Below are 121,239 nucleotides of genomic sequence, written 5' to 3' on the forward strand. Positions count from 1 at the left end.
GACCAGACAAAATCTGCCCCACAGCTAATACAAAACACCATGAATTTTACCTATTCCTCTCTCTTCTGCTCTGTGGTCCGATGCACCAGGGGTATTTCTTGTCAGGTAGTCCAACAAGCCCGGTTCCTCGCACTGGGAAAGAAGCTGCCCGGGCGCTTCCCAAGAAAGAGGAATCGTAGATAGGTTGGTGTGTGCAGCGCCAGGGGTATGCACTTGTTGCAATATACAATTTATAAGTCTGCAATCTTTAGCTCTAAGAGCTCATACCTGAAATGTCCAGTGTAACCCCTAATGTGTCAGCCAAGGTAGCAGTAACTGCCATACTTCGTAAGTACATCTGTTCTGGTAAGGGGGCAGTATCTTAGGGGTTTTGATGTTTTTTGTACTCTTCCTCAGCACTGTTTAGGAGCAGTTCCACTGGCCCGCATGATGCTAAATAAGCTGAGTGTGGCTTTTGATACTTCAACTCTGCAAATAGCTGGTACTTTTCTAAATGGATGGTTTCTTTTCTGGCATGATTCTTGTTTCTCACTGCCATCTCTTGCAAGAAAGAAAAGGTGAATAAGGAGACACAAACAGGAATTTGCCCTTAGTAAATAAAATCCCAATCTCTCTGCTCCAGCCACAGCGTGCTTTTTGCACATTCCCATTGAGTGTAGAGGTACCGGGAAGCAGAGACTGTATCTCCGACACAATGATCAGACGTAGAAGCTTTCTGTATGGTGACATGAAAGAATCAAAGGGGGATAAATAAATAAACTGAGAAGTGTGTATGGCAGGCTCTGTATTCTCAACTTTATGTTTGCTTCATCATCTTCTATTTCAGTCATGTCAAGAGCCTCCCAGAGCCTTTGCTCTGCAAGCATTACGTCCTCTTCCTGAGCCATATTCTCTTGCACTGCAGCAAACTTTAAGTCATAAGATTATATGCAGGCTGGGTTTACACAAGATGTAGAAACCTCATTTGGAATTTTATTATGGTAAAGATTCAAATACTGCAGCTTTTCTCTCTCTCTTTCTCTCTCTCACCCCTCCAATCCTTATTTTCCCCCCATTTCAACCCATGAAAGTCAGGTTTCAGGGTGTTAATAAAGCACGGAGCAGAATTTTGGAAGGTGTCCAACTCTTCACCCCACCCAGATGAATACCTGGAAGCACACTGTTACCATGGCTATCCTGCCCGGCCGAAATCAAGTGTGGCCTCCACTGGAACAAACGTTGAAAAGATGAAAAGATGCCCTCTGAAACAGGTAACCACAGGGCTGACACAGCAATATTTAGTTTACAGTTTTATACATTCCTGGTAAATACTTTCATTTTACTCTCTAAATCCTTTGATGGTAGGACCAGACGTGTCGCAAGCAAGTCTTAGTGATGTCTCTTTTCAATGTGCTTTATCTTGCTGTTTTCTAAACTGATCTGATTATTTTTGCAAAACTTAGGAATTGAGCAAGTTTAGGAGTTAGGATTTTGCAAGACTATCTAATATGTTAGCTGGTATCACCTATGCTGCCCAGTGTCTAGAAAAACAATATAAAGTGGTTTTCTTTGTCTGTCAGCGCGAGAACTGGCTGAGGATTTTGCAGAGCATAAAATGCTTCACATGCATTGGTTTGAGTTCAAAAAGCTTTCACCAAACCCAAGGCAGGAATCTGGTGGAACTCACCAACCATTTCTACAAATTAGTTTAGAGCCAGGGACGGTAGTGCTTTCTTGGGCCCTTTGCTCCAGTTCCACCATCCTGCAGTGGAGAACTCTGTGCTTCTAAGGTCTGAGGTTTGAGTACAGCCCCTCGGCTCCTTTGTGCCCCAAAATCCCTGGCTCCAAAACCCCTGTTCCAAGGCTTTCTTGTCCTGTACCATGGGGTTAAGAGGCTGAGATTGCAGGTCCCCCCATCAACCACTAGTTGCCTCCTGGATCCACCATCAGGCCAACAGTTTCTGGGTGTCCCACCTCACTGAAAGCCACCTCCCCTGGGTTCCTTACATCCTCCGGAAAGCTGACATAGTGGTCAGTGTCACAGCTGAGTGGCAGGAGAGGGGTGGCAAGAGGTAAGGAGGCTTTTCATGCCAAACTGTTGGCCCTGTCAAGACACCCTGTTGTGACATTGTGTGAAACGTTTGGATGGAAACCACAGCAGAGAAGAAGAATCACAAGCCAGCATACAAAACCAGCCCAAAGTGAAGGTCGGTGTTAACTCAAAAGCTTACTTTCCCATGTGGTCTGGCCCTCACCTGAGCCCCTTCACATGCCTGGGGAACCGTTGTGGCTTTTGCACCCTCAGGCAGAAATGTCCGGCGTAATGTTGGACCCTGGTCTCAGAGCCAGGCAAAATCCCTTCCTTCCCAGCCCCCCCTCACTGCAAGCTGCCCAGAGGAGGCCTGGGGCGAGAAAGGCCATTACGTTGGGGAGACCTCATTGCCCTCTACAACTACCTGAAAGGAAACTGTAGAGAGGCGGGGGCTGGCCTCTTCTCCCAAGGGAATAACGACAGGACCAGAGGAAATGGTATGAAGCTGCGGCAAGGGAGGTTTAGATTAGGTATTAGGAAGAATGACTTTACTGAGAGAGTGGTCAGGCACTGGAACAGCCTGCCCAGGGAGGTGGTGGAGTCGCCATCCCTGGAGGTATTTAAGAAACGCGTAGACGTGGCTCTTCAGGGCATGCTCTAGTGCCTGGGATTGTTGGTTTGTGGTGGGGTGTTGTGTGTGAGGTTGTGGGTGTGGGGTTTAGTTGGTGGGTGCTTTTTTTTTTTTTTTTTTTTTTCTTTTTTTGGGGGGGGTTGTTGTTTGTTTGGTTTTGTGTGTTGTGTTTTTTTGTTTGTTTGTGTGTGTTTTTTTGTTTTTTTTTTTAATGTGGTTGGACTCGATGATCTCAAAGGTCCCTTCCAACCACTAAGATTCTGTGATTCTGTGATTCTGTACCACGTTACCTTCCTCTGCCATCTGTGTCAGAGGACAAAGCCCTTCTCCTTCAGGGTGGTAGGGTTGGCTTATTCGTCCTCTGTGACAGACGGGGTTATATCTCTGGAGACAAGGTTCCTCCCGGGTCTTCCTCCGTGACGACTGGCTCCACGGAGCCCCTGCCATCAGCCGAGTCTGGCACCGAGTCTGACCGTATTGATTTAGTAGCCCATTGTCCTGTGGGAAAAGCGCTTAGTGACAAATACCAGAACACGATCAATAACGCGCAGCTTCCAGAGTCTGTGTTAGAGCTTCGACGCTGGGCCTCGGGCACCAGAAACACCTCAGTAGCATCACTGTGAACTGGGCATCAGTCTGGTGAAATGAATGGATCAAACTGGGAAATGTCAGAAGCAGGCCAAGGAGGCTCGCTCTGCATGCCCCAGGTGCCTGTCGAAACGTCATAAACCCCCTGATTGTAACTCATTAAGACTCTCTGAAAACCTAGGAGTTCAAAGGCATGATTCTGACTTCAGATACAGGATTTTTACACTTCTGAGAAGCCACTGATTTTAGTGCAATTGCTCCTGGTTTTTAGAATTGTGAGCTGAGGATCCAGCCCTTTAATTTTTAAAATGCCAGCATCGCGCTGTCACCAACCCCAAGCCTGGAAACATCAGCAGATCATGAGAGATGTGTCACATCCTCCTTCCCCTTTCTGGACCTCGCTCCCTGCTGCCCACTAATACTCCCTACCACGGCACAAGCAAGTCCACAGCAGTGTGATGTATTCTTGTAAAACAAAATAGATGAGGTCTGAAGAACATAAACAGCAACGTACTAACCCAGTTCATCGTATGATCCCAGGCTCCAAACAAAAGGGCAAGGGTGGGGCCCACAGACCAGTCCAAGTGTCGGGTGGGTCCATGTTTTACGAAAGATAAGAACATATTCTATTAAAAAAAGTCTTTTGTACGGTTGCTCTTTGCGACCCTGAAGGGGGAAAAAATTATCTTCACGCACAGACTGCAGCGGTGTGGGGCGGTGCAGGCACACACACGTACCCTTGCGCTGGTGTTGCCAGGCGTTGGGGATGTGTACATTATTCACAAGTCGGCACTGCCAAGGGAACGTCCATGGAAACTCCATCACCCCACGGCAGCACGGCAACAGATTTGCCCTATGGTATATTTTTATCTTGTTTGTTTTTTTTTTAATTTTCTTTTTTTAACCTCTTCTTTGGTTAGTATTGTAAATGACAGTTCCGGGATGCTGTCTTCTCCTGTTACGAGGATTCACAAGCACTGGACAGTTATATGGATGGGGATATCCACCATAATAATTTTAGCATCAAGAAAACATGAACATCTTCATGCTTTAAGGCATCGCTATTCAAGTGACCTACTCATGGTCCTGATCCACAGTGAGTCTGCTTTATTTGGACCTTGCCAGGGCCTCAAAAGTGGGGTGTCCAAGCCAGTCCCCAGCCCCTTGGGGAGCAGCAGCAGGACCTGCCAGCCTGGCTGAGCCAGGTCTGCACCCCACGTCCTGCTCCCCAGTGTGACTGTATGGGAAACACCAGCAGCGATGCAGTGAGGAGCTCGGTTTTAAAGCACAGGCCAAGCCGTCATTTTTAGCAACCCGAGCAAAGCTTCCTCCAGAGGCAGGTACTCCCCTAATTGCCCAGCACAGGATTTTTATCACTTTCAGAGGCAGAGAGCAGAGAATTGCCTGAATCACAAGTATAAGCAACTTGGAAGTTTTATACTCCTTTGCCGTTATGTAGTGCCCACTGTTGCTGGAACTGCAGTATTTGGGTTCACATCCAGTCTTGAAAGCAAATTTTTTTGAAGTTCGGGGAAAAGCTCAGGTTTGGTTTTAGTCCAAAAGGAGCCAAATTTAAAATATTGATCTACACCGGTAGACTCCTCAAACGCTTGTGACTGCTCAGATACAAGAGCCTCGGTTCAGCCCATCTTAGGAATCATCACAAAACATGTAATATTACTGAGATACAATGAAATTAACTTAATCAAAATAATAAATCAGTTCAATTTTGTCCCATTTCTTGAATGGGGAGATTGAAAATTTATGTGATTGACTTTCTGTAATCCACATGTAACTCCCAACAATTCAGTCAAAGATTTTACTCCTAACAGCATTTTATTCCTTTCAGGAAGGGTTAATTATGCCTAAACAAAATGTATGTTTCTTAGGAAGTAACTTTAAGTGTTTAGGAAGGCACATTTGCCTGTTTATCCTAAAGAAAATCAGTCCATCAAATTTAATGACAAGTAATATTGTCCCTAAGAGAAGCTCTGTAATTACCCATCTATCCCTTTCTATTCTTTGCCAACTATTCACTTGCAATTATCTCCATCCTGCCTGATGTTTTCCTAAATCCTGCATGAATATAAAGTAAAGCAACAGTCAGACCAGTCATGACAGTTTTTTAAATTTCTGACAGGATTTCTGCAGTCAGTGAGAGGATGGTATGGAAGGGGTTACACTCTGTGTTCGAGTTCCTCTTTGTGTCCCCAAGGAGAGGAAAGAAGCAGAATACCTCCAGAAGCTAATGAAACATGGAAACAATTTGTGTACAAGCAAAAAACCAAGGTTTGTCGTTTCTCACTGCCAATAATAATACTTTATTTCCTATTTGTACTGTATAATGTTCAGGATGAAAAACAAGTGATATTACTTGGTAATTCCCAAAGATGTCATTTTGTAGGTAGTGTGTCCCTGAGCTCACAGTAGGGATAACTCTGTGTCCACACGAACAGGAGAGAGGAACTACCTGTTTTGTTTTAGTTCAGGCACCTTTGAAGTCTCCTTGATGGAAAACTTCAGGAATTTTGGGTTCGTTGAGGAATCAGACTTTCAAATCAAGCCATCATAAACCAAATTAGAGCTCTCCATCTGCAAAGTAAATCCAGTTAAACCTCCCTCACTGATAGTATTTAAAGCCTTATTTTTGTCCAACACCAGAGAAGGTGTGGGCACGGCACAGGGTAGGGAGCGGGTGATTACAGATCAGCACTGATTATCACCGACAGTTTCCTCAAGAAAGAATTAGTGTCAAACCCAGTCCCAGCTTAACTAGGATGCAGCCTCATTGGCATTCATGGAAATTCCCCTCTGTTTTCACTAGGTCTGGATGCATCCAGGGAAGAAGCTGAAACTGCCTGCCAGAACAATGCACAAAGACGCAGCATTTGGGCCCCCCGCAAATGACCGCTCGGATAATTATAGCAGGTGTCAAAATCCCTAAGAATAGCCGAGGAACGGTACCTCCCAGCCCGGCTCTGGTGTCAGATCAACAGAGATAAAACAACAAGCGGACGAGGTCCCAGTGGGTCTCCCCAGGCACCGCAGGCAGGGAGCTGAGCTCGCCGGCAGGGCTCGCCTCCCTCCAGGAGCTTGTTTGCTGCTCCCGAAAGCCAACCTCTCTCCTGGTCTCATACGTCCCTTCACCAGGGACAGCAGATTGAGAGCCTGCTCTGTGGCCCAGGAATGCAACCTAAGGCCAGCAGCTTTCCTGTAATGTGTTTCCAGAGGTGGGTTGCAGCTGACACTTGCTTCACTGTAAGCAGCAACTGCATATTCAGTGACTGCCCTGGCCCATCTGCATTTTAAAGTTCTCACTAAAACCTCATTGGGCTTGCCGTTGATAAAATAAGATATAAAAATAGCAGTACCATGTATCTCTATACATGCTTTGCGAGGGCCTGCTTCTCTGTTGCCGCCGGTTTCAAACTCACAGAAAACTGGAAAACTGCCAGCAGACAATACCTCCTGGTTTGGCTGATCAGCACTGAGAAAAACCTGGAATCTCCCCGGTGCTATCTGCTAGGTGCCTCGCCTGCAGCAGGTTAAAGCCTCAGATCACATACTGGTAGTGCCTGCATTTTTTCAGAAACATAACGATGGGGCACCATCCAGCTATTACTAGAAATATTGTCCAAACGTGCCAGGCTTTTAAAAAATAGCTTGAGCATCATGCCATATATCATAGAATCATAGAATGGTTTGGGGTGGAAGGGACCTTAAAGATCATCGAGTTCCAACCCCCCTGCCATGGGCAGGGACACCTCCCACTACAGCAGGTTGCTCAAAGCCCCATCCAGCCTGGCCTTGAACACCTCCAGGGATGGGGCAGCCACAGCTTCCCTGGGCAACCTGTTCCAGTGCCTCACCACCCTCACAATAAAGAATTTCTTGCTAATATCTAGTCTAAATCTCCCCTCTTTCAGTTTAAAACAGTTACCCCTTGTCCTATCACTACACACCCTCATAAAGAGTCCCTTCCCATCTCTCCTGTAGCCCCCTTTAGGTACTGGAAGGCTGCTATAAGGTCTCCCCGGAGCCTTTTCTTCTACAGACTGAACAACCCCAACTCTCTCAGCCTGTCCTCATAGCAGAGGTGCTCCAGCCCTCTGAGCATCTTCGTGGCCCTCCCCTGGAGCTGTTCCAACAGGTCCATGTCCTTCCTGTAATACCGCAGTCAGGCAAAAAAAGCAGATGCAGCCTCAGCCCTGTCCTGGCTCTCCCTGCCCCTTGCATGCAGGTGCCTCTCCATCAGATGTGGGGAGGTTGCACTCGCACGTGCTGTGCTGCCAGGCCAAGGGCAGTCTCACCCCGCTCGCCTGGGTCTCAGCTCAGGCTGGATGCAGCTTCAGGGTGGGGGTTTCACAGCGAAGGCTGAGTCACTGCTTCACTATACGGCACAGTTTCTTTCTGGTATCTCTCGCAGCTTGAGTAGTCTTGCCATCGTGCACGTAATCACAGCACGGACATATTCCTTATCGTGAACTAGGAGGCCCAGTTATAAAATGGCTGTTTCCTGATTCAGGTATAACAGGGTAACAAGTTGCGAGTGGAAATACAGCTATGTTCCCAATAATTTCTTATCCCTCAGACAGTCTAGGATTTAAACCAGGTGAGAGCGACATTTCTTAGTCATATCTGTACAAAGTCAAGAAGGGGGAGCTCCATCTTTCCCTCCCTTCCACGCTCACTGTGGCCATACAGCTTTAGCACGTCTACTGAATACAGGCTTTGGAGATGGAGTGAGGGAAGCCAACTCGGTAACAAAGGATACTTCCCACAAGAGCTCCATATTAGCAACTCCCTGCTGCTTAAAGGAGGAGACAGCTATCCAGTAAAACGCCTAGAGAATCACAGGAGGCAATCTGATGTTAGAATTTCCTTGGGACCCAAGCAGCCTTATAGGTCAAATTTAACAGTCACCAGCAGCAAATACGTAGACCAAAGCAATATCAAGTGTACTCATTTCAAAAACCCCACTACAGTACGTGTCCCGCTGTCACTAAATTCTGGCGCTGTTCTGGTCGTATCTCCAGAAGCTATCTAGTGTGAGAGAAAGCTCCAAGGGCAACTCCAGACTTTGCAGACCCACACTGGGCTAGATACCATGGAAATGAATTGCTAACACTGCTGACCAGCTCCATTGTTTAAAGCAGCGCCCTCTCAGACTTCAGCAATAATTCAACAGTGAAATAAACAGCTCTGATCAGATAGCTAGGGAAATTAGATAAAGAGCACAATAGCTGTGAAGATAGGAATATTTCATGACGAGTTATATATCAGTTTATTCCTGATTTAAGTCCCTTTTGATTACTCTTTGTTTTTTGATTACTCACATCTGTATGACAAGTCAGAAAGAAAGGCAAAGATCTTTTCAGCCAGAATCTGTTTTCCCCCAGGATGACATGTGCTTGCTGCCTTCACGACTTAGCTCTCAGCCATCTCCTTGTGGCTCTTTCATGTTACTTAGAAATAACGACTGCGTTTCAGGACATAGCAATTTCCTCAAAGCTAGTTTTTATACTTTAGTGTGCTCCCGAGATACCAAACTATTCAAAAGTGCTCTTTTCCTCTACGTCTGTTCCCACACAAGCCCAAGGCAACTTCTTTGAGTCTCAGGACAGCATCTTTGAAAATTTCTTCCCCCTACTGCTTTGAACATGAGCGTGTTAAATCCAAGCTTAGCACTTCTTTCATACCGTCACATACTTATTTCTCTCTAAATAAGTCATTTAACTAAACAAACAATAAAAAGGTCAAGATGCCTGGATATATCCAGAGCTTAACGGGATCGCCGCACTGCTTTAATAGTCCACTTTCTAAAAATGTTGCCGAGGGGCCTGAGCGTGGTTGCTCTGGATGAGAGAAGCTGCGGGCAGCAGGCGTAAGCTCTCGGCGCTGGGAAAAGAAGCAATCTCCAGCCTTGCTAAAAGGGGCTACTGTGGAATTCAGGATGCACCGTACACACAGCTGGCCATAAAACTCTTCAGATCATCCAGCTCTGCCTCTCCCCTAGAGCAAACAGTTCCCTTTGCATTTCTTGTTGCTCTTATCAAAGGTAAATAGGCCGGGTATTTCATAGTACTCTAGGGGTTTTTGAGGATGTTCTTAAAAGACCTGGTCAGCCCAGGGAGGAGAGGCTGTTCTCTTTACAGGTTTGGGGGGCTACTTTCTAAGCTAACACATTGTGAAAGGTATCTCTTCTTCAGATAGTTTTGAGAGGCAGATTGATACCATGCCAAAACATGCATATCTAGGTTTTATAACCATTGTAAATAATTTCAGAATCTGATTGGTTATCATAAATTCAGTATTGCATCCTTTCAAATTAGTAAATTTAACAAAAGGGAGCAAAAAATGGCGCATTTAATTGATGATACTGAACTACTGGTTTTCCTTTGCCTTTTTATGAACGTGCCAGGCTGCTGATGGCCAGGCGTTCCCACCCAGTGTCCCGCTTTCAGTTTGTTGCTGTGTGTCTTAGGAAGCCATGCTTTAAATAGGCCGGATAATACCTACTCTTAAATACAAAGCCAAATACTTTCAAAGTTTTAGTTTAAAACTAACCATGGTAATCTAAAAAAACGTCAAATATTATTTTTCCTCTTTGTGGGTCTGAAACCTCAGCTGCAAACCTATGGGACCTCCTTTCAGTGCATCTTACCCTGAGTTCCCTGGATTTGAGGACTTACTGCCTGCAGTATCCTTACAAGAAATACTGTGTTTTAATCACCATTAACTCTTCTCAATTCTAATTTACCTTCAGTAGAGTATTTTTAGGGAAATTACTGGAGCTGGTTTTTTTCCCAACAGTTCTACAGTCTACAGGAAGGAAAGTTCAGCTGTGGTTAGGAGAGCTACACGACGCAGGGAGAAGGCTTTTCTGAGGTGAGGAGCATTGCATAGAAGTCCCAAAGAGTTCCCCAGACTTACCCAGCCTCCTTTCTCTCCAGCTCTCCAAGAGCAGATTGTCTTTCTCCTGCAGATCTAATGTAAGCTGGAGCAAGCTGTAAATAGTGAGAATCCATGCAGAACTAGCAAATAACAAGTTTGTGATGGATTCTTTTTTACAATCATAAATAGGTTGCTAATAATGTCTCTTATTTGCTCCAGTATAAATGTAAATTCACTAACTGTACTAAAATTATTTTCGAAATACACCACTGTAACTGGGGCAAAGGTTTGACTCTATTTCTTGACGTCTTATTGTGAAAAATCTAAAAAGCCCACAGTATTTCTGCTCACATATAGGAAATGTAAAGTTTAATGTATTTTAACAAACCACTACAGTACTCCTTGAGCGATAGGGTGAAAGTCACCGGCTTCATTTCATTTATGCAGGAGTAGCAGAAATCAGAATCTATTTTGTTGTGCTTATTAGCAAAGGGATAAGCAGAGGCACTCACTTCAGTAACAACTGCAAATACAGCTTCTCCAAATTGCACAGCAAAGTTCTGCAAATGAAAATAATATCTGAAGATAGTTTTAGACAGTTTGAACATTTAATAGGATAATTATTTATAGTTTTTCACAAGTTACTACAACTAGATATAAGAAAGTTTTGAATACATTTTGCAAATACTCCACTATGGCCAAATCCTGCAACTCTTACTTGGGTAAGGTGTTCCAGTCGGGCTAATCGGACTCATCTCATGAATCTGTGCATCAGAATTAGGCTCCAAATGCATTTAGCATTTGTAGCACAAAAGTCTTCACAATGCTGATTATTCTTTTAAGAAATCCGCAGCGTGTCAACAGGAATGCAGAGCGTATCTTGGGTTGCATCATTAGCTTCAGTTTCAGGAATTACTAAAATCCCCTAAGCTACAATTTGTTATGATTGTCATTCTTGGGAAATCCTTTAAAGGGCCTGTTAAAGTAATTAAGCTAGTGTCCTCGATTTAATCTTTAAGGCTGCCTAGCCAACATTGAGTCACTGTAGTCTTCTAGGTCAGACAGGAAAAGAATTGACGTCATTGCAAAACGCCACTGCGTAAGTGTCTCTGAAAAAAATGGCAGCCAAGTGTACACAGTTGGATAATCAGATGCCGTGAATAACACGCTGCTCAACAGGTGAGCTTAGGGAATTTGGCACTTCGGAGCTGAACCGAGTGTGTCCTTATGCGGATGATAAAAGATCCGTGATGCACTTTCTCTGACATAACATATTTAGCAAACTTATCAAGATGTTTCCTCTGTCCAGAAAGTCAACCAGCCTATTAGGAATGATAATTTGGCACACAATATGCTCGAGGGACAAATACGATAAGGGATGTTTCATACAAAGGGGCTTCCACTACTAGTCAGTTATGTCAATCTGCGGCTAAAAACAGAGCGGCATAAAAATAAACTTTAACTCTTCACCCTGGGCAATCAAGCTCTTTTCTAACAAAATAAGCGTGGCTTAAACAGGCACCAGGAAAGACGGCTACAGCTCTGCTGCGACGCTTACTCTTGAAAAATCACAAACAAGCATTTAAGCAGGGCGCTGCATTCTAGATATTTTCCTGCTCAACATTTAACATTTCCAAATTCCAGATGAATGGGAGGAGAACCAGACGCTTCAAACAGAGACCCCAGTTTTCTCAACACCTGAAGACCCTTCAGACCAGAACTGTTCCCGTTCGGACTCATTTTTAGAAAAGTCACAAACAGGAAGCGCATGTGCTGCTGTCCAGAGGCAAATGGAGGGGGAATAAAGCCGTGTTTAGGCATACACTAACCTTGAACCTTATCCCAGTGCCTTGTACCTGCCCCAGCACTAATCAGAAGACTTTTCTCATGACTAGCAAAAGCCTACATCCTTGCAATGATTTCAATGATTCAAAAATACATCTAGCTCTTGGCTGTCCAGAGTCCTTACCCTAATCCCCAGAATAGCCTCATTGCAGCCCAGAAATCCTTCCTACAGCAGAAATAAAAATAGCACGTATTTGTTCTTTAAATGTTAATGGTTCTGGTCTTCACTTTATCTCTAAGAGCTTTATCTGTCTAACTATAAAGCTACCTCTGTTGGAGTATTCTAAACCTAAGCCCAAACCCAACCCAAAGCCCACGTAACTCTTGGCTATCACAAAATTCTTCAATTTATTGCTGACCCCACTTCTCCCAACAAGACCAATAATACAATATCCAGTAGCAACCTCAATTCTTCGTTCTTCTTTTGCAGACATAATTCAGAGGTAGACCAAGGACTTCTAGCCACAAGAAATCTTCATCTGTCAGTACCCAGAGCAGATGTGACTCGAGCAGGACCTAGCACAAACACGCATCTTCCACACTTAGTTGTGAGAAAATTTATGAAGCCCTAGCTTGAACCCAAGATATTTCAAAACTTGCCTTAAACTATCCTCACCTGTCACACTAAACCTTCCTCCCAGCCCTGCAGGGCGTGTACAATCCAACAGTGACCTGTTTTCCCCTTTGTGTTACTCAGGGCTAAGGCTTAATCATAGTTGAGTGACCCTGTGCAGCTTCCAGCATAAAAAGCACACTTCAAACCATACAGCTCTGCTAACTCCTGCCATCATCCTTATAAACAAAACCAGGCTACAGTCTCGTCTTGGGGTTAGAGTTTGTGCCCAGGACAGAGCTCATTTTATTACTGGACATGCAAAGCTGCAGTAGTAGGATGAAGACTAAACCAAAAAGGGCAAATGACTTCTGCTGAGTTCTGGCACAAACGTGAGTTTGCTGTGCTGGACCTTACCCTACAGTTAGAGTTGGGCTTATGTTCCGGTTGGGCACAACGTGAGATGAAAAGATCGCTTTATCACTGAATTTTACAATACCTGGAGGTGCATGATGAGGGCAGGCACCGAGAGAGACGCCTGAAGTGGATAAGATGCAGACTGGTGTTGAAACAACCGGCACTGACAGGGTTGGGCTTAATGGGCTATAAAAGAGGGGCTAGAACCAGCTGGAGCAGAAGGCAGAATGCAAAGCCCAGCAAAGGCTGGAGACAGTAGCAAAGGGTTTCAAGTTTGTTAATGGGGAGTCTGTTGATCATGTCACAAGCCTGAGTTAAGCTTAGTTGAAGATGGACTCTGAATTTAGAGCAGTAGGAACGAAAAAGCTAAGGAGGTTGCAGGATCTTAAAGGGACAGTTTGAGGGCTGTGATCACCTCAAAACAGTGACTAAAGGTAAAGATGGACTAAGTTTCTGGCTTATGACTATGACAAAGTAGTTGTATACAATTATAAAGCTAGCCAGAATATGTTTACTGCTAGGGCCGGAGGCAGCAGTTTTGCCCAGTGACCCCAATACATTTTCAAAATTCCCTGTCTGAACCTGTCATCAGAAACCCTGCAGCTTTTATAGAACCCAGCAAAAAACCTAGCTGTAGCCTTGTTATCTTAGCTGTAGCGTCCTGGGTCCCACTCCTCACTTTAGTACTTTAGTTTTAATTACATCATAGAGATTTCTAGCAGTCACAGAACTAAGTATGGAGTAATTCACGCTGCTGTCTCTAACCCTGTCCATCTCTCTACAAGCTTTGCAAGATCCAGCAATCAAGCCAGCTCTTCTTTGCCCCCTACCCTGAAGGAAAACACCCTCCCCAGACAAAATGCCGGCCTTCCCTATACTACAGTGACCCACAGCACCAACAATAAACCAGTTGCCTCTGCCTGCTCTGGCCCTTATCTTCACAGTGCCAGTCTTGCTCTTTAAGCTATTCCCCAGTGCAGAAGAGGTTCTCAGAGTGGGATCAGGCCATGGACTGCAACAGTAAAACTGAACATTCCCACCTTGACTTTGCCTCTCCCTCACTTTCACTCTTCTTTACCTGTTTCTTTTCCCCTGCCCTCTGGCCTCTCCTCTCCACCAGACCTGTGGCATTCCCATCACACAACGTGGATGCAGTGTGCACGGTGGAGTGGCGGGTGAGTTAGGCCAGAGGATGTTCACTGCACACGTTTGGCAGCAGCTGGCTTGCTCCTCTCTTTGCCTCGCTCTTCGCTTTCCCCACCTCTCCCATCTTGAGGTCAAAGAACTGCAAGGCAGAGCTGTCCCAGCCCCATGGGGCCAGCAGTTTGCCCAGGGGATGCTCAGGCTGGCCAGGCCGGGTGACAGAGTCAGGATGTCACATGCTTGCAGGTCATGCTGCTGTGGCAAGGGTGGCTCCTTGTAAGATTTTTGGCATAAACAAGGATCTCAATGACTTGGGGAGGTAGAGCAAACCCTGGCAGCCCTGGCACTGCAGCGGCTGCAGGTACCCAGGGAGGCAGGCAAGGCTGGGTGCACTGAGCTGACCTTACCTCCAGGGATGAAGGGAACCAGTTAGTGGTTAAATCTGCGTGTCCCCATCAAGCTGCAATGAGGAGTTCTGGGAAGAGGGCGGAAAGTTGCTATAGATGGAAGCACAAGGTTTTTTTTGGCAGTGCAAGGGAGTGCTGGGTATGAGGGAGGCTGGAGGTGCAAGAACAGGAGCCACGAGCAGCCACACAGATACGCAGGGAGGACAGCTGGAAAGTGGGGAGGGGATCCAAGCTACAGAAAAGAAGTGAGATCCCAGTCCGGAAATTTTGCATTTCCCTGGTTCAGGGGATTAATCTGAAACACAAGTGACTGACACCGAAGTTTCTGATCCACCACAGACATCTCGTGTGACCTTGGGCAGGTTTCCCTACGCTGCATGTGCACAGCAGCGATCTTAAATGATACAGGATAACCACCTTTATTTTCTAAGGGTGGTGTGAAAGAATTAAGACTGTGAGGTGCTTAGGTGAATTGTAGGGAATGCTATAGCCATGAATGAGTCAATATTATTTACTTCAAGGTATGAGAATATTATTTAACTAGACCTAACGAAGAACATATACCTATATTAGACTTTTCAATCAAAGAATTCCCCAAAGCTTTTGCAGTGGTGAAGAAATTATTCAAAACACTTAAGGTTTCATTTCCGCTGTCTCTACTCAAATAAGGCAGCTGAAAACTAATGAGTCATAAAGTGTATGAAATACGTATCTCCAGTGATATTCTTCAGTACTACCAAGTAATTCTTTTATAAGCAGATATCTGACTAATTGTTGTTTAGGTGGGATTGTGCTCTGATAATTCAAACAGACTTTTCCCAGTTGTCCTTTAATATCCAGTGCAGGGTGAAAGTGTTGTAAAACCTGGGCAGAGTGAGTTCTGGGCCCCTCCATCCCAGTTTGCACCAGGAGACAGGAAAGCAAAGATGGGTGCGGTGATAATAAAGGCATCCCTGTTAGAAGGTGCAACATAGAACTGGTAAAGCCCAGCGCAGAGGGTGGCTGAGATTTGTGCTCAAAACCTCGGCGACTCCCGCCCTCAACCTTTAGGAAACTGAAAACCTTTAGGAGGTCTGAAAACACTGTGTGCACAAAGCAATCAAAAGGCCAATTCTAATGCAGCTACTTCTCTAAAACTAAACAGACATAAGCATTTAGTCTCATTCTTAGCTAGATGAGATTTGTATTCTTCCTACAGATCTATAAGAATGATGTTTAAGATACATGAGTATTTAACAGAAAAGATGCCCTAATTTTAAGAATAATCTCCTAGACTTGAAAAAAGAGGTGGCCAGAGACCAAACAGAAACAAGCCCTTTTTAGTGAGACTTTGAGCCTTCCAAGCAAAGCCGACAATCCACAGCCCCTGCGTCTGCCACCTTGCCAAGCACCTTATTTACATGCCAACGACTTTTGCCTTCGCCAGTCACAGCTAATCAGGCTGCCCTAACAGAAAGGGATGGCTAGTTAAACGGCTGGCCTATATTTTTCCCTATGAAAAACGTAAATACCCAATGTCATTTTAAAACACTGTAGGAGGGGAGGGGTAAGTGGGAGTTACCAAAAGACTAGAAATAGCTGTAAAACTTGGGTCAATCTGTTTCTCAACCAAAGCACCGAAAGTAGCAGTGAACGTGAGCAGGGAACAGGCTCCCAAGAGCAGTGAGTGAAATCTCTTCCACTCAAATTCTGAGCTGACATTCTCATTTTCATTTCTTTATGTCTTACAGATAGAAAATTTGTTTCCATGTGATTCCACAGCTTCTACTTTTAATCTCCATCTATTCTGATAACTGTTAAAAAAGGCACATATGCAAATGCACTACTTCCTCCTCACCCTTGCACTTGATCAAAATCATGGTCACGCTGAAGAGCTTTTTAGATCATTCTGATGGTCACTTGGCCCATCATGCCGGCAATTACTTCCCCTACTGCATAAATCCCCCTTCTTGAAAGATCACCCTGGCGTTCCTGCTTCAAGCGCCTTGCAAACTGCCTTCTTAAGGTAGCAAGAATAGACTTGTCCAAAGGACAAGCACGAACTTGCTCATTTAGCCGTCCTTCTTTTCTTCTCCTCCCCCCTTGCCCATTAGCATCACCCTTCACTGTGGCAGACAGAAATCTGAATCATGAGCCGCTTAGCCCCTGGGAAGAATTAGTATCAGGTGAGCTAAATACTGTTTACCTCTAATTAAACCCTTAACTACTACAAGAGACTGTCTGACCACACTATGGATTTGGTCTTTGGAATGGCAGCATCTCAACACTTCCTCCAGCTAGGAAATATTTTTCCTGTTGAATGAGTCTCCAGAAACTGCCATAAGCAGCTATAATTTACATACACATTTTATATGAAAACCACTCATTTTTAAGTTTTCTTTAGATTTTGGAAATAGTTTACAAATCTTCTAAATCAGCTGAACAAATGGACAAGCACATGCCTATAGGTTTTGGAGCCCCGGGCTCTCCATTTTTCAATGTAGGAGATTTCAAAAGGTTACATATTTTCAAATGATGGTTTTGGTCAGGTGTTTGTAGGATGCACTGGCAAAATTTGAAAGAACAGGCAAGCTTATAAAAGAGGCTACTTTGTTGACAAGGCAGTTCCAGGTTAAGAAACCAAAGTGGGACAAGGCGTTTCTGGTGAAAACCTGTGCCGTTTTTTGTTGCTGTCATTTGCCGTCGCGCTAGAGGAATGCAAGCGCCGGCTGGGGAAAAGCCTCTGCTTGACTGGCAGAGTACGTTACGTACAGTCAGGATACTGCGTCCTGGATTCTCATACCTTTTCCAGACCTGCCAGCTTGGCTGTCAGCCTGCGGTAACAGGAGGTGCTCAACTGATTGCTAACAACAAACAATACTTTCGGATCTTTAATGGCTGGTAGACAAAGTACAGTATGTGCTGTAAACTGCATTTCTCATTTGTCATTCGAAAGGAGAAACTGTCCAAGCAGGTCGTGTAAGGTATGCACAAAAGGCAACTAGGCAAAACCAGGTTATGCTCACAGGGCTCCAGGTTTCAACTTTACCTCAACATTATTTCAGTGTCACCTGAAGCATCTGACAGTGACAATTTCAAAAGCTAGTAGCTCTCAGTAGCCTTAATTCAACAACCCATGGCAGCCTTAGCTTCAGGGCAGACAGTAGGTAAGCCTGTCAGAGATCTAAATAAAGTAGATGAATGAATGCAACCGTCTGTCACATGTGCATTGTGTGCAACAAAGGTAAATTTAAGTTGAGCTAAGGATGTTTTAAGAGCAAGTGTGCAAAGCTGAGCTTCTGAATAGGTATTATGTCCTATCAAGGACTCATTGTTTAGCAGATCCTATATCTAACAATGCCTCATTGTGAAGGCTCCAAAGATCAGTGCATTAAATACCAGTTTTTCAGACCCCTTCACATTTTCAGTGTCTTCCAGTGCTGCAAACACTTGGATATTCTTGCTACACTCATACCTGTATGTGCATCTATGGGCTGTGTCTGTGCTATTCTGTGAAAGGGAGAGATAGGTCAGATCAACGGCTTCAGCTCTTCAACATTTTTATTCTGTCCCACTCCAAAGAAATCTCCTTTTTGGGATATTGGAAAGCTACTGCACATGTGAAAAAAGAAATCGGATTTCACGAATGAGTCTACCTGGATGGCTACTTCAGACGGAGACCAGAAGAAACAGCACTGAGTAAGGCCATGGATTAACATGCATTTACATATCCAGGCTCTGTGCCTGCAACTGGAGGGAGGATATGGCCTTCCACAGGAGGAGAGATTCCGGTTCATTATACTGTATGTAGGAAGTGGCTTTATGCAATGCTGTCACGGGCACGGGGAGACAAGTACCACTTCCTTGCTGACAATTAAAGTATGTGAAAACGCTGCAATCCAATTACCAAAAATGAGTGGAAGACTGATGACAGAATCAACATCAGAGCGGGAAGGTGGTGCAGAAGTGCCAGGTGAGACATCTCCACACCTCTGCCACGGAGAAGGTGAGACCTAGCTCTGGATTTGTAAAATCAGTGTAATGAACTGCAGCAAAACATTTAATTCTCAACAATTCCGACATGAGATATGCTCATGGTGCAGATCTCTGAGACAGGTGGTGTTGGTGGTGGGGTGTCAACAGCCCTCCCAGCTATTAAGGTTAATTAAAATAGGGACTTGCATTTTCCTTCTGGCACAGCCTCCAGCACAGGACCCCTTGGGGGCAGGTTGGAGGAGGAGGAAGGTGGAGTGAAAGGGGGGTACAGGGAGGAGGGTGGGAAGGGGGAGGAGATTTTTGAAACCACTGCTTAGGGATGACAGGGACATGTCCTCTCGGCTCTGGCAGCCCTCTAAACCTCTGCACAGGTACAGGCAATCTGGTGGGTTCCAGAGACAACTAAAATCACTGCTCCTTTTGCTGGAAAGGAAAGGTAAAAGATTACTATAAATGCCCCACCCCTGCCATTGAAAAGAAATAGCTCATAAATGCCATACAGCAAGTCTGGCAGAAAGATTTCATTGGGCTTGCCTCCCAGGCTAGTTATTTTCAGGTTTGTATCCCAGGTTTTGCAAATGTGAATCTCTGCTCCAGCTTTGTGCCAGCATCACACCAATGCAGGGCATGCAATTAGCCACCAGCACCATAACAAGAGGAAATGTTAAAATCCAGTTTTGTCACTGGGTAGCAAATCAGCTCACTGGCAATTTGAGCCAACTGAGCTCAGCTGGGTTTCTGAGCAGCGTATGCTGCGTTCAGCATATCCTCCATCATAAAGGCATCCTTTTAATCAAAATCTGTACATTTTACACATGGCTGAAGCTCCTCTATAACAGCTGAAAACTAGTGAACTAAGTACCACAAATTCCTGCATGTGACTTGCCATTTTCAAGCATCTTTAGAGACTAAGGAGAGCGGGGGTTTGTCTACATAAGGATACAGTGAAGTTCAAAAGGCACATTTGTAAAGCACTAGAAGTAGGTGTAGAATGTGGTCACATCAGCTGTGAAATCAGCCTTATTAAAGCACAATTAAGGTTAAGGATGTCTTCTTTTTTGTGTACTCTACTGCCCTTGTCACTGTGTTAAGCTAATTAATTTACAAAGCTCCTCCCTGCCAGAAAAATTTCCCATTGCAGAAATTCAATATACTAGAGCTGCTACTGCCAATTCCCCCTTTCTCCACTCCCCACAGCCTTACATTAGCGTGGAGGGAAAAAAGAAAAACATCTGAACCTGTCTGTGTTCAAACGTAGCAATCCCCAGCACTCAAATATTTCTGACCAGATTTTACTTCCAGATTATAACCAGGGAGAGATCTGACTCTTAAACTGACCCCAGGGCGATGTAACATTTAAGTTCGGCGTCAGTTTTGAACTGCCATTTAAAATGAAATGGCAGCCCTTCAGAGCTGTTCAGCTCTGCGAGTCAGCCAAGGTTTCTCCAGCCTGGGCTAGCTTAGAACGGTTCTGACTGTAATTTTAATTCTGTCGACACAGAAATGCATTATGTCTTCCCATGGCATTCAGTGGCCCTGAATTTCTGGCACTCTCCTTCCCCTCAAAATTGTAGGGTTTTTATCTGATTAGCTGTAAGTGATCTTGATAACTACTCAGATCTAGTTATTTCTTGAATTCATTGCTTGGAGATCAAACATTACCTCACAAGAACTTAATCGGGTTCCGAATGAAGCCAAGGACAAAACTCCCATTGACTTCAGTGTGTGCAGGATAAGGCCATAAATCCTTGAAAAGCTGAGCGTCCAATTTTAAAATTAAAACATAATGAACTTAATAGTCACGGATTTAAAGGCTGTTAGATTTCGCATCTTGCCTGAGATTCTACAGCTGGGTTACCAACGCTTTTTAAACTTTGATGCTCTGAGGGAGGGTCATTTTCTGGGAGCTCCCATCATTATCTATCAGGCCAGTACACAAAACACACAATGGAAGTGATACTGCCCTGACTGCAAACAATGTCTTTGGAAAGCTTCAAACAATTTCTTTGTAAACAACTGATGAGGGTAATTACGTTTTCTAATCTGCAATGGTGCTGTGACATTGTTTCAGGTAACACATGAATCACGCTAAAGGGTTTTCCCTCTGCTAAGGCTGGCTGCCTTATCTAGGCAAGCTCTACTCTAAGGATGGAGACCTAAGCCTGATGAAGTATTGTACTGGCACTGCAGGTAGTGGCTCCACCACCTGCCCCCGAGAGACTCCTCCAATCCACTGCTGCTGCTGGGCTCGCCAGGTAATTAAAACACCTGAAGAAAGAGTGGAGCTGTGCCTAATGCCTCATGAGCCCGACTCATTCTCTCTGGAGGAGCTGAGGTGTCAGATGGGACAGCCTTGCTGCGTGTCTGAATGGTGCTGAGCCCAGGTGAGAGAGCTACAGCCTTGCTTAGCGGGAGAAGGCAAACACGGCTTTGATGACTTTGCGCTTGCTAATGAACACAAATGACCTAAAACACAATGAGTACGTCTCCCACCACCTTTAAGCCAAGTTGCAATGTAATAATGTGGCTGTCAAATCTTCGCCACTACGTGGGATTGTGTTAACAAACTAGTCCAAGTTTATTACACAAATCATGAGTAAATACTCGCAGCAGCAGCAGCTCTAGCTTTCTGGTTTGTTTGGTTTTATTTTTAACAGCAGTTACAATAGGAAAACTGCAGTATTGACCTGCCCCTGCAGTATTCTTTTATTCTTCAATCTCTTGTCATAGATGTGATCTGTACACTGCTTAATTTTTGTTATCATTGCCTTGGATATCTACCAGCTATGATTGTCATGATTAAATCAGAATTAACTTAATTACAAAGGGCTTTATTCAAGATAAACAGTAAAGAAGTGATCCAGAACAGTGAGAACTGCACTGCTGAGGACGTCTAGCAAAGGCTCTTCAGACACTTTGAGCTCTCTTTTTTTTTTCCTCACATAAGTTTCTTTTTTTTCCTCTTTTTTAATCCAGATGTGTTGGTTTTGTCAAATCCAAGAAATTAGATCAGTCTGTCACCTCTGAGTCTGATCCTAGAAGCCAGCCCCATCAATGCCTTTGGCCAAGAGTTCTCTTTACTGCCTTCAGCAGCTACATTTTTTTCTCTTCACTCCAGACTTGATGCCACTGGTGGTCCACCACGAGTCAGACACTGAGGGCTTCCCTAATTTCCTTCTCGCAGTGACATGAACAAAGGACATCAAGATTTGGTGCACTTCCCATGTTCATCTCCTCCTCTAAAGTATTCCCATTCTGCAGGATGAACACACAACCGTTGATATAATTACAGTGGAGGGAACCATTTCTCTCTGCTCGCCTCTCTTATTTGACCCCGCAGCAGTTTAGTTGTGATTTGGACACTGAATCTGTCCCAGCTGAATTCAGCAGCAGAACTCCCATAGGCTTTAATAAGAATATCAGGCCTTTTCCAATTAGGATAGTAACCATATATTGCTGACACAGCAGTTGATGATCTAGACTTTTAAAAAGTTTTTTTAAAAAAATCTCAAATGTTTCCACACATTTTTGAGAGCACTGTGTAGCAAATATGCATAAGTCACACATAAGCAGACAGTAAGGGGCATTTCAGCATTTCAAGTGAACAGCTAAGAGTTTTCCACAAATTATACAAGATCTGCTTAGAAGTTTAGGACCTGAACTAAGTTTTTCAGAGACCATGGTCTGTGTATTCAGCTGTTTGATAGAAAACCTGTGGCCAACCACTCTCTATTCTCTAGGGAGAAGCCTGGAAGAACGTCCATCAGGTGAAGTGTAAATGTCCTGGTTATCCTCAAAGTCCTTCCTTTTCAATAGTCTCAGTTAGCCTTCTCCTCAGTACTATCAACAGAAAAGGAGACATGGCATTCATGACAAAATCCAGACTTCTGGTTTTCTTCTGCCACCTGAGCTTACAAAGAAAATACTTCCAGATAATGTATGTTTCTTAATTTCTCATGCACATATGTCCAGAAATTTCTCTTGTTTTCCAACAGCAGGAGAAAGCGCTATCGTGACACCCTTTTTCTCCCTTTCTAAGAGCTGAAATAGGGTCCTGTTTACGACACACATCCATGGTATGATACCAGAAAGCTATATATAAATAATTTAATTAGGGTTATGTCCTTTTTACTCACTGGTGGTTTCTTCATTTTGCCCAGGGAGACAACCGCTTGCAATTCTCTCTAGTACTTTTTGGCCTAACACAGAATAGTTTGTTCTTCTAAAGGAGTTAGGTCTAACCTCGTCTGTGAAGCACCAGATAAATCCTACCTAAGACTAACCACTCATATGCAGGTTGGTTATAAAGCACAGAGATTCTGTGGAGCAGAGCTGTTAGAGAGCCAAAGCTACAGGATTCAGGCTAGTTTCTTCTCCATGGGCTTCTGGCAAAAGTCAGAGAGGTAAAACTCAAAGACAGACACATAGAAAAGACCTTCCTCTGGAGGAAGGGATGATGGATTTGATGATGTTGCATACACTCTACTTTCTGTCTGACAGAAACTCCATAAAATTCAGAAGAAGCCCCTGCAACCCTGCAAGCTGGAGACCCACTGGGGAGGGATCAGCTCTGCAGAGCAGGACCTGGTGTGGAGGAGTTGTTGAACACGAGTCAGCAGTGCGCCCTTGAGGCAATGAGAGCTAAGTACATGCCAAGCTGCACCAGCAAGAGAGCAGCCAAAAGCTTGAGGGAAGTGGCTGTTCCCTTCCAGTTGGCGCTTGTGAGGCCACATTTGGAGTACTCTGTCATGTCCACTTTTGGGTTTCCCTGTAAAAAGCACTAACATGTCAAGACCAAGTCTAATGGAGGGTCACCAAGACTGTGGGGCATGACACTCAAGGAGGAACTGAGGAAACTAGTTTTGCCCAGCCTGGAGAAGAAAAGGCTGGGGGTGGAAGGGGACCTGATTGTGATCTTCAGCTGCTTAAAGGGGCACTGCAGATAAGATGGAGCCAGGCTTCTCTCAGAGGAAAGGGCAAGAGGCAGTGGCCACAAGCTCCATCCCGGGAAATTCTCAGCAAATATAAGAAAAAAAAAAAAAAAATCAGGTAAGAGTGGTTAAACCCAGCCAGAGAGGCTGGGGAATCTCCACCCTCAGATACTTTCAAAACTGGATTAGACAAGGCCATGAACAACCTCATCTGGCTTTCAAGTTAGCCCTGCCTGGAGCACAGGGTTGGACTAGATGACCTCCAGGGGTCCTTTCCAATCTAAATTATTCTGTGATTCTATAAATAAGGTAAAGGTTGCAAGGAAAAGGACCTAAATCAGACTCAGGAGTGGCTTGAGTCTTTCCTGTGTTGTGGGGAGAGAACAAGCCTGCAGGCTGTTGCTACTGCTGACCTCTCAAGGGCTGGATGATTGAAAGTCACTCCTGGATGCAGCGGAGCGTGTGTTCCTGGCACAGTGCTTGCATTGAGCCATTCCCAAGTTTCTCCAAGCAGTGGCCTTATCTGGGTGGAGCCCTGTCAGTCAGGCATTTTTCCCTTCAATTTTGCCTCACCCCTTGCCATCACTGTGGGTTAAACCCAGCCTGTTAAAAGGACTCACCAAACTGCCACACTCCAAAAACAGGAGTGTGATTTTTGCAATAATTTTTATTTTTTAAAATACAATTTTCATTTTTGGGGAATTTAGTACCTTTGATGACACAAGTGTTGCACAAGTAAGATGTACCGATTACAAAGAAATTCCTATTTCTAACCTGAATTAGAACACCAGTCAGCAAGAAGAAACAAATGGACTTGGACTAGAAATATTCTCCTTTCTTTTGACTAAAAAATTATTCCACTTAAGATAAATAAAGAGCCATACATTTAATTATTCAGATGACTTCAGAAAGTAATAGGCTAGAGTGACAACATTTTTCATGTTAGGTAAACTGGTGGAATGTATTCTCTAATAACTACTAAAAAAAAGTTCTGATACGTTCCTTAGAAAAGTTTTACTCCACTATCAGCCACTCACCCGACACACACAATCCCTCTTACCTGTATTAAACCAAATGCTTTACACTGATGTAAAATACAATAAAATAAAATACTGAATTTGATTTTCAGACTAGTCCGTTCGAGACAAAAACCATTTAAATCTGATAATACCTGCCCAACAGACTAATAAAGCTGTCTTTTCTTAGCAAAAATATTGGAGTTTGGATTTTCTTGCTGTAAGTGGGGACACATAAACCTTGAGCAATATCTCGTACATGCAAATAGTTCTAGTAATGTGGCTTCTCCTGGGTTCTAGTTGTTCCCTGCTCGTGTTTCATAGCACTGGGACCTACGAGAAGAGTAACAACCTATGGCAACAGTGACAAGAAAAGGCTATGACTAATAAATTCAACTGACTTTTTAGAATCATGCATGTTTCATGAACAGTCTGTCACCCCATTAATTAAAGTTCCCAGATTTTCACATTTTGAAGCTCCTCATTTTTATCTCTCCATTGTAGAAATGTCATTTTGTGTTAAAGTCTTGCAGTTCCTTCTATTCAGAATTTAACGTTGATATGTCACAGATACTCATTTTTGCTTGTAGGAAAAAAAAAGAAAAATCAAGAGAAACATCTACGCTATAAAATTATCAGCAAGCCTGAGAACAGGCTCACGATGGGAAACTCCACCATCCTGGTCCTCATTCAGCCTGAACCGCTGCCTTTTAGTCCAGGTGGAGCTCAAACTCTGAACACCCATATCGTGCTTATGACGAGCCAGCCTCAAGATATCTTCTGGGGACTGTAATATCACACCTGATCTGTCCGGCCTGTGGGAAAGGAAGCTCAGATCACACCATGGTGCCAGTGTGATCTGCCTTTCCCCTTAGCACACCTGAGCTGAAACAAAGCCTTCATCCAGCATGAACGTGGGCAGGCATCGCACGGATGGCTGACAAGCTGAGTCTCAGGTGGGCCCATGGAAACAGCCTTACCTGGCAGTGGAAGTAGTCTCAAGCTGGTCAAAATCTCAAACAGGATTAGGAAATGTGTCCTCTGTTCAGCGGACAACCATTTTGTGAACTTCATTAAAATCTTTTCTACTAAATCACTTTTGTTTTCAGCTTGATTTTGGGTTCAGATCCTCACTAGACCTTACACTATTTTCTTATAGTGCCTACTCTCTGAAATCTCTGAAAAAAGGTGAGTGCTTTCAGACAGAAAATTGTCTTCTTCATTTTCAAGGGGACCCAACTCTTAGCATTTTCTTAGCCTTTATAACTGGGAACTCAAAAAGACACACAAAAGCTGGAGGCCTGTAACCAGTGGTGTCCCCCAGGGGTCAATACTTGGTCCAGTCCTGTTCAACATATTCATCAGTGACCTGGACGAGGGGACAGAGTGTATCCTTAGCAAGTTTGCTGATGATACCAAACTGGGAGGGGTGGCTGACACCCCGGAGGGCCGTGCTGCCATCCAGCAAGACCTGGACAGGCTGGAGAGCTGGGCAAGGAAGAACCTCATGAGGTTCAACAGGGAAAAGTGTAGGGTCCTGCACCTGGGGAAGAAGAATGTCAGGCACCAATACAGGTTAGGCGTGGACCTGCTGGAGACCAGTTCCGAAGAGAAAGATCTGGGGGTCCTGGTAGACAGCAAAATGACAATGAGCAAGCAGTGTGCTCTTGTGGCCAGGAAGGCCAATGGAATCCTGGGCTGCATAGGGAAGAGTGTGGCCAGTAGGTCGAGGGAAGTCATTCTCCCCCTCTACTCTGCACTGGTGAGGCCACAACTGGAATACTGCATCCAGTTCTGGGCTCCCCAGTTCAAGAGGGATAGGGAACTACTGGAAAGAGTCCAGCGAAGGGCAACGAAGATGATTCAAGGATTGGAGCATCTCCCTTATGAAGAAAGGCTGAGAGAGCTGGGACTCTTTAGCCTGGAGAAGAGAAGGCTGAGGGGAGACCTTATCAATGCTTATAAGTATCTAAAGGGTGGGTTGAAGGAGGAGGGAGCCAGACTCTTTTCAGTGGTTGCCAGTGAGAGGACGAGGGGCAACGGGCACAAGTTGGAACATAGGAGGTTCCACTCAAATATGAGGTGAGGGTGACAGAGCCCTGGAACAGGCTGCCCAGGGAGGTTGTGGAGTCCCCTTCTTTGGAGATTTTCAAGACCCGTCTGGATGTAGTCCTGAGTAACATGCTCTAGGTAATCCTGCTTCAGCAGGGGAGTTGGACTAGATGATCTCTATGGTCCCTTCCAACTCTAAAAAATTCAGTGAAATTCAGTGAAAAGCTACATGCGATAAGACATGGAAAGAAAAGACTGCTAAAGTTAGCTCTCGTGTCCCTAGCTCTTGCCTAAGTAGACTCCAGTGCCCAGCAAATCACACAGATTGCAGTGGATGCTGCCACATCCCAGGGCTTTTGCAATGCATGGCAAAATTCCCAGCGATTTCAATAGGAGTCGTTTATAATGCAAAGTTGGCAAGCTTGGAAAAAAATCAAATAAAGTAAAAGTATTTTTAAGTCTTCATGTTGGAATAAAAAGCATCTTAGAGGCTCTATATCAAAAGTGAAAACTGAGGCTGGAACTGAACTCCAGCTTCATGCGTACTTCTAACCTTTACGCCAGTATACCGACCAGTTTCTTTAAATACAATAGAAACTCTGCCACTTTGAAGATAAGCCCTCACAGTTAGCTTAAAACAATAATTCTGTACTTTCTTTCCTGTTTCTAGATTTATTTTAAGTATTAGTATAAAATGTCAGAGTCTGATAGCAGCCAGATCAGTTTGTATAAAAATCGACTGCCTGTTTGTAGTATATTACGGGCTATATTTGACACAGGAAAGCACTTAATCATGAATGCTATCAGCACACCACACCCATCTTTGTAAGTGCCTTATATGCTAGATTTATCACCGTGAACTTGAACTGGATAGAGACAAGTAATAATGAATAACGCAAACCCCTTCTGCGGAGGTAGGGTTAAAGGTGTATTATCCACAATACGACTGCCAGGCTCCAGTTCAGAAGCCATGCTCGTATCTATCAGTGGCACAGAGGCATCAGGACCAACTCTCTTTCATTTTGGCTTGATATCCAGAGGACTATTTCCACTGGAGTCATCAGGCTCAGATAAAGAGAGTCCAGATAAAAGAGAGAAGAATCTGTCTCCAATATACAATCACACCATTTTAGGTATTTTATATCTATCAGCTCACTGCATTTGCACAGCAGAGCTGATGGCCCTTCAAAGATTTAAACAAAACCCACAAACCCTTTGACACACATTAAGTTTGATTTTATGTCATGTATCTAATTTTTAATCTTTATTCTAGCTTTTGAGCATTAATATACCACTTTTTGAATGTGTGCACTTCAGAAACATCCTGAAAAATGCACACATTACGTAGGGGATAGGACCTTCCTGCTTTTCTCTGTTGAATCATGCAAAGAGTATGGCTCCATCCTATAGAAGCTGCCCCTGTAGCTGGCCCCTCCACATTTCTGTGCCTACCACCGCGCAGGAGCTTTTCCAAGCTCATGTATAGAGTCAGCAACGGAGAAGGAGCAGAACCAGGATGGCCAAACAGCTTAAGCTGTTCCCTCATCTGCCCTCTCCTGCCCTCCTTGTCTCCCCAGCTCCTTCCAGCACCGCTCCCTGGAGAATTCAAGGCCAGGCTCGATGGGACTTTGAGCAACCTGCTCTAGTGGGAGGTGTCCCTGCCCATGGCAGGGGGCTTGGAACTCGATGGTCTTTAAGGTCCCTTCCGACCTGAACCATTCTATGATTCTATGAATCTTTGCAAGAAAAGAAAGTAAAAAATGCTACCAAAAATGACGCCTTCTGCAAAAGCTAACTGGAGAGCAAGCCGTGACAGTCACTTTGAGAGATGCTGTGGACACTCACCCTTTTGGCACGTGCTCACTAGTGAATACACACAGAAAAGAGCCCATTACCTATTTATGACATTTGTTCACAGCAGCCCAATTAGGAACCACATTTTAAAATCTGGGCCCTTGGGTGTTGCCTTGATTAAAAGAGAGGAATTTTGTTTGGGCTTTATTAGTATATTAGTCAAGCTTAGTTGAAAGACAAAGCTTTTTACCCTGTATATCCTCACAACTTAAACAATACTTATTGGAATAGAGCTAAACTCTCAAAAGCTTTGCAAGTAAGTGCACCCACAGGAGCGTTACACATTTGTGACACCCTTCACAAATGCCTTTAAATCAAGCTAGAACAGGAAAGCTACTGAACACCACACTGGAATGTATTTCAGCAGTTCAAGAGAAATGGTGAAATATACAGAGAAATACTCCTTAGGGAAAACATTTGTCTCTCTCTGGTAAGAAAGCACACTGGCATTTCCAAAGATCAGTTTTATACCTCATCAGAAAGATGCCTCCTTCAGCGGATGGTGCCCATCGTGTTGTGGTGAAGGACTTCTCCATGGTGACTCAGAGGGCAGCATGCCACCTACTGCACTGAATCACCAGTGCTTCCCGGAGCACCCATAAGTTCCCAGGTGGCTCAACCTTGCCAGCCTGGGATGAGGTAATACAGCTGCAAACCAAATAAAGACAGAAACCCCTGAATCTAATTCAAAAGGATACAGCAGAGTGATATGTTTTGTATTTCAATAAATTAAGGTCATTGTCATTTGGGGACATGATTCTTTCCCCACCATGCAAAGCAGACACCCATCTATTCACTAACTTCTTTGTGGATCACGGAATCACAAATTGTCAGAGTTGGAAGGGACCTTCTAGAGATCATCTAGTCCAACTCCCCTGCTAAAGCAGGATTGCCAGAGCACATTACTCAGGACTGCATCAAGGTGGGTCTTGAAAATCGCCAGAGGAAGGGAATCCACAACCTCCCTGGGCAGCCTGTTCCAGGGCTCTGTCACCCTCACCCTAAAGAGGTTTCTCCTCGTATTTAAACGGAACTTCCTATGTTCCAGCTTGTGCCCATTGCCCCTCATCCTATTGCTGGAAACCACTGAAAAGAGTCCAGCTCCCTCCTCCTTCAACCCACCCTTTAGGTACTTGTAAACATAGATAAGGTCTCCCCTCAGCCTTCTCTTCTCCAGGCTAAAGAGTCACATCTCTTTGAGCCTTTCCTCATAAGGGAGATGCTCCAATCCCTTAATCGTCTTAGTTGCCCTACGTTGGACTCTTTCCAGTAGTTCCCTGTCCCTCTTGAACTGGGGAGCCCAGAACTGGATGCAGTATTCCAGTTGTGGCCTCACCAGTGCAGAGCAGAGGGGGAGAATGACCTCCCTCGACCTACTGGCCACACTCTTCCCTAGGCAGCCCAGGATCCCATTGGCCCTCTTGGCGACAAGGGCACATTGCTGGCTCATGGAAAGTTTGCTATCCACCAGGACACCCAGATCCTTCTCCTCAGTAGTGCTTTCCAGAAGATCCATCCCTAACCTATATTGGTGCCTGGGGTTCTTCTTCCCCAGGTGCAGGACCCTACATTTGCCCTTGTTGAACCTCATTAGGTTCTTCTCTGCCCAGCTCTCCAGCCTGTTCAGGTTTCTAATAAATAATTGTTATTACGTTAGTACTCCCTTCAACTGCGTAATGCTGTATAACTAGAAGAAATAATGGGTTTAGTACTCTTAATGGTAAGTTTGAGCACTGAAAAACAACATGACACTAGGAAGTGTGTCCTTTACCTCATCACTCTAGCCCTAACCTTTTTATCACAAATGTCATTAGTCACCAGACAACTGATGAACGTCTTAAAAAAATACAGAAATATTGTCAGTTGAATCTGGCAACCAGTACTATGGACTGCCAATTCATTCATCAGAGGTAGTTACCCACAGTTACCAGATCTAAGCTCAAATCAAGGTACAGGGAGGAAAAAAAAAAATCTATTACTGAGACACCATTGGTATTCGGGGCTTCATATTACATCAGGCATTAAATTAGAAAGAGAAAAATCAAGATGATGCAGATATACAGAGCAATAAAGATCATAAATCAGCTCACTCCGGTTAGATGAGACTAACAAGCCGCTTCAGAAAGAGTAAGGCTAAAACTCTGAACAATCTCATGGCCAATACATTGAAAGCTCAAACAGTGGTTAAATACAAGGAATTTGAAATTTTGGGGATTCTACAATAGGCCTCACCCTCCAGGTGATCTGTAAGTTTCCCCAAAGCACTGTTTAAGAAAATAATTCAGATACGATGCATTGTATGTGGAGGTACACAAAACAGCAAAACCCACAGACAGGTAACAGAAAACAAAAGCAGTACTTGTGAAGTGGGAGAGCTTAAATTTGCTATTAAACTAATGGCAAGTGAATGGCCACCAAATTCAATGGCAAAAGCCTATTTGTTTCATAGAGGTAGCACTAGAAAGAGATATTAATCAATCCTATGTGTCATTTTTTTTTCATGTGTCATGAAATTGCTGAGCCAGTTAAACCACTGCTCACCCATGGATTCCTAAACCTGCCATCTCTGCTGTGAGATGCTTTTCAGGGTTTTGCGGCCAGATTTACCCTTAAGGCTACTGCTGTGACCTACAATTAATGACACAAAAATAGAAAATAAATTATTATGTCTAATAATCACTTCTAAGGCTACAGAGATTGATTAGCGCTCTTGATGTTTATTTCTTTAAAATGAGCTTGCATCATTCTTTTGTCTATCCTCTTTTGGTGTAGAAAGTAGATCACCAAAATGCCTGTTTTCATTATGGCTTAAATGTTCCCCCAGAGAAACTGAACATCGGCTGGAAAGAGGTTTTACAACACAAATACCGGGGAGATCAGGGGATTGAAATGAAGGCCAAGGAAGTCCCTTCAAAATCTGTGTTTGTGTATTGCTGTTCTTACCTTCCATCGCCTTGCCAGACAATACTGCAAAGAGCAAAGGCTTCATCTCTGTCCTGAGCAGAGGTATAATCCAAGAGTGAAGCAGTAGTGATGGCCCTAAAAGAGGAACAGAGAGATGTCAGAAGACATCCCCACTGGCACATGCACCAAGTCTGGCTCCAAAACCCACATACAAGCCAAATCCATGTCACTGATGCTCTGCTAGCCTGCTTGGTGCTACAGGCTCTGCTGTCTACCCCAGGCTGTAATGCACCACCATCAGCTGCCCCAGCGTCCCTTCAATGAATTTGGTCTTTGCATGAAGGTATCCATCACCCCCAACAGGGCCGCTCACTCCTGCTGCTCTGGCACACACACTTTCATCTAGCTTTCCTAAATCTTTCCCAGCAGCAGGAGAAGCTGCTGGGAAAGAGAGAAGCCCATGACCACTCACCTGATGGCACTCACAAACCCACAGCTGCAGGAAGGAAAATGCTGGGAGAGGTCCCTTTTCAATGTCACCTGTACCAGGCTTTCTTGCCCCTGATAAACTGGAGGTTGTGGCTGCCACTCCCCAGACCACCCACATCCACACCTCCTTCTCATGGAGACAACCTGGGTCCCGGGGAACAGACACATCCATTGGCATCTCCACAAAGAGCCAACAAGAAAAGCATGTGGCTGCATGCCTACAGCTGCATGGTTCACCTGTGATTCATATGGGCTGGGGGGAAGATGATATGGGGTGGGACTGCACTGCCCTTTTCAACCAACTGTCCCCAGAGCCCTTGTGATGGGCCCGCTCACGCAGCCCTGTGCTCAGCACACCAGGGGTTAGCAGGGACACCACAGATGCCAACACTCACTTCTGCTTCTGTTTCTCTAGTGAGAACCTGCAGCTGAACATCATGCTTGGGCCCATCCTCTTTCTGGGGCTGGATAAATACAGAGGAAATGGGAGATGGTGTCTAACCCCCACGAAATGGTGATGTGCCTTGCAGAAAAGTCAAGCGCTGCGGTGGCAGGCTCAATGCAGAAAACCTACTCAGCATATTGTGGTCTCTGCACCTTCCCTAAATGCAATCTAGCATTTCTAGTGCAGGGCAAGCAGCAGAGAGGGAAAAATCAGGTCACTCAACAATAAGAACTTCGAAGGTGGAAGCAGATCCTTATAAAGCTACCCAAAGAGCTCATCTCTTCTGTTCAGCACCAGGATGCATGAATGAAAAATGACTTCCAGATCCAGCCTCGGGCACTTGATGGTCGTCAGCATGCAGAACTGGCCACCCCCGTGCTCTACAGCTGCATAGCCACAAAATTTAGTGTTCAACTGTCAGTGTGATGTTAACGGTGGCCGAGATGGCTGGGTTATGTCCTGTACCTTTCAAAGAATGCTCACACTGCCCCAGTTACAGAAATTATAGAATCATAGAATCATTTAGGTTGGAAAAGACCTTTAAGACCATTGAGCCCAACCATTAATCTACACTACCAAGTCTACCACTAAATCACAGAATGATATGGAGTTGGAAGGGACCTCTGGAGATCATCTAGTCCAACCCTCCTGCCAAAGCAGGTCCACCTAGAGCAGGTTGCACAGGAATGTGTCCAGACGGGTTTTGAATGTCTCCAGAGATAGAGACTCCACCACCTCTCTGGCCAGCCTGTTCCAGTGCTCTGCCACCCTCAAAGTGAAGAAGTTCCTCCTCATGTTTAAATGAGACTTCTTATGTTCAAGTCTGTGCCCATTACCTCTTTTCCTGTCACTCGGCACCACTGAAAAACGACTGGCCCCATCCTCTTGACACCATCATTTCCATTTGATTTCTCAGCTTTCGCTCCTGTATTATTATTATTTCAGCTTAGTCACAGAGTCTCCCAGGGACAAGCAAATCCCAAATTCCTGATGTCAAAGAACAAACAAACTAAAGAAATACAAACAGAGATGAAAAAAAAAAAAAAAATCAAGAGGAAAACTAGCTCTCCTTTGTGCACTACAGCACAGTCAAAGCAAAACACACACCCACGCTCCCTCCTACTTTGTAGTTCACTTTTAAGTCCTGCCGTGTCCAGCAGCTGGGAGCTGTCTTGCGTTGGACTGTGTGCAGGGATGTGCCAGAGATTCCCTCTCACTCCCTCGGGTGGGATGTAAAGAATTCCTCTCCTCATAGCCAGCATTCCTGCTGCACTGAGTCACTTTATAACTGAGACAATAACATACAAGTCTTGTTCAAACACACATAGATAAATACTGTGATTTTTTTTCTAATGATCTAAATATGAGACTGTCCATTGGATATGAAGCTTCCTGTCCAAAACCTGTGTTAAAAGCAGAGTGTAGCCCATGCTCACCACCTGCAGTTAAGAGACATACTCTGGTGTTCTTATCCCACTTTCCTAAGATTAATTACCAAGGAAGGGGATTAAAATTCACAGCACAGATATTAAAATAAATTTTACTCCCGGAAGATGCAGGAGTCAATAACCTGCTCACTCCTCCTAGCAGCAACCAGCACAAGCACAAAACTCTGTTGTGTTGTGTATTGTTCCTGAGTATAGGACTGCATGATGCTTTACCAGCAGCTTTAGAAGAACATGTCTTCATGTCTGACATGTTTGTGCTGCAGTGGTGGGGCAGAAATAGAAGGGTTTGGTTTTGGGTTGGGTTATTTTTTGAGGTGATTAGTTGGAAATACAAATGTGAGTCAAAACTCAGCATGGGTCACAAGCTGCCATAGTTGTATTTCTACTCTGAAGACAGTATTGGAGATAGTTGAAAGCAAGTATCACTTGTCATTGTTAGGCAAGATTCTGGTGCAGTGCAGACAAGAAGAGAAGGGAAAGAAGGTGGCTCTGATCTGGAGTTCAGGTTCTGGAGCAAACTGAAATGAAAGAGAATTCTTAACCACTAATGTTAGGGTTTGGGGTTTGAACCAATTTCCCCCTGCCCTCCCAGCCTGAGATTATCAATATTGGTGATTATTGTCCATCTGGGTTATGAGACAGTATCTAATCAGGGAGAGCATCAGAGCTCTGCATGCGCCAGAGCTCTGCAGTGGGGTGTCAGACCTATTTCATGGTGGGAAGTAGTCACCCGTGATTGGGCTATGCTTTTTTACGCTCCAAAGATCTCAGCAAGCTTCTCTTTGTACCTTTGTTCACATGAAGCTTCCCTCTTTCTATGTAGATCACCCCAATAGAAAACCCTTTCTCCCCTCAAGATTAATCAAATGTGTCGGCTTTCCATTATGTGGGTTTTAGAAATTTTATTCAGCTTTTTACAGCTTGTTCCTTCCCTCGCCCCCAAATCTGATGGAGGAAATTTGGAATGACAAGATAGCAGATCCAATTTAGCTTGTACTCCATGCAGAGCAAGGCTATCTTGCCATTCAAAAGTAGATCTATGGAAAATAACAGGATTAATTGCTCAACAAAGGAAATTTTTGCTTAAAGGAGTTTACTGGTATTGTAGCCCATGAGTAAGAGGTACAGCTCCTCTACAGAGCAGCCAAAACTCTGTTGATCAGGCCTGACTTTTGGAATATTCCCTGATTTCCTGGCCTCATGTCTCAGGGCTGCTTTGCAGTGGTTCAGTCTTTCTGATCTTATATACAACAAAACCTAACAACTCCAGTCCCCCCACAAGGTCCTGGTTTCATCAGTGCAGAACAGGAATCATTTTGAACTGCAGAAAAGATTAGTGGTAAGTAAACATCATTTTTCATTCAGTCTATCCAATCCCCCCCCAAGAGCCAAGGCACTCCGAAAATTGCCTCTGCATCTGACCACTTGTCCACACAGGATTTTGGACTCTGGATGACTGGAAATATATTGACACGTTTCACACACAGGTAAGAGCTCTATTTTCTGTGAGAAAACTATGTGCAGAGTATCCATGGGATAAGCTTTGGGAGCTATTTTACTATAAAAAACGGTTTATAAGTGCATGCTTATAGATTCTAGAACATGCTAAAAGGGTATCAGCACATGGTCTAGGCTAACTTTCACAGAGCAGGCACCATTTGTGTTCAGCGTCTTTCTAGGCAAATCACTGGCATTTAGCCAAGTAAAATTTTTTTATACACAAGAAAAATGAAATCACTTACTGGAACTAGCCTACTGATTCACTTTTGGTCACTTTTACCACTCAGCCCAATGTCCAGGCAACAAATGACTCCTTTTCCTGAGCTGGCCAGGATTACGAGGTACCAGCCAAGGCCAGGTTCTGCAGAGCTGCGTGGGAACGGGACACAAGCAGTAGATGAGGAGCTCGCTGGGGAGTTGGGCTGGACCCTGCTGAAGGAGAAACTATTTATTTATCCAATTTCTCATTAAAACACAAAACTTTGGTTGCAACGCACAAATACACACAAAAGATAAACTAATTATTTAAGTAACGTTTACTTACCTAGTACAGAATCATTTTTATATGTACCTTCCCAAAACCCTAAGTATCTTCTTACTGTAAAAGATAGCACTACACACAGCTAAGATAAACCTTTCTTTGATCCTCTTGTTTTGGTTTGGGTTTTTTTTGGTAGAAAGACAAAATCAAAACCTGGAGTGCAATATAAGGGTTAGTGATATGCAATATTATATAGTAAGCACATGTCCTTTATAGAAAACTTTAATGTAGCTTTAAGTAGCAGAGCAATTGCAGCTCTACAACCCAGGGAAGGTGCAGGTGCTATGCCATGAGTGCTGATGGATCTGGGCCATCTGGTTCCACTGGTCACATTTTCAAGAGCCATTACACAAAATCTCTCCCTTGCTTCACTGTATAATGAAAAAAAAAGACTTCTCTGGTATTTTTATTGTTCTTCTTCCTCCTTCCTAGTGACTTTACCACTAACATAACACCAAGCATGGATTTGATGTGGTAACCAAGCCTCCATTAAGGGAGAATTTTGTATTGCTCATTTTTTTAGATTCAGAATTAGGCAGCTAAGATGTTGAAAACGATCCTATTTATCCATTATAATTACACTATACTGAGAGCAACTGTCCATCAACATGCAAATGTAATAAAAAAGGGCCAACTTCATTTTTTCTTAAACACAGAAGTAACGTGTAGTAAGTTACTCCAGTGACTGCATTCCATAGGGAGCAGTGATTCATGGCTATATCCCACTTAAATTTCCTGCAATTTCTCCTTTTGCCTTTGTATGTTCATATTTGATTTTGATGCTCCAGCTAACATTGTTGTGACTAAAAATCACCTAGTGTTTCCTATCTATGTATGAAGCCCTCTACGTTAAAAAAAATGGTACTTTTAATAAAGTAAGTATGTAAAGATCATCTCTCACTTTTTATTTAAAGTGTTTTGCTTTTATTCCTGTTCAAAAACACAGAATACATTCTTGCTGCAAACCTCTCAAGGCTACATGGGGGTTTTTGCAGATTTTGTGAGGTCATTTATGGGTAATTTATGCATGAGCCTGCAAGCAGGAGTAGGTCACACAAGGCTCCAGGTACTTCACCCACGACACTCTTTCTAATGCAAATGTAGAGCAATGCATCAGCAAGAGGGTTGAAGAAAACTTAGATTTCTTTGATCAGGCTCTGATGCACTCATTTAGTGCTGACAGTAGCCTCAATGCTAGGTGTTTCTCCAAATATTTTGCACCACTTCATCAGAATAGTGGATTTGATCCTGTCCCCTGAATGATCTCTTTTAACCAGAGGAGGTGGTGGGTCTCTGGGGAATGAGCGGCTCCTACATACACTCTCCTTTCCGCAGGCAAAAGAAGGGGAAATAAGGAATAGCCATGATATGCTTCTAACCACTGCAATTGTTGCTTGCTGTCGTTACAGCTGTTACATGACTCACTGCTGCCTCCAGGTTGCTCCATAGATAGTATCACAGGAGCATCAGTGGACATTGCACCAAGGACGCATTGCGCCAAACAACTCCTCTGTTGATAACCAAGAGCTGGCCACAACGTTCAACACGACAGAGAAAATCAGATAAATCCTGTTCTGAAATGGAAATCAAATTCTCATGATCATCTGAATACTTCTTCAGCCCCCTCCACTTTCTCCTTTCTAAAGATGATTTTCTTTTCATGAATCTCCTTTACATAGGGATTTTACAGACAGCTTTACCTGCATTTTGTTTTACAACCCTATCATGCTTGCTGCTCCCCCCTTTCTTGTGCATGTGTGTGCGCTTTTGTTACTTGTATTGTATAAGGTGCCTTGGGATATTCGCATCCTGTGCATTGTGTGGCATTGTGTTGAATAGGAGGTACAGAAATTAAAAGCAGGTCTCCTCCTACCCACATATGCCTTTTCTTTGCAGGTTTTCCTGGAAGTTTTGTGCGGGGAGGGAAGGGAAGAGGTAAAATATGACTTGGCTGAGACTGCCGGATGCTGAATCAGCTGCGATTGCCTCACGTTTTCCTTTCTTTTAAAATAAGGGGTACAGTTTTCAAAAATGCCCATCTGACTTCTCTGCAGGCCCTACCCAGCTCATCACTTCTCAGTATGTCAGTTTTAAAAAATGGTGCTTATGCTTCTAAGTCACATGGGTGCCTTTGGAGAACACCTTTCTAATGCCTTCCTTCCAGACCTAGAGACTGCGTGCTTTGGGATTGCAAGAACCCGGTGCAGCTGATGCAGGCTACTGCAGCGTTTATGATCAGCCACAACTAGTTTTCCCTTCCCCAAAATATTCTTTGCAAAAAAAAAAGGAGGAGATAGACACACTCATTAACTCAAAACAACCCCACCACCACAAAAGCCCCAAAACACACAAGCTCTTAAAGAGTAATTTTCTTCCACTGCACTGCTCTGGTTAAAGGAGCTGATGCCTAAATTCTGGCTCCTTGCTGCTCGCACCTACACACACCGGCACAGATTGCCCTGACGAGGCTCCTCAGCGATGCTGTGGTGATACAAAAGTCAATGAACGGAGGAGCACTTCAGGAGCATCAAACAAGGAGTGCGGCATCAAAATCCTACAAGCCCCGGGGAGCGCCCCTTTCACAAGACTTACACATCCTGAGGCTGCAGACAGACGAAACCAGCCACTGGTTAGGAGCTGATAGCAGCTTCTGGAAGCGTGTCGTCTGTCTTTAGCAGGGGTCAGTGTTTTGCTTCCACAGCATCCCTGTCTTTAAAAGAAAGGAAAAGTTTGATGCCTTTTAGTTAAAGGACACACGGCCCTGTAGCATCCAAGCACGTACATGGTGCTCATCTTTCCAGGGCTGTTTCCCTGTTGTGCACTAACTCAGGCAGATAAAGGCTCATCCAGTCTTGCTCACTTACTGAGGCAGCTACTGTGATTGAATAGCTGAAACTCTGGCAGGACAGCAGAGGAAAATGGAGTGCTAATGAGGGCTGTGCCCTCTGAAGTGCACAGGAAAAAGAACTGGCTTCTGACAAGAAAGGCCTTTGCATCCAAAGGTGAGAAAAGTAATTGCCAATTGCTATCTTTCTTCTTTTTCCTTTGCAGAAATGGGTACTTACCTGATACAGCTAGCTTTCGAGGTCTTGATAGCTGGTTTTATACTCTCTCCTAAAGGTTATTAGTTCTTCCTACACTGTTCCCAGATAGATGGAGTACCTTATAATATAACTTCCTCATTAACATCAAGAGCTGTGATTATACAGTTGTGTTACCAAGGGCTTCAAAGACATGAAGCCTAAATATAATCTTACAGTACCTTGTTACAATACAAAGCACATCCTCTAATACATTTTTTTGTTTGCATAAAATGCAGCACAATAATGGTTCACTTGACCTTTGCCCCCCTGTATAGTTCATTTTAACATTGTTTGAGGAGCAGGGAGTTTGCATTTTGCAGGGCACAGGTGCTCTGCCCCACGCTGGAGGCTGAGGCTCAACCCCGGCGGTGCGGTGCACCGCTTCTCCCCCCCCCCCCCCCCCGCCCCAGCAGCTGGACTCAGGGGACTGCTTTTGTGGTCCACCAGGAATTTCCTGTGATAGAATATCAGAAACCTACTGGTGACTAGTAGGAGGTGACTTCACAGGGCAAAAGTTCTCTCCCTACAATAAACATTCTCAGTGCCGCTGTGGAGATTTCCTACACAGACCTGACAGCCGCCAGCTACTTGTCATCTCGACAGAGAATGGCTCAGGGAAGGGATCGCTGTCATTTGCAGGAGTTTGTCAACTGAAAAGTGAGGCTGTGCCCCTGCTGCCATTTTATTAATGCCTCCTGAGAAAAGGAAAAATTCAAACTGCCCATGCTAATTAAAAAAAAATCCCAACCATTTTGACTGAAAGGAGTTTAAAAAATATACAAATCCACAGTCAGAGGCAGAGTATACTGGTATCTATAGGTAGCACAATACACATGCAGCTCATATATACCAAATACCCTGGCATCTATAGGTACCATGATACACCTACAGTCAGAGAACTAATACAACAATCAGGAAAACACTGTACTCTCTCTATAAGGAGGTTTCCTTGGGAAAAACCACAGGGATATTCAGCCTCCAGATCTCTTGCAGGGGACTGTCATCTGGAGGATCCATGTAGTAAATATGAGGCTGACACAATTCCCTTGGCTGAAACTACCACGAGGACTGTCGGGGGCACTGGACTCATTTGGCTGGCTGAAATAACGTGCAACTGGGCAGACTGCAGCAAAGTTTGCAGACCGAAATAGCTTTGGGGAAACAATACATTAATTTCCTGTGGAAAATACATCTATTAAAATGGAGACTAGCTTTGGTTGAGTGCAACACGGTAAAAAAGCATGCTGTAAAGCTTGGAAGAAAATACAGCTCAGTGTTGGCTTGGAAGTAAAAAAATGCTGAAAAGTAATATTACCCTCAGAATTAGGGCTGTGCCAGGGTCTTCTGTGGCAGAGCCAGTGAGAAAGAGCAAAGATTTCCAGAAGGTATCTTTAAGTTGTCTCACCAATTCCTCCACATACTCCAGCACTTACGCACAAAGCCTGCATCCATGGCCTTCACCATGCACTTTCTGAGCAGGTTTCCTGTCCTCTGGACAAAATTCAACCCAAAGCAATGCCAATGTATTCTGATTCTGAAATCCCATCATCAGCTAATGGCCATTTCCACTGGTGAGTCTACATCAGGGCTGGACAGATCTGTCTCACATCTTGCCTTGCTCTGCAACTAATAACACCGCATCAGGAAGAAGAGAGGAGAAAAAGGCAGTAAGAAACCTGTAGGAATACTCAGCAGCACTGGAGATGTTTGATGCTGCACTCCTTGTTTGCTGTTCCTGAGGTGCTCCTACACTCGGTGACATTTGCGCCACCACAGAAATGACTAATTGGCCTGGTCAGAGCAGCCTGTGCCTGGGCACATACGTGTGAGGAGCAGGGGGTCAGCACTTCAGCTCCTTTAAGCATAGCAGTGGGGAGGAACAAAGCCCTACTTATAAGAGCTGTTTCTCCTTATATTCTCCGATAAACTCTTCTTTTCCCCCCAGCCATGAGCAACCTTTAAACCAGCATGATTTCTATGAGACCTCTGACCATTCCCTCTTGGAGGTCTTAATTCAAAGAAATAACATCCGCCTTACCCCACAGACTGTTAATGATGCACTGGGAGACGAGACCACATTATTTGGCCTCAGTGTATTCACCAAACTTTTAGTGGCAAATAGATGTTTGTGCTGAGGGAAGACTAAATCCATCTGTCAAATACTTCTTTTTTTTTTTTTTGTGATCAAGGCTGATATTTTTAGTCGCAGTGACTGAACTTCCAGTTAGTCTCTGTGTACTCAGGAGGAAGAAACCAGTTTGGTTAGCTTTTTTTCTGTTTCTCAGCAAGCAGAACACTGTATTCTATTTCCATGGACCGTGACATCCCATGGCACGTTAAAAGCCTTATTCAAACTGCAAGACAGCCATATTTTACACTCAGCAGGAGACTCTAGGAAGAGGTATGAGGCCAGGGTTATTCTGACTCTGGACAGCTTGTCAAACTGGGAGCTAGGAACAAAGCTTAGGACATTCTCTGCCAGTTCATGTGATCCTGAAATAAATAAGTAGAAGATTGCCTCAGCAGGGATTTTCTTTATGTTACAAGAGACTCTGCATAGAGGAGGGTTTAAATTCAGATGTAGCTGAACCTGCCCTTGTGCTTTTGTTCTGAGTCTCCATCCATTGTGCAGCGTCGCAAAACCTGTGGAAACACTGAGGAAAGCTCTGAAATAAACAGGATTTTATCTTCTTGTCTGCACTCAAAGACAGCAATTGAACAGTAAGATCTCAGCTTAGTTCACGGACCGAGTTCACTGAAATCTGGGAACTCCTCTTCAAACCTGGGCCATGTCTAACATGCTGATCCGTAGTTTTACCTCAAAACTGTAAGAAGTTCATCAGGTAGTAGGAGCTCGAGAAATCTTTTATTAGTCTGCTCAGCATTTTATCCTGATTGATCTTTTCAAAGAGATGATGACAGAAACTGCGAGAATCTTCTCTACTTTCCAAAACAATAAAGTACATTTATTGAATTCTATGGCAAAAATCTCATACATCACTTGCCACATAAAGGCAGAGTACATTATATTTCCTATGGCTTCTACCATGTTGGAGAGAGGGTTTATACATTTCTACGTGCCAGGAGACCCTTCTCTTCTCTTCCACAGACATTTCAGATAAACAGGAATGGAAAAGGCTCAGCAAGGTGGACACTCTCCTTGCTCTTTGAGTTTAGCATGCAAGGCTAGATTTAAGCTGGGCAGAATACAATCTTCTGAGTGTGCTGAAGGACATCAGTTTCTAGCTGATATTGCTCCTGCCTGTGTTGTGTAAATTAGAGCTATCATCCATAAGAAATAAAATCATCCAACCTTAGTTGTGCACTTTAGTTTCACAATTAAGAGGCACAGAGGTCGAAGGGGCTTCTTGGGCAGTTTAGTTCACGTTATTCCAGAATGCTCCGAGATGGCTTCTTGTCTCTTGAAGCTCAATGCAATTCATAAGGTGCAAGCAGTCAACAAACTTTTCAGTGATTTTTGCATTTGCACATGACAGAAAGTTTAAGGAGTCTGTCCTTCGTGCCATGCAGGAGAGGAAAACCATTGACACTGAAACCCTGCCTGTACTAGCAAAATGTAACCAGAAAACTTCCACTGAAAATTCAAGATAAACTTAGGGAAAAAGCTTTCCTTCAGTGAATGTTTAGAAAATAGGTCTCAGGTTGGAGCTGGGCTCATCACTCCATGGGTACATCATGGGAGAAAATCCATTGACTTCGGCAAATGGCTATTTCCATCAAAAAGGAGCAAACTAAACTATATGATCCTTTTGGTCACTGCATCTACTACACTTGGTGTACATATGGAGAAAGACTGAAGGCAAACAAAATGGCTCTTGCTTTTGAACATTTTTGAAGTTAGTGAACTCAATCTAGTTTTGTCATGGGTGGAAAATCTCTTTTATGAGAGGTCTCTAACATGTCACAGGAGATGTTCCATTGTGTCAGGGCACGAGAGGAAGACAATGGTGATTGCCTGATCTTACATAGGTTGTTTCTCTTCTTCACGTTTGTCCTATTTTCTCAGGGCTGTAACCAGAGGAGTTAAGAACAACCAGTTTTGAAGCCATTGCTGTGCTTTCTGAAAGAAAATGGAAAACTTCCCACAGTCAGCAGTGTATTTCCCATCTAACAAGGTATCTGACAGGAGAGAACTTCAGGAAAATAGCAGAGTTTATGGAGCCACTAGGCTGCCAAAATCCAAAACACAAAATCTTGTCCTGAGCAGAACTAAAAACAAGACAGTCATTCTCCAACACATTTATGCTGCAATACTGTACTAAAAATTTCCCAAGCTTGAGGAAATCTGAAGATCCTACTTCACTATACATTCACATCTTTCCTGAATACAAGGTGAAGAAGAATTAGATGACTCATTAATGGTAAAAGTAAGATAGTTTGCATTATGTCTTAGCTTAACATTGCCTATTGACAACCAGAAGGTGACACAGATATAATCCAGAAATATAGTGCTCTAATTTTTTGTGATACAGAAGATCCTGGAATGAGCCACTTTGTGCTTGGTTCCACAGAAGGGTACATTGCTTCATTTTACGGTGAAAAGGAGAATAGATGTCTTTTTCCTTTTCAGTAAGGCACTTACAGTGTTTCTTGCCATATTAAGAACACAGACTGCACATCACAAAATTGGTTTCCCATAACACTTTGGTTATAAAAATGAACACAAAAGTGCAGTGTATTTGTATTGTATCTGATTTCCCAAGGCTACTCGTTCCAGCAGTATTTGACTGTTTGGTGCTGCTTTCCCACCTGGTGCATGCTAAATCTCAGCATGCCTTCAGCTTTTAATTTGTAAATAAAGTGCTAGAGAAATAAGTTTAATCCCACCAAACAGTAACTTCATAAGCAGCTCAGTAGGGCTATTTGTAGAATGATGTAGCATAATGTAATTCTAAACCCCTTAAGAACCAGTCCAAACACATCATAGGATCATAGAATGGTTGGAGTTGGAAGGGACCTTAAAGATCATCCAGTTCCAACCCCCCTGCCATGGGCAGGGACACCTCCACTAGAGCAGGTTGCTTAAAGCCCCATCCAGCCTGGCCTTGAACACTTCCAGGGATGTGGCATCCACAACTTCTCTGGGCAACCTGTGCCAGTGCCTCACCACCCTCAGAGTGAAAAATTTCTTATCATGCTTAATGAATACTTTCTATCACCATTTAAATCTATTAAGAAAAAGAAAAAATGTCTTTACAAGAGACCTTTGCTTATTGCATTGTTAGTACTTCTCTTCCTGACAATCTTAAAGCGTTCACCACCACTTCATTATTCCAGTGTAACAAGAGTATACATCTTACCATTTCTGATTTACAGATACCCTCGACAACTCCAGTTTTTAACACCAGGAAATGTAAAGGTAATAGAGTAGTGGCTTTTCCATTTACTAACCATTATCTTTCAAAACTTTCCTTCCCTCCAAAGTCGTTGCCTCATTAATCTCCATGCGTGACTGAGAGTGTTAAAAGCTTTCATGACCAATTAATTACAAAAAGACGTCTGGAGGACATTTCCCATCGTTTTAAACAGTGCACTCTGTTTTGGCACAAAGCACATTTTGACGTATTCCTGCTTCAGAAACACACACACACCCCCCGAGGCTTCTCCTCTCGAATTAGAGACTTTTAATCTCTGTACCTGACCCAGATATGGAGCCAAGCAGCTCGCCCGGCCACTCGGGAGCTGTGCGGGCCCCCGAGGCCAGGGTGGCCGGGGTAAGATCTCCCCCCAGCGGCCACTACGCTGCTGTCGGCAAATTTTTGTAAATTAATTTGGTGGGAAAAAACCCCACACCCTCCCACACGCACTTCAGCCTTAATCCTAATTTCTTGTAAGGCGGTGGAGGTGATGGGTTTACCTCTCGCTGTCTAACTCCAAATTCATCTTCCTGCTGATTAGCAACAGATGCCACTGTATTCACAGAGCTCTGCAGATTACCACTGCGACTGGCAAAACTATTCCAAGTGGGTTAAACACAAATTCAGCCCTGTAAATTGAATTTTTGCATGCTAGCTTTGTACCTGTCTCTACTTACACTCTGCATTATTTTTTTTTCACTTGTTGCTCCTAAACAAGAGAGAAACAATCATATAAATCAGTCTCAGAAACACATACCAACCACCTTTATTCACCGATGGTACAAACCCCAACACGGCTACAAACTGGAGAGCCCCTCCTTACCCCTGGCCTCAGCCCCCAGCGCTCGCAGGGCAGCCGGCTGCCCTACCTCCTTGGTGCTGGTGTTTTAGCAACAAGCATATATTTGGTAGCCAAATCCCCTTGGGAGATGCCAGGAAGTACCAGCCAGCCTCTTTCTTGAGCAGTAAAACAGAGTGGCTCTGCTGGCCCCTTGCATAGCCGAGTTACCTCCCGGTTTCCCACTGAGTCACACAGGCAGGTGCCTTCTCCCAGCTCCAGCCGGGGCAGAAAAGGAGCTGGTTCCTCTCCCAAAGAAAACCAGTAGCAAAGAAAGAAAAGAAATTTTTTTAGGCGGGTTGAGAATTTGCATCTGCAAAATAAGTATACATTATTCTTTTTGTTTGTCAGTGACCAGCAACTCACCACCAAGTCACACATGGCATGAGTGACTGTTCTTCCCACATAAAAGTGGGAACATTTTGTTAATAAAATTCTTCTCCTAGGCTAATAGCAGCTCCCAATCTTTCTCATTCTCTGCATTGTTTGTGCTCTACAGCTATCCATTTCTGACACTGATCAACAAAATCTGTCTCTCTTGTTTAGGAATGGCAAGTGAAAAAAACCAAAAAAACAGCAGAGTGTAAATGGAGAGAACTGGCCCAAAGCAGCGTGTAAAAATTCAACTAGCTGAACTGAATTTGTATTAAGTGCACTTTGAATAGTTTTGAAATTTTTCGAAAGTTTTAAACCTGTTGATGTGAAAGCAGAAGGTTCTAATTATAATTTTTTCTAACCTTAAAGGTCTGTCAACTTTGTATAAATCACATTGCAATTAAAAGTGTTGTTCTTACTGCTGTTACAGGCAAAATTAAAACTGCTGTGACTGAAAAATATTTGGGGAAAAAATGTTTGCATTTTACTTTTGACAGGAAATTTTGTGGATTCAATCTCATTGTTTCCCTCTCCATTCAGTACCTTTTCGTCCATCTTTCAAACGGTACCAGGGGCAGGAGACAGATGCCCTCACCCATAGCTCATGAGTAGCACCCCTGCTGAAGTCTGGCTTCTCTAGGTGAAGTCTGGGAGCAACATTTGCTGGTGTCTGATAAGAATAATTCACATTTAAGCCTGTCTATCAGTGGGGACACATGAGCCTCCTCTCCCAGTCCAGCTGCTTGTCTTGATGGCACTTGTGGCACCTTTCTCTCCTTGACACGTCTACTCCTCCACCGAGCAGAGCTGAAACAGTTCAGAAGAAATGGCAAGGGAGCAGCTGGATACACAAATGGACAAGCGTGTGCTGTTGCACACCACTTCTTTCCTTAGGAAATCAGATAAAACACAGGAAAACTTGACCGTAGCATTCCCTGAATCCAGTTAAGGGAATCAGCTTCTGACTGTATGAGGGTATGATAAGAAGCCATCATATCCTAGGAATGTCAGCTGGCTTAGTGCTGGCTACCAAAGTATATTCCTGTTCTTTTCTGGGTGGACCTGTGGCTGAGAGCTCTGCTCCCTATTGCAGAAATGGCTCTGCCGCCATCACCAGCCTTTGCTCTGTCTGCGCCTCCCAGACTTTGTGACCAAGGGACTACTACTACCACTCTTCCAGGAATACTGCAGACTATCATCATGCATCCAGGTCAAAGTTTTACTTGAAAACTCTATAAAGACTATATACAGGGATGGTGCATTTTTGGCCTCCAGGCTGTAATTTGACAAAAGGAGCGGTTTATGTGCACTATGCTTTTACCAAAAGAAAAAAAAAAAAAAATAGCCAGGGAGTAGCTTGTTGAGTGGACTTTGATCATCAAAGTCCAGACTTTTGGACTCAATGATCTGAAAGGTCCCTTCCAACCTAGACAATTCTATGATCAGTCAAGGGGTAACAAACTATGGTATATTCATTGTAAATAAGAGAACTTGGCATAGGTTTCATTGGGTGAAAACAAATTGGACTGGATGTGAAAAAAAAACAAAGAAGATATGTAATCTAACTGATGTGTCTGCACTGCTGGAGCTCCATACCATGTGTTATTTAGGAGCAGATGTGTGGACCTAGCTCTACCCTGGGGCACCTGCTACTGCGGTACTAGTGCTGCTGGTGTAAGTAGAGCAGCACAGGACTGACAAAGACTATATAGAGCCCCTGAGACTCTGAGTAGGTTTTCCAGAAGTGAAGTCTACCTGTCCATGGAGACGGAGCTGTAACAGATGCCTTGCTTTATTCCCTGTAGGCACAAGAAGTTACTTTGATACTGGAGAGTTTTATTTTTCTCCATGACGCTGCTTTGAACAAAGGCAGGAATCCCACACTTGTGGCCTGAAATAATGAAAACAATTGGCTTAGTCTGACCAATTAACAAAACTCCCACTACCTCAAAAAAACACAAACAAAAAAGAAAATAAAAAGAAGGAGAATAATTATATAATTATATAATTATATATGCGTTCCTTATAAACTCACATATCACATCCAAGTCCTTCAGGGTTTCAAAATGAAGCATTTGAAGTCTCGTTATAATTTATACCTGGTCAAAGTCACATTTACCTGTTCTGTGTGACTCTTGTTCATAACTGATCATTAGCTTTTCAGTGTGAATGAAATTACGCTGAAGTTTAGAAGTCAGTTTTTGTGAATTTTTAAAATGATTATTCATATTGACTATGCAAATTAATTAACCTTTAACCTTGTTTGTGAGCTCCTTCTGGAGAGACACCAAGGATGTCTGCAAAGACAGAATCACAGATATGGGGTTGGAAGGGACCTCTGGAGATGATCTAGTCCAACCCCCCTGCCACAGCAGGTCCACCTAGAGCAGGTTGCACAGGAACTTGTCCAGATGGGTTTTGAATGTCTCCAGAGATGGAGACTCCACCACCTCTCTGGCCAGCCTGTTCCATGGCTGTGCCACCCTCAAAGTAAAGAAGTTTCTACTCATGTTTAGGTGGGACTTCTTATGTTCAAGTCTGTGCCCATTATCTCTTGTCGTGTCACTGGGCACCACTGAAAAATGACTGGCCCCATCCTGCTAACACCCACCCTTTAAATATTTATAAGTATTGGTAAGATTCCCCCCTCAGTCTTCTCTTCTCCAGACTAAAAAGACACAAGTCCCTCAGCCTCACACAAGTGAGAAAACACAGCTTTCCCCTCAGCCAAATGTTACTGGGCAACAGTTTTGAGACACTCGCCATATTGCACCATCAGTGTTTCAGACAGGGAAAAAGAACCACATTGTATGGGTGTGTTTGGACAGTTCCGCTGTTCTCATTCCTAGTGTCATGGCACCATGAGGGGGCAGCAGGACAGGGGCTGCCAGCCTGCCCCATTCTCTCCCACCTCCCCAGCCAGGATTAGGGCAGCTGGGGGCACCAGGGCAACCCAGCCCTGGGCATTGGGCACCTCCCTCGGGTGGTACCCGATCCTCCCAGGCAAGGCTGGTCAGTCAGGCTTGGTGTTGCTCTTGCAGCCCTGGAACAAAACTGTGAAAACTGCGATGATGGGAAAAAATAGGCTATGACGATGTGGACTATTCTGCATTAAAAAAAAAAAAAAAAAAAAAAGTTTCATGTACACAATGTCAGAGCACACGAATCCCAGATTTAGGGAAAAATGATGGCTATTTGGAGGCTTGTATTGCTCAGAGACTGGAATCTGATGCTGATGGAGATTTTTGCCTGGGGAATTTGCTAGCCCGCTCTCCAGAGGCACATCCTGTCAGAGACACTTAGCAGATGAAAAAAATCAGTGAATTTTAAAATACAGAACCTTTATTTTTTCATGGGCTAATTAGAAACATGCCACAAATACAGAACCTGAGCCACACGTAAAGTTCTGAGTCAGATATAAAAGATTATCTGAAGGAAAAAAAAGCCTGCCTTTTCCGTTCAACAACACATGGCTTGTGCAAGTTCCTAGTTATTTCATTCAGGAAGAATCAAAGTTTCCTTTCAACCACAGAAAAACATTGAGCTCTGACTCTGTGTAGCCAAGCACAGTGCTAGCAGCAAAGAGTCATGCTGAAGCAACCAAAATGTTTATTTCCAGTACTTCAAGAAACACTAAAATGACAGAAGACATAAAAAATTCCTCCAGTCCCAAGGACTGCTCCAAGAAGGCTTCTTTAGGGTTTCAGTACAGGGTTTCATGTGAAACCCATCGACGTCAGGAACCACCGAGAACCTCTGCAGTCTAGTTTTTGAATCAATGACTACTCTTACAAGGAGAAGACTGCTTTGGTTCATGCTGAGGGGGGGTTGGGGGCTGTTTCCCCAAATATATATGGTTACTTCTTTTAGTAAAGGTGACACACAATTCTCCTTTGGGGTATGTTATCCCCTTGAAATGTTAATCTAGATAACCAAAGAAAAATCAGAAGTGTTCTGGGTGTCTTTTAGCCACGTTTTACTCTTGCTCTTAAATACGCAGTTCACGAAGGCACAGAACTCAAAGTATTTCCAGCAGGATCTGCAATGATGATGGAACAGGTAGTGCTCTCCAGGTGGCATCATCATTGCAGGATGCTACCTCTGGTCAGTGGACATCACTAGACAGAAATTTCTGCATCTTGGATAATGTCCCATTATGTTTGATTTTGGATTCCTTAAAATAGGATGAGCAAAGAGAATCCAAACAGCAAGGCCAGCCATTATTTTATTAAGGAAAAACCACAAAAGGATCATAATCTGAACTTACCACTGATTGCTATAAGCCATCTCACAGTTTGCTCAGCGCAGCTGCAATGCACAGCTCCCAGGAGACCACATGCAAAACCCTCATGGTTACAATATTAAGCTCAAACAAGCTTTCAATGTACCTTAACTTCAGCTTCAGAAGAGTATGCTAGAAACACTGAAAACAAAGGCCAAAAGTGATGATGAAATAAATGAACTGTTCATTTTGATGTTTAAACCTTCTGGACTTAGAAAAGAGTGAATAGTCCCTAAACCAGACTTCAGTGAATTCCCATAGGAATAAGTGCATCTGGTCACTAGGTGTCAGCCTTGCCTATACCAGAAGGACACTGGACCTTCTCTCTGTCCCAGTGAGCAGATGCAACTCTCAGCATCTCTACAAACGATGGCAGCAGTCTTGTAATTTGGGGAAAGGAGCAAGGGGATGTTGTTTGTGTGGAACGCTTACATACCTGGTAACGTAAAATTTGTTGCCCTCAGGTGTAGATGCTGGAAAGCACAGCAAAGCTGCTTACACCCCGAGGAGACGTGACTGAAGGTCAACTGCAGAGACAGCAGAGGAGTTATGCTCTCAAACAATGAAGAAATCAGCAGGGTATAAGCAATGAATCAGTAGCTGTTTTGCGAACCTCGCAACATTTACTGTTTATTCTAAAGCACCAGTTCCTGGAATAATGCCATCACATGAAAATGCTGGCTCCCACTTCTTAAATTTGCTTCTAGGCTCACTGGATAGACAAACAATGCTTGGAAACAAGATCCCTGCAGGGCTGAAAACTCTAAGGACAACAAAGAAAACCTAAAATGTATTCTTTAAATGATTTCTTGAATACTTACAGTTCATAACAGTACAGTCAGCAAAAACAAAGAGTAATTAAATGTGCAGCAGAGTTTCAGCAGTGTTTGCAGAATGTTTGTACGTTTCTGATTTTGGAATCTTTTCAGATGGAGACTTTCACACCTTGATTCTCAGGTTCCCATGCCTGCACAGATTATCTTTTCTTTTGCTAGGGCCAACTGCAGCACCACAGCTGGAAGTCATTGCCCACAGTGGTCTGCTGCCATTGCAGTTTCCTGATACGCTGCAAGCAAAGTCATCCAGCTCAGCTGAGGGCAACAGTTCAAACTAGGAAAACATGCACTTTTCACAAAATGCAGCAAAAAGATGTCAGCTTTTTACCCCCCGTTTTCTTCTTAGGTTCTCTTAATGGGCAGATAAGCTTTTCCACAATAACTAAAGACAAAAATCATAGCATCCCAGTGCTTTGATTCCCTCAAATACATACAAATATGAGTGCATAAAAACTAACCCGGGTAGAATTTTGCAGCACATTCACATCCTCCTTACAGTAATTCATTTCATGATCATTCCACAGTAAACACCTGTCTTTAATAATGAACCTGGAAGGGCTGGAGCTTTCCAGTAACAACAATAACAACAAAACCCAACAACAAAATCACAATTAGCCCAGACATTTCACAAGTCCTAGACATCAGGGCAGCAGCAATGGCGAGCCAGCCAAACCCAACAGAAAACAAGTAGAATAATATTTTGACTGGAACAGTCTCAAACCTAGTACACGGCCCATACCCAGACTGCCTGCTGTGGCGATTAGTGCAAGTGCCTTGCCAAAAACAAAACAAAACAAAAAACAACCAAAAAACCACAACTGAAAGAAAAAAAGGGATAAAAGGGATAAACGATTGCCTATGCACTAAAAACCAAACTGTGCCTATGAGGTATCAGGGACCCAGAATCACTGAAAACAGGAGAAATGGCAAGTCAAAATCCGTAGAAGGATCAGTCCCAAATCTTTTATACACACACAACTCATCACAACAGTTGTAGGGGGGCCCTAAGAGATACAGTGGTCTGCATGGTCTCAGAGACCTGTGAGACAAGTGGCTCAGTCCCCTTCTCTGACCATTACAAGCACCACTTGCTGAAGGAGACACCTCGGAGGGACACTGCCCTCCTCTCCAATTTTTAACTCATTTGCAAGTCCAGGCGACTTTAATTTCCATGCTTTGCTTGCAGAGGAAATGCATCGAGTTAGCACAAACATCAGCAATGTGTTACACAATAAGGCAGGTAGACAAATTTTGCATGGCGATATGAGTGCAGAGCTGTGAACTGAGAGGCATCCACCTTGAAAGAGTCAGGTTTCTAGGTGAGGATGCCACCAATTTCTGCATCCTCCAACAGTTGTAAAATAACATGGATCATCTAACTGCCAGCACTTCACTTCTTGCGGCACCAAGATGTCCCCCTGACTTGTTTTTTATTAAATTAGCATGCTTATTTTCAAAGACAAACACAACCTAGCACATCAAACTTGAGAAGTTCCCAGTGCTGAGCTAGGCAATCCACACCGGTGACTCGTGATCCGCAAGATCTTCCCACCCCTACCTTCAAGCCTCTTGGGCCACTGAAAACAGAGTGGGATTCAGTTCCAGATACTTACATTTTAGGTATATACAGGTGCACTATATATTAAAACTACGGTCAGAGTCAGTAGAGCCTAAAGTCCAATTTAGTTGCTCAGATGTTCTCCTTCAGGCTGAACAGTGATTTACCAGGCTCCACTGACTCTATCATTCTACTGGCTATGAAATGAGCTTAAAAAACTGTCTACATGCGAGTAAATTTAGACTTGCATTAATTTTGAAATTGAGACAATACCTCCCTATAGTAAATTTACAGGGAACTTGGATTCCAACTTTTGAAGCTCTGAACCACAGCTACATTCAACAAAGAAGGCATCTCCCTTGCCCTTATTTAGAGCAGACAAGGCAATCCTACCGTGAAACTAGAATGAACTGTACAGAGCCTGGGTTTCCAAAGGTGCAAGGAGAGACTGATTTGGGTATTGATGCATTGAGCGCAAAATTGCCTATCCATTAAAACTTGTATCTAGTGTGTAATTCTGAGTTGAGTGCACAGACACCCTTCTAGGAGGGTTCCTTGACTCTGAATAAACTCCAAATGCATTGCTCAAAGGCCCCTCAACTCAGTCAGCGTGTGCCTTGGAATCTACAAGGTTAACAAGTAAACAACATTGCTGTTGACATTTTTAACAACAAAAGCAACACCAGTCCAGGAAACTCAAGCCATGAAAAACCCCCTCGTATAAACAGATGCAGGAATGATCAACACTTTTCCTGCTCCAGAGGCACATAAAACAACCAGATTTTCAAACCCAGAGTGGGCCAGACAGGATGACACTGTGAGAATGATTGAGCCCTGTAGTTCCCACCACTGCAATGGGAGAAGCGAGAAGAGACCTTGGGAAGATGCAGATGTAACAGAGGGAATATTAAGCAAAGGAGACAGAATAGATCTGAGGATAGTTTGCTTCCACTGAGAAACCAGTAATTCTCTAGACAATGCCATATATTTCTGCTACAGAAGACCAAGACGGGATACCTGGGCTAGGAGATGAAGGAGCTTAAGAAATTTAGAATTTTCCTACTGGGTAAGAATTCTGTCACACCAGGACTTATAACTATATCTTTTCACAGACTAAACCATAACACAATAACCTGAAGTACAGACTGCAAGTTATGTAAAACTATTGCCATCTGATCGCCAACCAAGAAGTTTTTGAGAAATAAATCTGCACATGAAATATTAAACTGGTCATTTTGGACAGACACAGCATCTTTCTTACTTTATATACATGTAAATATAACACTTAAATATTTAAAATACAAAACTCCTGCAACAATTTCAAATTAGAGACAATTTTTTACAGAACTTGTGAGCGTTCAACAGTGCAAAATTAGCTTTGCATTAGCATGTTAAATTTGAGCTATAAAATAGAAAATAATAAAATAGCAATGGGAAGCTATCTTCATACCTGACCACTTTTATATGACTTCCTGGAGCACTAACATCAATTATGCTCGTATGTCAAAACAATGTTGGCACACTGCCAGCGAGGATTCAGATCAGGGCCACTGATTTATTCATTTATTCCTTTTGGGAAATCAATGGTACAGTCAACTTTTGGTTATTAAACATGAATACTATACTATGAAGTATAACGAGTTAAAAGCCAGCGCGTCTTTGTTGTACATATCAGTAATAGGGAAAATGCATTTATTTTAACTTGCTTCATTTTGAGTCTGCGGTCAGCCACCTGTAAAGATAGTACAGGCTACCAACAGCAGCCATTCAATTTCATAAGAAATGGTGATTTTAATTATCAGTGTATGATATAACAAGGTATGAACTCATTCAGAGGCGTTTATTTTGATTTCAGTCTCACACATGTAATCAGTTTTACCAAGGAACTGTTCAAAAGTATGATGTTGTTGATAAAAATTGACACGGCTTTCGGTAGTTTATGGCACAAATAACATTTCTTTTCCTCAACTACTTAATAGTGCTTTTCCGGTTACAGCAGATTGGGTGCTCCTTGCTGTGTAATACATTGTTGCATATGAAAAACCCCTATCAAAACAGGATATCCAAGGCAATCATTTATCTTATGAACATGAAAACATGGTACGTGTTCCTAAGTAAAAAGAATGGCCTTAGATGCCAGCGCTGGCTTAAGAGTCTTGCATCAGTGAGCCTGACCCTCATATAAACAACAGTCCATCGGGAGGCTGTTTATTACAGATTTATTAGAAACCTTGTCAATAACTTACTTGTGCTTTTGATAATTCTGTATTCAGTTGCCAGGAGACTTGTGTTCCTGACGAGATAAAATGAACAGGAAATCCTCTATAGCCTTGTCACTTTTTTCACTAGTAAATAAAAATCAGAACAACCATTATAAAATACTAGCTACTGTAAACAGAAGAGAGAAAAAAAGACAAGTATTGCATATTTTAAATAAAGCAACATACAGCCCTTTTTGCCCTCTCCAATTATAAGATGATAAAAGATCACCTTTATGAAGTAGAATGACCGGATTCTGTGGAACGTGGCTGTTTTGGCTCCAAGGTATTTGTAGCGTTATAGTATCAGAGCCAGGATACAGCTGCCTTGTGACTAAGACATCGTCCACTGAATAAGTGCTATCCAACCCCTCGACGTCACCAGACATCTGTTTCCTGTTTTCATTCTTTCTTTCGCTGTTATCATTTTATCCAAGTTACCCTTTCACCTGAAAATCATTTAGAAACCTACAGAAACCAGCGCGTGCACGCGTGTGTATATCAAAGAAGTTGATTTAGAAAAAAAAATTGCTGAGAGCAGTTTGTTCATTTTAATACAAAGAGCAGGAGTGGAAACAAAGTTGCCTTCCCCCCCTTTTCTCCTCCCCAAAATACACAATGATACATAAACACTTTTGTCTTCTGGTCTTCACTAATATGACTAACTTCCTTCTTCGCTTCCAGTTAAGTAGCTTTCCTGTTGAGTACCACCACCTCCACAAAATACAATTGTGAATCGATTCATAAAAACAGAAACATTATGGCACAAATAAGGGAAGGCAATAAATACTCTTCCCCCCTTCCAACTCCTTCCCAAATGGAGGCAGTAGTATTGTAATAACAAAAAGAAAAAAAAAAAACTTTTAAAAAAAAAAGTATTGCTTGTCATTTAAGTTTCCAAACCAACAATCATCAGGATGCAGAACAGGATACATCTAAAGTGAGAAAGTTATTTACTTCACATTCAAGTTAACACTAGCTATACTTTTTTTGGCACACGGTATTATTCTTAATGTGCCAAAAAAGTGTTGTGCACCTTATAAAACATGAATGTTAACACCACCAAGAGCAAATTCCTGCTATTCACAATCCAATGTTATACTGGTGGTGTTTTGCTACGTTTCACCTATACTTAAACCACAAGTCAGGAGAATGACCATTACTGATAGCATCTAACACACATTAACAACGGACAACAGAAGCTGGAGAGTAAGCTGTCAAAAATTAGTGACTTTCCATTGTTATCCTCTGTATTTCAGACCATTTAGTCATCATGAGAATAGAAGAATTGTTTTATTTGTCTTGTGATTACAGATGCTCATATTAATTGACAAGGCAGTTTGTTGAGTGAAGGGAAAATCTGGCCTGGTTGACAAACACCAACAAAAAAAATTCATCCATTCCTTGTTATTCTCTGAAAGAAAAAGAAGATATTTTTAAATTTTTTTATTTTATTCCCCCCACACCTTGAGGCATAAAAGTGAAATACAGGTGTTATACAACAGAAGCAGGAGATTCTGGCATTCAGAGGTCTTCCCCTAGGAGAGAGGATGGTTTGGCAGCTACAGGAAACTGTAAGTAGCACTTCCAAAGGCAAATGAAAATTGGAAAGCAAGACTTACTCTTGTGTTCTGTTCTTCCCGTCTGTTTCCTGCATCCTAATAACCAAATTCTCCCTATTTTAAAGCCCAATTCAGCTTCCATTAAAGTTCACATAATTATGAAGCATCCCATTAACTTATGAGGAGCCAGATCAAGTTCTTACAGATTAATTTAGTCTCCTCTTTCATCTTCCAATTTATTGCTTGGTTCATCACCCCAAAAGCCTAACCCTAAGCTTCCATATGAAGCCTTGAACACTCCTGCATAGTAGAAATATAGTATTCTGGAGAGACTGATGAAAGAAATATTTTTCAAGATCATATCAAGTTGAGTGTGATTAAAATACTGTTTCCCATAAAAATTATTTGTTCGTAACTTTTCACAACACCTAAATTCACTTGTCCACTGTCACATATGCAACCTGATCAAGCTGAAAACTGAACGTTAATTGTTCATCACATCCCCATCCCTGACAATCTACTGTCACTGTCTAATATTCATTGATTCCGGATTCTGCTGTGCATTTTTATCAGTGACATTACATTTGTGTCTGAATTATAAGAGCCATTGATTTGAGATAGCTAGTTTTTTTAAAAAATAGAATTTAACTAGAAAGTTCTTTTAAACTGCACATCCTGTCTTTCTCAATTCTATCTGAAGGAATAAGACAAAGATCAAGACCTCTCAAGCTCTAGTGCTACTGATGTTGTTGATGGTGTTGTTGCTACTGATGACAGTGGCAAAATCCAAAATGTTGCTATGGAACTGAAGAGGTTAATGAATTCTTCTGTACTTTGTTATTTCTGGTTGCTTTTAATTTTCCCCCATCCAAAAATAGATGGGGGAAATACCTCTTAACAGTATTCAAGATACCATTTTCTAAAACATAACATATAATGCTATACAGTATGAATGTAAAACTAATATCAGTTCTGTACAGCCATGTTTCCAGTTTAGAACTGAGAGGGGGAAAAGATAGGAACTAATTATTAGGTCAAGTTACTCTTCGGAATCATCCTCTGAAACAAATGCAACATCAAACATTTTGTCTGAAAAAATAACTGGCAAATCATCGCAAGAGAAGTGCCTAAACACACACTTTATGTTGCTCTACACTGTTTCCAAATGTTAAGACTTCTCATACACAGTATTATGACAATAAAAAAGTTGAGAGCTCCACAGAAGATTACATAAACAAAAATTTATGTTTTGTCTAGTATAACAGGAGTCTTAAAAAAAAACAAACACCACTTTGTATCCATTATTTCATACCCAGATGTTTCCTGTGCACCTGCAGTTGTCTCCAGTTCTGAATTCATGAACTATAGTATTTTAACAGCTTCTCATCAGTTGGTTTTAGAATTTTCTTGTCTGCCATGTTTACGATCCATCCCGGAGCAAGACCAAAAAATATCTGTCTAGGATCCTTGCGCGTGCTTAACATTTTGAAGAGTTCATCCTTGGTTATGTCTGGTAAGGTATAACCATATTTCTTGGCAAGTTCAAGCCTGGCTTCTGCAACCTTGGATGGATCTGCCAGGTACCCACGACTCCTGGCATCTGTGTAGTAACGGACTAGATCTTCAGGTGGAAGCATTCGCTTTGGAATAGGCTGGCCACGCAGAAAAAATACTACTGGCTTACATAAAATTTCTGTGGGCAAACAAGAGAGAACATTAGATACTATCCTTCAAAATAAATATTTAAAGACATTAAATGACATTTCCTTATTTAGCGTTTTGTACTAAATAAGTTATTAAAAAGTAACAAGAAAAATAATCAAATCTTAAGAATATTCTTCTTCAGAATGAGACAGTGTTTTACAAGTTTCACTTAAAACAGAATTGTTTGTTTGGTTAACTGCTATTTATAGTGACAGCCTGAATGAATCACTACTTTAATACATTAGAATGCCTACAGTAACTAAGCTAGATACCAGCATTTATTTAAAGGCCTGACTTCCAGGTTAGAAGCAATGCATTTGCCTGGATACTTACACAGTGTACCAACAGATGTCAAATTTAGTGTTTCTAGAAGTATTTTAAATAAAGAATCAATAGCACATGCACCTATTTAGTCATTCGTGAGACTACCGTTTCCTCCTCAAGTTTTACTGAGTTTGGCAAATTACATTCCAAATCCTTTTAACCTTAGTATCTCAATTATTTTCTGGATTGGAAACAAATAAATTGTATCACTCCCGGGTAACATATTTTGGACACAAAAAATGTCTATTCCTCTTGTTCTCAGCCTCATTCACACATGAAAGCTCCATTATTGTCAATAAAAACTGCATGAATGAATATTAGGCAGGATGCAGCCTCAAGCAAAGCAAAGCCTCATTCTCCAGTGAAAGTGTTCTGAAAACAATAGCCATTTTAGCTGGAATGATTCTGAGCTTCTGTAACTCAGTTATTTCCTCACTTTAACTAGAAAAATATTTTAAATTAAAAATATAAACATCCATAATGTTTTTTAAATCTAGGGGTTTTTTTCCTGAATTTTCTTAGGGTTATTAAACACATGAGAAAGTTAGAAGAGAAAAATTCAAAGAAACAATCTTTTAATAATTCCTGTATTTACAAAGCTACTTGGATTTCTTTAACTGGCTGATTGGTAAATGACCACTAACACTGGTAGGGCTAAACAGGTGAATGGCTAAAAAAAGCAAAACGGAGGATGAATAGCAGTTCAACATTTGTATAACAACATGTTGTTGAAGCTTTTAGAACAGAAGAAGTGGATGATTTTCCAGTAAGAACTACGTTTGAAACTTTGATTTGGATCATTTAATCTGTGCACATTAAAAAAAAAAAAAAAAGTCAGAACTGAAATTCTTACCCAAACTCCTTGGATCATAGAATGATGTTGTTACAACTCCCCCATTTTTTTCTATGGTTGCAATCGCTAATTCAGATGCCCTCTGCACTTCAATATTTACTTTTGCTGAAAAGATATCAGCACCCTGTAAATTTCAACACGTTAGAATAACATTAAAATGAGTATTTTTGGACATACGTGTATTCTTCTCTGCAAAGTTGTAAGAAACATTAAATCCTGCAAAATATTATGATTTGTCTGTTCCCTGCACCAGGATGGGTAACGAAATTGCTCTCACTCAGTCATCTTGGTTGAATGAAAAAAGTTTGCCTTTCCAAGATATTCATACATTTCTTTCAGTACATTTTAGTCTTCTGTTGTAAAACACCAACCTCTTGTTATGTGCTCCTTAACTATTATTTTTGTAGTCTCTCACATCTTAAAACACCATCCTGGTTATTGGTTTGGGGTTTTTTTGCTAACACACAGTGCCCTCTAGTGGATTTATTACCACAAAAATCCCACAGCAAATTAAGAAAAGCGAAGATGCTTCCAAACCAGCCTGGTATGGAAAAATTGAAAATCCAAGGCTTTATACTGCCTGAAGTACCAAGTGTCTTGTATGCGTACCTCCTCCACCAGCTGGACACCGTAATCCCTTTTGAGAGGTTGCACTGTTACACCTCTGGCATTAGTGAGCTGCGTTAAGTCAATCGGCTGCGTGGGGTCAACTCTACCCAAATCAATCAGGTACTGCAACCTCTGAAGACTGAGTGGTTGATACTGCCGTCTGAGGCTGGGGAGATGAAAACAAACAAAAAAACCCAAACAAAACAATGAGAAATTTACAAAACTGAAGCTTTAATACAAACTGGTCAACTGAGATACAGCACACTGTATTCCATTTTCTACCTGCTCCTAAAACTACCAAGTAAATGTTTAAACCAGACCCATCCGTAAGCCAAAATTTTAAGTTTAATTTAATGCAAATACAAGACCTAGTTACAGCCCAAGACTCATTATGCATTCAGGTTTGCTCACACACCCCCACCTCCAATATGACTTTAATTATTTTGCTGTTGCTGAGCTCAATTTACTCCAGAATAACTGATTGGTTTAAGGAAGCAAAAAAAAGATGAAGAAATTGAAGTGTCATCATTTCTTGGTAAGCCAACAACATTCTAAATAACTATGACTTTCAAAGTGAATCCAGGTTAGTAGCTTCACTTAAACATTCAGAAAATCTGACAAAAACTACAGTCAAAATCAAATATACCCTCCCCTCTCATACAAATTTAGTCAAAGACTATCAGCCAAACCCTGTGCGTGCTCCTGCATAGCTTGCCTATATCCAGTAAGATTTTTCAGTCCATTACCACTGTACCTGACACCTCACAAGTACTGAATAGAATCTTCCCAAAATAGCACCAAGGGAGAGAAATAGTGAGAAAATATGCATTAACTCATATCGCCAAAGGAAACTGGAATATTTTGTCAATAGCCATCAGCTTCAGCAGAATCCACTTTGGTATTTTATGAAGTTCTAACTTTACTATACAAACCAATCCTTAGAATAGCTTTCCCAATCCCAATGTCTGCCGACCACACACCATTTATGTGGATGCTCAAAACTTTCTCATACAATCAGTTTAACCACTGCTATTAGAAATCTGTGAGTGGTAGCAGAGAAAATGAGCAGCTTATCTTTGTTACTGGCAAGTAAGACAACAGAATTTACACTGTCAGTTCCTAACAGACCAAAAGCTCAAAAGCAAAGGAACACCATGGCCGAAAGAAAAGCGGAGACAGAAAGAAATAAAAAGTGAAGACAAAGAAAAGAGGTGGAGATAAACAGGCAGAGATATTGTTCAGCATGCTCCCATCCTGCCATGACGGTCTCTTCTCAAGTGCACTTACAGTGTTCACTAGAAAAACATTTACAATAACCTGCCATTGAAATTTTGCCAACAACATTGAAAAGAAATTACAGACTACTTCTTTTGTTTCCACATGCTGTCAGGTGTGCTTAAAAACAGCAAGACCCTATTAAATTTTTGTCACTGCAGAAACTTGGATTTTTGCTGTTGGTTATTCATGAATTCATTCTGCAGCAGTTCCTTTGCGGGATTGAGAATCTACCCTGTGTCTTCAGCTATCAAAAGTGCTTCTCATTTATAATAAGTTAGTTAAACAAACAGGAGGAAATGACAATACTTGGAAATATAGTCTGAATCACACTTCAAAGCTAGTAAGACTGACAGAGAAAACCTCTGATAATCAGGACAGGTCTGCAGGGTATACTGTATGCATAAAGAATGGAACTATAAAAATTGCACAGCTATTGGATGAAGTTGCAACAGCAAATGAATCATAAAATTAAAATGTAAGTTTAACAATTCACAAATAAATTCACGTAAGTCCTTTCATTCTTGAACTGTCTGCTAGGTGTGGCACGTTTTTTGTTACTACTGCCTGTAACAACCTCTATATCCAAACAATGCTTTCATGACCATAACTGAAAGCAACAAAATGGTCAGCGACCAAGGTAACACACATGCCATCTTAGCAAACAAAACCAGCTTTAAACAACAACAACAAAATTGTAATTGTCAATATAGTGAAGGAAATTAATAAAACACTGGCAAACTCCAGCTAAGAACAGTGACTGGTTAGAAGAATCATTATAAACACTAAAAAGCTGAAAGAAGGACACAGCACAAACAAGCACAATGTGGAAAGGGCACAGACGTGTCAAACAAGGCAGGATGTCCGAGAAGAACAATTGTGAAAGATGACTTAACGGCTTCATCCAAGAGATTTGATATTAAAGAGCTTGCTGAGATTCTAGGTGGAACAGATGGAGTGCAGACAGAGAAAGACTGCAGTGTTGCAGGGCTAAAAAGAAGTACAGTCGTGAAGAGAAGCAGAATTGTTTGGTTAGCAGCAGATCAGAGCTTCAGGTGACTAAAGCAAAGAGAAATCGCAAAGCAAGGCTTTGGATTACACTTCCATGCTTAATACCCTCACTCGAGTCAATTTAGTTTGACAGGTTACCTTTGGCTGTGCAGACAGCCAAAGGGCAAAACAAGCATGTATGACCTGCTACATATGAGGGATCATGCAAAGAAAAGGGCAAATAAGCAGAGCTGTAAAATAACAGAAAATAAAAGAATTCATTAAAAAAAAAATCACAAGAAATGGGAGATTCTGCCGGTAAGGAAGTTAACAATCTGAGAGGAATGTCTCATTTTCAGTTCGGCCTATTTTGGCACATTAGATTCTGGCTTCAGGAGAAAGGTCAAGAAAAGCAGACAACAATTAATCTCTGAGTAAATGTGAAGAAACTTACCTATGTCCATCGTTAAACCCGTATTTTGGTATGGCCAAGTAAAATGGAGTTTGACCACCCTCAAAGCCTAATCGGGGGCGATTTCCTCTTTGTCTTTCTCCTTTGTGACCTCGACCACACTTCCTACCTCTGTATCTTCCACGGCCACGTCTTTTCTCCTTGAAAACAACCAGTGATACATTTAGTCAACTACTTTGAAGATAAGTATCTATAAAACATAAGATTTCAGAGACACAAACAACTAAGCAAAACGCTGAGTCTTGAGGAAAAATTACTAAATACCTCTTTTCTAAGGGAAAAAGAGTCAGAAAAGCAGTTAATATGATTTTTTTGCACACCACAGCTCTAGGCAGGCGCCACAAATAGTCTGAAAGTTTACATGAACACATATTGCAACAAAAGGAATACTAGCATTTAATCCTACCTCTTACACTCTGCACTCTGAAAGTTAGAGAATTTTCCTGGATTAACTACTGATATTTCCTCCTTTTTCATTAGAAAGTTGTTCAGTGCTCAGAAGTTTCCAAACACACACACACAAAAAAAAGAGATTTAAAAAAAAAAAAAAAGAAAAAATAATCAATTCTACTTCAAGAGGCAGTGGAACAGACTATATATGCTATGCACACGTAATTCTTTTCATGGACTCAGACTTTCTGAAGAGTCTGCAACTGTTGCAATTTCTACTGACTACAAGTCAAAAGAGCAGACTATATTTTAAAACGTTATTATGTTTTTAAATTAAGACTATGATCCTGAGCACTTTCAGTTAGCATTGTAGCCATAAATAGCAGTTCAGCAATCTTCTTGCACTCACCTATTTGTGCCAGCAGAAGCACTTGCACAGCTAAATGGTGAACAGGATCAAAGAGATAAACAAAGCTAAAACTTTTTTTTTTTTTTTAAAAATTCAAAATCCAGGCCAGTTGCACCATTCAGTACAATTCATAGGTATGCAAATATCTATAGGACTACAAAACAGGCAGTAAGCAAGGCTGGAAACGAGCAGCTGAGGGTGACTGCTATTAAATGAAGTGGTGCCAGCTCACTCTGACCTAGCAAATAAAGTTTGCTGTGTAAGGTGACTTCATTTAATTCATATCCTGAAGAATTTGCAGCACTAAGGCTCACTTTGAGTTTTTCACACTTTGTCAGGGATAAGAGAGCCACAAGCTTCACAATCCTTACTGCTGTGCTGTATGCGATAAGAGTTCAGTGTTCAGCTCAAAGAGGCACAACCACATCTGTGCATCCTTTGACAGATCCATTTGATCTTACAAAGTTTTTCCCATTTAAGCTAACGTTCACTGGAGTGTGAACGCATGTGGAAGGAGCAATGTCATGTCACTAACTAGTCTCATATCTGCACAACACACAATTCACCAGTTTGCTATTTTCCATTGTGTTCTTCAACGTGAATCAGTCAAGCTGGGAGACATGTAAAGCAACACATCCTAAACAGTATTTGTACTGCTTATAAGCTAACTTATGAACAAGTCATAGTCACTGATGGATTAATGATATAAATAATTCATTATTAAAGAGACTACAGTAAGCCCCTTCAATGTCTCATTTCTTGTATTCAACACTCAGCCAAACTTCAGGTACCCCTAATCCTACAAATCAATCTATGCAGTTAGACTGCAGCACAGAATATTGAGTAAAACTCAGTTCTGAAAACTGCTCGTTATTAGCCTAGCACCTCAAGGACATGAAATTTGATGTTTTCTGCTCTTTATTGTGTCTGTAAGTTTTTAAAAGTTATGGAGCACTTAATGTGCACTGAAATATTAGAATAAAAGTCAGTATGGACATACATCAGAAATGAAACACATTAATATATTTGAAACATCATCTGACCTAAGATGCACAACTCACCTGTATTAATACTAAATAGTATAGAGTTCAAGTGCAGTTTTATGTTAGACTGGACTATCCCTGCCATCAAAAGAAGTTGACTTATCCCCAGCTCACACGCTATGCTTCTTTACTCACAGCGCCTCTTGGGCTGACACAAGCAGTTGTGTGGCTCCGTGTTGGACAGGTCAGGGAATTAAACTGCATAAAAACAATTTTTGTCTAACTAGTTTTCAGCTGGTTTAGTTCCCTGCTCTGGCTCGCTGCACAACCTCTAGTAACAGTACAAAGCACCGGGAGGCAGAGGGATGGGACAGCTGGCCCACCCTTTCTGGCAGTTGCCTGTACACACACCAAATTACACGGTGACTTTAGTTAATACAAATACACTGACAATATCTGGTCACAAATGGAATGTAATCAGTACATGGACCAGATTTTAGATTGCCAGAGGAGCCAATCAAAAATTTATCTTTTTTTTACTGCAACTTCTGTTTGTGAAGTCAAATGCTCTTATATCTGTTTATTTGAGAACTTCCCTAATCACAGAATAAGGTTGTCAGACACCAAAACACCAGAGAAACAGAGCTGAGGTCACGTGTACAAACTCTAACTGAAGGTAAAGAGTTAGCAGTAACATGGGGGGAAAAAAGCGCTCATTTTCTAGATGGAGCTGCAAGTTACTCTACAAAGATTACAAGATTCTACAAAGAATCTCTACTTTGAAGATTAAAAAAAAAGTGTTTTCCTAAACCAAACAGCTACCTCAAAAAACAAAAAGCCCTGAGACCAAACACTGGAAGGAAAGCATCAGTTCTAGTAAACCTCAAGTTCAGATTATCTCAAAACTTCTGGATGCTAAGCCTGAAAATACCATTTTGGAGCTGGATTACCTTGAAAGACCTTAAGAATCACCACTTCAGTCCTGCACAGGGTTACTTCTTCCAGTTCCGCTCGACCCTGGCCAAGCTGGGCATTCACAGCTTCAAGTGAAGTAACTTGACAGTGGGGGGGGAACCCATGATCTGCAGGGGGGGGAAATTTCCATTCTCTTGTCTTGTCACAGGTGTAAGGGGTTACAGCTATGCTGCACTCACCAGCTCTACAGGCATGTGTAGGGAGCCTTGAGCACTAACAGGGAAGTACTGCTGGGCACTCCCTGTCAATTCTCTATTCCTATGACTTTAGCTCTTGAAACTCATCCCCCTGTTCACCGATATTTCCCCCAAACCAGGTGGGTTTCTTCCTCATTTCTTTTCTTTTCACCTCTATCACTTCACAAGGAGACAGCAAGCAGCAGTAACAAGAAGTGCTGGCTGACATCACATTCCTTTTCTTTTAAGCCTTTCAACCTTCCCTTTTCAAATGTATTATCCCATCCCATAAACATTTGGTATTCCATACCTTTTTACTGTTTCTGCCCATCCCCCAGTGATGGCCCTAGGGTTTAGCTAGGGCCACTCATCAGCCAGTTCTCTTTGGGGATGGCCACACACCCCGGCTACAAGACATACAAAGGACAAGAACGCTGCCACCCACTCCTCAGCCTTCCTACGCCTATTCTCCTGGGCCTGCCGCAGCCTCCTCAAAGGTCTTCTAACAGCCCTCGAGGCAACGGCCACCAGAGCCGGGCGTGCCCGCTACCAAGGCAGAGTCCTGTCGCTGGAAGGAAAGCACACCCGCGACTCACCCGACAAGCTGCAGGCACTCACCGGCTTTTTGGAGCCTGGGCTGGGCCTTAGGTTGGCCAAACTGACCCTGGGCAGCGATCGCAACAGCTCCAAGGCCTTGGTCCCGCCATTCCCGCTCATGTCCGCTCACCTCCCAAGGGCGGCAGCGGCGCGCGCCTGGGCGAGCTGCTTTACGGCAGAACCGTAAACCGCGCCTTCCCAACAGTGTCGCGCAGCCTACCCCGCCAGCGGGGCGGGGCCGGAATACGCGTTATTATTCGAGCCTTCCCTGGTAGCGCTGCAGTACTTGATCACTTTTAATATTTTAATTTAAAAAGCGGACCTACTGGAAAATCGTGCAGCAGTTTCAGTCAGTATATGGGTCTGGCGTAGCGGGTGCAGGGTGTAGGCTGACGGGAGCGAGGAACAGCGTGAGTCATGTTGCCGCGGAGATGTCACAGAGCGGAAAGGCCGGTTCCCGTTGAGAAAGTCTCCCGGTGCTTTTTCGGTGTAATATCCCGCTTTCAGTCCCGAAACGTCTGTTTCACCAAAACCTTCTTCCACCTTGAACGTCTGCTTCAGATTACGTCTTGGAGAAAAGGTCACACAACGGCTCTGCCTATCCTGCGAGTAAAGAAAGGTGAAATGGAAATTAGAAATTTGTGACTTTCAGTATGAAATCGGTACAGTTTAGGATCACAGAACGGTTGGAGTTGGAAGGGACCTTAAAGGTCATCCAGTTCCAACCCCCCTGCCATGGGCAGGGACACCTCCACTAGAGCAGGTTGCTCAAAGCCCCATCCAGCCTGGCCTTGAACACCTCCAGGGATGGGGCAGCCACAGCTTCTCTGGGCAACCTGTTCCAGTGCCTCACCACCCTCACAGTAAGAATTTCTTTCTAGTACCTAGTCTAAATCTCCCCTCTTTCAATTTAAAACCATTACCCGTCGTCCTGTCACTACATGTCCTCGTAAAAAGTCCCTCTCCAGCTTTCTTGTAGGCTCCCTTCAGATACTGGAAGGCCTCTATAAGGTCTTCCTGGAGCCTTTCTCTTCTCCAAGCTGAACAACCCCAGCTCTCTCAGCCTGTCTTCACAGGACAGGTGCTCAAGCCTTCTGGTCACCTTTGTGGCCCTCTCCTGGACCTGCTACAACAGGTCCATATCCTTCACAGAATCACAGAATCTTCATGGTTGGAAGGGACCTTTGAGATCATCGAGTCCAACCACAAAAAAACCCCCAAAAAAACCACACCACAAAACACCACACACCACACCCACCCACAAACAGACACAAACCAGCAATCTCGGGCACTAGAGCATGCCCTGAAGTGCCATGTCTACACGTTCCTTAAATATCTCCAGGTATGGCAACTCCACCACCTCCCTGGGCAGGCTGTTCCAGTGCCTGACCACTCTCTCAGTAAAGTAATTCTTCCTAATAGAGAAGAGCCGGAGAGGGACTCTTTGTCAGGAAATGTCGTGACAGGACAAGGGGTAATGGTTTTAAATTGGAAGAGGGGAGATTTAGATTAGATATCAGGAAGAAATTCTTTACTGTGAGGGTGGTGAAGCACTGGAACAGGTTGCCCAGGGAAGTTGTGGATGCCCCATCCCTGGAAGTGTTCAAGGCCAGGCTGGATGGGGCTTTGAGCAACCTGGTCTAGTGGGAGGTGTCCCTGCCTGTGGCAGGGGGGTTGGAACTCGATGATCTTTAAGGTCCTTTCCAACTCTAGCCATTCTATGATTCTAATATCTAATCTAAACCTCCCCTGCCGCAACTTTAGATCATTTCCTCTGGTCCTGTCATTATTCGCTTGGGAGAAGAGGCCAACACCCACCTCTCTACAACCTCCTTTCAGGTAGTTGTAGAGGGCAATGAGGTCCCCCCTCAGCCTCCTCCTCTCCAAACTAAACTTGCCCTTCCTGTGTTGAGGACTCCAAATCTGGACACAGTTCTCCAGATGGGGTCCCACCAGAGCGGAGCAGAGGGGCAGGATCACTTCCCTTGCCCTGCTGGCCACACTTCTCTTGATGCAGCCCAGGATGGGGTTGGCTTTCTGGGCTGCCAGTGCACATCGCCAGCTTATGTCCAGCTTCTCATCCACCAACACCCCCACAACCTTCTCCTCAGGGCTGCTCTCCAGCCATTCTCAGCCCAGCCTGTATTTGTGCTTGGGACTGCCCTGGCCCAAGGGCAGGACCTCGCACTTGGCCTTGTTGAACTTCATGAGGTTGACATGGGCCCAACTCTCAAGCTTCTTACCCCTGTCAAAAAAAAAATACAAAAATCACGATATAACAATACACTTGAAATACTGGTGGACAACCATCCTATCTAAGTCCATTTCAGCCACTAGGATAGGGAAAAATGCATAGTTTAGAGCATGCTTTGCCTTGTAAAGCTCTCACTATTTTAAGCAGAACCTTGAATTTGGATAGAAAAATATCACTTCTATGATAGCTATCAAAACACAAAAAGCTACCTGTAAAAATAACCCGATTTCATCAATAACCCCCTGCATAAATGCTATTATCAAAGCAGCCTAACAATCATGGCAAAAGAGGCTGCATATTTCATGTTACACAGCTGGTGCAAAGGCTTCTTCAATATATTTTATGTAGCCATGCTGATAAAAATATGAACATTGTTGAGCAAAAGCTTTGTGAAAAAACACATCCCTGCCTGGTATGGAACATGCCAGAGGGAAGGATGTGAAAGAAGTATAGCATGCATTCAGCTGCTGTGTGAGCTGCCAAAAAGGCATCCGTGTTAGCCAGATACCATCCGGCAAATACAATGAGTAGATTGACTTTCTGGGAGGAAATATCTGACAAAGATGTATGGAATAGAAGACAAAGAACAAAGTATTTCATTTTGATAGAAATGTGTTTGCCGTACTTACTCAGAGTTGGTCTAAGTATTCGGGATGGACTGGAATGATCCAGTAATTTCAATACGGAGTGCCTGAATAGCCCAATACATTTCAAGATGAATGAGAACCATTGACTCTTTGGGTGTAAGCCAAGAGATTTAATTTGGTGATGAAGGCATCTGATCTGATGAGGACAAATGTGTTCTAACAATGCTGTTTGCTGGTTTTCCTGTTTCCCATGATTACTATTTTAATATTTACCTATTTAAGAATACTGTAATTTCCCTTCCCCCCCAAGCCTCAGCATAAAAAGGATTTTAAAATGTAAAAAATGGGTTTTGCAGGAATCTTGCAGGAATCTTTGCAGCTCAAAACCACAGACGTGCAAATTAAACTAGAAAAGTGCAGTATCATCCAGCAGATATATCTGGCTATTTGAAAGGTAGTTTTAAAGGTGAAAGGCAGTTCAAACTCTCTGAAATCCCTGGAAAGCCAAAAACAGAAGCAACTTTACAGAGCCCGCCTTTTAAGCAGCATACGCAGACTTGCCACCCCGCGATACACCAGGCTTCTGCCGGGCTTCCCCTGAGGGGTTTCCCCTGAGCAAGGCCTTAGCTACCGCCGGCACACCCCACGGGCCTGCAGCGCCCACACGCCTGCCCGGGTCACAGTTCACGCCGCCGCCTCTCACAGGCAGCAAGCCGGCCTGGGAAGGCACGTACAAGGCCGAAGGAGGCACCAAGGGTCGCCGATCCGGCTCCCCGGAGACCACGTTAACCTTTTACCTCAGGGGCGGGCGGGACGGCTGCCCGGCGGCGACGGCTCCCCTCAGCCGCGCGGCCGCCTCGGGACCCGCCCCCACCTCGCGCCCCGGCGGCAGCCAATCGGCTCAGGGGATGGCCCCCGGTGAAGGGGAGGAGGGGGGAGGGCTGCCCGGGAGCGGGGCGGTGGCGCACCGCGGTGCGCGGGCGGAGCGGAGCGGGACGAGGGGCTGTGGGGGGCCAGGCCCGCTCCCCCGCCTCCGGCTGCCGCAGCGGCCCCGGGTGCCGCCCGCGCCCCTCCCACCTTCCCCCGCCCACCTGGCCCGGAGCCCGTCCCGCCTCCCCGCTCCTGGCCGGTGTCCCGCTGGCCGCCTCGCAGCCCGGTGTATGTGCGGCAACAACATGTCGGCGCCGCTCCCCGCCATCGTCCCGGCCGCCAGGAAGGCGACGGCTGCCGTGAGTGCGGACGGGGGGCGAGACGCGGGCAGGCGCCGGCGGGCAAGGGGGGGGGCGTCCGTTCTTGGCGGGCGGCGGCCCCGCGCCCCGCTTTGTTCTCCGCTGCGGTCTCGGCCCCGGGCGGGGGGCGGCGACGCCGCCGCCGTCAGGCCCGGCTGCCCGGCGTGAGGGGGAAAGTCGGGGCGGCCCGGCCCGGGCAGGTTGACAGGTCTGTCCCGTTATTTTTCCTGTCAGAGCCGGAGCGGGATCCCGCTCCCTCTCTCGGCGGCTGGAGCGGGCGCCGGGCAGGGGAAGGTCACGGGGGCCGGCGGCGCCGTGTGGCGGCCGAGGGCGGGGTGCGCCCGCTGATGGCGGCGGGGAGGCCCGGGGCGGGACGTGAGGGGAGCCGAGTTTTCTTCTGAGAAAATCGTGTCGTGCTCCGGCGTGGGGTGTGATCTTGCGTGGGCGTCTGTGGTGCGCGGGGAAGGTGCGTTTACACTTTAGTGATCTTACACCACTGTGTTGGGTTTTTATTTGTTTGGTTTTTTTCTTTTCCCTTTAGGTCATTTTTCTTCATGGATTGGGAGATACCGGGTGTGTATTCTGATCTATTACAGACTTAACAGTTATTGTCGTTTCAAATATAAGGCTGTGTGTTTTAAAGACGTGAACAGTTAAAAGTTACTTAAGCTGCTTATTTTGCCCTTAGTTGACTGCAGTCCCTAACAACAGCTGAAACTTCACACGTGCTGGTATGATGGTGATGGCTAATTATTTAAAATTTCCCAACGTAATTCCTCAAAAGCTTTTTCTCCTCTCTTTTCAGTCGCTTACCTAATTTGGTCTGAATGTGATCCCTCTTTTGTTCCTGAGTCAAACTTGGTGGAAAATGATGTCTCTGGGTTTCTGATCTTTCGCTTTCCCAAGAAGTGGGTTCCTGGTTGTCTAAATTTAGAGTTCTCTTTTTTCCGGACTTGTGGATTGCTGGTTTGTTTGTAGGTGGAGTTAGACCATGTTATGTTTCACGCTTAAGTATGTCATACTTAGATTAAAATCCAGGCTTACTTGATTTATCTAAGCAAATGCCTAAGTAGTCACCTAATGTCTACAGGTTTGTCTCTAAAATATGGTCTTCAGAATCCAAAAAAAACCCCAAACAAACAAGATGTGAAATAACCTGCTTGCCTTCTTCCTGTTATTTCCACCTTTGAGTAGAAATGGAAAGATAGGGAATTTCTGGAAGGTGTTGTAGGTGTGGTGTAGTGTTTCCATTTGAAGCTTGTGTGTGCTTAGCTACAAGCATACAGTACAGTACAGCAAGCAATGGCAGTGAAGCCATTGAATTAACAAGTTAGGGGTATGTTGAAACTTTTTTTTTGGTAGGTGACTTTAAAGGAATTGGCACTTAGAGGCTGAAAATAAGTAGCATGAATGCTTTGTCTATTGTGCTCCCTTTGGGGTAAAATTACATAACTTTTTTTTTTTTTTTTTTAAGAACTCCATTTTTGTTACCTGGAATTTGAATTTTGCTTCTAGATGGAAACAGGCAATGTTTAATATATAAACTTTTTCTGAAGAACTAAGAAGAAAAGTTCACTGTCAGAGTTGAAACTTGTGTAACCTGGACATTTAATAAGTTAAAAAGAGTCAAGTCCATGCACTTGGCAGTATTTCTGCAAGTGGAGATGCTTGCTCTCATTTGTTGTGCTGACACACCACCTTGTTTGCATTATCCCTCTTCCTTTCTGCTGGTAGGAGGCAGCTGAGGCAGCAGCGCTTCCTGCATCTTGGCACCAAACGTTCCGCCAGTGATTGCAGAATCTTTTGAGTCTTGGGAATCTGAGTCCTTGCAAATTGGGTCGATGTTGGTTTTGGCAAGTGGAGGGGGAAAAAAAAAAGATTTGCTTTTTAAAATACATTGTGTTCCTTATACAAATGTGGTATTTCCATTTTGGTGACAAAGCTAATGCGCAGTCTTCAAGCTTGCAAATGCACTGAGCATACTGGAATGTATGCATTAACAAGTCATAACACCTCTGTGGAAATACGGTGATTTAACTGTATTTGTTCCTCTTGTCCACTGCAGATCAGATTAGCTAAAACTGCCTTTGACATACTGCCATTTTTTTCCCCCAAAAACCGTAGTAATGACCCAAAAAAGAATTGTCTGAAGAGCACTAATTAACAGTCTTATAATTTCCCACGGTTTAAACTGACCTGTTCTACCTCACGTTATTTTTTAAATTGCTCACTTCGGTTTACCAGCTGTGTTTTTCTTTCTCTGAGAAGTGTCTAACAGAGGTTATGTTCTTTTTCTCTCTTAGCTCCTATATAAATGGCACTTAAAGATTGGTACATACTTGTCAAAATCTGAACCAAAGGTACAACATAGAGGATTGTTTTAAAGAGTCTGCATAAATGTGTATACGATGTTGCTTTCCAAATTTGTCAAATTAATCATGATAGTTGGCTAAAAAACATCCCCAAATTCTTATTGAACTAGTTTTTTCTCAGTTGTATTTCCCCTTTAGATTCATATTTGGCTTTCTGTGGCAAATACTACGCAAGTAATATCACCCACAATTTGTTAATTGTATATATACAAGTATTGGTAGGAAGTAGGCTGAGATACACAGTGTTTCAAGTGTCTGTGCTATGTGTTTGAAACGTCTTTAACTTTAGGCAGCATACCTTAACTTTTCAGGATGATGTTAAACTAAACCAAACATGCTTTTATGGCTTGTCTGCTCTTGGTCTGATTAGTTCAGCTGTGTCACTGGTGAATTTGTTACAGGTGTTTTCTGCTTAGAATCAATTTTCCAGTGTCTAGTTTAGTGAGTGAGGAGTACTGAATAACGAGAAAAATCAGAAAATACAGATACTATTGGGTGTTCTGGAAAGCAAAGTGTGGGCATAGGCAGTGTTCTGCACAGATTCAGATTTGGGTCCAGCTTGGTTCATGTCTAGGTGAGAGAGTGAGTCTTTCAGAGCTGTTTATTTAAATTACGCTTTTCAGTTTCCTGGTTTGTAGGAAGTTTGATAACTCATCTGCTGTGCAGATCTCACGTTGTTCTGTGCATTCATACAGCACGTGCTTGAGATTAAAAAACTACCTGCAGTGTGGAGTATTGTTCAGGATTGCCTGAGCCTGAGAGTATTCAAGCTGAGCTGAAGTTAATAGGTCTGACTGATTAGGTTGGCTCCGTGTGGAGTTAGCTTAGGTGTCAGTTCCTCGCTCTCCCCCATCAAGAAATTTGGTTCAGAAAAAGCAAAGTTGGCTGTGAAAGAAGCTGCCTTAACTCTACCGGAGCAGCAAAGCAGCCTCTGGGCTAGGGCTGCCTGGAAGCAGGATACCCGTGTTCAGGTGTTGTAGCACCCAAGTTAAAAAACCCAGGCAGATACAGAGCAGGCTTTGCCTAGAGCCAAACTGGTGTTTCTGCAGCTGTGTCCCAACTATGGTAGTCAAATTAGGTGAAGTGTCCTTGACTGTATATATGCAACAAATATTCAGAGGCAGAACAAACCTTTTAAGTTTAGTACTGTTCTCATAGCATACTGCAGTTGATGTGAAAATTTTCTGGAAACGTGTTTATATTGATCTAATTCAGCATATTTCATACTTGCTCTATGCTGTTGCGCCAACATAGAAATAAGAGCTAAGCCAAAATATAAATGCCGTTTAAAATGTTTTTTGTTAACAGGCATGGATGGTCAGAAGCACTTGCAGGTATCAAAAGCCCCCATGTAAAATATATTTGCCCACATGCGTAAGTTTGTAACTTTTCTTGGTTTACATTTTTGTGTAGAGTTACTTACTAAGACACTTGCACAGACAATGAAGTCAAGTGGGATTTATATGTCACTGCATCGTGCTAAACTAATGTTGACGCTGTTAAATATTTTCTTATTTTTTTTAGGAACTGCTCTGTGATTTACCTATGGCAAAATTACATTTTTATTCGTATTTTACCTTTATTACTAATTCAGACTGGAAACGTATTTGGAAAGTTTTATGTGAAAACTTAAATTTTTTTGACTTTATATTTTCACTGGATTGAGTTCTTTGTTGCTTTTTTTTCCCCCAACAGTCATTTGTTAAAAAGCCAGTCTTAAGGAGTATTTTTTTATTGTATTTTACTGGCCATTAAATATACTTTGTATTAGGTACATGTACTTCTTAAATTCAGGTGCATGTATAGTAGATGAAATTTCCCTGTTACCTACAGCAAGGTTCAAAGATTAACAGGATATTTGTATTTTCAGCAAATAATGCAATTTGAGCTGGTTTTGTGCAATTTGAGAAGTGAAATACTTCTGAGTAGGGTCAAGAGTCAGTAAATAAAGCATTAAGATCTATCCAGTATTTGCTTAATGATAGAAGAACTAATTAAGTATAATCTTAATTTATTGTAACAAAAAATTCAGATTGTCTTTTGCTCCAGCAGTCTTGGGAGACATGGAGCAGGGATGATAGGGAGATAAGTAAGCAATGCTTTGGTGTATTACTGGTCACTGGGCTGTGATTTATTTATTTATTTTACCACATGGCCACGCTTTGCTGAGACATTCAAAAAGAGCTTAGCGATATCTGCTGTTCTTTTTGCTTGCCCTTTGTCCTCTTTCAGTCTTTTGCCGCAGAATTTGTGTTCCTAAATGTCAGTAGATTAAATGCATTGCCAGATGTGATCCATGGCTTGATCCATTGAAGTTGTCTTGGTATATCTGAAAAGATGCCATGCGTACAGCAGCGTAAGGGTGGGAATGAGTCCTGTGATGAAGGCAGGCGCTGCTTAAGCAGGTTCTGCTGTTGGGAGAAGCACGTGTGGCCGGACTGGTGTCCCCCACTATGCTGCATTTGGCTGCTTCCTTAGGTTTGCAGATGCTGCTGTGTAAGGTGCCTTCATCCACCGAGCATGTGTATAGAACTGTGATAAATGACTGTTACTTAGAAGCAACTAAATGAGCTACACGTGTGTGTGATACCTGTATTTCTCATATGTATATGCTATATATGTGCACACACATATTCACATATATTTTTACATAAAGCAGCCCATTAATGTTTTGCTCGCTCTCCATAGAGAGTGGTAATTCAGCTCTGACATTAAATGTGTTTGGGCTGGCAGGTTTCAAGAGAGATTTCTTGAAGAGGTGCTACAAAGTAGCTTATGTTAATTATGGTTTAAAAATAAGACAGAATTAAGGATATGTAATTTCATGACATAACTGCATCTGCATTATTAAATTTCAGTATATATCTTATGTCAGTGTTGTTCATTCTCATTTCTAGGCCAGTTATGCCTGTTTCTTTGAACATGAACATGGCTATGCCGTCATGGTAAGTATCTGTTCAATTACAGATTATTCTAATCAAAAGATATCTGGGGGTTTGAACTCATTGTTCTTAATTAAAAATCATGAACAACCTGAATGGCTAGTTTTAATTGGATGTAAGTATAAAAACCTTTTTGCTTTAGTTCTGCTCTTCTAAAAGGGCTCTCACGGGTATGCTCTGATTTCTAATTCCTTTTGTACTAAGGTAATGGTTATTCCTCAGGACTAATCTGTATGTCTTAAAATACAAACCCCACTTCATTTTACAAGTATAGTCTATAGTCTGTATTGTGTGTGAATTTATAGTCAGTAGCAGTAGAGGCTTGGGAGTGGAGCAATTATGTGTTGTAATTGCTACTGGTGAGTAATATTTGGTGGGTCAGTAGGATATCTAGAAACTGTTCTTTAGAACACCTGATCTGAATAAAAAGCAAGAAAAATTGGGTTAGATTTCAATGGTCTTAAACCTGTCCTCTTAAGATTTTTTTTTTTTCCCCTCAAGTGACTTGTGTTTGTTTTTCCTATATTTCTTCAAACAGTATTTTAATTTTGTACGTGCAGCTGATAAGTTGAAATTCCTGCTGATATTTTTGGAGCAAATATCAAAACTGAGCTGCTTAAGCTGCAGTAAATTACAGAAGATAGCAAAACTCAGAAAAGCTTTTTTGATTAGATCTATCCTTTTAGCTGGATACACAGATTGTCCACTATTTCTTATAAACTATGGGTGGTTGGTACTAACTGATATGTCAGCTAAAATTATTATCTGGAAAATATCCCAATTTTATTATTTGTGTTTTAAGGAAGTGGAATGAATGCTGTAATGAGTAATGCTCTTGTTGATATTTTTGTAAGGTTTGATATCATTGGACTTTCTCCAGATTCACAAGAAGATGAAGCTGGGATCAAGCAGGCAGCAGAGAATGGTATGCTTAGGAACACTTCGTATGTCTTAAAAGTACTTCCGTGTATGCTTAAAAATGAATTACCAGTCTGAAGCATATTTTCCAAAGACAAAATTGTTAGGGAGAATAATATGTATATATTGTATTATTGCTGATCAAAGTTTACCTAAGTGCATAGTTTGTTTTGTGTTTTGGTTGCTTTTTTTTAAAACTTCATGACTAAGTAGAGTACAAACACTTCTTACTCTCAAATATGAAATGTACATGGGAGCCAGTGTACTTGGGGTTTTTTTTTGTGGTTTTTTTTGTTTGTTTGTTTGTTTTTAAGAGCTTCTGGGTAGCACAACAGGTTAGAGCTGCACAAGCATCCACTTGTGATGCTGGATAGTTAGAAGAGGATACCACCTTCCTGACAGTGGGGCTTTTGCGAGACTTACTTGCGTGTTTTTCTCTTTGGAAACGATATGGTGACATTGGAATTTCTGATCATGCTCTAGATCTTTTGATACTTTTTAATGTATAGCAGATTAGATTTTCCTTTCACTATCTTTCTGTTGACATTGTGGGGAAGCTCTCTTTCCTCTTGTAAACTTTCTACAGAATTGAGTGGTTTTTAACTATTAGCCTTTATTTATATTGCAGTTAAAGCACTGATAGATCAAGAAGTAAAAAATGGAATTCCTTCTAATCGAATTATTCTGGGAGGCTTTTCTCAGGTAAGGTGTCATTGGAAAGAACTATGTCTTTTTCTAGGGAAGTAACATAGCTTTCCTATGGTGGCAAATCCAGACACTTGACTGGGAAAAAGATGATGTTAGATGCTTCTAAAATTTTAAGGTATCAGCTTTCCTCTGCCTTAACAAATTAAGTCTTCCAGTTTAATGCAAATAATTACTATTCACTGGAAAATGACCATGCACATAGAAAAAAGGTACTAAAATTAGTAGTCTGTGTAAAGTCTTTATGAACGTAACTTAACATAGCTTTACTTAAAAATCTTGCTAGTATTTTTAATTTAACTTTAATTTGGTAGATATTTGATGCTCTGGATTTATATGGGAAATTCTTCCCTTCATACTTGTAAGACATCCGTGGTAGGTAGGTTAATAGATTGATTAGTCCATACACCAACTCACCAGTCTGCATGCAAGTAAATTAAAATATTGAAGTAGTGATGATACTGTCATGAGTGATGGTGCTTTATTTCATGTTAGTTTCTGGTTTTTTATTTTCTCGCAGCTGTTAGTTATGGTAAATGTCATGTTTTACTTCTGAATTGATCACATGGACTTTCGGGGGGAGGGAAAACAAAATAAATGTTTTGCAGGAGTACTGTTTTGAGTGTTGGTTCTAAGGAAGAAGAGGTTGGAACAGAAAAAGACTTTTAAAGGAGAAACCAGAGATCTTGAAACAAGCATTAAGAGGAGCATTGCTATCGCCATTCTAATACTTCTATCTCTGTATCTCAGGGAGGTGCTTTATCATTGTATACAGCTCTTACGACACACCAAAAATTAGCAGGTGTTGTAGCCCTCAGCTGTTGGCTTCCCCTACGGGCTTCTTTTCCTCAGGTATTTATGTTTTTTTCCTAAGCTAATTTGCACTTGGGGAACAAGTATATCTGAAGACTGTATCTTGTACAGGAATTAGGGGACATGGTTATTGCTGAATATTGACTGTTGTTTGATAACTCAAAAGTTTTTAAAATAGAGCCTGGGAGTTTTAGAGTTTGGCAAGTAGGGAAAATGGAGAAATACTCAGTAGCTATCTCTGCTTAAAATGACACTTCTAGGAAACTTAAAGGATACAGCAAATATTCTTTGAAGATGAATTTTCTATTTGCCGTTTGTTCCATCTGCAAGGCACTATCTTATTAGAGACTAGATATTTAAACAAAGTATCAGTTTTTTTACTTGGCCAGAAATCCTGGTATTCTGTTCTGAAATTAGTGCCAGAATTTTATTTGCGGGTTTCTGAACTTAATGTGTTGTCAAGCACAGAGCTTACTTCATAAGGAGCTTGCAGATTAGTGTGGGGTTTTTTTCTTCAGAATTCAACTTGTCCTGCCACAGAGCACAGCGGCATGGGGTTATTTTATATCAAAGGTGTTAACCTTACCTCCGCTTACTGTCTCTTTCTTCTCTTCTCCCCTCAAATTCCGCCCCCTAACAGGGCCCTATCAGTGGTGTCAACAAGGAGATTGCTGTTCTTCAGTGCCATGGGGACTGTGACCCATTGGTTCCTTTAATGTTCGGTTCTCTCACTGTTGAGAAGCTAAAGAGTATGATAAATCCAGCCAATGTAACCTTCAGGACTTACTCTGGCATGATGCATAGTTCATGTGTTGAGGTAAGTTTCTTAATAGACAAAGTTTTAGCTGGGTATGGTTAATTTTTTTTTCCCTCAAAACAGATACGTATTGAGTGGAGAGGGGGTTGGGTTGGGGTTTTTTTGGTGGGGTTTTTTTTGCTGTTTAGTTTTTTGGGGTTTTTTAATAACAAGTGCTTGATGCCACCGGCTTATTTTAGTGAGTAACTGAATGCCTGGCTGAAAAAGCATCCAAGGCAAAAGTTTATGTGACTAGTGGGAACTTCCTCATAAGATAGTATTTTTGGCACTAGGCTAGTGGTCTGTAAAATACTCTCTTTTCTCCTAATTTTATTATTTGCATACTAAAAAAAAAAAACAAACCCAACAAACTGTAACTGAATTGGAAGGCAGATTCTCACAGCATAAATCCAACTTGGTATTTTGGAGAGAAGAATCCTGTTAGTTCTATGGTTGGAGGCATTGAAGGAGTAGGGAGGGAGGGTTGATGCTACAGAAGAGACAGCCTCAGAACCTATATTTATGGTTCTGCCTCAGCAAGCAGCTGAGCTGATGTCATGGCTTGCTGCTGCCAGAAAGGGGTGGACTACTTCCCTCTGCTCGTGACCTTGTGGCCCTCTTTTCCTTCCACCAACTCTGGAGCTGATCAGAAACTTCTTTGAACCATTTGAACTTACTAACATGGCAAAAGCTTCAGTTTTCGCAGCCGTAGTGAGCTGAAGCATCAGAACTCACACAAAGTAAATGGTAGGAGCAAGGAACAGAAAAGGAGGCAAGGAACAGATCTGCACTTTGTCAGCAGCAGTAACTTTTGTTAATTTGGATTGCTGCATCTTGTCGGAACTGTACCTTTGGACAGCTTCTTTGGGACGTTTACACAGGTGTATTGTGTTTAGGCAGTAATAGCATTGAAATATATTAGTAACGTGCTCTTTCTTACAAAAAAAAAAAGTTAAATTTTTTTAACATGGATTGGTTTCCCCAGTCTAGTTTGCTGTATTGCTTTTCCTTGGAGAAGGAAGCATCATGACTTTGAAACTGGTTAGGAGGAGGAGCTGCTGGCTTTTCACACTGCTGATAACTTGCAAAAGTTTAAAGTGTACAGGAAGCTACGGCCTTAGTGACATTCAAATCCTCTCCATGCTCAGCCTGGTGCTATTTAGATAATCTGATTATTAGTATGTAGTTTCCCTGCTCAACTTCAGAGAGAGAGGAAAAAAAGGTAGTCTTTGCTGGTTTTCTTGTATTTTAGCCTCTTCTGAGTGCATAGTGCTTTGAAGAGTTAGCGGCCTTGACTTGTGTACAAAGTGGTATGATTTTATCAAGTAACTATTAGTCAATATTTGTAGCCCAGCTGCTCATTATAACTGAGATGTTGAAACATGATTTAGTGTAGCCCAATGTATATCAGTAGGGAACTTCAACTAATATATACTTTTATCTTTAAACAGGAGATGACGGATGTAAAACAGTTCATAGACAAACATCTACCTCCTGTAGACTGAAACGATATGTGAGAAGCCTTCTATATAAATGCACCAGCATCAACTGTGGTAGAGTGTTAATCTTTTTCGTACGCCTGATAGGAAGCATTATTTCTATACCTGCAGTGTTACTACTGTGTTGCCAATTTATACTTAGGATGAGGATTAAATAATACACATGTACAGGAAACGATAATCTTTTTAGTATTAATCATCCACTGGTGGAACTACATGAATGAGGCAGCTAGGTAACAATGACAGAATGTAACCTAAGCATACTGTTTTAAGATGTCTGATTTTTTTTTGATTGCAGAATTTGAACTATTTGTACAAGTAATTAAAAACTAAATTTAAGCGAGCAATGTAAATCTGACCAGTTTAGTTATACTTGAGACACAGTTTGTTCTTTGTATTCATTGAAAACATATCAAAACATTTCCTTTATGTAATGGATGCATAAAGTACACCACATGTAACATAGTGGGCATATGATGGTAGAATAAATGTTACCAAGCTTTAAATATTAAATGTTTATTGTTACTCCAGGGAAGGAGAGTTGTTCTCCTAGAATGGCTGGAAGTCAGTGAAGATATTTCTTATATTGAAACCACCTCAATTTTTAACTTTTTTCATATAAGTAGATATTGTGGAAATTTTAAAAGGGACTCATTCCTTCTTAGAATGTCATTTGTTCTTCATTGTCTTTTTATAATTTTTTTTTATTACTGTAAACTCACATTAAATGCTGACTTGGAACAGAATTCTGAAGAACTGCATAGGATTAATTTGAGTTTCATTTAAAAATGCCTGTTTTCATACTGAATATTCATCTTGTGCTTTAGTCTTTGTAGCTTTCATTTGTGTAGAAATGTTGATGTATTTCACATGAGCAATTCCAGCATATAGTTTTGATTTTTGCTGTCTGCTTTGGAGTAACTAATTGAAAACAGCACAGCTGTATAGTTTTGTGTATTGTTGAAGTCTCATCTGTAACACAGACATCAACTAATTTGAATTTTTTTTTTAATAGAAATATAAGTTCAGTTGGGATATAACTTTAAATTGATACCATCTAATACTTTCGTTTGTTGCATGTTAAGACTTGAGTTTTTTTCTGAAAAAGAACAAATAATTTTATTTTCAAATAAATCATTCTACATTTCTCTAGATCAGTATAGCCTAGAAATATGAAGATCCACTATGGGAAAAAAATAAATCTGCAAGATACAGAATGTCTCTTCTTTCAGAAGCTTAAAATTCTAGAACGCACTGGGTTACAGAAATTAATGCACACTCGAGAGGTTTTTGCAATTAAGAGCCATAATTTACTTCTGGGAGCCGCTGTTCTTCTGTAGAGTTTGGAGGCTGTCACCACACTAGGAATGTTTAAAAAATATACTACAGTTTTCAGTAAATAATATACTGTATAACAATGTTCTAAACTGCAAATACGTTTGCAAGCAAGGAATATTCCTATTTTGGATGCATCTGTCATGTCAACATTGTACTTCATACCTGCATTTAAGGTACCTTCTCCTCTCCCAGTTTAATCCAGTGGTCCTCTTTCAGTATATATGGATTTATGTCTGAGGCATCTGCCAGTACAAATGCATAAATGGGGAATTACACCTTCATATCCCTTTTTTAACACAGCTGCTGCCAGAAATCTGACTTGTTCACCTAGTGTGAATTCTCAGTTTTCAGTGCTTTTTTTCATATGTATTGCACTTCATTTTTAGGAAGCTGTTTTTCTTTTCTAATCCACTTCCCTCTGGATTATTAAACAACTCTTAATATGTAGAAGTGAAACTGAGTTTTTTTTCTAAATGGTGTTGAAACACTTCTAGATATTCCATCTGTGTGGTTGAGAGGGCATGCCTATTAACTTTGAAGTTAAATTAGTCTTTTCCCTCAGTCACTCTGTTCTATAGATCTGCCAATTTGTCTTTCAGTTAATTTAGTTCACAGAAGAAACCATAATATTCTTATTGTAGTTGCGCCAAAGTTCTATTCAGAAAACAGTATGTCCTAGCTTGGAGTCATTCCCAAATTGCATTAGCTAATTTTGCAGTCCTGCGGAATTGCACACTTGGTAAGCAAACTATATGTTATTTCTTCTAGTTTTTAGATTTGTCCTTGTTCCCCTGTTGTCTAAGTAATTTCCTGAATATTGGCATGTTTCCAAAGTTTGGCACAAAGTTCTATTTTTTCCTTTATTATTTTCTTATTCTGTTTGATAATGCTGGTTAGCCATCTTGTTCAACTTCTGATTGACTCTGTGCTCATTTCATATATTCTTCCTTCTGTTAGAATGAGTTTAAAAATTATTTCTAAAATGTTAAAATGAGATCAGTCCTAGCTTTATTCTGTGTTATCTTCATAACACTTTCTTCAGTTTGGTGAACTGTGTTCACAATTTGTGATCGGTTTCTGGTACTTACATGTTTTAATCCAAGTCAGCTTCAACTGTCAACTCCATGATGCTTTCGGATGTTGTTATAGAAATGGTTTATGTGCTGACTTTGTTCAAATATTCAGCTATCATAACAAGATTTTTTTTTTCATACTGTTGTTTTGCCGCTTGCTTTTTCTACAAAGAGCTGTGTTACCAAAGTAAACATAAGTAAATGTTGTGACTTATTCCGAATTTCTGTATTCTAGGAAGAATTCTTCCCCTTCAGTTTGGTTTGGTTTTTTTGTTTGTTTTTTTTTTTTTTTTGCAAGGGTATATGTGTAAGTTGTCATTGGGGGCTGTTAAAGAGCCCAGAAGCTAAAGGAAACTTCAAGGATGTATTTGAAGCCTCTCCTGTCTCCTCCCATATCACAGTGTGTACCTTGAGCTCCTGTCTTTTGTAACTTCCCAGCTGGTTGGAAAGCTGTGTGTATGATCTTACAGCTGAACTTCTTCACTGCCTGAAGTGATTCGATGCTGGGATTGTTGTCATAATTGCATGTATTTTTAGGCCGAATGATGGTGTGGGGGGTTTCATAATATTCTATGAAAATGGCGAAGTTGGACTGTCAGTGTTCTAAATGTGAACGTCTTACTCTCATAAACTACAATTTGAAATTGTCCAGTAACAAAGTTGATTTTTTGTAATGTTAGACTTTGCCCAAAAGGGGGTGATGTCTGTCAAACCTGCGATTAGCATTGGTAGGAAAATAACTGCAGTTTTGATCAGTTTGTTTCCATGGGTATCTAACTCCCTAATGTTTTTTTAATTTCCAAATGGTACTTAAATTTGACTGCAATTTTGTGCAGTCAGAAGTCTGACTTCTTATTGGATCGTGTTGCCCACTTTTTAATAAACACGTTGAATGGCATATTATAAGCCAAATCTTCCATCCATTCTTGAAGTAAACCTGTACTGGAGTCTGTACTGTGGTGAGGGCTGTATGATTTGGTCTCTTCTTACTATCACAGATACCTTGTATAATTACAACGCAGTAGATTGGTAAAAGTACTGTACACTGTAACTGGTATTAGAACTGTTAATTAAAACATGTTCTCTCTAATGGAGCATACTGCACTTCATTGAAATCATTAGGATGCATCTTTTATGTAGAGATACTATTTGTGTTGATGGATATGACAGAGAACAAACTGTATAAGATGTTAACGAAGCCTTATGTACAAGGCCTGTGTATCTTAAAATTTATAAAGAAATACTGAACACTTAGTCTTTGTGTTATGAAGTATAAGCCATTTATATTTAATATAAACATCTAAGATGTAATTTACTTACTTTTCTCATTTTATTTATGATAAGAAATCTTTGACTTTGGAAATTATTTCTGTAGTAGGGAAAATGTAAAATCTTTCCATTTTTATCATTGTGAAATAAATTTCAATCAGTGTTTGGGAAAGTACGAGAGACTTTTTCCATACTTACCTGAAAGAAGTCGAGTTTTCGTGTGCTGTGAAACAGGCACTTTAGAGGCTTCTTGCAAATATATCGCATGGTAATGTGTGTATGATGCTATAATACAACAGAACGGTGATTTGTAGTTACTGGAAAGAAAAGGAAAAAATCACTTATCAATATATATTTTGCTACCTTATTGAGAGAATGCTAAGTATTATTTAATATTTTTTCATATTCTGGGTTAATTTTATTTTAACTTGTTTTCTTGGAAATTGCAGTAATTTTGATGGGTGGAGGAAATAAAAATATTTTCTAGTAGCCTATTCTAGGACACTGAAGAGACAAAGTCTTCTCATTGTGTACCACTACACCTTTCTCTAGGGGATTCTGCAGTGTCAGGAAGCCTTTGAAGTTCTATTAGGTTTAGCATACATACCGCTTAACATGTTTGTTAAAGAAGCAGTTTGCAGGTCAGGAGTTACATGTGCTCTTTAACTTAACTAGTACGTCACTGATCAGCCTCAAATATATCAGTGGGGCACTCTAGAGAAAACTTGAGATTATCTGGGAAGAAATGCTGAAGAAACTTAGACTCATAGCGTGGTTAGAGCTGGAAGGGACCTTAAAGATCATCGAGTTCCAACCCCCCTGCCATGGGCAGGGACACCTCCCACTAGAGCAGGTTGCTCAAAGCCCCATCCAGCCTGGCCTTGAACACCTCCAGGGATGGGGCAGCCACAGCTTCCCTGGGCAACCTGTTCCAGTGCTTCACCACCCTCACAGTAAAGAATTTCTTCCTAACATCTAATCTAAATCTTTCCTCTTTCAGTTTCAAACAGTTACTCCTTGTCCTATCATTCCACTCTCTGATAAAGAGTCCTTCCCCATCTCTCCTGTATCCCCCTTCAGGTACTGGAAGGCTGCTATGAGGTCTCCCCAGAGCCTTCTCTTCTCCAGGCTGAACAACCCCAGCTCTCTCAGCTTGTCTTCAAAGGAGAGGTGCTCCACCCGTCTGATCATCCCCGTGGCCCTCCATTGGACCTGCTACAACAGGTCCATATACTTCCTGTGCTGAGGACTCCAAAGATGGACACAGTGCTGTATGTGAATATATTGTGGCAACTTAAGAGTATAAGAATAGCTGGTAACAGTAAAGATGCAATACTATACAAAGTAATTTGTCAGTTTGTATTTTATGAAAAACTTTTCGAGTCATTTTCAGTTTCTATTTGCTTTCAGCCCTGGCATCCCTGAGGAGATAAATGTGAGGAGAAATGTTGCCTAGAATTAGCATAGTAAAAAATTACAATGCACCATTGTATTAAACTTTCTCAAATACAGTATGAGACCACTGGTGTAAGTGAAGAAGGTGACTCTCAAGAAGTTTATAGAATGTCTGTTTGTTAATTTGGAAATGGGATTCTTTGAAGAATAATAGCCGTAGGACAGATTATTTTATTCTTTTTTTTTTAATTTTATTTTTTCTTTTCATTGCTTGCCACTCTCATGTTACTACCGTTTGCCTTTGGGATAACAGGTTTTATTAATTCTCGTTGAGTGAAACAAGTGCCTTTGATGTAGCTGATTAAAGCTGATTTAAATGAAGTACTTGCATAATTTAATGGGCATCCGCAAAGCGAATGGGTAGATAATGGTTTTCTCAGAGTTCCAATTACTAGAAAAGAGCAACCTCTTGCCTCCTTTTTCTTTGCACAACTTGTAAAACTTAGAACTACTAGCCAGTTTGCCGAGGCGTAGTCAACTTCACTTCAGGCGGTTTGGCGTGGGTCTCTGCTTGGAGAAGGCAGACTTCCCTCAGAGCTTGTTCAAGGTTCTTTTTTTAAAAGTCTGCTTGTCTGTGTTAACAGATGGAGCAGATGGAGTCTAAAAGTTGGGGTTTGAATGTTCCCTGGTTATGAATACGAGTGAACTCTTAAAGTAGCTTCTCCTTGAAATCATGTCGTAGTATTTAAAATTATTTGGGGAAGGTCTTTAAAAGGCTTAAATATTTTCAGTCTGTGTACAAAAAATAAGTAGAGGTTGCCCCAGAGTAGAGGACATGGGTTATCCAGGTGACAGTCCATGACTCACCAAAATGACCCAAAAAAACCCCAAAACGTTACTTAAATATTTTTTATTTTTCATGTTTACCTGCCTCCAGTTACTGCTTCTAAGTTAAAAGAAAAAAAAAAAGTGAAGACATTTTGAAAATGAACTTAATAACATACTGCAAGTGCCAGAATTTGAAAATTATATTTGGTCTAACTTCAGGTCATACCATTATAATGTAGAGCTAGTCTGAGGAAATAAAACCAAAACCAAGAAACCCTATCTGTTGAAGAACAGTGGAAACAACTAACCAAGGTGTGTGTTACTGTTTCAGAAATTTTTGAGGAAAATCTTGCCATTAAGAGGAATCAGAACTTCCATCTGCTATAATTTCTCTCATGTATCTGTGCTTGGTCTCGTCTCTTCTGCAAAGGTTGGGGAGCAGTTGGCTGATTCAGACCAGTTGACATTCTGATTTGGTAGACCTAAGTCATTCCTACACTAAGGGCTCAAATAAAGAGGGGAGGCATAATGAGTATAACACGTGGTTACATAAAACCTTTTAGAATGCTGTGAATTTTATATTTTGCGTAGTTGTGTTAACACTTGCTGAGAGAAGCTTTTTCCATACAGAATGTTAGTCCTGAAAATGGAATATTTTAAGTGCCTTGGTAGGAGTTCAGAGATACTTCATTACAAATTTTGTGTGTGCTACTGTTTGCCTCCCCCCGCCCATTCTGAAGATGCGGTCTCATGTCAAATGAAACTAGTTAGTAAAAATCTACAACATTTTGTATGTTCACCCATTTAGGAGAGCCATCTCTGCCTATTAAGCCGGAGTATTGTGGAAGGCCCAGTGGTCCAGCAAATGACAGGCTCTAGGGAGTTCGATGCAGTCTCTTTGCAGCAGCAGGCGTACCATACCTTCTAGAGAGGGTTGCAGAAGAGTGGTGAGAATATGCTGTAACAGGTAAATATAGTACAACAAATAACGTGTGTCGTGGTTTAACCCCAGCTGGCAACTAGGATCACGTGGCCACTAGCTCACTCCCTCCACTCCCCATCAGTACGGCAGGGAGAAGGAGGAGAAGAGGAGGGGAGAAAAAAACGCCCAGACTCCTGGGTTGAGATAAAGTCAGTTTAATAGAACAGTAACTGAGAAGGAAAAAAAAAATTGTAAAAAAAATATACAAAATAAAGTAATAAAACACAAGTTGCTCTCAGCACCATCCCATTCTGAGCAGTGATCCTAGATCCCTGCCCTATGGCCAACCCGCTTTCGTCTACTGAGCATGACATCTATGGTATGGAATATTCCTTTGGCCAGCTTGTCCTGTCTGTGCTCCCTCTCAGCTTCTGTGGGAAGCTGAAAAAGTCCTTGACTAACGTAAACATCAAGTAGCAACTACTAAAACAATGTGTTAATCAACATTATTCTTGTACTAAATCCAAAACACAGCAGCTACTAGAAAAAACCCTAATCCAGCTGTAACCAGTACAGTGTGTTATTTCTTCTTTCTAAGGGGTTTACTTAGGAAAAAAGAAGTTAAAGAGAAAGGAAAAGGTTGCATAGTGTAACTTCTGTTCGATCTTTTCCCTCTCCTACTGTTTCTTGGACTTACAGGAGCATGTTATAGAAGAGATTGATGCTGTAAAAGCTGCTTGGTTTAGAACTAGCTAGAAGACAACAACCATGGAGAGTGCTGTGTATTTCTTTGCAGTAAAGAGTTGCTGTCCCGAGGATGATAGAGCCGCTGATGGGAAGAATCTGGTTAGTAGTGGTTCCGTTAATGGAGTGTAATTCTGATACTGTAGCATACAGTACAAATAACATGAGCTGGATTTTGTTTTTTTTAATGCATCCATTTGCAAAAAAGGATGTGCATTAGCACCTGGTTAGTCTTTGATTTCCCTACTGAAATATTTCTCTTATGCTACTTACCAGTTTAGATGTTAAACAAGTGTGACGTGCTTTCCCCCCGCAGTCCTGCAGCAGGCCTTTTATGTGCTATATAGCATTTAATTTACGTTTTGCATGTCAGTAGATTTCATCTGAATTTTTTAACTCTTCCCATGCATTTCCAATGAAGGTGGTGGTGAATAGTATTCTTTTAAATAAATTAACACGGGAAGATTTTATTCCGGACCTTAAATGTGTTCACACTAACCATACTGACTGATTTGAGATTTCTAGTTTTCTGATAGTGTTACCCCTGACCTTACTTGCGCCTACTGCAGAGCATGTAGGAGCTTGTTTACCATATAGTGTAGTGATAGCTCTCCCGTGCTGACATACCGTGTGCTGCTCTTATCAGTCATGTGCTTGTGGGAAAAATGGTGATAAATTTCATGTGAGGTTAGCAACTTATTTAGCCTGACTTAATTATTACAGGTACTAGGTTACTGCATCTAGACAAAATGGAATTTCTGGGCATGTTTAGTTTGGAAAAGAGGAGGCTGAGGGGGGACCTCATTGCCCTCTACAACTACCTGAAAGGAGGGTGTAGAGAGGTGGGTGTTGGCCTCTTCTCCCAAGGGAATAATGACAGGACCAGAGGAAATGGTCTGAAGTTGCGGCAGGGGAGGTTTAGATTAGATATTAGGAAGAATGACTTTACTGAGAGAGTGGTCAAGCACTGGAACAGCCTGCCCAGGGAGGTGGTGGAGTCGCCATCCCTGGAGATATTTAAGGAACGTGTAGACATGGCACTTCAGGGCATGCTCTAGTGCCCGATTGTTGGTTTGTGTCTGTTTGTGGGTGGGGTGGGGTGTGGTTGTGGGTGTTTGTTTTCGTTTGGTTTTGGTGTTGTGGTTTTTTTGTTTGTTTGTTTGGTTGGTTTTTTTGTTTTGGTTTTTTGTTGGTTGGACTCGATTATCTCAAAGGTCCCTTCCAACCAAGAAGATTCTGTGATTCTGTGAATTTAATCTGAACTGGCATGATCTCTTAAATGTTATGGTGAGCGCTGCTACTTTATTTTTTTTTTCCTCCACAACATCTGTTCCTGAAAGAAAAGGTATTCTTTTCCTTAAAAAAAAAATCATTCTTTTGGTTATTTTTCCCTTGGGCAGAACAAACGAAAAAGCTGCAAAGTTTCTGTATGCTTGTCCCAGATCTAGCCTGTGGGAAGATCCTATCTACCTCCCAAATAATTTTAACTCCTCCTGCTCTGTCTGTGTATGTGCCGGCCTTTCAGATGCCGCGACCGTTGTGTGCGTTGAGCACCACGAAGAACTGCCTGAAAACCACTTCTTTCCATATGGGGGTTGGAACAAGATGATCTTTAAGCTCCCTTCCAACCCAAACCATTCTACGATTCTCTGCCTTCAGAACACGAGGCAGCCTTGTCCCTGAAGTACCTGCCACCCAAGTGCAGCAGCAGCTCCTCCTCTAATCATTTCCTTGAGTGTGGCTTCGATGAAAATACCTACCTTGCCTCTTCTCCAAAATGTACCTATTTAACAGGTCTCAGGCTGCAACTCGGGCGTCCCCAGCGTTAAACCGCTTACTGAGAATAGATTGGAGCGGCGTGATAAGCACCCTCCTGGATCTTAGCAGGGGATAATCTCCGTCCAGTCTTTCTGTAACCTTCAGATATGCCTACCGGTTTCTCGAAGTAAACACTTCCATCTTACTGTTGGGGCCACACGACCTGGCCAGGAGGAGGAGAGCGAGAAACCAGCCCCAGAGCCAGCCCCTAGCTGGCTCTGGGGCTGGTTTCTCGCTCTCCTCCTCCTGGCCAGGTCGTGTGGTCCCAACACCTAACAGCAAAAATGGTTTAACGAGGCTGTTTTTTTTCAACAACAAATCACAGTAACGAGGCATATAACCCAACTCACGAACAGGATTTCATTGGCGGTGCAGAATATAAATCTAGAATCGTAGAATCATAAAATGGTTAGAGTTGGAAGGGAGCCTAAAGACCATCCAGTTCCAACCTCCCTGCCATGGGCAGGGACACCTCCCGCTAAGACCAGGTTGAACTTTATAAATGTGGTTATGTCCCGCTGGACCGTACACCAGATTTGGATGTGTTTTAAAACTCGGAAGCGCCGTAGCGCGTAGCAGTGGGATACTTGGCTGATGCCAGAGTTTGCCTCCATCTCTGTTGTGATGACTCTGAAGTTGTAAAATTCCCATTTGAAACCCTCGCACACTCAAAGGGTTGTGGTCAATGGCTCAATGTCCAGTTGGTGGCCAGTGACGAGTGGTGTTCCTCAGGGGTCAGTACTGGGACCAGTACTGTTCAACATCTTTGTTGGAGATATGGACAGTGGGATAGAGTGCACCCTCAGCAAGTTTGCCGATGACACCAAGCTTGATGGCATGATCAACATGCTGGAGGGAAGGGATGCCATCCAGAGGGACCTGGACAGGCTTGAGAGATGGGCTTGTGCAAACCGCATCAAGTTCAACCAGGCCAAGTGCAGGGTCCTGCACCTGGGACGTGGCAATCCCAGGTACAAATACAGGTTGGGCGGAGAATGGCTGGAGAGCAGCCCTGAGGAGAAGGACTTGGGGCTGTTGGTGGATGAGAAGCTCAACATGAGCCAGCAGTGCGCATTGGCAGCCCAGAAAGCCAACCGCATCCTGGGCTGCATCAAAAGAAGTGTGGCCAGCAGGTCGCGGGAGGTGATTCTACCCCTCTACTCTGCGCTTGTGAGACCCCACCTGGAGAACTGTGTCCAGCTTTGGAGTCCTCAACACAGGAAGGACATGGACCTGTTGGAACGGGTCCAGCGGAGGGCCACAAAGATGATCAGAGGGATGGAGCACCTCCCCTATGAAGACAGGCTGAGAGAGCTGGGGTTGTTCAGCCTGGAGAAGAGAAGGCTCCGGGGAGACCTCATAGCAGCCTTCCAATATCTGAATGAAGGGAGCCTACAGGAGAGCCAGAGAGGGACTCTTTGTCAGGAGATGTAGTGACAGGACAAGGGGTAATGGTTTTAAATTGGAAGAGGGAAGATTTAGATTAGGTATTAGGAGGAAATTGTTTCCTGTGAGGGTGGTGAGACACTGGAACAGGTTGCCCAGGGAAGTTGTGGATGCCCCATCCCTGGAAGTGTTTAAGGCCAGGCTGGATGGGGCTTTGAGCAACCTGGTCTGGTGGGAGGTGTCCCTGCCCATGGCAGGGGGGTTGGAACTCGGTGATCTTTAAGGTCCCTTCCAACTCTAACCATTCTATGATTCTGATTTTATACAAAAGTAACTCTTTAGGGATAGACTTGAAAAAAACAATGAACCAAACCAAAAAAACCCCACTCCAACAAACCAAACCCCAACTTTATAGTTACAGGAAAGGGGGAGGTTCCCTTTGAAGCTCTAACACAAGCGAATGTCTGCTGCAGTTCTGACACTCTTGACAGCGGAGCAGAACCTGGGGCACGGGAGGCGCCTCCCCGGTGCCGTGATTTGCCGTGCGGGCTGCCTGGGGCGGGCGGGAGCGCACACCGCCACCGGCTGGCAGCGCTTGCTGCCTGCAGGACCCCCCCGCCGTTAGCAGCGATGCTGGAGGGGGTAGGACGCTTTAAGGACTCAAAGCCGGCGCTGCTGTCGGTTTTTTTTTTTGGGTGGGGGGGTGTGGGTGTGACCTCGCCGGTTCCCGTCGCTCCGCCCCCCCTTCCCCCCCGCCCCGCTCTCGGCCTTCCGCAGCGCTGCCTGGCTCCTGCCGCCGGCGCTCGACGCGCGCTGCCTGGCGCCGCCGCTCTGGCTGCTGGGTCGTGGCGCTGCGCCGCGGCCTGGCTCGGCTCCTGCCCGCACAGCTCGGCGGCGGCCCCCAAGGGAGAGGAGGGGAGGGCAGCGGGGTCCGCTCCGCCGGCTTCAGCTCCCGCACGCCGCGCCGGGCCGTGCTCCGGCCGCAGCAGCAGCAGCCGCCGCCGCCGCCGCCATGACCACGGAGGACGAGATCATCCGCATCGCCAAGAAGATGGACAAGATGGTGCAGAAGAAGAACGCGGTGAGCGGGGGCGGGACGGGACGGGACGGGAGCCGAGCCGCCGCGGGCCCCGGCCGGCCCCGCGCTTCCTCCTTGGAGCGGGCCCGCGGCCTTTCCCCCTTCCCGCCGCGCCCGGCGCCCTTCGCCCGCCTTCGCTTCCCACCCCCCACCCCGCCGCTGCCCGGCGGCCTCCGCGCCTTCCCCCGCCGCCGGAGGACGTGGAGCCGTCGGCCGGCGCGGCCCGCCCGCTGCGGGGGGGGGGGGGGGCTGTCCCTGTCAGCCGGCCCTCCTCCGCTTCCCGGCGGATTGTCCCCGGCCGCCCTCCGCAGCGCCGCCCGGGCGGGCGGGGAGGGAGCGGGGCCTCCCCCCGCCCCAGCGCGGCGTCCAGCCCTGGGGGGGGGGGGGGGGCGTTCCTGCGCCCGGAACGGCGCTTCCCTCCCCTGCCCATTCGTTAAAATCGCGATATCGGCCTCGCTCGACGGTGATGTGGGAAACCCGGCCGAGTAGAGGAGAACGGCTGCGGAGGCCGGTCTCCCTCGGGTGGGTTGTGCCCGCTTTCAGGCGTGAAAGCTGGGGTTTTACGCGGGGTGCGCAAAGTGGAATATGAAGGAAGAATCCTCATCCTCCTTCGGGGGGGGGGAGTGGCCGGAGTTGTGTGGGCAAACTGATGAAGCAGAGGGGGAATGTGAGCCGCTTTTTTTTTTTTTTTTCTCTCTCAGACCTGAAATGCCCCATCCCTGGAGGTGTTCAAGGCCAGGCTGGATGGGGCTTTGAGCAACCTGGTCTAGTGGGAGGTGTCCCTGCCCATGGCAGGGGGGTTGGAACTCGATGATCTTTAAGGTTCCTTCCAACCCACACCATTCTATGATCACTTTAACTGTGTTTATTAATTCAGGGAATAACTTCTGACCCGGAGTGGAGGTAAAATATAACGAGGTAGAATTCAGTTAGCTCACTTCAGGTGTGAGTCTCATGTACGCCTTGATATAGAACTTCTTTTTAAATTAACACATAACACCTATACTATCCGTACAAAAACATCAAAGTAAGTAAAATCAGAGTGTGCAGCAACAGCCAAATACCTGATTGTGGTTGCACATAAAATAGCTTACAAGCAAATTGCAAACTCTTGTTTACTGCTTCTTTATCAGGTTTGCACATTTGTTATCCTTCTGTAATTTGTATATTTGTGATTGCTGCTCTTCCTGCAAGCTACTATTTTAATACATTAAGTATGATAGTGCCTTAAATGCTCAATATTAGTGATAGTTCAGAACTGAGTGGTGTGGAATTTTAGTTTATAGAAGTCTTTTTTTTTTTCCTTCAGTTTAAGATAATGGAAATGATAAACAACATTTTTTAAATAAGATTTGTATATTTATAGAAATATTAGTTGCATTAAACCAATGACATTCGTTTCATTCAGAATCCAACTAAATTGATTGCAAATACACACAGGCTATGCTTTGCTGTATTTCAGGATCCTTGGTGTTCTATAATATTGCATGGTTTAGCTCTGGTACATTTGGACCCTCTAATGGTACAGTGTGGGAACAGGAGCCTTGTCTAGTGGAAAGAATTTTTACAACCAGCGTTTATTCATTTGATTATTTTTTTTTTCCTTTTCGTCCCTTCCCTCTTTCTTTTTATTTCTATTCCCCATGCTTTTCAGCACAAAAGGATTCACTGTCTCACTTTTCTGATTCTAAAACTGAAGTAGTGGCTCTTCCCGAGGAGATGTGGAAAGGGTGAAGGCATACGGACTGTGAAAAGTTTAAATATCGTGGTAATGAGAATGATAAAGTGCAGTCAGTTGACTTTTTATTTGGAAGACTTCTGACCATAGAAAGAAAATGGTAACTCCCAGGTAATATGGGGACAACTGTTGAGCTGGGTGGCATCGCTGCAGCGATACCAGAGATGCTCCCAGTGACCACAGTGTATCTCTCTGTGATCTGGGAGTCTTAGGAGTTTGGATGTAATTCCTAGCAGCAGCTGGGGATGTGTGTTCATGCTCTAACATGTGTAACCTCATTAACTTTCAGAGCTCTAGGGAGCGGTGCGGTCTTTGCTGGGGTCAGCGTGGGTCTGATGTGGCCATACGCAGTGCGCATGGCTGTGCCAGGCCGGAGCCAGCAGCTGGGTCTTCATCCTCACCGCTGTCCCAGGAGTGAGAGCGCTCGCAGCACCAGAAACAATTTGTTTTGTACTTTGTTGGAACAGAGATTGTTCTTTCCAGCTCGTTACCGCTCACAAGTGGCTTTGTTGTTAGTTTGACGCTGTCTCAAAAAACTTTTAACTCTGAGGACCTGGGCTGCCTCTGTGGCTGATAGTTGAGATCTGACAGTTTATCCAAAGTGTGTGTGTGTACCATGATAAAAACCCTTAGCTGTATGCTAGGAGAGGAAGAACATCACTATTTAACTTAGATGCCTCTCTCTCTTTCTTACTAGTCTCGTAAGATGCTTCTTCTCTCATTGTAGAGTGTGATTTCCTACCTAATCCTGCCCTGCAGTTAAAATGCCAACTTTAGTGAAATTATTAAGATCGTTCCTATGAAGAGATACTTCATTGTCTCAGAAAGATGAAGCTGAATTGAGAAATGCACTTACTTAAGTATCCGCTGGATAATGATGCTCCTGACAACCTCTTGTATTCTTTTCTCCATTTTTACTCAACGAGAACAAGTGTTTGCTCTATGTCTTTGAGTGAGAACGGTTTGATGAAACTCATCAATAAAAGAAAGAAAGAAAAAAAAAAAAAAGCTTTGATACCTTTTCACCCTGAAGTTGTCGAGACTCAGATGGCAAGAGATGCCTCATCTCTCATACAAAAGGCGACTGTGGCTTGTGGCGAAGTGCTGTTCGGCGTTTCTTTTGATGAGTTGAAAAGGCAGGCTGTGCCGACACCCTTCCTGATTTGCCTTGACTAAGGATTTAATTGCAGCTGTGCAGATTTCATAACTATTTTAGTGAAGTTCTTTTGTTTTGAAGGACGAAATAATAACTCAGTGTTGTATTTAATACATCATGAGATACGTATTTCTGCTGTTACTTTGAATATTGGTTGTGTGTTTGAAATAGCTATTATTCCTCCTTCAGAACAACTGTGATTGGATTAAGACACGTGTAGTGCCTTGTAGCTTTCGTTGCATGTAAGTACACTTTTCTTTCATTAAGCTGCTGTAATGAATAGGTATGAAAAATAAGGTTGCACCCGTGGATTAAAAAAATCGAGAGCAGTTGAGTAAGTTTAGAGAAGAAAACGTAAAATTGTCCATGTTATTAAATGTTTGTTCCCTTAAGTAGAACAGAATTGTAACTGGATAGCTCTGCTGTCTTCAGAACCATACTCCGTTTCTATTGCTTGAAGAATAGCAATATATAGAACATCATTCTGGTGTTCTGAGCGGATCAGCTGAGAGGAGCTGAGAGGAGTAACCTACTAAATCTGTATGAAGCTGACTTCTGGTATTTCAAGTAACCAGGTAAACTGGAAGCCACCCAGCCTAGCGGAATGGGGCATTGTCTTTCATTTTCTATAAAATTATAGAAATGTCTTTAAAAGAGGATTTATAATAATGTTCTTAATGGCTGGGTTTTTTCAACAGAGAGGTCTTACATTAGAAAAATAGGAGTTGCAAGTTTTACGGTGCAACTTCCACTTGGCTTTGAGGAAAAGAGAGCGCTTGGCTTTATGCTAGAAGTGGTTATGAAAACTGTTTAGCTGTTGTGAGTTTAAATGCAAATTTATAGCATCTAATTCTTAATACACTTAATATAATTGATTAGAGTGAAGGCTTAGAAAGTGTTAGTGCATTAGAAACTTCGGTAATTTGGTACGGAAAACAGCCTGAAATGTAGGTAATGCCTTCTGTCGAGTGAGTGCCTGGGTTTTTTTACTTATTGCATGGTTTGTTAACATTCTGTATATCAAGTTACTAGTTTTAGAAAATGTTTACACTGGGAATACTAAAGTTGTTTTGACACCTACAATTGGAAGAGGATTTTGCAGAGACAAAGACATTTTGATTAGACTATTTCTAAGATGAGGTGAAGAGAGTGTTATAATTCCTACTTTGCATTACAGTATCATTGTTATGCTGAAACTTCAGACTACACTAACCTGTGTTTATTTTGAAGTCATGTACCATGTACAGTTTGCTTATAAGTTAGTTTGTTTGGAGGGAAGTGTTGTTGGATTATGTTTTTGAAAATGTCACATTGACTTAGAATCATGGAATTGTCTAGGTTGGAAGGGACCTTTAAGATCATCTAATTCAACCATCAACCTACCTCTGATAAAAAAATAAACAAAAACTATCACTAAACCATGTCACTAGGCACTACGTCAACCTGTCTTTTGCATATCTCCAGGGATGATGCCTCAACCACTTCCCTGGGCAGCCCATTCCAATGCTTAATAACACTTTCCGTGTAAAAATTTTTCCTAATATTCAATCTGAACCTCCCCTGGCACAACTTGAGGCCATTTCCTCTTGTCCAATTGCCTGTGACTTGGGAGAAGAGACCGACCCCCACCTCTCTACACCCTCCTTTCAGGTAGTTGTAGACAGTGAGAAGGTCTCCCGTCAGTCTCCTTTTCTCCAGGCTGAACAACCCCAGCTCCCTCAGCCTCTCCTCATAAGACTTGTTCTCCAGACCCCTCACCAGCTTCGTTGTCCTTCTCTGGACCCGCTCCAGCACCTCAATGTCTTTTTTGTGGTGAGGGGCCCAAAACTGGACACAGTACTCAAGGTGGGGCTTTTGTCGTTCATTTTGTTTTGGCTAAGAAAATTTTCTTGAATTTGATTTTGGTTTGTAGCAGTGAAGATAATTAACTTGCTTTACTTGGATCTGTGTTTGCACAGAAGAAATGACACTTATGGCTGTTTAGAGAAAGAAATGGTTTAGTGCTCAATTTAGCACCTGAAAACAGCATGACACTTCCCAGTCTTGCATCATTGCTGCTAAAATTCTATGGTTAAAATTGGAGAAGTTTTGTATATCATGAATAAGACTTTTTGCTGTGATGGCAAAATAGCAAACCTTTTGTTTTATAAATGAATTGGGTTTGTGTAAGGTGGGACATAGTGGGACGAGACTTCTTTGCTGTCAGATGTGTTTAAAAAACAGAGGCTGTAGCAGATGTTTGATAGCGTCCAAAGCTGTAGCTGCTTGGACGTGACACACAAGTTCCACTTTCATCTTTCTCAGCCTCTTGGTGGTTATTTTATGTGCTATCTTTAGTGGTTAAATTGTAAGACCTGCAGATGCAGCAGGAGATTACAAGAGTTTCATTGCAACAGGTGTCATATTAGAAGTTGATTAGGGAGAATTTAAAAATAAAGATGAGCAAAAAGCATGTTAAAGTAAACAAAATACGATGAGCTGAGAGAGAGGTAAGGAAAGAGAATCAGATTCCAAAGTCTGCAAGATGGAAATTTGTGTGATTTGTTTCCAAACTTCATGAATTTAAAAAAAAAAAAAAAAAAAGTGGGAAGGTGATGTGCTTAGCCTGGATAGAGTAACCTCATATATGTGAAGGCAGTTGCCTTCTTGGGGTTTACAACTGACAGGTTCAGAACCATACGTGCTTGAATAACAGCGAAACCTCTCAACCTTTAGGAGGTTGCTATAGTTTGGCAACCCATGTGCAAGGTAAGAAGTGGATGGTGCAGAACTTTGCTTAAGTGTAGACAGTAAATCATCAAGGATGTAGACATTAAATTATGGAGCTCACATTTATGATTTTTTTTTTTTTTTTTTTATTTAGGTAAGGTCGACATTGCCAAGGTATGACTTGTTAGTCAGAGTAGCTGTGTATAGAGTTTATTAACGCCTAACAGTACAATCTCTGAAATCAACTCGTCTATCTAGAAAGTTGCTGCTTACACAGGATTAGTTTGTGCCTTTCCTTATGGTCTTACGGGGGAAAAGGAAAAAAGAACAACCCACGACAGCTGAATAATGAACAGGTGCCTTAGCTGAGGTGCTGTAGCATGCTAGGGTGCAGAGCTGGTTTGGAACATATTATTGCTTGGCAAGTCTCATATAGGCTGAAGACCTAGTGTTGTCTGGACTAATCTATGCAGCCTAATCTATGTATTTTCATGAATTAATATTTAAACGTAATAGTTGAAAATAAGACTTGAAAGCAAGTCTTGCTCAGTTTTCTTATGTGGGCATTTGTTGGTAGACACACTCACAAAATTGGGTTTTTTTCTGTTGGGGAAGCTATAGCTTAATCTAGTAAAATAGTGTAGTCTGATCACAGTTTTTAAACCAGTAAACTTTTCTGGCTTTGCCACACGACTGCAAATATAGTTAAGAACGTTGGCTATATATGTTTTATGTATATAGTTATATGTGCATATATATATGCGCATTATTGATGGACTATGCAGAGCTTCTCAACTCCAAGTTCTTGTGCTAAAACGGGTGAGGTTGTTCTGAACTCAAAATTGCTGTTGTCTGGCTTATTTCTGATGGTGTTAAGTGAAGTACCCTTGAAGCTGTTTTCTTGAGGATGTGTGTTGGTTAAGTAGTAATTGACAGAATGCTTTAACTGACATTTCATTATATGGGAAAAAACTTATCTATTCTTTGAGTGAATACTTTGATTTCTGTGTTAAGGCCTGTTAATGCTTAGAGTTTGTGAAGCAGAACATTCCTTATCCTATAGATAGTCTGAGGATAAATTGGGAACTGATGGTTTGAATCCAATCTGGGACCTTGAAGGCAGATAAGAATACATTGTTGATAGTATCATTTGGGTACTTTAAATATAATAAATTTTTTTTTCTTTCTTTTTTTTTGCAGGCTGGAGCTCTTGATTTATTGAAGGAGCTTAAGAATATTCCCATGACCCTTGAGTTGTTACAGGTATGATTTTCTTACTGTTGTTGCAAATATTAACTCCATAATGATGAAGGTGAAGCCAGCAAATTTGGAAGAAGGTTGCACTATTAAAGTAGTTCCTGATGTAGAAACTCCTTGGAAGAATCAGTGTTGTTATAAGGTAACTAGTCGTATTTCACCATATTTAGGGGACTTATCTTAAAGTGTTTTCTTCCAGGTGCAAGCTCTTAAAGATTATCTTTCTGTTTAAGTTAAAAATAGTGAATTTTGTCACAGACAAAGGGGAAGAGCTGTTATGAATTTACCTTACATATAATCTTAAGTTCTTACTAACACAAATGTGATGTGTTTTTTTCCTTCTGAAGGAGAATGCACCCGATAACAGCTGATACCTTCTCTTCTTATGTAGTTAGTTCTGGTTTTGAATTGTAAGTGAGGAGAAGCATAGTTCATACCTTCAGGCAAGTTGTATTTGATGGTTTCCTTTCCCTCCCAACTCTGAGTAGTGTATTTCTTAAGGTAATTATACTACTACTTCCCTTTTATTCCCCTGCGCAGAAATGATGGTGTGGTACAATCTCTCTCACTCTCATTTTGCTTGTATCTGCATCCCTAACACAGTATTTTATATATTATTTATAAATTCTTTTAAAAAGTAACTCAGTAAACTTTATTTGTGTGTCAAGTTTCAAATTTTTGAAAATTTCCAAATGGCAGAGGTAAATGTAATCATAGAATGGTTAGAGTTGGAAGGGACCTTAAAGATCATCTTGTTCCAACCCCCCTGCCATGGGCAGGGACACCTCCCACTAGAGCAGGTTGCTCAAAGCCCCATCCAGCCTGGCCTTGAACACTTCCAGGGATGGGGCATCCACAGCTTCCCTGGGCAACCTGTTCCAGTGTCTCACCACCCTCACAGGAAACAATTTCTTTCTGGTATCTAATCTAAATCTCCCCTCTTCCAATTTAAAACCATTACCCCTTGTCCTGTCACTACATCTCCTGACAAAGAGTCCCTCCCTGGCTCTCCTGTAGGCTCCCTTCATTCAGATATTGGAAGGCTGCTATGAGGTCTCCCCGGAGCCTTCTCTTCTCCAGGCTGAACAACCCCAGCTCTCTCAGCCTGTCTTCATAGGGGAGGTGCTCCATCCCTCTGATCATCTTTGTGGCCCTCCACTGGACCCGTTCCAACAGGTCCATGTCCTTCCTGTGTTGAGGACTCCAAAGCTGGACACAGTACTCCAGGTGGGGTCTCACGAGCGCAGAGTAGAGGGGTAGAATCACCTCCCGTGACCTGCTGGCCACACTTCTCTTGATGCAGCCCAGGATGCGGTTGGCTTTCTGGGCTGCCAGTGCACACTGCCGGCTGAGGCCTGATTTGCTGTGGCTGCCACTTAAATTGGAAAAGACTGAAAAGTCACTTTTTTCGAAGTGACAGTTAATTGTCACAGATACAGAATTGGCTATAAAGTTCAAACCTTAAGTCAGCAGCAATGCTAGTCTTGACATATGGATCCTGTATATCTACAGAATGTACTTATTACATTCTGTATTTATGTAGTAGTGAATGTAGTTATTACTAATACTGTTTGTGACAGAAAATAGGAATTTGAAAGTGTCACCTTCATGCGTGAATGAGCATGGCTGATGCCACACTGCAACCTTCTCCTGTGTCCAACCTCCTTCCTTAAAAGAACTCAAAACAAAGCCCCACTGAAAAAAACCCCTCAAGCCCCACTCAAAACAACAACAAAACACAGAAAAACCCCTCTGTTAACTTCATTCTTTTGAGTTTCTTTGTGCAGGTCTTAATGCAAAGTATTTGTGTAATAATATTTTTTTTGCCTTTGGAATGAAAAATCTTTCTGCAAGTGCTCTGGAAGTTCTGTAAATGCCGCTGTGCAAACCTGTTCTGCTTAGTGTGAAGAATGAGACTAGAAGGAGAAGCTTTACAGAGAACAGTAGAACAATTTTAGCCTTGAACCATGAGGATCTGAAGAATGTACATTCTTTTTTCAGATGCGATGAAAACCTTAGTAATGTTATCAACAGAAGAGGACTCTTAATCTTGCTAAGTACAAACAAGCTCAACTGTCTGCCTTATAGGGCACTTGTGCAACCCTGTATAAATTAAGTCAGGGTCACATATTAATTCTGTCCAGTTTTCTATCCTACGTGAAGGAAGCTTATTTGTTTCCATCAATATGACAGGTAACTTTTTAGGGTGAAAGAATATTTGCAGTAAAAGATTGCTTTTAACCTGCGTTGGTGTGGGCACCATATGAGTTTGTACAGCAGATTTCTCTGTGTTACAGGAGGTCTAAAGGGATCAGGTATTTTAGTGTGTACTCTTGGGTAGTAGATTGACTGTAGCTTAGTTAAGAAGTTTTTCTTAATTGTCCACTGCTGTGCTCAGAACAGCTTGGCTGCATAAGATTGCATTTAGCAACACCCTTAGACTCAAATTTACACTACTTTTTGTTGAGACTTTTTAAAATATGTGATATTTATAATATGTAATATTTATAAATATGTAAATTTTCTATGTTAGTCTCCCAAATTTGCTTAAGCGATGGAGGACTTGGAGCAACAGTTGAAATGCAAAGTAATCGCATGCATCGCTCTGGTGGTGGATCATCAGTGCGCTGATGTCAAGACCGGGTGGTGATCATGAGAAAGTGGGAGCACTGACTTCCTCTCTGTAGACTGAGGTACCCATTGAATGTGTTTGGACTGATGAAATGCAGGACACAAGTGAAAAGCATATTTCCACACCCATTTCTAGGCAGTTCTGAAAGCTGGCTACATGGAGAAAAGCACTGCTAACTGATATGATAGTTTCATTATTCCTGTGTAATAAGAGAAGTGATGATTTTTCCTGTAACACGACTGTTGCTTCATTCTGAGCTGGTGAGGTCCTCTCAACGATTCACAGGTGTGTGGAACAGAAAGGGTGAGTTCAGTAGTCTGGACCTGTGCTTGTGTCTTTCTTGCCTGATTTGTGTTAGGGAAAGCTGGAGCAGTTACAAACAATGGTACGACTGTCTCATACCCAGCGAGTTTTATGTAAGCCAGCTGATCCTTGCTCAGCGAGGCAGGGAGCCAGTAGCCTTCCTCACACGTGATTTATCCGGCGGTCAGAGTTGCAAATCTGTTCAGCAGCCGCACGGTATTAAAGGCATCATGTCACTGGTGCTAATTGTGGGTAACGTGCAGCTGAACAGTGAGCGAGACAGACGGTCTTTATTTTCACAAACAGGTTTTACTGGAAATTGCACACACGTATGCAGAACTAGGCTGTGAGGTACAGTCCTTATTAATGACTTTTTGCCAGTTCATTGGCGAGCTGGGGAGACCCAGGAACCTGGAGGTGGTTGCTCTTCAGGGGTTGATTTGGCTCTGCGTTGGTCTGGGTGCTCACCAATTCTCTGTCCCCATACTCTCTTACAATTTAAAGCTGGTAGCACTGCTTGCTTCAGTGGTTGCTTTTCTTCCCCAACTACGTTCCTTACATTGTCTCATTTGGTCTGATTTAGAGAAGAGTAGCTGCCACCATAGGTTTTGTTTTGGGTTGGGTCATAGGTAACTCATGCTACCTCTTGCTCAGACCAATTGAAGGCTGCTTGGCCTCCAGCTTGAATGCTCCAGGGGTGAAAACAGCTGTCTTAAGCCATGTCTGAGCCTCTTGACTCTTGGAAGGCAGATGAAAAGGGCTCTCGAATTTGAAGTGGGGAAGAATGATCTGTTAAAAATGCATTTTGGACAGGCTAAGGAAGGTTTTCATATACCTGCACACGTATAAACTGGCACGGAGATAAAGCGATTCCACAGGTTACACTGGTTTAGGCAAAAACCCTGGAGTTTTCCGCTTGAAGTGGCTCTCACAAGAACATCTCCATAGGCTGGAAGACTCAGGAAATTTCAAATGCTGACATTAAAGCACAGTTATTTTGAGAACATAACACTGATCTTGTGATTACCTGTGTCAGTTTGCAGGCAAATAAACTTGTAGATCATTCCTTCCCCTCTCTTTAGGCAAGGCCAGATCAGGTGCTCTGTAAAAGCAAACAAATGAACAGTGTTTATGTCCTGCCTTAAGAAAGCTAGCGGTTTAGAGAGTTACCATAATATATTTCTTTCTTGTGATCAGAGGAAGAAATTAATTTATGCAGTTAATTTGGAGTTTTACTTGAGTTTTTGAGTTTTACTTACCTAAGTAAGTCTGTAAGTTGGTGTCTTCCTTTTTTGCTGATGAGAATTGGCTATGATTGTGCCCAGTTATCAGTGGAGGGTTGGTTTTTTGTTTGTTTTTTTTTTTTTTTTTTTTTCTAGATGCATTTTTCTCATTCAGGTATGATGAGTATTATATGTATTCCCAAGCACTTGTTATTCTTTATGTTTGTTTAACATAAAGAGTTAACATAACTCTTTAACATAAAGAGTATGTGTTTAACATGTCAGGAGAATTGGCTGGTACTGTTAGTCAGAGTGAGCAGAGTCCACCTTGAAACACTTTAGTTACTGGTGAGTAACCATCTGTTTTCTTTAATCCAAAATACACGTTTAGAGCTGATGCTGAGGTTATTTGATATGTTTCCTTTGCTGAAATAGCTATGGAATATTTCAGTACGTTTCCAGTCATTTAGCACATCCATGGTGCCCCAAAAAGTGTTGTGTGGGTTGTAAGGAGTAATTTACAGGAACAAATCATTTCCATTTTTAGCAAGCCACAAAGATTTAAATTTTCTTTTAAAGGAGAAGGAAATCTATGAGGAACTACTGCAAAAGTAAGTAGAATAAATTATATTTAGTGAGTCTTGTAAAGAGTAAATGCAACAAAACTGAACATCTTAAGAACAATTAAAAAAATTTAGTCATTAATCAAAATATGAAATGATAATAAAATACTTACTTGTGGATTATAAATTGATCTCCTCTTCACTCAGTAGGTGGCAGTAGTGGCACATGTTTAAAGCCTGTCACTATCTTGGCCTTTTGAGAGAGGTAGGCTAGTCTAAAAGCAGAACCCTCTGTGCTTAAGATTTTAAAGAATCTCAGTATTGCCAAAATTATTAGGAACCTAAAACGTGGTACTCACAACTGATATTGCAGCTTCTTCCACAGCCACTAAATGGGAATTCTAAGAGTATGAAATCATTGAAGCCATTGGCAAGCTCCTGATCATGCCAAAATAGAAATACAGTCATTGCTTCATGGAAAAATAAGGTTTTGAAGCTAGAAGCTTTGCTAAAATTTTATGTAACATTAAGATGTATATATGGTTTTCATGTTGTTAGAAGTTTTGAATGTTGTACTTTGTAAGTAAGTAGCTCTGCAGAGCTTTTTGAAAAGGTTTGGGGGTGAAAATCTTCTGATTGATTCCCCTTAACCCTCGTCCATCGTGTCATGTGTCCTGTCCCCCCTTCCCTCAAACTTCTCTGATGGAGAAATATGGTAATACTGTTGTATTTCTTTTTAAAATGTCCATGTTAAAATAAGTTTTGTAAAGGCTTGCACCATTTCATCTTGATAGTCTTAAAAGAAAACACCCACAAAAAGAAAGAAAAAAATAATTTAAAAAATTATGTCAAAGTACAACTTTATGTACGTTTACTTGTTAAATTGTCTACATGTTGTCTTTTATCCTGTATTTTTGTATTTCTGTTGCAGTCTACCAGGATTGGAATGTCAGTGAATGCGATACGCAAGCAAAGCACAGATGAAGAAGTCACATCTTTAGCAAAGTCTCTTATCAAGTCTTGGAAGAAGCTGTTAGGTACGGTGGCACAAACTTCTTTTTCCCCTTGCTCTTGTGTGCTTTAGCTGTGTTCAGCCTTGATGCTGATCCTTGACACTGCCTTGCTTTAAGATATATTTGTCTTCCTGTCTAAGCATTGAAACTCTCTGCACTGCTGTAGTTGGTTTTTGACTAGCACCAGTGCATTACCGTGAAAGTGTATTCAGAGAAAAAGTTAATGTATTTTTCTTGGGGCTGGCAGGCAGTAGGAAGCTGGCTTCTGTGACATGACTCATTTCTGAAGTCTCGTGTCCTGCCGTTGAGCTCGAGTGGCTGTTCTGCAGTACTAAGCACTAACGAACCTGTTCTCAGCTATTTCCTTTGTCTAATATAGCAGGTACTCTGAAGAACTTGTGCAAAGTCTCATATGAGAGTGTGGGGGCTTTGAAGTTTGGTTATAAAGTAGTTTGTGAAGAGGAAAAAAAGCAGTAAAAAATTGACGTTAAAAATACGTTAGAACTTACAGATAGCGAGAAATAGATCTGCACTTTCTAAAGCCTTCATAGTTTTAAACAACTTACTAATTAGTAAGTTAATACCTTTTGTTTAATTTCCCTTAAAACAGTGAATTCAGTTAATGAAAGCTTTCTGTTAGCAGGGTTTTATTCGAGGTTATTTTGTAGTACTTAATGCATTCAAAACACACAAATCTCAAACTGTGTCCAGGTATTTTTGTTCATAGACGATGCTGTACTGTTTTTTTGGTTACTTTGTATCTAATTTTAGGTAAACTAAGATTTAGGAAGCTTAAAACTTTGAACTAGAAAACAGTTTGTGTTATTTTCTACTGATTTAAATATGTGCCATTCTGTCTGGAATAATATGCTAAATACCAGGAGGTGTTAGTCTCCTGCCATTTGAAGTCAGACTCATTTTTTATCAATTATGAAGTATTTTATCAGATACTTTATTACTCGCTTGTAAATGGTGTAGAAATGACTTTGTATCCATCTGGAGGTATATGTGTGTAGAAATGGATAATTTGTCACAGCTTTCAACTTTGATGTTTTAGTAAGAAGCAGCAACCTCTACAAGAAACATTTTTTAACTTACCTTTAAAAAGTTAGATAATAACAATTAGGTTAGTTTAAGTAACTAAACTTAGATAATACTAGATATGCTGATAAAATACTTTTAAAATCACGGTAATAACTTTTATTATAAATTAAATGTGCACTTTGTAAAGGATCTGATCAGCGTTCACTGGTGAATAGTGAAATTATGTACTTTTTATGTTTAAATTTCCACTTACAACTTGAAGCCCAACTGTATTATATCCGATGTACAACCTAAGTTGAGAAATGGACTTGCGTATTAACTTGAGTTACTCTAAAGACTTCTAAAAAGCAACAGGTGGATTGGGTCGCCTAGCACTCAAGTTAATAATCTAAGTTTAAAAAAAAAGCCTATAAAAGTCTTGGGTTTTGGTTGTTTGTTTTTTTTTTTTCTCTAAAGTTCACATTTTTGATACTGCAACTTAGTTTAGGCAACAAAGTAGAGAAAATACTCTTCCCCCCCCCCCCCCTTCCCGCCCCGGCCAAAATTCTCAACTTTTGGGAGTGCCCTTGGATAGTGCTTTTTTGGGGGAGGGTGGGGGTTAACCCTTCTGGGTATCGCTGTCCATTGAGTAAAGGAATTGCTATTTGTTTGTTGAGACAGTAAAAATAGTCTCGTGTCTCTTTTTTTTTAACACAATATCTTGAATCAGTCGAACTTGTCTTAATGTATTGTTTCTTAGAGCTGACTGATCTATGAGCGTTCAAACATTGTGAAACGTGGGGAGTATTAGGAGATGGGGTATCTGGGTTGTGTGAAGTATAGGTGGGAATCTTACAAAGTACTCTTATTCTGTTTTATCATTAGTTTTGGCTTTCTCAGAAGAATACGAAATACCGTATGTTGAGCTGCTTGAGAGATCAGTTTCGATTATGCTGTTTATAGTGCATGTAAAATGGTACGGAGCAAAGATGGCAACAGAAGCGGACAGCTGTTAATCGTACCGAGCATTGTACTCAGGGATCTGAAGTCTTTGTGAGTTATTTTTATAAATGACATTTTGAATTTAGGCAAGAATTGTTGACTGTTCAGGCTGCATGTACTGTTTAAGTTCAATGCTATCGGAACTTAGGGTTTAAGAATGCGTGGGAAACATGAGAAGAAAACAAAGTAAGGTTGTGAATCACCAGGTGTTTATGGCTTTACCAGAGCCGTGCCGGGTTACCAGTGGGTTTTCAGGGGGGTCGGAAGTTGCCCAGCAGAGGGCTTGTAAGCTGTGTCTGAAGTGACTCGCTGAGTGAGCTTTTAGATGTTGCTGTAAGAACGTTAAACCGCACAGCTGAGTTGGTCGCAATTTACATAAGGAAGCAAATTCTGCTCTCAGAATAAAATACTGTTCAATTGTAACACGGGATTTAGAAAGAATGATTTTTTTTTTTTTGCTAAGTAGCTGAGTAAATAGAGTATGGTATGCAGATAAAGAATCTATGCATATCCATTCAGAATACGAGGAATATTCCTTTATATTAAAAAACAACAACAAAAAATTCCGTAAGGAATGTAACATTCCCCATCATAAACAATTACTTACTGAACTCTGCAAGAGTATACGGAACTGCGCACTGAAAGAGTATACAGTGAAAAAGAATGTCCAGACCTCTTAACTAAGTAAGCTTAACTCTAATAAGTTTATGTACTGAACTGGACATGCAGAATGATTGGACAATAATCTTGACATTAAGTGAAAATGTGATTATCTGTTGCCAGGAATAAAAACTAAAAATGGGGCCACGAGCATTTCAAAATGCCTATTTCAAAAAAGTACATACCTGAGTAATTTTATTTTAAAAGAATGTTTAAGTGCTTAATGTTGTCAAGAGAAGAAAACACCAGGCAGGCTTCACAGGAGCATTTTACTCAGATAGCTTTGTTCATGCAATCCTTAATTATTTCAAACCCGAGTTTGATCCTACTGGAGCAAGCTGGTACAGTGTAGGACTATCTTACAGGTACGTTAATGCTGTCATTAGGTAAAGTTGTTCAATGCCATCAAGTAATCCACTGGCTTTGCTCAAAAAATTGTTAATAACAAAACAAATCCCTAATTGCAGTCTAATAGTGTTTAAGAATATTGTTTACTATTGATAAGAAGAGTACATGTCTTTATAAGTTATCAAGTAGAATCAAGTGCAAAAATAATTTCAGTAGTTTCATTTCCATATCAAGTATGAGCTGTGGAAATCACCTCATCTCAAATGTATATTTGAAACTGTTCCATGTACAATTAGTAGGTCTATAATTTGTTAGGATTGTCAGTGGGGAGAGATAATAACACATGATGCAAATTACATCATACTGTATAGGAGAAAAAACTATCGCAAAGTAGTTAATGTGTTATGCTCTTTTGTCACTTAAGATAAAAAATATCTTTTTAAAATGGCAGTTGATAATTTTGTTATTTATTTATAAATTCTAGATATTATTCCTCCCTACGCTACTACTAGGAAGAAGTTTCTCTGATCTTACCTTCATGTCTTACTACATCTGGCAGAGGAATTGCTGACAAGTGTAGCTGCTTGTGCATCTCAAGATTATTTTGGGCAGAGTCTGGAAAATGGGGCCTGAAGAATTATTAAATATGAGGGTCATTGTAAAATTAATGGCTATACCATTTCTTACTTGTTCTCATATCTTTTTCCTTTAATTTATTTAAACTGAATACTCAGAAAACTTTCCAAGTTTTGGTGGTGATACTGAATCAGTAATATAAGATAACCCACTAAATTAAATTCTCGTGTGCTTCCAGGGAATAACTAGCTATCTTTCATTAACATTCCTGAAAAATTCTTTCTTTAAAAAGATTTGTCATTTAAAGTTAAACTTACAAATTTATAACATCTAATTTTTTTTCTTCTCACTACTAGCAAATGTCTTGAGTTCGTGTATAATATAATTTATAATTAGAAGAATCTACAATGAAGCTATTAAGGGCTTCTAACATTCAGATTAATTATGTGATCTCTAACTATATATTATTAGATTAAAAATTTTGTTCTGGTAACAGAGAACACTGTCATGTCATGTTTTACCCTGGAGAGATTATTTCACTGACAAAGGTAAAAGTATCTTTCAAATTAATTGCAAGTCCCAGATAGAAACTGCAATGCAGTAGTCAGAATTTGGTAGACTTATTCCAATGGCTAATAGTCAATTCATGTTACTAGCTTGTTCTTTGTATTTTAAAGCGGCATTAATATAAATTAACTTATCTTACTTAAAAAATAATCTTAAAGATTTTTCTATGGCCTTCTGAAGCTGCAGTAACTAAAACTCTGAAGTTACAGTTTTCAGTCCTAAAATTGATGATAATTTCAGTTTGTTTCTGGGAAAAAAAAAAGTTTTGGCAAGTTTTAATAGCTGTACAAAGTTGAAAAAGTAATTGTGCCTCTTTAAAGCAACTTGTATTATATATTATATATATATATAGTTTTATAGACTTCCTGATGTGAGTCACTTGCTCATTGGATTTTTAAAATATCTTTCATAGAAGGGCCATTTTTTCATCTTACTTCGTTAGAATTTCTGTGGTTGGTTGTAGTTCTCATTAGCTGTCACTTTCCCTTTGCCTTAAGAGTCTGGCTGTTGAATGTAGAATAAGTTAATTAGTAGGGAGTTTTAGTTTCAGAGGATAGTTGAAATGGTGTCTAGCAGGCTGTTAATTGCATTCTGTTCTTTTGTCAATACAGTATTTTCATAAAATAAGAAATCCTTATTAATTGTGAGTTTAAGAATAAATACTGCTTGACACTGGATCTCCTCTCCTTGGTGCTTTCCAACTTATGATCCGTAAGAGCGAATGACTTAAATAGGAGAATATTTTGGCAAACAGAGAATATTGTTAACTTTATTTTAAGATTTCTGAAACTGGATTAAACAAAAGTCTTTAAACTCTCCTCAAAGTGATTAAAGAAATTGTAGTTTTGAAGACACGTTTGCCTGAAGATGGTCCAGTTGTCTCAGCTGCTGAAGTTCGAGGTGCGCTTGCAATTGGGGTAATGGCAGATGTTCTCAGGTGCTTGCCTTCTCTGATGAAATGGTGCTGGGCTAAATGGAAGTGTTTGATCAACTAAAACCAGGTGCCAGCTATACCATAGTGGTGTATTTGATGCAAAATAAGCAGGAGATACCTACATCAGCTCTGATTTTGACAACTTGTGTGCCAGAAAAAAATATGGAGGTAAATGTGCTGAAGCAGAGCTCTAAGGCAGCTACGCTGCTTGGTAGAACCTGAGCTGTACCCTAACGTACCTGTTTGATCTATCAGTCTGTCTTAAAGCCTCTGACAAAAATGATCATGTACTTAAAAAATGATGAGGCTAAATAAGATTACATGCATATTTGGAATATTTTTTAATATTATATCATTACATACCATTATATATCATTTTTATTTGAATGTGCACATTCACATGTGTTCCATCCTACCAAGTTCCCCATAGAAAGGTGGGAATGGGGCTCTTCTGGAAATGAGGATACTGTTCAATGCTTAAACAAGGATTTAGACACCTAGTTCAGGGCATTTCATGGGAAAGACTGAGCATTATCAGATTTCCCTCCTTTTCTTGATCTGTTTTTAGTTCTTTTTAAAGTTTGCAATATATGTCTGTGGATTTAGAAGTGTAATGGCAGCTTTATAAGGGCTTAGAGAGAGAGGAATTCGCAAAATGTGTCAGTGAGTGATGCCAATCTCGCTAGGCTTTCTCTGTAGGCAGCGGAGAGTCTGGCTTTCTATAGAGCAAATCAAAGCAGGAGCTCGTTTTAGCCACTCTGAATTCTTCTTTACAATAGAAGGTTGGATGTGTTCTCACTAAGCTAAAGTTAAAGGTTGCGTTTGCCCTTTCTAATAAAGGCTTTCATTTTTATTCTTTATAAAATCATCATTAAACATGGCCTATATGGGAAAGGAAAATTCAAATATTTATAGACACTAAGGCAAATAATTTAAGAGCTATCGCAGAAAATACTGTTTGTGTGTCTGAAAAACTCCTTCAAAAGCATATGAAAATGATCTTTGTATTTTTTGGCAACCGTGGTAGCTTTCACACTATAGTTTCATTTGGTTCAGTCCTTTGGTAGAAATCTTGTGAATATAATTAAAAAGAATGATGTGTATTTAGCAGGAACTGATATTTAAAACGTGGAAGGCAACTCCAGCGACTTGATGCAGTAGTTTAAGAAGTTGCTGTCTACCTCATGCAGGAGAGCTGGCAAAAATAAATCATAAAAGTCTACATTTTCATCTTGTCTTCACTGTCGGTTTAAGCAGATGCTGGACTTGACTTGAAGGATCTGAAGTGTTGTCACATTTTCCATTTGCTGCGTTGGGGAGGGTGTTGGGGAGTGGAAGGCTGTACTGCAAGAGAAGGTCAAAGCAGAGAGTGGGAGCTGCGAGCATTTCCAACCGGTGCAGGAGAAATCATCAAAGATCTTTTGCCACTGGTTGCTATTTCTGGGTAAAAGAGAGTTTCTCGTGTTTTGTATTTCCAGATGGACCTTCAACTGATAAAGATTCTGAAGAAAAGAAAAAGGAGCCTGCATCTTCCTCACAAAACAGTCCTGAAGCAAGGGAAGAAAGGTGCTTGATTCTTCATGACTGTACAAATAACCTCATTCAGTATAAATTAACATTAAACTATTTGATCCAATTTTGTCATAGTAGAGACAGCTTCCACATTCTTTTCTGAAATATATAGAATTGTCCAAGAAGCGGTGTGTTACTAGGGGGGTAAATCCTCCTGCTGCTGCCATTAAAAAGCTGCAGGTCAGAATAGTTATTGTTTATTGCATCTCTCTTACCTGTCAAATACTCCTTCCTCTCTCAATACGAGCACTGAGCTTTGAGAACTGTAAAACAACTTTCAGTCACAGCTTTCTGGTAACTGCATATGTTAGAGGTTTAGAATACCACTTTTGGCTTTTAGCTTTTACATTTTAATAAACAATCTCATTTTGTACTTTTTTTGGTAAACACAAAAATATTGGGGAGGATCTCTATCAGGGAGTGGAGCGATAGTACGAGGGGTAATGGTTTTAAATTGGAAGAGGGGAGATTTAGATTAGATATTAGGAGGAAATTCTTTGCTGTGAGGGTGGTGAGGCACTGGAACAGGTTGCCCAGAGAAACTGTGGATGCCCTATCGCTGGAGGTGTTCAAGGCCAGGCTGGATGGGGCTTTGAGCAGCCTGCTCTAGTGGGAGGTGTCCCTGCCCATGGCAGGGGGTTTGGAACTGGATGATCTTTAAGGTCCCTTCCAACTCCAACCATTCTTTGTTTATATGATTCTATATGTTAGCAGAAAAATGAGTCCATGTTAATGATGGAGCTCCTTCAGCCTCCATCGTGTTAATGATGGAGCTCCTTCAGCTATAGGAGCTGAAGAACATTTCCAAAATAGTATTTGCAAGCCCATTTCTTCTCTACATTTCTGGTTTTAGTGAATCTGTTTCCAGCAGCCATTTTCAGATTGAAATTTAACCTCTAACCATTTGTCCTGGTGCAAGCTGAAAACTTTTTGGCTTACAGTTTGCAAAGCCACACTAATTACTTGATTGTGACCATGGTACCACTTCGGTGCAGTAAGCAGACGAAATGTTAGTGTGATGTACCTTCAGTTTTTTTAAAGTAAAGTTCAGTAGCAGAGGGGATTTTACGTTAATGTAGAGAACTGAGAATTGAAACTTACATGCCATATAATGGAATGAAATACCTGCTGTGTCTATTGTGTGGAATACCGTGGTGAATATTCTAAAGACACTTTTAAAATTGTATTGACTCTATGGAGCTGTAAGTAGCTTTAAAGAAGTGGCCTGTGTTTTTTGTTTTTTTGTTTTTTTTGGATACCACCAAACGGATTTAGGAAAAGACCTGTGTTTTGCCCTGGAACAAAATTATTTGAAGAGGGGGAAAAATATTAATATTAATTTTCTTTTAATTTGCCTTTCTTTAGCAGTTCAAGTAGCAATTCCAGCAGCAGGAAGGAGGAGGGTAACACTCCCTCAAATTCTTTCATCCCTTCTTTTCCCCGGGCTCCAAGCACTTCGGATTCTGTACGAGTGAAGTGTAGAGAAATGCTCTCTGCAGCTCTCAGAACAGGAGGTGAGCTTTGGAGACTAGATTTTCAAGTTTAACTATTTCCTTCTTCTCTATTTCAGCCCTTCCCATTCTGTTTTTCTCCTGCCCCATGGGGTAGAAAAAAAACCCGTTTATGTGCGTTTGTGTGTATGTACCCACAGGCCACTTCACCCAAGTTGCAAGTAATGAGTAACCTTGACAGCATGGGAATTGAAATACATTTTTTGTTGTTGATGATATGGGACATTTTGTGGCTTCTGTTCATCTGACACCTTGCCTACGGTGGAACTTCTTTTTAGGATTGCCTCCTTAATGCCTCACTTAAATCTTTTTGTAGAAGCTGCTATTTTTTTGTCTTATCTCTCCCTGAGAGTGCTACTATATACATGCCTTTCTTACACAGTTCCTCGGGGCCTTCAGATTTTGGGTTTTGAAGCCTGCCTTTGCTGGTTTGATTTAATCTTGAAGTTTCATTGCAATAAGAGTTTCACTCACTGCAAGTCTTGCATTGCTCTATCTTCATGCTTGAGGCGTCTGTAAATTCCTCAACTGTTTGGGTGGGGTTTTTTGCCTTTTTCCCCCTTGTGCACTTGGGTGTCTTTAAACCAACAAATGGAATGATACACTAGATAAGGAGCAAATGAAAAGTTGGACTCCTCAGAATGATATGAATTTTTTCTTATGGGTCCTTCTCTTCTACCAGAATTTACAACCCAGCTCCTGTTCCTCTGTTCTTAGCTTAGTGTCACCTGGCCCAGTGTAAGCAGACTTTTCAATCATCCATTTTTACCCTCTTCATTCTTCTATTCTTTCTTTTAATTCAACTAAATTCAGATACAGACAGTAATCAAAACTGACTAAAGACCGTGAATTTGTGGTCCTTTGGATATGCAGTTCATAGACTTTTAAAATAATTTGTGACCAGAAAGTTGCATATAGCATCTTACTATTCATAATTCTATGTAGTCTTAATTTTAGCTAGTTTTCCAAGAACTCTTTTGCCTATGTTACTTGCTACAGCACGTATAAACTGATCATCCATAGATTGAATGCCAGTCTCAAAAAATGATATTTTCTGGTTTAATGGCCTTCTGCATGAAGGAGAAATGTTTGGGTTACTCATTGAAGTACACTCACGTTAAAATGAGAAGGAAGAAAACACATAATGGGTCTAATTTGACCTAAAATGCTTTAAGGTAGTTGTTGACTGTTTCTGACCGACACCCTTATTCATAAAGACAGCTGCCCTTTCCAAGGTAGCTTAGAAGTGTTGCATTGTCCTCAAGATTGCTATGGTTTATTTCTTCTAATTTACATGTTTTGTGACACATCTCTGCTTTGCATTTTTTAAAAATATCTAATAATATTGTTTGTTATTTAATTACTATGTTTCTAATGAGATCTTTCTCTTGCATGCTTACAAAACATTAATTACTTATGCTTCTATTGTGTGGACTGAAAGAATTGATGAAACACGATTCAAAATCTTTTCTTTTCACAATAGTCTGTTCTACACGCAGATAAGCTGTGGGGATGAATAGTTGCCAAACCTATTATAATGTTTAAAATATTTCTGTATGGCAGAGGTTTTTTTTAGTACTTGTGTTTGCAACAAGATGTTGGAATTTTTGGTTTTGTTGAAAAAGTTGGGGTTGTTTTACTATTTTTAAACTTCTGTTGCTCTTCGTTTCACTTATTTTTGTTCTTCCAAGTAATGTTAGCAAAGTCTTGAAAGGATAAGTATACAGTAAATTAAACTTTCTCTACAAAAGGAAAATTCACTGCAGTTGTTTCATAATTTGCTGAGTTTCAGAGTTTCGAATGGGCTGTCAGGGATGTAGAACACTGATGAGATTGTCAGGTTGCTAATATTTTAATATTTGTTTTCCTCAGATGACTACATTGCTATTGGTGCTGATGAGGAAGAGCTGGGTTCTCAGATTGAAGAAGATATCCTTTATTGTACATCTATCCACTCTAGAACAAGACTGTTTTTAAAAAGCATTAATAATGTTAAAAATAATTAGCTCTATCTGTATATTGAATCTTTTAAAATTTCATTTAAAGCAAAAATAACAAACTGTGTTCAACGCATCAGTGCAGAAGTGTGGTGTTTAAACAACCAGCACAGCCTAAATGATTTGCCTTAAAGCATGTAGGAATGTGTGTAGGTGAGTGTGTGTGGGTTTTTTTTCAGTTCAGTATGTTTCCCTTGTGGCAGCAACATTATATCTTACTGAAGCATTCTGACATAAAATGCTGGGCTCTTCCATGTTATTTTAAAATCTTTTATTGTTAACAATTGTAATATTTTTCTAATGTCTTTATCTTCTACAAGTTTATCTCCAAATGAATTTGCCATTTTCAAAAGGGTTGTTCTGTTGGCAATGTTTGAATAGTTACAGAGCAGAGGTCTGGGCTTCTTTTTATTTTAGAGGTTCTTGGAGGGGGGGGTATTCTTAAGCATAGAAATAGTCTAAGCTTCATGATGTCCTTTGATAATTACAGTCAGCCACCCTTCCTCTTAAGGAATTTCCTGTTTGTGTTGCAGACCTGTTTTAAAATTCTGTTAGTGAACTGCCTGCCAGTGTTTGAATATTTGGTTTAGAAACCAATTAATCCTCAGGATGAGGTCAAGGAACTGGACATAAATTTATGGGTGACTTCTCACAATTTCAACTTTTTATCCAAAAATTCATTTTTCACTGGCCATGTGCTAAACTATGATTAGGCTTTAGAAGGATGTGAAGTCTGCTGTGTTGAACAGAAAAGTAACTGTTGATTAGGTTTGGGGTGGGGGGAAGGACTCAGTCAACAACGAAATACATTACTTTAGAAAAGTTGCCCCCCAAAATGAATCCTTACTAGTGCTCTGTTTTACTTGTTAATGTTTTGTTCCTTAAATCTAAAGCACCTATTTTTCAAGAATTGAAAAACACTGATATGAAATACAAAAATAGGGTACGGAGTAGGATAGCAAATCTCAAGGATGCGAAGAATCCTAACCTAAGGAAAAATGTGTTATGTGGGAACATTCCTCCTGACAAGTTTGCCAAAATGACAGCAGAGGTGAGTAAAGCAGAGGTCTTGAACTATTGCCCTATTGGTTTTACGTCCTGACCTGTATTTATTAGCCATAAAAATAATTTACGTAAGCTGCCCACACATCTGAGGGACTGTGGCGTGTTTGTGGCTTGCACAGTCTGAATTAGACAGGGGTGTGTTGGGGCAGAGGGAATGAAAGTGGTGTCTGTTAATGGTTCCTAAATACCGGATTTTGTCTCAAAGTCAGAAGGCAGTTAAGCTGTCACGTGCAAATTTCCTGAAGCATGGTATGTTTTCTCATTTTTGGAAGGCCACATGATGTATTGGTGCTAATTTTTAAGTTCAGGAAGATGTAAATCTATCTGGGTGGTGACTCCAGGCTGCTTACCCATTTTCTTTCTGCCTAAGCGTTGGTCTGTCTTGCCATTTATTCTCAAACGCTGACCTCCACTGTTATACCCCTATGCAAGGTATAGCACTGCGGTTTTAAAGATCAGTCCCTCTCCTGTTGGCATTTTCAGTGTTCATTTAAAGCTTATCTCAGATTTGACAGAATGCTTCACATAATTTTGAAGGAAACTCGTCACCATAAATAGAAAAAGCCATAATTGATAGGGGAAAGAAGCAAGGAGAATTGCCCTTTGTATCAAATTAAATATATATTTTTTAAAAAAACATTTTGGACGCTTGAATAGAAATTCCCATTCAGATGTTCACTGTCTTTACAAATCCAAATAAATCTAGGAAGTCAAATGAAAAGTTAGGTTTTGTGGGAGAGAAAAATGAAAGCACAGTTAACATCTGATTCCAGTTTTGTAGTTCTGCTTGTTTGTGTTGAATTCTTCCCCCTCAAATCAGGTATAAAGGAGTATGTTGGAGACAAAGAAATTAAATTTATAATCAAGTAATGAAAATCACGTTTAACTTTATTCTGAAGGAAAGGTTTGGTGGTTGGGGTTTTTTTGTGTTCCATAGCTTTATGTGCAAACAGACTGATAAAGGAATGTGTAAAGAAAAGTATATTGTATCTTCAGTGCGTATTTTGAGTTTGTTCATTCTACATATGTGTATGTACATATGCATAAACATACATTTTGTGTTGTCCAGTACCCATTTTTTGTTTTAATTAATGTCTTGGATTAAAATTATAATGGCTAAAAACCACCTTAGTGTTAAGATTATTTCTAAAGTGAAAGAGCATTAATGCAAGATTTGCATTCCACCATCCACATGGGATGTGGAGTAAAACTTTGCTGAAGAAAAATGGAACATTTTTTTTTTACTGTGCACACTTGATTACGTTGTGGAGAATCTGCACACTAGCACTGTTTTAAAGGGAAAAGAAAATTGGTGATCTGAGCTCCTTGGACAGTGTTTTGAAACTAAGTGTATATGACTTCTGGTAACATGGTGAATTATGGCTATACTGTATTTCTCTGTACAAATATGGAAGTACTCAAAATAGTGCAAATTTTTCCTATAACCTTCTGTAGGTCAGTGAGATAATTATGCAAGGATCTAACCTAGGGTGAGGACATTTTTCCTTCTCTCTGGGGAACATTTAAGTCTTCCTCTACCTTATCTCTATGTCACACTTCTGAACTTCAGAAATGTGTTTGCATAGAAATGCTTAATATTTTATATTGTAACTTTTTAATATTGTAACTTTTACTGATTTTTTTTTTTTTGTGGATTTTGTGCTGTGAAATACCCCTTGTTTTGTAAAATCAAAAAATGTGTAGAATTACTTTACCCTTAATTAGTCTTGTTGTTCATGGATTCCTAATAAAAGAAGATATGGGCTCGCACAGTGGTAACAACTTCTTTAAAACTAAAACTCTCTAGTAAACTGTGTGCTCTTTGTCCCCAACAGGAAATGGCAAGCGATGAGCTGAAAGAAATGCGCAAAAATCTGACCAAAGAAGCTATCAGAGAGCACCAGATGGCTAAAACGGGAGGTACCCAAACTGATCTGTTTACGTGTGGCAAGTGCAAAAAGAAGAACTGTACATACACCCAGGTACGGGGTTACTCACACCCCTTCCTTTCCTTTTTCAAAGATGAGAGTCCTATTGTCAGAGGAAAAAAGTTTTAATCACAAAATGAACTTTTAGCAAAATGCTAACAAATCATAAAATACGTGAAGATAGTTTGATCTGCTTAGGCGTGCTTACATAAAGAATGTTTGTCATATTAATGTACCAATTTACCAAAGATTGTATGTAAATCCAAGCTGAGTATCTATACAGCCTGAAACGTTAGTTTCTTTGCAATGCTGAGTTTTTGCTAATTCTGCTTATTACATCTTATTAATATGGTTTTATGTGGAGGAGAGCTAATTTACCGTTTTTAATATGTGTAAACTTTTCTTTACAGAAGGAATAAATGGCAGAAAATAATGATACAAACATATAAAATATATTTTTTTTTTTAATATGTACATAATCTACCATTTGACTAATACTAGACCCTGACTTACAATCATTGCTACAACTCTTTTCTATTTTAATTAGGAGATATGTGCAAAAAGGACTTTAATTTGTTTAGCAGTGCTTCAGGGCATGTAACTTTGATCATAGGATCAGCAAAGTTTATAATTTAATATTGTATATCAGATGTTTTAAGTAGAAATCTGGTTTTGTATCATGAGATTTTTAAGCCTTTGCATCAGTAAATACGTAAAGCTGTACTGAACATGTAGCTTTACAGCAGAATTTTTTCCTGGAAATATGTGCACAGTTTCTGTGCTGAAATGGATATTTTAGTGCTACTAAATGTGTCAAAACGTAACTTTGATCGCTTTATAGTCCAGACAAAAAAACAATTGATAGGGAATGTTAACTTGTATTTTTATGCAAGTGTGTTTCCTCAATGGTAAACTTTGATTTTAAACTTTTACATTGAACACATACTAACAAAAGTTGAAGATACTAATTTTCGTTTTCTGCTCTGGCCCTTGCCTTTGATGAAGGTTCAAACCCGCAGCGCTGATGAACCCATGACAACGTTTGTTGTCTGTAATGAATGTGGAAACAGATGGAAGGTGAGACTACTCAACGTATTTCGTAGCAGACGTCCAGTCTCTGTGCTTAATTTTGGTTTACAGTAAATTACAAATGAGTTTCTGTTGACTTTTTGGTTATTTTTTAGCCCATTAATGGTATCACACGTTGATATTGCAAAATAGCTTTTTGACTGAAGGTGTAAGATCACACATGTAGAGCGATGGCAAAGGGGGAGAGAAGTCGGGACATGGAATTAGTCCTTGTGACATTTGGTTACAATTCTGCTTTGACATACAAAGTAGTGGCAAGTTAGTCACTGTGTTTTGCCTTTCTTCACCGTTTTTAATCTTGACTTTGAGTGAAACAGGCTTTTTTAGCCCTTTTGTTGGCTTCTTTCCCCTTTTTTTTGCTATTCCGAAAAGAAGGGGGGGATAAAATAAAGAGATGACTGCTGCCATATTCTTGTGTCAGGATAAGTGTAGGGCAGTGATAACTTGATTTAATTTTTTTTTAAGTTCAGGAGATGGCAATTATAAAAGCTTCTGAGGAGCACTGGTAGTCTGATAAAGTGGAGGAACACTGAAATGAAAGCCTGCACAATTTACAGCTTACGATACGATAGCAGACAATATGAAGCATGATACCCTCATTCCGTGGTGTTTCTGTGTTAAGGACGCTGCAGCTCTGCAGAACCATGTTGCACAGCATATGCTAAGATTACTGCATAAGAAAAGTTCTGTTATGCATTTTGTTTTACGTATCTTATTACTGAATATTGTTCAAATCTATACTCCCAAGATATCTAAATAATTTATAAAGCTTAGAAATTGTTTGATGCGGGGCCTGGAAAAGTTCATTTGTCCTTAAAACCTTCTGTAAGGTGACGGTTACAAAAGTGACCGTATAAAGATGCTTGAGTGAAGGAATGGTTATAATATAAGCAAATGCTTTAACTAGTAATTTCCATATCCTAAGTATGGTGTCATATTTCTGTTTCTTCTTGCAAAGATTTAGAAATAAGCTATATGAAGATCTCATAAAAATTCTTTTCTTTTGACAGTTCTGTTAGAAGAAGAAATTGTCAAGACATCTGGACCAGTATGAAAGAGGATTTTGTAATTAGCTTTAAAAACTAGGCTAAGCATCTAGCTTCCTGCAAATGAGAGGGTTTTTTGGTTTGTTTTTTTTTTTTTTTTTTTTTTAAAGCAGCATACATGCCTGAAGTTAGCCTTTGTTTTGACACAACCATCATTTCCTTAACTGCCTTCCTTATAGCTGATAGTCAGTAGGGCCAGGTTGCTCAATTGTATGGTGAATGTTAAAATATTTTTTCATTTTTATAAGTAAGTTGACATTAAACTTTTACCAGTTAAACGTTTTTGTAATTGGCTTGGTTTTTTCTAACTATGTGAATAATATACTATATTTTTTGCGGTCTGAAACATTCACACTCCTCCCATATGTATTTTACCTCTCCATATTTGTTCAGTTGTAAGAATGGAATTTGTTTCTTGCTGCTGTGTTCACTAGTTTTGAGAAGAGAAAAGGTATCTAACTTCATCTAATTACATTAAACTCGGTTGTTAACTAAATCATAATTTAGTTAACTCTAGTTTGTGCATACTATTTCTGAATTAGGACTAAATTTATGGTCATGGGGTTTGGAAATTTATTAGTGGATGCGCTGACCTCTATTGCAATGGTTGGTTAAGCTTGTTTGTGTAACCAGCTTTGATCAATGCAATATATTTTATTGCCCAAATCATGTACTTGACATTTTTTCAGTAAGTGTTATTTCTAGGAATGTCTTAAAATAGTCACTTAAATCTGATTTGAGTGTCCGGTTTTGCTTAATGTGCTTGACAACCAAGTTTGGTTTGGACTTTGTAAATGAGGAAGGGCATTGTGTTGTAGGCTGTGCTAATAACACCAGGTAACCAATTCATCACCATATGAACTGCCTGGGGAGGTAATATTAAATTCACTTCATATAAATGACATTAATTTTGTTCACAAACTGGGTTTTGAGATGTAGAATATCCGATGTCAATCATAGACCTGAAGGTGGGAATAAATTATTAAACTTACGATCTTTTCCATATGCGGAATGATATAAATAGTGCTTTGTTAGAGCCTGCTTTTTAACAGTGCACCTGTTTAGAAGTATTTTCAAATGTGCTTTGAAGGAAAAACATGTCAACGTCTTTAATGAAAGAATTTCATCTTTTCTATACCTAGGTTTTTATTATTTAATTTATTGAAGCGTGGAGCTGAGGAGGTCTATCCTGGCAATGTATAAAGGATTCATGGGGGGATGGGAAGAGTGTGGCCGGTTCCTGGAGAATAAATTCCTCGACTGTAAAGGAAAAACGATTTTCTGTGTTGCATAACTTGATATAAAGCCATTTTAAACTCAATTTATTTGATATTAATGCCCTAATTCAGAAAACATTCTTTTTTTCTACTAACAGAATGGGTTTATTTTTAGCCTGTATGTAGGTCCTTTGGCAGGATTGCTGTTTAACAGTCACTTAAAGACGCATAATTGATTTCTTTTTTCCAAGTTGTTTAAGACAACGACAAACTGATGACAGTCTTTTAATACGAATTGCAGTGCTTTGTTTGGAGACCTTTGTGAAGAAACGGGTCCAAAAAATTACATTTAAAAATGACTGCATATTGGATGACAAGTAGAGCTAAATTTCCACTGCTGTTCACAGCGTATGTACAGGGCAGGCACAGGTCAGTTTGCACAACCCTCCTCACGCTACGTGTCCTTTAATCTTTATGCCTGACTGCGACACTTAGGAAAATAACCTTTTGAGCAAATACAGTAACTGTCTTTCTGTGCTTACTGAATTCTATCTGAACTTCATTAAAATAACT

General features: G+C 41.5%; 3 protein-coding genes across 10 annotated transcripts; 2 read left to right on the top strand and 1 right to left on the bottom strand.

Annotated features, from left to right (window-relative positions):
* Positions 1-53,524: 53,524 nt before the first annotated feature.
* MRPL15 (mitochondrial ribosomal protein L15) lies at positions 53,525-69,262 on the bottom strand. Of its 2 annotated transcripts, XM_074146225.1 has the most exons (7): positions 69,210-69,262; positions 65,593-66,174; positions 62,024-62,181; positions 59,305-59,470; positions 58,696-58,819; positions 57,127-57,507; positions 53,525-55,666 (listed from the first exon to the last, which is right to left on the bottom strand). In XM_074146225.1, exons 2-6 carry the CDS (start codon positions 65,689-65,691, stop codon positions 57,170-57,172), a joined length of 885 nt encoding a protein of 294 aa, XP_074002326.1. In that variant the 5' UTR covers positions 65,692-66,174; positions 69,210-69,262; the 3' UTR covers positions 53,525-55,666; positions 57,127-57,169. The 2 variants fall into 2 exon arrangements, with proteins under 2 accessions (XP_074002326.1, XP_074002327.1); XM_074146226.1 differs by lacking the exon at positions 69,210-69,262 and having other exon boundaries at positions 54,783-57,507; positions 62,024-62,178; positions 65,593-65,691.
* Positions 69,263-69,394: 132 nt separating this feature from the next.
* Positions 69,395-84,682, top strand: LYPLA1 (lysophospholipase 1). Of its 6 annotated transcripts, none has more exons than XM_074146516.1 (9): positions 69,395-69,641; positions 70,183-70,214; positions 73,322-73,387; positions 74,911-74,958; positions 75,810-75,880; positions 76,502-76,575; positions 77,329-77,430; positions 78,032-78,208; positions 79,639-84,682. In XM_074146516.1, the coding sequence occupies exons 1-9, from the start codon at positions 69,573-69,575 to the stop codon at positions 79,690-79,692; spliced, it is 693 nt and encodes a 230-aa protein (XP_074002617.1). In that variant the 5' UTR covers positions 69,395-69,572; the 3' UTR covers positions 79,693-84,682. The 6 variants fall into 6 exon arrangements, with proteins under 6 accessions (XP_074002617.1, XP_074002618.1, XP_074002619.1 ...); XM_074146517.1 differs by having other exon boundaries at positions 69,573-69,641; positions 77,329-77,438; positions 78,043-78,208; XM_074146518.1 differs by having other exon boundaries at positions 69,573-69,641; positions 78,074-78,208.
* Positions 84,683-91,298: 6,616 nt separating this feature from the next.
* Positions 91,299-120,112, top strand: TCEA1 (transcription elongation factor A1). Of its 2 annotated transcripts, none has more exons than XM_074146514.1 (10): positions 91,299-91,540; positions 98,341-98,403; positions 104,050-104,155; positions 110,720-110,807; positions 112,179-112,327; positions 114,197-114,253; positions 115,218-115,372; positions 117,222-117,368; positions 118,320-118,391; positions 119,414-120,112. In XM_074146514.1, exons 1-10 carry the CDS (start codon positions 91,472-91,474, stop codon positions 119,420-119,422), a joined length of 915 nt encoding a protein of 304 aa, XP_074002615.1. In that variant the 5' UTR covers positions 91,299-91,471; the 3' UTR covers positions 119,423-120,112. The 2 variants fall into 2 exon arrangements, with proteins under 2 accessions (XP_074002615.1, XP_074002616.1); XM_074146515.1 differs by having other exon boundaries at positions 91,306-91,540; positions 112,182-112,327.
* Positions 120,113-121,239: the final 1,127 nt, after the last annotated feature.

This window comes from Numenius arquata, chromosome 4 (genome assembly GCF_964106895.1).
Source record: "Numenius arquata chromosome 4, bNumArq3.hap1.1, whole genome shotgun sequence".
Classification (NCBI taxonomy): Eukaryota; Metazoa; Chordata; class Aves; order Charadriiformes; family Scolopacidae; genus Numenius; species Numenius arquata.

Excerpts from the sequence above, each read along its gene's own strand:
- LYPLA1 (XM_074146516.1), top strand. The coding sequence starts at position 69,573 with ATGTGCGGCAACAACATGTCGGCGCCGCTCCCCGCCATCGTCCCGGCC. Across the intron at positions 74,959-75,809 it reads AACATGGCTATGCCGTCATG|GTTTGATATCATTGGACTTT; the intron begins GTAAGTATCTGT and ends TATTTTTGTAAG. Across the intron at positions 78,209-79,638 it reads TGCATAGTTCATGTGTTGAG|GAGATGACGGATGTAAAACA; the intron begins GTAAGTTTCTTA and ends ATCTTTAAACAG.
- MRPL15 (XM_074146225.1), bottom strand. The coding sequence starts at position 65,691 with ATGAGCGGGAATGGCGGGACCAAGGCCTTGGAGCTGTTGCGATCGCTG. Across the intron at positions 59,471-62,023 it reads GGGTTTAACGATGGACATAG|CCTCAGACGGCAGTATCAAC; the intron begins GTAAGTTTCTTC and ends TCATCTCCCCAG. Across the intron at positions 57,508-58,695 it reads CTATGATCCAAGGAGTTTGG|AAATTTTATGTAAGCCAGTA; the intron begins GTAAGAATTTCA and ends GTTTGCCCACAG.
- TCEA1 (XM_074146514.1), top strand. The coding sequence starts at position 91,472 with ATGACCACGGAGGACGAGATCATCCGCATCGCCAAGAAGATGGACAAG. Across the intron at positions 91,541-98,340 it reads TGGTGCAGAAGAAGAACGCG|GCTGGAGCTCTTGATTTATT; the intron begins GTGAGCGGGGGC and ends TTTTTTTTGCAG. Across the intron at positions 98,404-104,049 it reads TGACCCTTGAGTTGTTACAG|TCTACCAGGATTGGAATGTC; the intron begins GTATGATTTTCT and ends TTTCTGTTGCAG.